The 141,526-nt window shown below is 52.0% G+C and overlaps 3 protein-coding genes and 1 non-coding gene across 10 annotated transcripts; 3 read left to right on the top strand and 1 right to left on the bottom strand.

The window, feature by feature from the left end:
• Window positions 1–28,315: 28,315 nt before the first annotated feature.
• FRG1 (FSHD region gene 1) lies at window positions 28,316–38,890 on the top strand. Its single transcript, XM_029076329.2, has 9 exons — window positions 28,316–28,449; window positions 32,754–32,824; window positions 34,463–34,588; window positions 35,084–35,141; window positions 35,730–35,844; window positions 36,332–36,436; window positions 36,609–36,700; window positions 37,029–37,139; window positions 38,791–38,890. Exons 1-9 carry the CDS (start codon window positions 28,388–28,390, stop codon window positions 38,825–38,827), a joined length of 777 nt encoding a protein of 258 aa, XP_028932162.1. The 5' UTR covers window positions 28,316–28,387; the 3' UTR covers window positions 38,828–38,890.
• A 13,064-nt stretch (window positions 38,891–51,954) lies between these two features.
• On the top strand, window positions 51,955–62,670 carry ASAH1 (N-acylsphingosine amidohydrolase 1). The gene is made up of 14 exons (XM_029076942.2): window positions 51,955–52,116; window positions 58,041–58,087; window positions 58,666–58,756; window positions 59,418–59,504; window positions 59,689–59,767; window positions 59,903–59,977; window positions 60,234–60,279; window positions 60,411–60,555; window positions 61,017–61,071; window positions 61,183–61,264; window positions 61,565–61,696; window positions 61,803–61,926; window positions 62,068–62,124; window positions 62,321–62,670. The coding sequence occupies exons 1-14, from the start codon at window positions 52,039–52,041 to the stop codon at window positions 62,408–62,410; spliced, it is 1,188 nt and encodes a 395-aa protein (XP_028932775.1). The 5' UTR covers window positions 51,955–52,038; the 3' UTR covers window positions 62,411–62,670.
• A 661-nt stretch (window positions 62,671–63,331) lies between these two features.
• Window positions 63,332–141,242, bottom strand: PCM1 (pericentriolar material 1). 7 transcript variants are annotated; one of them, XM_029076935.2, is made up of 40 exons: window positions 141,108–141,241; window positions 135,374–135,455; window positions 126,286–126,410; window positions 123,186–123,431; window positions 120,746–121,015; window positions 120,086–120,256; window positions 112,829–113,006; window positions 111,775–111,884; window positions 109,031–109,247; window positions 106,643–106,847; window positions 105,930–106,130; window positions 104,734–104,888; window positions 103,538–103,803; window positions 102,878–103,032; window positions 102,660–102,789; window positions 100,553–100,696; window positions 99,775–99,965; window positions 97,418–97,654; window positions 94,844–95,063; window positions 94,602–94,747; window positions 93,395–93,582; window positions 92,029–92,200; window positions 91,026–91,387; window positions 89,095–89,259; window positions 88,162–88,230; window positions 83,648–83,820; window positions 82,822–82,953; window positions 81,727–81,847; window positions 81,374–81,517; window positions 80,049–80,188; window positions 78,299–78,433; window positions 76,352–76,549; window positions 73,102–73,164; window positions 72,635–72,773; window positions 71,137–71,294; window positions 70,063–70,138; window positions 67,994–68,250; window positions 64,329–64,421; window positions 64,103–64,228; window positions 63,332–63,643 (listed from the first exon to the last, which is right to left on the bottom strand). In XM_029076935.2, exons 3-40 carry the CDS (start codon window positions 126,379–126,381, stop codon window positions 63,542–63,544), a joined length of 6,351 nt encoding a protein of 2,116 aa, XP_028932768.1. In that variant the 5' UTR covers window positions 126,382–126,410; window positions 135,374–135,455; window positions 141,108–141,241; the 3' UTR covers window positions 63,332–63,541. The 7 variants fall into 7 exon arrangements, with proteins under 7 accessions (XP_028932768.1, XP_028932770.1, XP_028932767.1 ...); XM_029076937.2 differs by lacking the exon at window positions 135,374–135,455 and having other exon boundaries at window positions 97,418–97,651; window positions 141,108–141,242; XM_029076934.2 differs by lacking the exon at window positions 135,374–135,455.
• On the top strand, window positions 132,509–132,580 carry TRNAD-GUC. Its single transcript has one exon. It is a non-coding gene; the product is annotated as a tRNA-Asp (tRNA).
• Window positions 141,243–141,526: the final 284 nt, after the last annotated feature.

Raw genomic sequence — 141,526 nt, 5'->3', positions numbered from 1 at the left:
TGCCACTTACTCACCACCAGACCAGATTTTTTGGCCAGTCGACCTCCTCGAGGTCATGAGGCCCCATCTCCCACTGAACAGTGGAACACCCCACATGATGGAGCTTTTCCCTGGGTACCGTGGGCCCTGCCCCAGCTCCTCCATCTCCAGGGCCCCACGGGATCCAATCGAGGAGCCACAACCCAGAAACTAGTTCCATCTTTCCCTTTCTGCCTGTGGATCGCAATCCCCACAGCACTTATGTACATATCTGTAATTTGTTTATTTATTCATTTTAATGTCTGTCTTTCCTTCAAAACTGTAAGCTCATTGTGGGCAGGGAACGTGTCTGTCTATTGTTATATTTTACTCTTCCAAGTTCTTAGTACAGTGCTCTGCACATAGCAAGCGCTCAATAAATACAATTGAACAAATAAATAAAAAGGTCCCACTGGCCCAAAGAGAGCTGGGTCGGCAACACCAGACCCTGGCATGGCCCATGTGGGTCAGTGAAGCAGCCCGTGCCCATCCCAACATCCCTTCCACAGCCCTGGCAGCTGGGCCGGAGCTCCTGGCTGTCGGGAGAGTGGCCCAGGGAGGAAATGCCCACTAAGGCATTGCAGAATACCAGCCCCCACAACTCCGGTCCTCATTCATTCATTCATTCATTCAATGGTATTTATTGAGCGCTTACTATGTGCAGAGCACTGTGTTAAGTGCTTGGAATGTATAATTCGGCATCAGATAGTCCCTGCCCATTGACGGGTTTACAGTCTAATAGGAGGAGACAGACAAAAACAATAGCAATAAATAGAATCAAGGGATGTACATCTCATTAAAACAGTAGCAATAAATAGAATCAAGGGAATGTACATCTCAATAACAAAATAAATAGGGTAATAAAAATATATACAAATGAGTGGATGAGCACAGTGCTGAGGGGAGGCGAAGGGAGAGGGGGAGGAGCAGAGGGAAAGGGGCGGGAAAGGGGAGCTTAGCTGAGGGGAGGTGAAGTGGGTCGTAGAGAGGCAGCAGAGGGAGCAGAGGGAAAAGGGGAAACAGTCTGGGAAGGCCTCTTGGAGGAGGTGAGCTCTCAGTTGGGCTTTGAAGAGGGGAAGAGAGTGAGTTTGGCGGAGGTGAGGAGGGAGGGTATTCCAGGACAGCGGGAGGATGTGGCCCAGGGGTCGATAGCGGGATAGGCGAGGACGGGACACGGTGAGGAGGTGGGCGGCAGAGGAGCGGAGCCTCCGGGGTGGGCAGTAGAAAAAGAGAAGGGAGGAGAGGTAGGAGGGGGCAAGGTGATGGAGAGCCTTGTAGCCTAGAGTGAGCAGTTTTTGTTTCGTGCGGAGGTCGACAGGCAACCACTGGAGATTTTTAAGAAGGGGAGTGACATGCCCAGAGCGTTTCTTGCAGGAAGATGATCCGGGCAGCGGAATGAAGATTAGACTGGAGCGGGGAGAGACGGGAGGAAGGGAGATCAGAGAGAAGGCTGACACAATAATCCAGCCGGGATATTATGAGAGCCTGTACCAGTAAGATAGTCGTTTGAGTGGAGAGGAAAGGGCGGATCTTGGCGATATTATAAAGGTGAGACCGGCAGGTCTTGGTGACGGATTGGATGTGTGGAGTGATTGGCAAACGGCAGGCAGATGTAACCACTTACGTCCAGGATGGGCCCAGCGAATCAGTTCCTCGGGTGAAAGGGACCTAGCTTCTGCAACCTGGCTTCTACTGAAGAAAACTTTAGTCAGATCGGCTTCAACCAAGTGTGCAACAGCAGCTCTGTTGGGGGCCGGAAACCTGACCCTCTCCGTTCCCGGCAGCCCACGGGCCTTGGCCAAACATTGGGGGCAGCACCAGGTCAAAGCTCGGTGTTGATGGGAGGGGGTGCTGGGACTTTGCCAACATGGGGAGGGGGCTGACTGGGGCCTCTCCAAGCTGTTGGCAAGTCCTTCCCCGCAGGCAAAGCTTGGACCACCGGCCGACCGAGCCAGGGGATTGATCCGCATTCACCGGCTCTGCTTTCAAAGCAAGGCCAAGTTGAATAATAAAACACCCTATGCCTAAGCTATAAAATAACTGAGCAATTACTTAGAATAATTCATGCACTGCTGTATACTGACCTTGCTCTAAGCGTGAAATCTACCTAATAACTTCTGTAATAAAACCGAAAACTAAGAAAAAGGCTAAAGGGTTTAACCATTGTTTATGGGTGGGGCCTGAGGGAACAATAAATATTCATTACAATCTCATCAAAGGGTTTACGAAAATTCCCCCTTTTTTAATCTTAAAAAAACTTTCCAGAAATGTTGGCTAAACACAGCCAAGTGGCAATTTCTGCAGTGAAATGGCTTCACTTTCACAGCCTCCAAAAGTAAAAGTCAGGATTGGGCGGGGGGGGAGCAGTTTTGGATCCCCATTAGCCTGGGAACCCTCCTTCTTCTTAGGCAGGGAATTTGGCCTCTCCTTAGGTTTGGAATTCTGTCTCCACCTTAGGCTCAGAATTCTGCCACGTGGGGAACGACACTAAGGAGAAATGGGAGTAATCAGTGTGGCTCGGTTGCTGGGCATAGACCACCTGCAGGTGGGTCTCCTTACCCTCCTAACCCTACCAAAGTCCCAGTCAGTCAATCGTATCTATTCATTCAATCATTTATTCAATCATATTTATTGAGCACTTACTGTGTACAGAGCAGAGCACTGTACTAAGCACTTGGGAGAGTACAATATAACAACAGATGGACACATACCCTGCCTACAGTGAGCTTACAGTCTAGAGGGGGGAAACAGCCATTCTCCCAGCCACTGGGGTTCCTAGTTCTTGATCCTTGGGGTGGTGTGGAAACATGACTTTCCCTCCCTCTCCAGTGACTGTACCACCTCCCTTTTCCCTTTCCTCAAATGGGCACCTCCCTCCCCACCCCCCGATTCTCCACTCCTTCTCTATCAAGTCTTTCCTAAGCCTCCTGCAGTCCCACAGCCAGGCTGCCTCCTCGCTTCCAGGAGGTGATTCTCCCAAATGGCCAACTTCTGTCTCAGTCCCAGGGCCTCTTCTTTGTTCTATTGCTCCTGACTACTCTGCTACCTCTGCCCCCACTGAACTATCTCTCCAATCACTCCTTCCCCGTTCCCTTGCTGGTTCCTCTTTCTCTCTTCTCACTGAAACTTTGGGTGCCCTCAAGGTCCAGTCTGGGCTCTCTACTCTTTTGTTATCATTCAGACAATCGTATTTATTCAGCGATTACTATGTGCAGATCACTGTACTAAGTACTTGGAAAGCACAATGCAGTAACAAAGTATTATTATTATTATTATTATTATTATTAAGCAGTGTGGCCTTGTGGATACAGTATGAGCTGGGGACTTGGGTTCTAATCTGACACTTGTCTGCAGTGTGACCTTGGGCAAGTCACTTACTTCTCTGAGCCTCAGTTTCCTCATCTTTAAAATGGGGATTAAGACTGTGAGCCCCATGTGGGGCATGGACTGTGTCCTTCCTGATTAGCTTGTATTCACCCACTGCTTAGAAAAGTGCCTGGCACATAGTAAGTGCATAACAAATACCATAATTATATCATCCTTATTATAATTGTTATTGTTGTTATATTTGTCAAGTGCTTACTATGTTACTATGTGTCAAACACTGTTCTAAGTGCTGGGGTGGGTACAAATTGATTGGGTCAGAATTGTCCATGTCCCACGTGGAGCTAACAGTCTAATTAGGAGGGAGAACAGGTATTTAATCCCCATTTTACAGTTAAGGAAACTGAGACACAGAGAAGTGAAGTGACTTGCCCCAGGTCACACAGCAAGCAATTGTGAGCTCGTTGTGGGCAGGAATTGTCACTCTTTAGTGCCGTATTGTACTTTCCCAAGCCTTTAGTACAGTGCTCTGCACACAGTAAACTCTCAATAAATACAATGAATTAATGAATTGGCAGAGCCAGGATTAGAACCCAGGCCTGTGCACTTTCCACTGCGTCTCACTGCTACTCTTCTTGTGTTGCACATACTCTCTTGGTAAGTTTGCAGGTGGTTGAGAGGTGCCTGCCAGGGATCAAAGCTATTGACCTTGGCGCACAACGTGCTGAGAGACACAAATAATTTTTTAGAAGTTAGAGATTCCCACACCAAACGATTTAAGGTGTCCCACGGGTCCAACTGGACTAGGTTCTGGTGACCACGCAGGACTCCTGAAAAACAAATCAACCCGAAGGGGCAGCCTCCACTTGGGAGAACCCCCGGAACTCCCGGCAAGAGGGTAGTTTACCAATCAATCAATTAGTCAATCAATGGTATTTCTTGAGTACTTACTGTGCGTAGAGCCCTGTACTAAGCACTTGGATGAGTCAAATATAACAGAGATGGCAGGCACATCCCTGCCCACAGGGAATTTATCGCCTAGAATGGGAGGCAGACAATAAAATAAGTTAGGGATATGATCAGAAGTGCTCAGCCATCATCAATCTTATAATAATAATAATAACGTTGGTATTTGTTAAGTGCTTACTATGTGCAGAGCACTGTTCTAAACGCTGGGGTAGATTTACGAGGTAATCAGGTTGTCCCACGTGAGGCTCACAGTCTTAATCCCCATTTTACAGATGAGGTAACTGAGGCCCAGAGAAGTGAAGTGACTTGCCCACAGTCACCCAGCTGACGAGTGGCAGAGTCGGAATTCGAACCCATGACCTCTGACTCCGAAGCCCGTGCTCTTCCCACTGAGCCACGTATTGTTGTTGGACTTTCCCAAGTGCTTAGTACAGTGCCCTGTGCACAGTAGGTGCTCAATAAATACAACTGCTTGTTTCTTGCTTTCCATTGTGCCGCTGCCACCTCTGCATGCAGAATGCACTGGTGCCGTGGGGAGCTCAGGTCTAAAGGTAGGGTGGTGGATGGGAGGCAGCATGGCCTAGTGCAGAGACCCCGGGCCTGAGAGTTAGAAGGATTTGGCTTCTAATCCCAGTCCCATCACTCGTCTGCTGTGTGAATTTGGGAAAGTCACTTCACTTCTCTGTGCCTCTGAGAAGCAGCGTGGTTTAATAATGTTGGTATTTGTTAAGCGCTTACTATGTGCAGAGCACTGTTCTAAGCGCTGGGGCAGACACAGGGGAATGAGGTTGTCCCACGTGGGGCTCACAGTCTTAATCCCCATTTTACAGATGAGGTAACTGAGACACAGAGAAGTTAAGTGACATGTCCACAGTCACACAGCTGACAAGTGGCAGAGCTGGGATTCGAACTCATGACCTCTGACTCCAAAACCCGTGCTCTTTCCACTGAGCCACGCTGCTTCTCTATGGTGGAAAGAGCATGGGTTTGGGAGTCTGAGGTGGTGGGTTCTAATCCCGGCTCCGCCACTTGTCAGAGCTGTGTGAGTTTGGGCCAGTCACTTCACTTCTCTGGGCCTCAGTTACCTCATCTGGAAAATGGGGATTAAGATTGTGAGCTCCACGTGGGACAACCTGATTACCTTATATTTTTAAGCGCTTAGTACAGTGCTCTGCACATAGTAAGCACTCAGTAAATACTATTGAATGAATGAACGCCTCAATTACCTCGTCTATAAAATGGAGATTAAGACTGTAAACCCTATGTAGGACAGGGACTCTGTCCAACCTGATTAGTTCTGTTATATTGTACTCTCCCAAGTGCTTAGTACAGTGCTCTGCATGTAGTAAACCCTCAATAAATACCACTGAGTGATTAGCTTGTATCTGCCCCGCGCTTAGAATGGTGCTTGACACATAGTAACACTTAAATACTGTTAGTATTATTATTATTATTATGTCTTGCTGGGCTGCCCACAGCCCCCACCCACGTCCAAACGGGGCCTTTTCCTCTCCACTCTCCTTGCCACAACCCCAGACATTTTCACTCAAAAACAGAGCTGGGGAAACCCTGAGGATACCCAGACCTCCGTGGGCATCTCTGGGAAATAGGGCAACACTCCTGGCACCTCCTGGCCTGACAAACCCAAAGCTGAGGTGGGAAGAAGTTGGCTGAAAGTTGGTGCAGCAGAAAGAGCAGAGCTTACAAGTTCGAACTTAATTTCTTTTGAGAATAAGAAGACAGTGAATCTTTAAAAATTCATTAATTTTAAAAGCTCATCCTTTATGATTTAATTCTGCAACCTAAATTACCTGTCAGCCTTCAGGAAATAGTGCGGGGCCGTAGCTGGAGAGAAGCAGTCAATGTAACTAAACTCATCACCCATATTCTTCAGCCTCTGACCTCTCTCCAGTCTCTGACGGCTGCCCATCACTCCGCCCAACCCTTCCCCATCCACCCCCAACATTTACAAACTAATACGGTGGACGGATAGCTGAGTGGGTGGCCTTGCCATCTGCCGGAGTTTGTCCCCATGGGCCGTGGGAGCAGCTGATGCCCCCTGCCAGGGTCTATGCCCACAGGCCCGTCTCTACTACTGATCCACCACCGGCTGGCCAGATCCCACAGTCTCCCCTAACTGGATTCAGCATCACCTCCCCCAGACTCCAACCCCAGTACTGAGGCCGACACCGACCCCAGGACCCCAAACCAATGTCACCCACCGAAGCCATTGGGCTCCTGTAATAATACACAGGCCAGGGCTTTCTAACCCCCTTTAGGGACCCACCCCCGGCAGCCCGAGCTGCTTACGACCAAAGATTAACGAGGCGGAACTGTATAAAATGGTGTCGGTGCGGAGGTGGCCAATTTTAGCTAATGTTGGGCCCCCCCAGAATTCCCTGTGCTCGGGCCTGTGTTTTATTATTAATTTGGATCTATAAGAATGTGCCCTTTGTGAAGACTGGAAATGTATTACATAAAAAAGTAGTTGCTTCGGGTTGAAACTGAAAGAATTCGGAAACAAAGTAGGAAAGGGTGAGGAAGAGGGCAGAAGAGGCTGAATGGAGGGTCAGGGCCAGCGACAGTCCACCGAGACCTGAAACCAAGAAACAGAGGCAGTGTGGCAGAATGGGAGAGCTGTGGACCTGCAAATCGGAGGGCCGGGGTTCTAGTCCCTGCTCTGCCTACAGTTTGGCCTTGGGCAAGTCACTTCACTTCTCTGGGCCTCAGTTACCTCATCTGCAACATGGGGATTGAGATTGTGAGCCTCATGTGGGACAGGGACTGTGTCCAACCCGATTTCCTTGTATCCACCCCAGAGCTTAGTACAGTGTCTGGCACATAGTAAGTGCTTAACAAATACCGTTATTATTATTATTTTACCTCCCCATACCTCAGTTTCTCCATCTGTAAAATGGGGATAATAATACCTGAACCCTACCTCGCAGGGGTATGGTGGGTAGCAAATTAAAATAACTAAATTAAAATCCAATAAATACGATTGAATGCATGAATAACTAATGTTAATGTTTGTTTAATGCATGAATAACTAATTTCTCTCCCACCTTCAAAGTCTTATTGAAGGCACAACTCCTTCAAGACACCTTCCCTGACGACGCTTCCCTGACTAAATGGGTTCTAATCCCTACTTTGCCATTTGTCAGCTGTGTGACCTTGAGCAAGTCACTCAACCTCTCTGTGCCTCAGTTACCTTATCTGTAAAATGGGGATGAAGACTGAGTCCTACATGGGACAACCTTGTATCTCTCCCAGCGCTTAGAACAGTACTTGGCACATAGTAAGCGCTTAACAAATACCAACATTATTATTATTACAAAGCTCCCCTTTCCTCTTCTCCCACTCCCCTCTGCGTCACCCTGACTCGCTCCCTTTATTCATCCCCACTCCCAGCCCCATCCATAATTTATTTATTTCTAGTAATGTCTGTCTCCCCCTCTAGATTGTAAACTCGTTGTGGGAAGGGAATGTGTCGGTTTATTGTTTTATTGTGCTCTCCCAAGGGCTTAGTACAGTGCTCTGCACACAATAAATGCTCAATAAATAAGATTGAATGAGTGAATGAATGAATGGGAAAACGCGGCTGGTTTTCCCCCTTCACATCTAGAGACCATTAAATGGAAAGATATAATAATAACAATAATAGTGGTATCTGTTAAGCGCTTACTATGCGCCAACCACTGTTCTAAGCGCTGGGGTAAATGCAAGGTAACCAGGTTGCCCCACGTAGGGCTCACAGTTTTAATTCCCATTTTCCAGATGAGGTCACTGAGGCACAGAGAAGTTAAGTGACTTTCCCCCAAGGTCCCAGCTGACAAATTGCGGAGACGAGATTAGAACCCACCACCTCCGACTCCCAAACTCGGACTCTTTCCACTAAGCCACACTGCTTCTCTTTCAGATCAAAGATGACTCGGATGGGAAACACTAACTGTTTCCTTAGGGTCAAGGTCTTTCTACTCCCTTGAAACGCCGACTTTTGGGGGACCTGTGGAGGTCTTCTGTAGGTCTGGGGTCAGGGGTGGGAGAGGCTTCGGCCGTGCCGGTCAGAAAGCGGCATCAGAAGTGACGTGCCCACCCCAGAGGACTGGCTGGCCGGCCACACTCTGTCCTGCCGCCCCTGGGAGAGCCCAGGGACCCGGGTCCACAGGCCCACAGGCCCACAACCCCACTCCCAGGCAGATCCCTGAGTACCCGCTCAGTGTCTCCTACAGGCCCCAAACAATCAATCAATCAATCAACGGTATTTATTGAGCCAATACTGGACGTGGAGCACTGGACTAGGGAACCAGCGTGACCTAGTGGATAGAACACGGGCTTGGGAGTCAGAAGGACCTGGGTTCTAGTCTAGGCTCTGCCACATAATAATTATGGTATTGGTATTCTCCACCGTTTAGACTCTGAGACCGTCACTGGGCAGGGATTGTCTCTATCTGTTGCCCAATTGTACATTCCAAGCGCTTAGTACAGTGCTCTGCACGTAGTAAGGTCTCAATAAATACTATTGAATGAATGAATTAATTAATTAAAGTACTTACTCTGTGCCAAACACTGTTCTAAACTCTGAAGTGGATACAGGCAAATCGGTTGCACACAGTGTTCTTGTCCCACATGGGGGTCACAGTCTCAATCTCCATCTTACAGATGAGAGAACTGAGGCCCAGAGAAATGAAGTGACTTACCCAAGGTCACACAGTAGACAAGTGGCGGAGCCGTGATTAGAACCATTTCTGCTCTGTGACTTCGAGCAAGTCACTTCACTTCTTTGTGCCTCAGTTACCTCATCTGTAAAATGGGAATTAAGACTGTGTGGATAGAGCACGGACCAGGGAGTCAGTAGGTCACGGGTTCTAATGCCGCCACATGTCTGCTGTGTGACCTTGGGCAAGTCGCTTCACTTCTCTGTGCCTCAGTTACTTCATCTGTAAAATGGAGATTGAGACTGTGAGCCCCACAAGAGACAAGCCCGATTTGCTTATATCCTCCTCAGTGCTTAGTACAGTGCTTAGGACATAGTAAGCGCTTAACAAATACAATTATTATTATTATATGGAGCACGGACTTTGTCCAATCTGATTACCTTGTATCTAGTCCAGCGTTTAGAACACTGCCTGGCACATAGTAAGCGCTTAATAAATGCCATAAAAATAATTACAAAAACGAAGCGCGGGGAGAGTGCAATGCAGTAGAGTTGATAGACTTCAGGTGGGGAGAGAGAGAGACACTAAAATAAATTATAGAGAGGAAAGGTAGTGGAATATAAGGATGTGTAGATAGGTCAGCACAGCCAGGACTGCAAGCCATTAGACCCAGAACTCATTAGCCCTCCGGGCCGGTTCAATTCCCTCCTGGAGACTGTGATTTGGCTTCTGTCTTTCCAGGAAGCTTCCTATTTTTTTTCTAAATGATATTTGCTAAGCGTCAAGCACTATTCTAAGAGCTGGGGTAGACACTTATTTATCAAGTTGGATCCAGTTCCTGTCCTACACCGGGCTCACAGTCTAAATTGGAGGGAAGAGGATTTAATCCCCATTTTACAGATGAGGTGACTGAGGCACAGAGAAGTGACTTGCCCAAAGTCACGCAGCAGAGAGGTGGCGGAGACTATAGACACCTTGAGGGCAGGGATTGTTGAATTGCACTTTCCGAGCGTTTAGTGCTGCACCCAGGAAACCCTCAATAAATACGAGTGAATGAATCATGTCAACGAACTCTAGTGTTTTGCCCAGGAAATAAGTGGCGGAGCCGGGATTAGAGGGATTGCACGAGGAAGGAATAGTTAATCCCTCCGCCACTTCCAACCCTCGGTACACCCGGATCCCGATGCCCGGCTAAAGAAGCAGGGCAGCGGAACACCAAGGTGAAAGCAACGTGTCAACAAACATCCACTACAGCTAACGACTTGATAGATAGCGCTGCTCGCCCATTCACTCCGGACACACGCTTTAATGACTCGCTAATGGCAGTTTAGGATTTGTGGATTCCCCCGTCCCCGCCCCCTCGGCTGGGAGTTTCTGAGTCGCCACCTACTACACTCATCAATTATGGTATTTGTTAAGCGCTTACTATATGTCAGGAAGTGTACTAAGCACTGGGGTGGATACAAGCAAATTGGGTTGCCCACCTCCTCACCGTCCCTCGATCTTGCCTATCCCGCCGTCGACCCCTGGGCCACGTCCTCCCGCGGTCCTGGAATTCATTCATTCATTCAATAGTATTTATTGAGCGCTTACTATGTGCAGAGCACTGTACTAAACGCTTGGGATGAACAAGTCGGCAACAGATAGAGACGGTCCCTGCCGTTTGACGGGCTTACAGTCTAATCGGGGGAGACGGACAGACAAGAACAATGGCACTAAACAGCGTCAAGGGGAAGAACATCTCGTAAAAACAATGGCAACTAAATAGAATCAAGGCGATGTACAATTCATTAACAAAATAAATAGGGTAACGAAAATATATACAGTTGAGCGGACGGGTACAGTGCTGTGGGGATGGGAAGGGAGAGGTGGAGGAGCAGAGGGAAAAGGGGAAAATGAGGCTTTAGCTGCGGAGAGGTAAAGGGGGGATGGCAGAGGGAGTAGAGGGGGAAGAGGAGCTCAGTCTGGGAAGGCCTCTTGGAGGAGGTGATTTTTAAGTAAGGTTTTGAAGAGGGAAAGAGAATCAGTTTGGCGGAGGTGAGGAGGGAGGGCGTTCCAGGACCGCGGGAGGACGTGACCCGGGGGTCGACGGCGGGATAGGCGAGACCGAGGGACGGCGAGGAGGTGGGCGGCAGAGGAGCGGAGCGTGCGGGGTGGGCGGTAGAAGGAGAGAAGGGAGGAGAGGTAGGAAGGGGCAAGGTGATGGAGAGCCTTGAAGCCTAGAGTGAGGAGTTTTTGTTTGGAGCGGAGGTCGATAGGCAACCACTGGAGTTGTTGAAGTAGGGGAGTGACATGCCCAGATCGTTTCTGCAGGAAGATGAGCCGGGCAGCGGAGTGAAGAATAGACCGGAGCGGGGCGAGAGAGGAGGAAGGGAGGTCAGAGAGAAGGCTGACACAGTAGTCTAGCCGGGATATAACGAGAGCCCGCAATAGTAAGGTAGCCGTTTGGGTGGAGAGGAAAGGGCGGATCTTGGCGATATTGTAGAGGTGAAACCGGCAGGTCTCGGTAACGGATAGGATGTGTGGGGTGAACGAGAGGGACGAGTCAAGGATGACACCGAGATTGCGGGCCTGCGGGACGGGAAGGATGGTCGTGCCATCCACGGTGATGGAGAAGTCTGGGAGCGGACCGGGCTTGGGAGGGAAGATGAGGAGCTCAGTCTTGCTCATGTTGAGTTTTAGGTGGCGGGCCGACATCCAGGTGGAGACGTCCCGGAGGCGGGAGGAGATGCGAGCCTGAAGGGAGGGGGAGAGGACAGGGGCGGAGATGTAGATCTGCGTGTCATCTGCGTAGAGATGGTAGTCAAAGCCGTGAGAGCGGATGAGTTCACCGAGGGAGTGAGTGTAAATGGAGAACAGAAGAGGGCCGAGAACTGACCCTTGAGGAACTCCAACAGTTAAAGGATGGGAGGGGGAGGAGGCTCCGGCGTAGGAGACCGAGAATGATCGGCCAGAGAGGTAAGAGGAGAACCAGGAGAGGACAGAGTCCGTGAAGCCAAGGTGAGATAAGGTATGGAGGAGGAGGGGATGGTCGACAGTGTCAAAGGCAGCAGAGAGGTCAAGGAGGATCAGAATGGAGTAGGAGCCATTGGATTTGGCAAGAAGGAGGTCATGGGTGACCTTAGAGAGAGCAGTCTCGGTAGAGTGGAGGGGACGGAAGCCAGATTGGAGGGGGTCTAGGAGAGAATGGGAGTTAAGGAATTCTAGGCATCGATCGTAGACGACTCGTTCTAAGATTTTGGAAAGGAAGGGTAGTAGGGAGATAGGACGATAACTGGAGGGGGAAGTGGGGTCAAGAGCGGGTTTTTTTAGGATGGGGGAGACGTGGGCGTGTTTGAAGGCAGAGGGGAAGGAGCCCTTGGAGATCGAGTGGTTAAAAATAGAAGTTAAGGAAGGGAGGAGGGCAGGGGCGATGGTTTTAAGAAGGTGAGAGGGAATGGGGTCCGAGGCGCAGGTGGAGGGGGTGGCACTTGCGAGGAGGGAGGAGATCTCCTCTGAGGATACTGCAGGGAAGGATGGGAAAGTAGGGGAGGGGGTTGTTGGGGAGAGGCGGAGGGGTGACTTTGGGGAGCTCAGACCTGATCGTGTTGATTTTCGTGAGGAAATAGGTGGCCAGATCATTAGGGGTGAGAGATGGGGGAGGGGGAGGAACAGGGGCCTAAGGAGAGAGTTAAAGGTCCGGAACAATCGGCGGGGGTGACGGGCATGGGTGTCGATGAGGGAGGAGAAGAAGCTTTGCCTGGCGGAGGAGAGGGCAGAGTTAAGGCAGGAAAGGATAAATTTGAAGTGTGTGAGGTCGGCTCGGTGCTTGGACTTTCGCCAGCAGCGCTCGGCAGCTCGAGCATAGGAGCGTAGGAGGCGGACGGAGGAGGTGATCCAGGGCTGTGGGTTAGTGGAGCGAGAGCGGCGGAGGGAAAGGGGGGCGAGAGAGTCGAGATGAGTAGAGAGGGTGGAGTTGAGAGCGGAGACCTGATCGTCGAGAGTGGGAAGAGAGGACAGGGCGGCAAGGTGAGGAGAGATGCTATTGGAAAGACGGATGGGATCGAGAGAGCGGAGGTCTCTGTGGGGCAGTAGCGAAGATTTGCAGGGGGAGGGAGTGTGAGAGATGAGGCAGGTGAGAAGGTTATGGTCAGAGAGAGGGATTTCAGAGTTGGTGAGTGAGGAGATAGTGCAGCGGTAGGAGATGACGAGATCGAGGGTGTGACCGAGTCGGTGAGTGGGCGCGGTATGGTGGAGGAGGAGGTCGGCAGAGTCGAGGAGGGATAGCAGGCGGGCGGCAGAGGAGTCGTCGGGTACATCCGTATGGATGTTGAAGTCTCCAAGGATCAGAGTGGGCAGAGAGAAGGAGAGAAGGAAGGTGAGAAAGGGGTCAAGGTGGTTGAAGAAGTCGGAGGTGGGACCGGGAGGGCGGTAGATGACGGCGACAAGTAACTGGAGTGGGTGGTAGAGGCGAATGATATGGGCTTCGAAGGAGGGGAAGGAGAGGGAGGGGGGAGGAGGGATAGTGCGGAAGCGGCATCGGGGCGAGAGGAGGAAGCCGACGCCTCCTCCCTTACCGGTGAGTCTGGGGGAGTGGGAGAAGGAGAGGCCTCCGCCGGAGAGAGCGGCGGCGGAGACCGTGTCTTCGGGAGAGAGCCACGTTTCCGAAAGGGCGAGGAGGAGGAGAGAGCGGGAGAGGAAAAGGTCATGGATGAAAGGTAGCTTGCCTGTAACAGAGCGGGGGTTCCAGAGGCCACACTTGAAAGTAGCTGTGGGTGCAAGGGGAGGAGGGGGGGAGGGCGCGGGGAGGGGAGGGTTTGGATGGGAAGGAGGTGGAATGCCCTCCCTCCTCATCTCTGCCAAACTGATTCCCTTCCCCTCTTCAAAACCCTACTTAAAACTCACCTCCTCCAAGAGGCCTTCCCTGACTGAGCTCCCCTTCTCCCTCTACTCCCTCTACCCGCCCCCCCTTCACCTCTCCGCAGCTTAACCCTCTTTTCCCCCCATTTCCCTCTGCTCCTCCCCCTCTCCCTTCCCATCCCCTCGGCACTGTACTCGTCCGCTCAACTGTATATATTTTCATCACCCTATTTATTTTGTTAATGAAATGTACATCGCCTCGATTCTATTTAGATGCCATTGTTTTTACGAGATGTTCTTCCCCTCGACTCTATTTATTGCCATCGTTCTTGTCTGCCCGTCTCCCTCGATCAGTCCGTAAGCCCGTCAAACGGCAGGGACCGTCTCTATCTGTTGCCGACTTGTTCATTCCAAGCGCTTAGTACAGTGCTCTGCACATAGGAAGCGCTCACTAAATACTATTGAAGAAGAAGAGTTGAACACAGTCCCTGCCCCACGTGGGGCTCACAGTCTCAATCCCCATTTCACAGACGAGGTAACCGTGACACAGAGATGTAAAATGACTTGCCCAAGGTCACACAGCAGACAAGCCCGTCAAACGGCAGGGACTGTCTCTATCTGTTGCCGACTTGTTCCTTCCAAGCGCTTAGTACAGTGTTCTGCACATAGTAAGCGCTCAATAAATACGAATGAATGAATGAATGAATGAATGAAAAGCGGCAGAGTCGGGATTAGAACCCATGACCTTCTGACTTCCAGGCCACTACACCATGAATTAGGTTATACACTTGATTTTATAATTTCTAGTGATTGTACAATCTCTACCCTCACCAATTCTGAAATTCCTCTACCAGTCCACATCCTCCTCACCTGCTCTCTTTCATTCATTCAGTCAGTCAATAGTATTTATTGAGCCCTTACTATGTGTAGAGTACGGTACTAAGAGCTTGAAATGTAAAATTGGGCAACAAATATAGGGCAATCCCCCCCCAGTGACGGACTCACAGTCTAAACGGGGGAAACAGCAAAGCGAAACAGAACAAAACAAAAGAAGACAACATCATCAAGATAGAATCAAGGAGATGTACACCTCGTTAACAAAATAAATAAGGTAATAAATAATATATACAAATGAGCACAGTGCTGAGGAGAGGGGAAGGAGAAGGGGGGAGGGGGAGGAGGGGGAGCAGAGGGAAAGGGGGGCTCAGTCTGGGAAGGCCTCCTGGAGGAGGTGAGCTCTCAGTAGGGCATACACCTCCCTCTGATATCTGCCCTGTTCCCAACCAGAGACCTCCGTTCTTTTAACCCCCTCCAATATTCTATAACCATCCTACTCCATTTGGTTTCCATAACCAAATGACTTTCTTTTGATACACAAATGGTCGCCCTCAACACCACCCTGTTTATTATATTGTACTCTCCCAAACGCTTAGTATAGTGCTCTGCACCCAGCAAGCGCTCAATAAATATGATTGATTGACTGACTGACACCCTTTCCACTGAACTCAACTTCCTTGCTCCCTGTTTCTCCGCCGATCTCATGCCATTAACCCGTACAGCCAACTCTACCTACAAAAAGCCTGATTTGTTTTCTGTCTTCCGGCACGGAGGTTCGGCTGACTTTCGTCACCATAAAGAAAATGAACCATTACTTCTCTTAAAAGCAATCATAGCCAGGGCATTTTAGCAATGTTTTAATTTAAAAAAACCGATTTACAAATTAGATTGTAAATAGCTTTCCCTCAATGGGTTCAATGAAGACCCAGTTTGCTGACATGAGACGGCCAAGCCCCCGGGTGGAGAGGTTTGAGGCTACTTTTTCCACCCAAACCATGTCCTCCCCTTGACCTTCCCATCACTGTAAACAACACCTTCATCCTCCCTGTCTCACAAACCTATAACTTTGGCGTTATCTTTGCCTCATCTCTCATTCAATCCACTTATTCATATCTAACAAACCCCCACTCTCCCACCTTCAAATCCCTACTAAAATCACATCTCCCCCAAGAGGCCTTCTCCGACTAAGCTCCCACTCTGTCCTCCCTCCTATGTCGCCTTCACATTTGGGTCTGTACCATCACCCCACTCCCTTAGTGCATACGTACATAACCTAAAACTTGGTCATTTCCCTAATCTGCATTTTATTTTAACACCTGTCTCTCCCTAGACTGTAAACTCCTTGAGGTTAGGGATCATATTTACCAACTCTGTTGTTCTGTACTCTCCTAAGCTCTTAGAATAGTACTCTGCTTCTACTAAAGGCTCAATAAGTAAGTACCATGGCTAGATTGAGCGTTTACTGTGTTCAGAGCACTATACTGAGTACTTAGGGAAAGTACAATACGACAGAGTTGGTAAGTTGCCCACAACGAGCTCACAGTCTAGAGAGGAAGATGTAAAATAAATTACAGATAGAAGTGATGACAGAGTATAAGGCGGCACGAACTAGTTGTAGAGGGCTGATGGTGCGGTGAATATCAAGTGTTTAGGGAGTACAGATCCAAATACCTATGGGATGTAATGGGGAGGGCAAAGAGGGGAAACGAGAGCTTAATCAGGGAAGGCCTCTTGGAGGAGATGTGATTTCAGGAGAGCTTTGAAGGTAGGGAGAGCGGTGGTCTGTCGGATATGAAGGGGGAAGGAGTTCCAAGAAAGAGGGAGGCCGTGGGCAAGTAGTCTGTGGCGAGATAGACGAGATCCAGGTTCTGCCAGGAGGTTGGTGTAAGAGTGAAGTGTGCCAGGAGGGAACTCAGTGAAGTAATAAGGTAGGAGCGAGAGAGCTGATTGAATGTCTTAAAGTAGACGGTAAGGAATTTCTGCTTGATGCGAAAATGGATGCTTAACCATTGGAGATTTTTGAGGAAAGAAAAGATTTGCACAGAAGTTTTGTTGTTTTTTTTTACAAAAACGATTGGGGCAGAAGAGTGAAGTATGGACTGGAGAGGGGAGAGATAAGAGGTAGGGAGTTCAGAGAGGAGCCTGATGTAGTAGTCAAGGCGGGATAGGGTAAGTACGTGGATTAGTGTGCTAGTAGTTCGGATGGAGAAGAAAGAGGATTTTAGCGAGGTTATGAAGATAGAACCGACAGGATTTGATGGCAGGTTGAATATATGGGTTGAACGAGAGGAGAAAGTCGAGGATAATACCAAGGTTTCAGGCTTGTGAGATGGGGGAATGGTAGTATTGTCTACGAGATGGGAAATTCATGGGGAGGACAGGATTTAGGTGGGTCGATGAGGATAGCTAATCATTGGAAAGGAGATGAAGCACAGAAAAAGGTTTGTAAATTCTTGCACTCCTGCCTGGTGCTTCCAGGATTTCACATGAATTTCTCACGCTCCCCTCAGTCTCTGACAAGTCGGATATCGTGGCTCTCCCGCTACCACCCAGCCCGTGCACTTCACTCCTCTAAAACCAACCTTCTCAATGTACCTCCATGTCGTCTAACTAGCCTCCAACTCTCGCCCACGTCCTGCCTTTGGCCTGGAATGTCCTCCCTTTTCATATCTGACAGACAATGACTCTTTCCGCCTTCAAAGCCTCACTGAAATCACATCTCCCCCTTTTTCCCTCTGCTCCCTCTACCCCCCCTTCACCTCTCCGCAGCTAAACCCTCTTCTCCCCCCTTTCCCTCTCCTCCTCTCCCCTCTCCCGTCCCACCCCCTCAGTACTGTACTCGTCCGCTCGACTGTATATATCTTTATCACCCAATTTATTTTGTTTATTTTGTTTAATGAGATGTACATCACCCTGATTCTATTTAGTTGCCATTGTTTTTATGAGATGTTCTTCCCCTCGACTCTATTTATTGCCATTGTTCTTGTCTGCCTGTCTCCCCCGATTAGACTGTAAGCCCGTCAAACGGCAGGGACTGTCTCTATCTGTTGCCGACTTGTACATTCCAGGCGCTTAGTACAGTGCTCTGCACATAGTAAGCGCTCAATAAATACTATTGAATGAATGAAAGGCCTTGCCTGACTGAGCCCTCACTTCCTCTTCTCCCACTCCCTTCTGCGTCGTCCTGATTTGCTCCCTGTATTCATCCCCACCACACTCGCCCCACAGCACTTATGTCCAATATTCACTCATTCAGTGGTATTTATTGAGCACTTACTGAGTGCAAAGCACTGTATTAAGCTCTCGGGAGAGTACAACAACAACAGGGCACAGTCCCTGTCCACAATGAGCTCACAGTCTAATTTACTTATGTATATTTATATCTGTCTCCCCTCTAAAACTGTGATAATGATAATTATGGTACTTGTTAAGCGCTTACTATGTGCCAAACACTGTTCTAAGCGCTGGGAAAGATACATGGTAATCAGGTTGTCCAAAGTGGGGCTCACAGTCTTCATTCATTCATTCAATCATATTTATTGAGTGTTTACTCAATAAACACTGTCCTAAGCGCTTGGACAGTACAATTCAGCAATAAAAACGATCCCTGCCCACAATGGGCTACAGTCTAGAAGGGGGGAGACAGACATCAAAACAAGTAAACAGGCATCGATAGCATCAATACAAATAAATAGAATTATAGATATATACACATCAAAACAAGTAAACGGGCATTAATATAAATAAACAGAATTACAGATATGGAAATATATACATAAGTGCTGTGGGGTGGGGAGGAGGTAGAGCAAAGGGAGCGAGTCGGGCGATGGGGAAGGGGGGAGCTGAGGAAAAGGGGGGCTCAATCCCCATTTTACAGATTAGTTAACTGAGGCACAGAAAAGTAAAGTGTCTTGCCCAGGGTCACACAACAGACAAGTGGTAGAGTCGGGATTAGAACCTACATCCTCTATCTTCCAAACCAAGGCTTTTTTCACTAATCCACTCTGCTTCTTAAGAAGACTGTAAAGTCGTTGTGGGCAGGGACTGTGTCTACCTACTCTGTTATATGTACTCCCCCAAAAGTCAGAAAAGTTAAGTGGCTTGCCCAAGGTCACACAGCAGACAGGTGGTGGAGTCAGGATTAGAACCTGGAAGCAGCGTGGTTTAGTGGAAAAAGCCCGGGCTTGGGAGTCGGTCACGGGTTCTAATCCCGGCTCCGCCACTTGTCTGCTGTGTGACCTTGGGCAAGTCGATTTACTTCTCTGGGCCTCAATCACCTCATCTGTAAAATGGGGATGAAGACTGCGAGCCTCTCGTGGGACAACCTGATTATCCTGTATCTACCCCAGCGCTTAGAACAGTGCTTCCCACGTAGTAAGCGCTTAACAAAATACCATCATTAAGCGCTTAGTACAGTACTCTGCACATAGTAAGAGCTCAATAAATGCTATTGAATGAATGAATGAATAAATAAACCTCTGACTCCCAAGCCCGGGCTCTTTCCACTAATCCACGCTGCTTCTTAAAAAGACTGTAAATTCGCTGTGGGCAGGGACTGTGTCTAGCAACTCTGCTATACTGTACTGGCCCAAGCGTTGAATAAATACGATCGATTGATTGATAGATTTCACCCTGGATCCGGTTTCTCGAAGGTGTGGACGCGGCCCGTTCGATGGACAGACAGTACCGCCTGCTGGGCAGACTGGAGAAGGCTCCCGAGGCCTGCACAGAGAACGCCAGTGCGATGTAGGATAGATAAATAATAATAATAATAATAATAATAATAATGTTGGTATTTGTTAAGCGCTTACTGTGTGCCGAGCACTGTTCTAAGCGCTGGGGGAGATACAGGGTAAATCAGGTTGTCCCACGTGGGGCTCACAGTCTTCACCCCCATTTTACAGATGAGGGAACAGAGGCACAGAGATGTGAAGTGGCCTACCCAAAGTCACACAGTTGAGAAGGGGCGGAGCCGGGATTAGAACCCATGACCTCTGACTCCTAAACCCGTGCTCTTTCCTCTGAGCCACGCTGTTTCTCTAGGAGTCACCCCACAGAAGAGTCACCCAGCAGAACGGCTCATTTATGGGTGCTAAACCACCTGTAAATCATTTTTACATTTTAGTCATTTTAGCAAAGCGATTATCACCTTAGCCGGGGAGTTGTCCTGTTATGTTTACTGTCATCAATTTTGCTCAATAATAATAATCACGGTAGTTCCCGAAGCGTTTACTATGTGCCAAGCACTATTCTAAACACTGGGGTAGATTCATTCATTCAATCGTATTTATTGAGCGTTTACTGTGTGCAGAGCACTGTACTAAGCGCTTGGAAGGTACAATTCGGCAACAGAGATAATCCTTGCCCAACAGCGGGCTCACATTCTTAAAAGGGGGAAACAGCAAAACAAAACAAGTAGTCAGGCATCAATACCATCTCTCTCTATATATATAATAATGTTGGTATTTAAGCGCTTACTACGTGCAGAGCACTGTTCTAAGTGCTGGGGTACATACAGGGGAATGAGGTTGTCCCACGTGAGGCTCACAGTCTTCATCCCCATTTTACAGATGAGGTCACTGAGGCACAGAGAAGTGAGATATATATGTATATCTCATATATATCCCATATACATATATATATGTATATATATATATATATGTATACGTACAGAGAGAGAGAGAGATGCAAGTTAATCAGGTTGGGCTCAGTCCCTGTCCTACATGGGGCTCACAATCTTAATCCCCATTTTATAGATGAGGTAACTGAGGCATAGAGAAGTGAAGTGACTTGCCCAAGGTCACACAAGAGTTATGTGACAGAGATGAGATTAATAATAATAATAATGGTAGTTGTTAAGTGCTCACTATGTGCCAGACACTGTACTAAGAGCTGGGGTGGATACAAGTAAATCGGGTTGGACATAGTCCCTTTTCCATTTGAGGCTCTAAATCCCCATTTTCCAGACGAGATGACTGAGGCACAGAGAAATTAAGTGACCTGCCCAAGGTCACACAGAGCCGAGATTAGAAACCAGGTCCTTTTGACTCTCAGACCTGTGCTCTATCCACTAAACCACGCTACATAAGGACAGTGAGGGGACAAGAAGCTCTGAGAAACAGTAGTAGCCTAAGGTGGAAACCACCCAGCGCTTAGAATAGTGCTTGGCATATAGTAAGCACTTAACAAATACCAAAATTATCATTATTATTATTAGCGGAAACAGCACCGACCTGGATTCGGATGACCTTCGGATGACATTCGGATGGAGAAGCAGCGTGGCTCAGTGGAAAGAGCATGGGCTTTGGAGTCAGGGCTCATGAGTTCGAATCCCAGCTCTGCCACTTGTCGGCTGTGTGACTGTGGGCAAGTCACTTAACTTCTCTGTGCCTCAGTTCCCTCATCTGTAAAATGGGGATTAAGACTGTGAGCCCCACGAGGGACAACCTGATTCCCCTATGTCTACCCCAGCTCTTAGAACAGTGCTCGGCACATAGTAAGCGCTTAACAAATACCAACATTATTATTATTATGACCTGGGTTGTAATCCTGGCTCTGCCACTCGCCAGCTTATTTTGGGCAAAACACTTCACTTCACTAAAATGACTAAGATTTCCTCCACTGCAAAAAGGGGATTCAATATCTTTTCTTCCTCTTACTTAGACTGTGAGACCCATGTAGGACAGGGCCTGTGCCCAACCTGATTCTCTGTGCTTCCTACTCTAGCTCCTAGAACATTTCTTGACACATAATAAGCACTCAAAAAAGCTATCACAAGAAGTTCTGAGAAACAATGGTAGGCTAGAGTAGGAAGCAGTGTGGCCTAGTGGAAAGAGCACAGACCTGGGAGTCAGTTCTAAACCTGGCTTCACTACTTGTTGGGTGTGTGACCTTGGCCAAGTTACTTAACTTCTCTGTGCCTCAACTCTCTCATCTGCAAAATGGAAACTAAATACCTGTTCTCCCTCCTATTTAGACTGTGAGCCTTAGGTGGGATCTGAGTATCTTGTATTTACCCAAGTTCTTAATACAGTGCTTGGCAGAGTAAGTGCTGAAGCCGGGTTGGACTATTTTAAATTTGACTGGGAAGTTCGGGGTTGATTTTCCAGACTGGGCAGAGCCCTCCCCACCTTCATAAAATCACATCTCCTGCAAGAGATCGTCCCCGATTAAGCCTACACCCTCTTTCTTCTGCATGGCCTTTGCACTTAGATTTGCACCCATTACCCACCCTCAGCCCCAAAGCACTTTTGTCCACAACCATAATTATTTTAATGCCTATCTCCCTCTCTAGATTGTAAACTCTCTGTGAGCAGGGAACGTGTCTATCAACTCTGTGGGACTGCACTCTCCCAAGTGCTTAGTTCAGTGCTCTGCACACTGTAAGTCCTCAATAAATACCATTGATTGAATGATTGTCTTATCTCTGGTACTCTCTTGTATCCTAATCTTCTTCCACCTCTCAACAACCTTTGACACTGTGGACCACCCCCTTCTCCTGGAAACACTTTATCTAAACTTGGTTTCACTGACACGGTTTTCTCCTGGTTCCCCTCTTACCTCTCTGGTCATTTTTTGTTAGTCTCTTTCTCCATCTCTTGACTCCTAACTGTGGGTGCCCCTCTTCTCACTTTAATTTGCTTGAGGAATTCATAGCTTCAACCACTGGCTCTGTGTGAATGGCTTCCAAATCTATCTCATTAGTCCAGATCCCCCTCCTTCCCCGCGGTTTCACATTTCCCCATGCTTCCACATAGATGTCCCCCTGTCACCTCAAGATTGGTGTATCTGAAAAGTGAACTCATCTTCCTTCCCAAACCCTCTCCTCCCTCGACTTTCACACCACCACCATCCTCCCTGTCTCACAAGCTTGCAAAATAATTGACTTATCCTTGACTCATTTCAACCAACACATTCAGTCAGTAGCCAAATCCTGCAGATTTTATCTTCACAACATCTCCACAATCCACCCCTTCCTCTCTTTCCAAACTGCTACCACATTGATTCAAGCTTTTGTTATACCTACCTCGACTCCGTCTTCAGCCTCTTTGCGGACCTCCCTGCCTCCAGCCTCCCCCATCTCCAGCCCAAATTTTACCGTATCTTCCTGTATTTTTCTAAAAAAAAATCATTCTGCTCATTTCTCCCCACTTCTCACAAACTTCCATTGGTTTCCCATCTATCTCTACATCAAGCAGAAGCTCCTCACCATCAGATTCAAGACACTCAGTTGGATTCAAGGAATTCATTCAGCAATTTCCCTCCTAATCTATCCTCACTCCTCTCCCACTGCATTTAACCCACACGCTTTGCTTCTCAACACCAATCTTCCCACTATTGCCTCACTCTTGTTCGCTCACCAGCAAATCAATCAACCAATTGTATTTACTGAGCGCTTACTGTGCGCAGAGCACTGTACTAAGCGCTTGGGAGAGTACAATATAACGGGCATATTCAATCCTTCCTCATACCCTTCCTCCTACTTGGAATTTCTTATCCCTTCATATGTTACGGACCACTGCTCTTCCCATCTTTGAAGGCCCGCCAAAATCACATCTCCTCCAGGAAGACTTCCCTGACTAATCTCTCATCTCCCCCAGATGTTTTAGCGTGGCTCAGTGGAAAGAGCCTGGGTTTCGGAGTCAGAGGTCATGGGTTCGACTCCCAGATCTGCCACTTGTCAGTGGTGTGACTGTGGGCAAGTCACTTAAACTTCTCTGTGCCTCAGTTACCTCTTCTGTAAAATGGGGATTAACTATGAGCCTCACGTGGGGCGACCTGATGACCCTGTATCTCCCCCAGCTCTTAGAACAGTGCTCTGCACATAGTAAGCGCTTAACAAATACCAACATTATTAGTATTATGTTTTCTCTCCCCAGTACCACCTCTGCACTTTTGTCTAACTTCCACAGGTATTACTCACAACCACTGTAGCACTTTTGCACATAACGACATAAATTGTATTGTTTAAGCACATTCTATGTCCTCCTCTCGACTCCAATCAATCATACTTTCATGAGCACTTACTACGTGGCAGAATACTGTACTAAATTCTTGGGAGAGTACAGCAGAATTAGCAAACATGTTTCCTGTAAATTCTTTTAGGGCTGTTTGCTCTACCTTTATTGTACTCTCCCGGGTGCTTAGTACAGTGCTCTGCTCTTTGCAAGGGCTCAGAGGATACTGTTGACAGATCAGTTGAGAAGCAGCATGCTGTATGGACAGAGCACGGGCCTGGGAGTCAGAACGACATGGGTTCCAATCTTGCTCAGCCCCTTGTCTGCTGTGTGACCTTGGGCAAATACCTCACTTCTCTGTGCCTCAGTTACCCTCATCTGTAATATGGGAATTAAGACTGTGAGCCCCATGTGGGACAGGGACTGAGTTCAACCTGATTACCTTGTATCTAACCCAGCACTTAGAATAGTGCTTGGCACCTTGTAAGCGCTTCAACGAACACCATGATTATTCTTATTGAGCAAAGTTGAGGACAGTAAACATAACGGGACAATGCCCCGGTTAAGGTGATAATCGATTTGCTAAAATGTCTTCCTAAAGGAAGTCGGTGAATGAGCTCTACGTGGGACAGGGACTGTGTCCAACCCAATTTGCTCGTATCCACCCCAGTGCTTAGTACAATGCCTGGTTTAGCAAATATCACAATTATTATTATCACCAATCGTTGGTATCGCCCCCAGCTTTGACACCTAGTAAGTTCATTCAATCGTATTTATTGAGCGCTTACTGTGTGCAGAGCACATCAGTGGGCAAGTCACTTAACTTTTCTGTGCCTCAGTTACCTCATCTGTAAAATGGGGATCAAGACTGTGAGCCTCATGTGGGACAACCTGATTACCCTGTATTTTCCCCAGCGCTTAGAACAGTGCTCTGCACATAGTAAGCGCTTAACAAATACCAACGTTATTATTATTATATTGCCGTTAATTAATTTTTGGGAATTTTCCAGACTTTATTACTCCCAACTGAAAAAGCCAAAGACACCACGAGCCATTTCGAGGCTAAATATCCAAACTAATTTGGGAATCACACAAACGTTAGGTTGTGTGACCTTGGGCAAGTCACTTAACTTCTCTGTGCCTCAGTTACTTCATCAGTCAAATGGGGGTGAAGACTGAGTCCCACGTGGGACAACCTGATTACCTTGTACCCCCCCCCCCCCCAGCGCTTAGAACAGTGCTTGACACATAGTAAGTGCTTAACAAATACCATCATAACCCTGAGAGCTCACCTCCTCCAGGAGGCCTTCCCAGACTGAGCCCTCCCTTTCCCTCCTCCCCTCCTCCCCTCCTCATTGCCCCTGCTCTTCCCCCCTTCCCCTGCCCACAGCACTGTGCCTATTCGTATATATTTATTACTGTATTTTATTAATGATGTCCATGTATCTATTTTGTTGGTATTGACGCCTGCCTACTTGTTTTGTTGTCTGTCTCCCCCTTTTAGACTGAGGCCGTCGTAGGGCAGGGATGGTCTACTATCTGGTGGCCAATTGCACCTTCCAAGCGCTTAGCACAGTGTTCTGCACTTAGTAAGGGCTCAATAAATAGCTCTCCATCACCTCGCCCCCTCCTACCTGACCTCACTTCTCTCTTTCTCCTGTCCACCCCGTACACTCCTCTCCTCTGCCACTCACCTCCTCACTGTCCCCTGTTTTCGCCTGTCCCGCCGTCCACCCCTGGGCCACGTCCTCCCGCTGTCCTGGAACGCCCTCCCTCCTCACCTCCGCCAAACTCACTCTCTTCACCTCTTCAAATCATGTTGGTATTTGTTAAGCGCTTACTATGTGCAGAGCACTGTTCTAAGCGCTGAGGGAGATACAGGGTGATCAGGTTGTCCCACTTGGGGCTCACAGTTTTAATCCTCATTTTACAGATGAGGGAACTGAGGCCCAGAGAAGTGAAGTGACTTGCCCACAGTCACCCAGCTGACAAGTGGCAGAGGCAGGATTCGAACCCATGAACTCTGACTCCAAAGCCCGGGCTCTTTCCACAAAGCCCTACTGACTCTATTTATTGCCTTGACTCTATTTATTGTTATTGCCATCGTTCTTGTCTGTCCATCTCCCCCGATTAGACTGTAAGCCCGTCAAACGGCAGGGACTGTCTCTATCTGTTGCCGACTTGTTCATTCCAAGCGCTTAGTACAGTGCTCTGCACATAGTAGGCGCTCAATAAATACTATTGGATGAATGAATACTGAGAGCTCACCTCCTCCAGGAGGCCTTCCCAGACTGAGCTACCATATTTCTCCCTCTGCTCCTTCCCTTCCCTTCCCCTCAGCTGAGCCCCCTTTCCCTCTGCTCCCCCTCTCCTCTCCACCCTCTGCTCCTCTCCTTTCCCCTCCCCTCAGCACTGTCCTCATTTGTATATATTATTTATTACCCTATTTATTCTGTTAATGAGATGTACATCCCCTTGATTCTATTTATCGTGGAAGCAGCTTGGCTCAGTGGAAAGAGCCTGAGCTTGGGAATCAGAGGTCATGCGTTCTAACCCTCATTCGGCCGCTTGCCAGCTGTGTGACTTTGGACAACTGACTTAACTTTCTGTGCCTCAGTGACTTCATCTGTAAAATGGGGATTAAAAATAATAATAATTATGGTGCTTGTTAAGCGCTTACTATGTGCAGAGCACTGTTCTAAGCGCTGGGGTAGATACAAGGGTAACCAGATTGTCCCACGTGGTGCTCACTTTTTTAAATCCATTTTAAATTAAATCAAATTAAATTAAAAATTTGATTAAGATTGTGAGCCCCATGTGGGACAACCTGATAATAATGTTGGTATTTTGTTAAGCGCTTACTATGTGCAGAGCACTGTTCTAAGCACTGGGTAGATACAAGGGTCATCAGGTTGTCCCACGTGAGGCTCACAGTCTTCATCCCCATTTTACAGATAAGGTAACTGAGGCACAGAGAAGTTAGTGACTTGCCCACACTCACACAGCTGACAAGTGGCAGAGCTGGGATTCGAACCCCGGACCTCTGACTCCCAAGCCCGGGCTCTTTCCACTGAGCCACGCTGCTCCCCTCATTACCTTGTATCCCCCTCCCAGCGCTTAGAACAGTGCTTTGCACATAGTTAGCGCTTAACAAATACCATCATTAGTATTTACCGTGATAAATGGGGATTAAAACTGTGAGTCCCAGGAGGACAACCTGATCACCCTGTATCTACCCCAGCGCTTAGAACAGTGCTCTGCACATAGTAAGAGCTTGACAAATACCAACATTATTATTATTATTATTATTGTTGTGATTATTATTATTATTCACTTCTCTGGGCCTCACTCCCCTCATCTGTCAAATGGGGATGAAGACTGTGAGCCTCCCGTGGGACAACCTGAAGCCCCTGTATCTCCCCTAGCACTGAGAACAGTGCTCTGCACATAGTAAGTGCTTAATAAATGCCATCATTCTTAAAATGGGGATGAAGACTCTGAGCCTCCCGTGGGACAACCTGATTATCCTCTATCTCCCCCAGCGCTGAGAACAGTGCTTTGCACATAGTAAGTGCTTAACAAATCCCATTATTCTTAAAATGGGGATGAAGACTGTGAGCCTCCCGTGGGACAACCTGATGACCCTGTATCTCCCCCAGCGCTGAGAACAGTGCTCTGCACATAGCAAGCGCTTAACAAATACCAACATCATTATTATTATTGTGATTATTATCATTCACTTCCCTGGGCCTCAATCCCCTCATCAGTCAAATGGGGATGAAGACTGGGAGCCCCACGGGGGACAACCTGATGCCCCTGGATCTCCCCCAGCGCTGAGAACAGTGCTCTGCACATAGCAAGCGCTTAACAAATCCCATCATTCTTAAAATGGGGATGAAGACTGTGAGCCTCCCGTGGGACAATCTTATGCCCCTGTATCTCCCCCAGCACTTAGAACAGTGCTCTGCACATAGCAAGTGCTTAACAAATACCACCATCATCATCATTATTATTATTGTTGTGATCATTATCATTCACTTCTCTGGGCCTCAATCCCCTTATCCGTCAAATGGGGATGAAGCCTGGGAGCCTCACATAGGACAACCTGATGCCCCTGGATCTCCCCCAGCGCTGAGAAGTGCTCTGCACATAGCAAGCGCTTAATAAATGCCATCATTCTTAAAATGGGGATGAAGCCTGGGAGCCTCACATAGGACAACCTGATGCCCCTGGATCTCCCCCAGTGCTGAGAACAGTGCTTTGCACATAATAAGCGCTTAACAAATCCCATCATTCTTAAAATGGGGATGAAGACTGTGAGCCTCCCGTGGGACAACCTGAGGCCCCTGGATCTCCCCCAGCACTTAGAACAGTGCTCTGCACATAGCAAGTGCTTAACAAATACCAACATCATCATTATTATTATCATTATTGTTGTGATTGTTATCATTCACTTCTCTGGGCCTCAATCCCCTCATCCGTCAAAGGGGGAGGAAGCCTGGGAGCCTCACATAGGACAACCTGATGCCCCTGGATCTCCCCCAGCGCTGAGGACAGTGCTCTGCACACAGCAAGCGCTTAACAAATGCCCTCATTCTCATGAGGATTGGAGGAGGAAGGCGGCCTGAGGCCTAAGGGCGGGTCCTGGCGGGTGATGGCGGGAGGGGGCGGAAATGGCGGCGGGCGGGACTTCCGTCGCGAAGCCATGGGGCCGTCCTGGGCCCGCCCCGTCCTCCGCCTTCCCCTCGCTTCCTTCTCCCCCTCCGGGCCGCCTCGCCCGCCCCTATGGCCGAGTACGACACCGTCAAGTCCACCCGCCTCGTCCTCAAAGGCAGCGATGGCCGCAGGTAGGCCTCCCCGCCCCCGGGGCCCCATCCCCTCTCTGCTCTGGGCCCGGTTTGCCTTCCTCTTGTTTTTTCATAAGGGAATAATCATGTGGGTGTTTGTTAAGCGCTTGCTGTGTGCAGAGCACTGCGCTAAGCGCTGGGGGGATACAGGGTAGTCAGGTAGTCCCGTGTGGGGCTCCCAGTCTTCATCCCCATTTGACAGATGAGGGAACTGGGGCCCATGAGGCTTGGCACATCAACAGCGCTTAACAAATACCGATATTAGTAGTATTAATAATAATGTGGGCGTTTGTTAAGCGCTTACTATGTGCAGAGCACTGGTCTAAGCGCCGGGGGGGATACAGGGTAGTCAGGTAGTCCCATGTGGGGCTCCCAGTCTTCATCCCCATTTGACAGATGAGGGAACTGAGGCCCATGAGGCTTGGCACATCAACAGCGCTTAACAAATACCGATATTAGTAGTATTAATAATAATGTTGGCGTTTGTTAAGCGCTTACTATGTGCAGAGCACTGGTCTAAGCGCTGGGGGGGATACAAGGTAGTCAGGTAGTCCCATGTGGGGCTCCCAGTCTTCATCCCCATTTGACAGATGAGGGAACTGAGGCCCATGAGGCTTGGCACATCCTCAGCGTTTAACAATAATAATAATAATAATAATGTTGGTATTTGTTAAGCGCTTACTTCGTGCAGAGCACTGTTCTAAGCACCGGGGGAGATACAGGGTCATCAGGTTGTCCCACATGGGGCTCCCAGTCTTCATCCCCATTTTACAGATGAGGGAACTGAGGCCCAGAGAATAGTGTTGGTATTTAAGCACTTACTATGTGCAGAGCACTGTTCTAAGTGCTGGGGGAGATACAGGGTCATCAGGTTGTCCCACGTGAGGTTCACAGTCTTCATCCCCATTTCACAGGTGAGGTAACTGAGGCACAGAAAAGCTAAGTAGTAATGTTGGTATTTGTTAAGCCCTTACTATGTGCAGAGCACTGTTCTAAGCGCTGGGGTAGATACAGGGCCATCAGGTTGACCCACGTGAGGCTCACAGTTAATCCCCATTTTCCAACTGAGGTAACTGAGGCACAGAGAAGTGAAGTGACTTGCCCACAGTCACACCGCTGACAAGCGGCAGAGCTGGGAGTCGAACCCATGACCTCTGACTCCCAAGCCCAGGCTCTTTCCACTGAGCCACGCTGTTGGTATTTGTTAAGGGCTTACTATATGCAGAGCATTGTTCTAAGCGCTGGGGGTGATACACGGTAGGTAGTCCCATGTGGGGCTCACAGTTAATCCCCATTTTACAGATGAGGTAACTGAGGCCCAGAGAAGTGAAGTGACTTGCTCACAGTCACACAGCTGACAAGTGGCAGAGCCGGGATTCGAACCTATGACCTCTGACTCCCAAGCCTGGGCTCTTTCCACTGAGCCATGCTGCTTCTCATCCCCTCTTTGATTCCCTCTTTGCCCCATCCCCTCTTTGGTGTTGTCCTGGTTTGCACTGACTTAGTCTTATTTTTTAATAATGTAATAATAATGTTGGTATTTGCTAAGCGCTTACTATATGCAGAACACTGTTCTAAGCACTGGGAGATACAGGGTAATTAGGAGGTCCCGCGTGAGGCTCACAGTCTTCATCCCCATTTTACAGATAAGGTCCCTGAGGCACAGAGAAGTGACTTGCCCACAGTCACCCAGCTGACAAGTGACAGAGCTGGGATTCGAACCCATGACCTCTGACTCCCAAGCCCACGCCCTTTCCACTGAGCCACGCTGCTTCCCATAGCAGCATCTTTTTGTCCGTCTGTCTCCCCCGATTAGACTATGAGCCCGTCGCTGGGCAGGGATAGTCCCTAGCTGTTGCCCAATTTTCCATTCCAAGTGCTTAGTACAGCGCTCTGCACCCAGCAAGCGCTCAATAAATACGACTGAATAAATGAATGAACCCCAGAGCTTAGAACAGTGCTTGGCACATGTTTTTGTTTTGTTCCGTTTTGATTTGCTGTCTGGCTCCCCCGGTTAGACTGTGAGCCCGTCATTGGGCAGGGATGGGCTCTATCTGTTGCCCAGTTGTCCCAAGCGCTTAGTACAGCGCTCTGCACCTAGTAAGCGCTCAAGAGAGAAGCAGTGTGGCTCAGTGGCAAGAGCCCGGGCTTGGGAGTCAGAGGTCATGAGTTCTAATTCCCTCTCCGCCGCTTGTCAGCGGCAAGTCACTTCACTTCTCTGGGCCTCAGGGATCTCATCGGGAAAATGGGGATAAAGAATGTGAGCCCTGCTTGGGACAACCTAATTACGTTGTATCTTCCCCAGCGCTTAGAATAGTGCTTGGCACATAGTAAGCGCTTAACAAAAACCAACATTATTATTATTAAATACGAATGAATGAATGAATGAATGAATGAATGAATGAATGAAACCACCTCCCTGTGCCTTGTTGTCACCTGTCCTGCCTGCGACCCCTGGCCCACGTCCTACCACTGACCTGCAATGCCCTCCCTCCTCACATCCGCCAAACTAACTCTCTTCCCCTCTTCAAAGCCCTACTGAGAGCTCACCTCCTCCAGGAGGCCTTCCCACACTCAGCCCTCCCTTTCCCTCTGCCCCTCCTCCCTTTCCCATTCCCCCTACTTCCTCCCTCTGCTCTTCCCCCTTCCCCTCCCCGCAGCACTTGTGCAGATTTGTATAATAATAATAATGTTGGTATTTGTTAAGCGTTTACTATGTGCAGAGCACTGTTCTAAGCGCTGGGATAGATACAGGGTAATCAGGTTGTCCCACGTGGGGCTCACAGTCTTAATCCCCATTTTACAGAGGCCCAGAGAAGTGAAGTGACTTGCCCATAGTCACACAGCTGGCAAGTGGCAGATCCGGAATTCAAACCCATGACCTCTGACTCCCAAGCCCGTCCTCTTTCCACTGTGAGCCCCACGTGGGACAACCTGATGACCTTGTATCCTCCCCAGCACTTAGAGCAGTGCTTGGCACATAGTAAGCGCTTAACAAACACCATTATTAATATAGAAGCTAGTCAGTTTGGACACAGTCCCTGTCCCCCGTGGGGCTCACAGTCTTAATCCCCATTTTACAGAGAGGTCACTGAGGCCCAGGGAAGTGAAGTGTCTTGCCCAAAGTCACACAGAAGACAAGCGGTGGAGCCGGGATTAGAACCCGGGTCCTTCTGACTCTCAGGCCCGTATTCTATCCACCAGCCCACACTGCTTCTCATCTGTAAAATTGGGCATGGCTCAGTGGAAAAAGCCCGGGCTTGGGAGTCAGAGGTCATGGGTTTGAATCCCAGCTCTGCCACTTGTCAGCTGTGTGACTGTGGGCAAGTCACTTCACTTCTCTGGGCCTCAGTTCCCTCATCTGTAAAATGGGGATGAAGACTGAGCCTCACGTGGGACAACCTGATTACCCTGTATCTACCCCAGCGCTTAGAACAGTACTGTGCACATAGTAAGTGCTTAACAAATACCAACATTATTATTATTAGATATTTGTATATATTATTTATTACTCTATTTTATTAACGATATATATATATCTATGATTCTGTTTATCTTAATGATATTGATGCTTGACTACTTTTGTTTTGTTGTCTGTCTCCCCTGTTTAGACTGTGAGTCCGTCATTGGGCAGGGATTGTCTCTATCTGTTGCCGGATTGTACGTTCCAAGAGCTCAGTACCGTGCTCTGCACAGAGTAATCGCTTAGAGAACCAGCGTGGCTCAGTGGAAAGACATGGGCTTGGGAGTCAGAGTCTGTGGATTCTAATCCCGACTCTGCCACTTATCAGCTGTGTGACTTTGGGCAAGTCACTTAACTTCTCTGGGCCTCAGTGACCTCATCTGGAAAATGGGGATTAAGAATGTGAGCCCCGTGTGGGACAACCTGATTATGTTGTGTCTACCTAGCGCTTAGAACATAGTAAGTGCTTAACAAATACCAAAATTATTATTAATAAATAAGATTGAATGAATAAGGTAGAGACCCTGCAGCCGGGGCCTGAGTTGGGGCCTGGGGAAGGGCTCCGGGAGAAGAGGAGGAAGACCCCGTGTTCTCCCCCCTCTCCGTGGAACGGCGCTCCAGGAGCACAGCCCTGTACCACCAGCCAGCGTGGACCTCGGGTTTGGAGGCTGGGGTGGGGTCCTGCGGTCAGCCTGCCCCGAAAGCGCACCCCGAAAACCCCTCAGGCCAGAGCGTTGCAAAGTTAGGGTCGCGGTCCCTTTGCCAGCCTTTCAAACGTCAGGGACCGAGTGCTTACCGTACTGCCACAAGCCGTTTTATAAATGTGTTTTGCTTCTTACAGGAAGAAGAAAAAGAATAAAGACAAGAAGAGAAAGAGAGAGGAAAATGAAGAAAGCAAACTGGATATCGTGGGTGAGTGATCAGCCCCCCAGGGGTCTCCAACCAGCCCGGGGCTCTGTCGCAGACCAGGGCCCCAGGATTCTTGAAGAACCCATGGCAGGATGCCCTCGTAGACACTGCCCCCCTGCCCCCCACCCCCTTACCCCATCACGTTTAGCGGTGGACCATCCAGCACTCCTGACTCTCCCCTCTCCATCCCTGACTCTCCTAAGTAACCCAGCACAGACCATCCAACACCCCTGACTCTCCCCTTGCCATCCTTGACTTTCCCCAGTACGGACCATCCAACATCTCAACTCATTCCTCTCATTCGTTCATTCAGTTGTATTTCTCAAATGCTTTCTGGGTGCGGAGCACTGTACTAAGTGCTTGGGAGAGTACAATACAACCCCGTCCCAGATGCTTCCTTAGCGACTCAGCATCGACCATCCAACCCCACTGAATCTCCTAGGGTATGGTGTCTGCTTACTGCTGTATTGTACTCTCCCAAGCACACACTACAGCGCTCTGTCCCCAGTAAGCACTCGATAAACGCGATTGACTGACTTTCCCCTGTGCAATCCTGAGCTGAGCTATTTGGGCCTGTAAAACCAGTCCCCAGGTTGTCTAGTGAGAGATCCAAAACCTCCCTTATGTTACCACACATGCTGTGGTCATTCCTAGCTGCACTGTGGTCTTCAAGGGTTCCTCCCAACAGGGAGAGAGGCTGGCTGCCCACGCAGCCTGACCCCTTTGCCCTGCCCTGCTCGGCTCCCCCATCCCCAGGACTGAGCAGGGCAGGGCAGACGGGCCACGGGTTCGGGTTCTGGGCTGCTTAGGGCTGTGAGGGCGGGACCGGACTGATTCCTGTGGGAGTCCTTCCATCAGAAATGGGTGGAAACAGTGGGGTGATTCCAGACAGCCCCTGGACCTCTTCCAGAAACCTGCACCCCCTTGCCTCGGTCCCTCCGGTGCCCCCCACATCGGGGCTGCACCTCCCCCATGAGCCCAAAGTCTCAGGAGAAGGCACGTCCTCTCTGAGAGGCCTCTTTGCCCCCTCCTCTCCAAGTCCCAGCCTTCCCTCATGCTGCCGTTTCCTCGTCTGTAGAGGCTTGAGCCGGAGCAGAGCCCGGCCCAGCCCCAGGCCAGCGGCAGTACTCGGGTCAGGGTGAGGGGAGCCGGGAGGGGCACCCTTATCCCGGTCGGCACCCCGGAGGTCTGGAGTCAGGGCGGGGGGCTGAGGCTCTCCTCCTCTCAGCTCTGCCTCCTTCCCCAAATGGTTCCTCCTCCTCTTGACACAAAGCAAACTCGCTGCAGTGTCATGGACACCGGTGGGGTGGGCTCCTACCCTAGAGAAGGGCCCTTCCCTGAGATTTAGGGACTGGCTTCCGGGATGACTGCCTGGCTTCAGTAGGGGTGGGATTGGAGAAAGCAGCTTCCCCCGACCCACGACCCCTGCTCCTGCTTGCAGAGGGCTGAATCTGTGTGCCACGGGTGGTTTCAGCAGTTGCCCACAGAGCTGGGAGGCCGAGGGTTCGGTCACCACTCTCTGAGCCATGACTGCAGTAGGGGAGGGGGAAGCACACCAGACGGCCCTCAGCGGTGGCCAGGGAGGGATGGAGGGAGAGGCAGTGAGACCCAGCCAGTCCTCAAGCTTTCTCCTGCCGCTAGGGAGCTGGTGGGCCGTCAGGCAATTTGGTGAGATTTCCGGAACTGTGGCGATTGAGATGGACAGAGGGGCCTACGTCCATGCCCTGGACAACGGCCTCTTCACTCTCGGGGCTCCGCACAGACCAGGTAGGTTGTGGGCAGTAGGCTGGCGGGGGGAGAGGTCTGCTGTCAGCTCGCTCAGCCGCCTGAGCAGCATGGGGCTCTGGGGCCCCACCAGGCCCTGCGCAGCCAGTAGGAATTATACTGACTGAGCGCTTACCCTGTGTGGAGCACTGTACTGTGTGCTGGGAAAGAATCCGGGGCCTCCGGCTCTCGGAGGGCCCGCCCCCTCGGGAGAGGAGTGGGGAGGGGAGCCTGGCGACAGCCCCAGAAGGAACAAGGGATCTGCCGGCTCCTCGGTGAATGGTCTGTGGGACTCCTCCCCTGCCTCTCCCGGCCACCTTTGAGAGACACTGCCAGAGCCTACCCAGGTGGCTGAGGCCTGGCCGGGCTCGTCCCCGGGACGTGGGCCCGCTCACCGCCCTCCCGGCCTTCGTTGCAGCCCCGGGGCCTCCCTCCACCCCCAACTCGTGCTCTCACCCCTGTACGCCGAGTGGTTTCGAGTGAGTGTGTCTTTTGTAGAAGACGACGGCCCCAGCCCCCCGGAGCAATTGACTGCGGTCAAGCTGTCGGATTCCAGGTAACCGGGGTGTCTGGGATAGGGCCTTGGGTCTGGACTGTCCCGTGACGAGCCAAGCTCGGTCACCCCCTAAACCGTGCTCCCTCCCCTATGGGCCGCATACTCAAGCCCACCATCACCAATCTGGACACGGTCACTGCGGGGCCCCGGGCGCCGGACGGCCCAGGTCACTGAGGCGGGAGAGGGGCTCTGAGGCCTCACTGAGTGGAGGGCAGCTCAGCTCCAGGAGCAGGGATCCCCCAGAGGGCCTGAAGGCATAGGGGGTGGGCTGCTTCTGCAAATGGGGGCTCAGTTTACAATGAGGAAAACGGTGGGACGGTGAGCAGGCATCCCAGCAGGCTGGGCCACGAGATCACCGCGAGGGTCTCACGTTGAGCCGGGCAGGTAGTGGCCCCCCAAATGGTCGTGTTTGCTCCGGCCATGGCGGAGGTTCGAAAGCTCTGGGGGCCGGCGCGAGAGAACGTGACAGGTGAAGTCGGACCTGTTTTGAGGCTGCTGGCACATCAGAGGCAGCGCGGGGCGCGGGTTCCCGGCTCGGTCCGGCCCCACCGGGCTTGACGTGTCTGCGCTGTCTGTCCCTGAGGGAAGGATTGCCCTGAAGTCCGGCTACGGCAAGTACCTGGGCATAAACGCGGACGGGCTGGTGGTCGGCCGCTCCGATGCCATCGGACCCCGGGAGCAGTGGGAACCCGTGTTTCAGGACGTGAGTGTGCAAACCGGGGGTCGGGGGCAAGGGGTGTGGGCCAGGGGCCGGGCTTGAGCTATGAGTTGGTGATAGCGATGACAGTGAGGACCCCTGATTCTGCAGAATCGGCCAGTCCTCCCCCATTGACCCAGCACAGACCCTCCAGTGCCCCTGATTCTCCCCCAGTGACCCGGTATAGACCCTCTAATGTCCCTGATTCTCCCCCAGTGACCCAGCACAGGCCATCTACCACCCCGACTCTCCCCCTCTGGCCTGGCGCAGACCGTCCACCACCCCGACTCTGCCCCAATGACCCAGCGTAGACCACCCAACCTGCTGTTCGGGGTAAAGGTCTCTGGAGAGGTTGGCTGGGGGATTTCCTTCTCCCACTCCCTGGGCTCTGGAGCGATGCTGACCCCCGGAGTCCTCCCCACTGTCCTCAGCCCCTCTGGGACGTGCCTCTCTAGCGGCCAGTCCTGATGGTAGCTTGGTGGCTCCCGTGCAGGGCAAGATGGCTCTGCTGGCCTCCAACAGCTGCTTCATCAGCTGCAATGACGCAGGCGACATCGAAGCCAAGAGGAAGACGGCAGGAGAACAGGAAATGATCAAGGTAAAGGATTTCCCTTTGCGGCCCTGAAGGTCCCAGCTGGCTAGAGATCGCTCGGCTCCCGGCTCCGCTCCCATGAGGCCCACCTCCGCTCCGTAGTCTGCGCTGCTGGCCGGCTGGCCAGAGTAACAATAACTTACACCCGCTTTGCCCTCCCGCCCCGGTCCGTATCTAGATCCGATCCTGTGCCGAGAGGGAAACGGAGAAGAAGGATGACATTCCCCAGGAGGACAAAGGGAACGTGAAACAATGTGAAATCAACTATGTGTACGTGCAGACCTCCTGGCTGGCTGGAGCCGGTCACTGCCCTCTCCTCTCTCCACCCCACACCCAACCCCTCTGCCTCCCAGAAAACATCCTGCCTCTTCATTTTTCATCTTCAGTGGGGCCTATCCCTCCTCATTCCAGGAAAATGAGGGTGACAGGTTCCCAACAGGGAGGGACTGGGCAATTCGGTTTTCCCTTGTGGTTCCAGGCAGCCTTGACCCCTTTCCACTCAACCCTCCAAGCACCCCCTTTCCGTGGCCTCGGTGGTCCCCCCGACTAGAGTCCAGCTAAAACTGGAGCAGACTTCCCATCCCTTTATTTTTTGCAGTAAGAAATTCCAGAGTTTCCAAGACCGCAAGCTGAAGATCAGCCAAGAAGACAGCAAGGTGTTGAAGAAGGCCCGGAAAGACGGGGTTTTCCACGAGACTCTCCTGGACAGGTAGAGCTGGGGCCTGCGCCCCTTCCCGCCCATCCGACCGTCTGTCTATAGTCTCTCTGTCCTGATCTTAGAAGGGCAGCGCGGTCTGCTGCTCAATCCTGAACCAGGGGCCCCCTCAGGGCTCTCCTGTGCTCTCCCGAGTGGCGCAGCACTAGTTCAGGTGCCCCTGCCAAGGCTGTGGGGGCCCAAGGGGCCCTCCCCGGTCGAGCAGACCCCATCCTCGCAAGCAGCTCCTCCGCCCCAGGCTAAGAGGAAACCTCGGCAGTGGCCCCAGCCACAACCAGGCACTCGCTCCGTGGCCGGTCTGTGTCCTTGTTCCACCGAGACTAGTGGCTGCCAGCAGGAGGTGACGCTGCTCCCCGGCAGGTGGACGGATGGACGGCTGACACAGGCCCCAGGCCGGCCGGGAGGTGCCACTCTGCCTTCCTGGCTGAGCTGAGCGGGATCTCTCGTGATCTCTCAGCTCTCCATACAGCGCCCAGGACCCCGGGGCCGAGGCCAAAGCCGGCACCTGAGAGGCGGCACAAAACCTCGCTCCCAGACAGAATTTCAGTGCCCCTTCAGATGCAACGGAGCCCACAGGGGGGACACTACTAACCCCCTCACACCATGGGCGGAAGCTCCCGTTCATAGCCGCTTCAGGCTGGCAGGACGGATAATCGGTGCAGCGGTTGGTTGTTACCAGGGATCGTGCCTCTTAGGGCTGTCAGTTTACATGCTCTTCATTTCTGGTTCATTCCAATTTTATGAGCTGCATGAGCATAAATTCCAAAGTTTCCCTCCCCCCGCCGCCCCCACAACCCCAGCTCCAGGATCTTCCATTTCCTCAGATCTGAAAATCAACAGCTCTGCGTGGCGGGGAGAGAAGTTAGCCTGACCTGTGTCTGCTCGGTCATCGTTTTGCTGGTCTAGGGCAGATTCCAGTTGCTTGAGCGTGATTACACGTTAAGCCTGCTCCCTGGATGATTGGTCCGAAGGCTACACATGGGCAGAACTTGGGCAGAAGGGCTTGGTTCCCCTTGCCCCTCACCAGGACAGTGCCCCTCCCTCCACCCCGGCCTCCAGCCAGGCTGCTTCACCCCCCAGTACAGCCCTTGTGCATCTCCCTTCTCCTGAGGGGCAACAAGAGGGTCTTCAGGTCCTACCCACACCCAGCACCCCCCCACCCTGAGGCCCACGGCTGCAACATACGTCTCGGGTTGGCCGATGCCCACTCCGCCCCTGGTTTTCCACATCGCTGGGAAGGTCAGGTCACCCTGCTTGGGGAAGCAGTTGTCGGTCTTGCAGGGTTCTTGTCTGTGGGCAAGATGGACTCCTCCCGTAGAGTTGTGCGGCTGTCCTGACCTGGCCCATCAGCCCCGGGCCCCCCTTCTCCCCTGCACCTCCTTCCCACCTTGCCCGGTCACGGTGAAGTCGGGCTGAGCTGACAGCGGAGGGGATTCCAGGCAATGCCAGGGTGAAAACGAGCAGGCCTGGGCCTGCACCTGTCCCTCGGGGAGAGCCTTTCCCAGGAAAGCCCTTAGAGCCATGGCGGGGCTCCTGGTTGGGGCAGCAAGGAGGACCAGCCCGGGCAGCCTTCTGGCATCTGGCTTGAGCTTGCCATCTCTGTCTCAAGGTTCTTCCCTCAGTTCGGGTTTCTCTGTTTCCACAGGCGAGCCAAGCTGAAAGCCGACAGATACTGCAAGTGAACCCGCTGCCTGCCTGCCTGCCTGCCCCAAATAAAGCCGCCAGAGGAGTCTTGCCTTTGTAAAGCTGCTGTTTTGCTTTTGTGCATCCAGTGACCCTTCATCTGACCCTTCCACCCCCCAGCAGCACCCTAGAGCAGGGAGACTCAGAGATGTCATTTGGGCCAGGCTGGGACATTGTGGGAGAGAGGCGGGGGCCCCTCCGGGCTGGGTCACTGTGGGGGGAGAGTTGGGTGGGGGTCGGTCTGTGCTGGGTCAGTGTGTGGGGAGAGGCAGGGGGTGGGGGTCTGGGCTGGGTCACCGCAGGGGAGATTCAGGTTAGGGCTGGGGCCGGAGCCAGAACTCGGGCTATAAACCTCAGAACCATTTGTGTTCTGGGCTAAGTGTTTTGTTATCTTTCTCTAACTCCCGGGCTAGCAAGCTGCACCCGGCTCGTGTGGCCCCCTGCCCTCAGAGAGTAGCCACATGGGATGGCAGCGTTGCGGGCCACATGAGAACTGGAGGACGAGCCCGCACTGGGTCCAGTTGCCCAAGAATCTCAGAGGGGCGGACTGGGGCGGGGGGGGTGGAGGAGGAGGAGAGTGACCCAGCGCCTGGGAACTGGTGGGAGAAGCACAGACCTGTTTTTCTCTCACCAAGCCCGGCCGGCTTCATTCTGACTGAATGAGCCTACCCCGTCTGCAGCAGGGCACAAGGCACGGACATGGTTTAAACATTGCCAGCCCTGGGGCTACTCCCCTCCTGTCCCTCCGTCCCCCGCCATTCTCCCTTAGAAATCAGTGAACTAGGGTGATTCACTAGGGGCATCACCCTCTGCTGAGGTGCAAACGGAGAAGATTGTGGGGGCTCCATCAGCACCTGACTATTCTAGCAAACAGGAAGCCAGGACCCAGCGTGACCGGCCCATTCAGGCCAAAGCAGCCAATGCTGCACCAGCACAGCTGGCCATCCCACCTGCCTCCCTCGGCCTGCCCGCCCCTTCCCCGCCTCCCTCCTCGCTGGCACGGGCCAGAGCACGCAGGGCTGGGAGTCGGGCTCCGATCCCAGCTCTGCACTGCCCTGCCGTGTGACCTCGGACAACTCACTGAACCTCACTGGGCCTCACCTTCCTTATCTATATAAGGGGGAGTTGAGCTCTCCGCTCTCCCGACCTCTTAGACTAACTCTGATGCGATTATCCTATAGCTACCACAGTGTTCAGCACAGGGCTTGGCCCGGAGTAAGTGCCTACTCAGTCCCACTTCGATTAATATAAAATTATTATTCCGGGCACCAGGAAGCCCGTGTCCCGCCCTGTTATGCTGGGGCCCAGCTAACACGGTCGAGGAAGCGCTTAGTAAATACCATAATGATGATGGGGATGACAACAACGATCTATTGCCGCTGGGTGTCTTCCCACTTTCCTCCTGTAATTAGCATGGTTGTGTTCCCTGCAGGCCTCAACTGTAAAATGGGGATTAAATCCTATCCCTCCTACTTGGACTGCGAGCCCCATGTGGGACAGGGGCTTCGTCCCACCTGATAAAACTTGTTTCTACTTACCCCAGCGTTTAGATTGGTGCTTGTCATACAGAAAGTGCTTAACGAGTACCGTTAAAAAAGTGAGGTTGGGGGTGCCCCACTGCCCTTCCCAAAGCCGAAGGAGTTTCTTCCCACCATCTTCTGCTCCCGGAGCCAGTGGCAAAACGGTTGCTTCAGAATTTTCCCAGCAACAATTGCCAGGTGACGGTACACAGCCGGCCCACACCAACCGCTGTGTCCAGCCCTTGGGGACTCCTGACCGCAGAGTGCTTGGAAGTCATTGGAGGACGCCATACGGCCCTACCTGCCTCTGGAAACTGAGGACCACTCACCACCCCCCAGACCCGACTGACTTCAATCCGCCTTGGGTTTAACTTCTCTCACCCGGGGGCTGAGCCTCCTGACACGACTGTCCTCTCCCAAGCACTCAGCACAGTGCTCCGCACACAGCAAGCTCCTTAGTAAGAATAATGGTGGTGTTTGCTAAGCGCATCCTAAGTGCCAAGCACTGAACTATATATACATCATATAAGCAAACTGGACCCAGTCCCTGTCCCACCTGGGGTTCGTAGTCTAGGTGTCGGTGTCTCTGTTGCCAACTTGTACATTCCAAGTGCTTAATACAATGCCCTGCACGTAGTAAGCATTCAATAAATACTATTGAACAGGTATCAAAACCCCATTTTACAGATGGGGAAACTGAGGCCCAGAGAAATGAAATGACCTGCCCAAAGTCACACAGCAGGCAAATGGTGTAACAGGGATTAGAATCTGGGTCCTCTGACTCTACCCCCTGGGCCCATACCCGTTCCACCAGGTCACTCCGCTTCCTGGTGGGTTTCCTCTCCACTGGCCGTCCTTGACCTCGTTCTAAAGCTACATCAAACCGGGGGGGCAGGGGAAGTGAGGGGAGGCAGGAGGCCTTCCTCCGTAGCATCGAGTGGTCACCCACTGCCCCCAACTGGGTCCTGGGCCGGGCCACCCCGGATTCAAGCAGAGGGTTTGGTGTTCCCAGGCGACGGGGGAAGGGCAGCTGGGAGAGGGGATTTAGGGGACTCGGGGTCCCCGCTGAGGCCCTGGGGGAGCAGCCTGGGAGACCTGAAATCTGGCTGAGTCCACTCCGGTGCCAGGGACGTAAACTGCCGGCAAACACTTCGGTTAATGATGCCACCTTTCTGGTTTAATGAACTGGTTATTCAGGTAGTAAGTCTGATAGCTGAGCTGATGATGACAACAGCCTTCAGCTCTCCTCTCTCACTGCTGTGATTGATAAATCAAATTCTCGAGCCCAGGTTTCTTTTAAGTAGGTCAGTGGGTTAAGAGCTGTCGCCCAGCAAAATCTGTAGCGGGACCACCCACCCGTCTTCGGTCCTGGACCAGCTCCGAGGGGGTCAGAGGCCACCCGGGGCTACCAGAGGAGGGGTGACCTAGCTACCCTAGGGCAACAGGTTCACACAGCTGTGTGAGCCTCTGAGGAAGCCAGCTAATAATAACAATAATAACAGTATTTATGTCTCTCTTCATTGCCGTACTGCAGTTTCCAAGTGCTTAGTACAGTGCTCTGCACACAGTAAGTGCACAATAAATGCTATTGAATGGAGTGCGTATTGTGTGCAGAGCTCTGTACTAAACACTGGGATAGAGTGCATATCCTGTCCCTCGAGAGACTCACACTTGTGGTATTTAAGTGCTTACTAATACTAATAATAATAATGTTGGTATTTGTTAAGCGCTTACTATGCGCAGAGCACTGTTCTAAGTGCTGGGGTAGATACAGGGTAATCAGGTTGTCCCACATGAGGCTCACAGTTAATCCCCATTTTACAGATGAGGTAACTGAGGCACATAGAAGTGAAGTGACTTGCCCACAGTCACACAGCTGACAAGTGGCAGAGCCGGGCATCGAACTCATGACCTCTTACTCCGAAGCCCAGGCTCTTTCCACTGAGCCACGCTGCTTCCCTATGTGCCAGGCACTTTACTAAGCCCTGGGGTAGATACAAGATAACCAGCTAGGACACAGACCCTGACTCCCAGTCCAAGTGGGAAGCAGAACAGGTATTGAACCCCCATTTTACAATGAAACTAAGGCCCAGAGAAGTTGCGCCCTGACCGAGGTCACCCAGCAGGGAAGTGGCAGAGCCAGCATTAATAATAATTATGGCATTTGTTAAGCACTTACTATGTGCCCGGCACTGTACTAAGCACTGGGGTGGATAGAAGCAAATCAGGCTGGACACAGTCCCGTGTCCCACGTGGGGCTCACAATCTCAAACACCATTTTACAGATGAAGTAGCTGAGGCCCAGAGAAGTGAAGTGACTTGCCTAAGGTCGCACAGCAGACACATAGAGGAGCCGGGATTAGAACCCATGGCCTTCTGACTCCTAGGCCCATGTTCTATCCACTACCCCATGCTGCCTCTGCATTAGTGGAAGCACTGGGGAAGCAGCGTGGCTCAGTGGAAAGAGCCTGGGCTTCGGAGTCAGAGGTCATGGGTTCGACTCCCGGCAAGTCACTTAACTTCTCTGTGCCTCAGTTACCTCATCTGTAAAATGGGGATTAACTGTGAGCCTCACGTGGGACAACCTGATTCCCCTGTATCTACCCCAGCGCTTAGAACAGTGCTCTGCACATAGTGAGCGCTTAACAAATACCAACATTATTATTATTAGTGTGGCCGAGTCTCGCGAGGCCAAAGATCCAGTGGGTTTCAACTGTGGGAGATCAAGAGGAAATCCAGTTTATGTTGTTGGAGAGTAAACTCCTCGTGGGCACCCAGGGCAGGCCTCACCCACAGCGGGTGCTCAGAGCTTGCTGGTCCCCGCTGCTAAGACTGCTTAGTACAGTGCTCTGCGCACAGTAAGCACTCAATAAATAGGATTGGCCGACTGACAGATTGATGGGAGAGCTTGGGGATGGCTTTCCCTTTAACTTTGCGCCGTGCCGTTACCCTTCCTTCGCCCCCAACACGACCCCAACCCTGGACCCGAGCGTGTCCCCTCTCTCCAACAACCTCCGCCCCCTGGGGCTCTGGATTCCGAGCGTGGACCCCCCCGCGGAGCCGCTTCTGTGGGAGGAGCGGTCACCTGCGCAGCCAATTCCCCTAGCTGGCATTTATTTCAATGTCTCTCCTCTAGACTCTAAGCACCCTATAAGCAGGGATCGTGTCCTAACCCTGTTTCAGTGTGTTCTCCCAGGCTCTTAGTACGGTGCTTTGCACACAGAAGGTGCTCAATAGATACTATTGATTGATGGATTCTTTTGTTTCTGCCACCAAGGTGGTGACCTTGTTGTTGTTGTTGTTCTGGCGCCGTGTGCTCGTGTGTGTATGTGGGCGGCTGGATCTAGGACTAGAGGGGCCAGAATTGAACTGGCCTCAGCAGGCCCTGCACCCGCAGTGGGCAGGGAAGGCAGCAGTGCCCGCCCACCCCGCTCCATCTGCTCCCAGCCCCGAGGGAAGAGCTGGCTGTCCTCAGGAAACGTGCCCGATTTGGTGGACGATTCTGGGTGGTCCTCCAAGCTTCCAGGGACAGGCGCTGCACCCTGACAACCGGGCTCCGCCGGGACGGGGAGAAGCGTGGACACAATTCCGGGAGTCAGAGTTCCTGCCTGGCCTAGCGGAGCGAGACCAGGGGCTGAAAGTCCCGGCTCCACCACGGGCCTGCTGTGTGACCTTGGGCAAGTCACCGAACCTCCCTGAGCCTCCGATTCCTCATCTCCCTGCTCTCTCTCCCTCCCTGAGGGACAGTGTCTGATCTCGCTATCTTGTTTCTACCCCAGCGCCTAGTGCAGTGCTTCAGAGAGTACTCACTGACCCGATAGGGAGGCGGCATGGCCTAGTGGACAGAGTATGGGCCTGGGATTCAGAGGACCTGAGTTCTAATCCTGCCTCCTCCATTTGCCTGCTGCATGAGGCAAATCATGGGCAGATCATTTAACTTCTCTGGGTCTCAGTTTCTTCCTCTGTAAAATGGGGATTTAATATCTGCTCCCCATCCTACTTAGCCTGTGAGCCCCGTGGGACAGGGACTGTTTTCAACCTGATAAACCCCAGTACCTACTACAATGCTGGCAACACAATATGTGCTTTACAAATCTCTCAGTCATTATTATTATTATTATTCTTCTTACCCTCATTATTCTCCGGGCTCAAGGCCCAGCTCTCCTGCTTTGGCCTCCTGTGCCCTCTAGACTTTAAGCTTGTTGTGGGCAGGGAATGTGACTGCTTATTGTTGCATTGCACTTTCCCAAGCACTTAATACAGTGCTCTGCTTACTGTCAGTGCTCAATTAATACGACTGGATGAATGAATGAATGAATATGAGGAAAATTGTTCAGTTTCTCTGAGCCTCTGTTCCTCATCTGTAAACTGTGGCAAGAGTGCCCAACTTGCCCTGTGCAAACCTGAAACTGACTTCGCTTCTTCACAGGGGAAGGAAGTGCATAAAATGCGTAACATCGGGCACTTAAGAGTGTCAAAGCCATTTTGAAATATTGCCGGCAGGGGAAGGAATCAGAGGGACCTGAGAGGCTGGGGGCAGGGCTCCTCCCAGCCTTCCCCAGATCTCCGAGGGTTTGGGGGGCTGGCGAGCCCAGGCCTGCTGAGCTAGTATACCTATGTTCAACCTTCATCTGCCAAACGAACCATTCAATCAATCGAATTTATTGAACACTGACTATGTGCAGAGCACTGTACTAAGCGCTTGGGAGAGTACGACACAACAATGTAACAGTACATTCCCTGCCCACAGTGAAAACCAAGGCCCCTGGGGCTCCCCCGCAAACAAACCAAAGCCCTCTCAGTGTCCAGAGCCCAGCCCCCAGCGCTCAGCCCCCAGCAGAGCACCTCGCTCTGCACACAGTCCGCACCCACACCCTCCTGCCCAGATCATTTTATGAGACACATTCTGCGTTCATCTCCCCACTCCTCAAAAACCTCCCAGGGCTGCCCTTCCATCGCCGCCTCAAACAGAAACTCCTCACCATCGACTTTAAGGTGCTCAATCGACTCTCTCCCCCCATTTAAGCCAGCAGCAGCGTGACTTAGTGGAAAGAGCCCTGACTTGGGAGTCAGAAGTCATGGGTTCTAATCCCATTTCTGCCACTTGTCGGCTGTGTGACCTTGGGCAAGTCACAACGTGGCTCAATGGAAAGAGCACGGACTTTGGAGTCAGAGATCATGGGTTCGAATCCCGGCTCTGTCACTTGTCAGCTGTGTGACTGTGGGCAAGTCACTTCACTTCTCTGTGCCTCAGTTACCTCATCTGTAGAATGGGGATTAAGACTGTGAACCCCACGTGGGACAACTGATTCCCCTGTGTCTACCCCAGCGCTTAGAACGGTGCTCTGCACATAGTAAGCGCTTAACAAATACCAACATTATTATTATTAACTTCTCTGTGCCTCGGTTACCTCATCCATAAAATGGGGATTAAGCCTGTGAGCTCCATGTGGGACAACCTGATAATCTCGTATCCATTCCAGTGCTTAGAACAGTGCTTGGCACCTAGTAAGCACTTAACAAATACCATCATCATTATAATTATTATTATTATTGTTATTTATCCTTGCTCCCACTACAACCAAGCAACACACTTCACTCCTCTATCAAACAATCAGTCCATCAATCAGTCGTATTCATTGAGTGTTTACTGTGAGCAGGGCAGGGTACTAGGTTCTTGGAAGCAGTGTGGCTCGATGGAAAGAGCCCGGGCTTGGGAGTCAGAGGTCATGGGTTTGAATCCCGGCTCTGCCACATGTCAGCTGTGTGACTGTGGGCAAGTCACTTAACTTCTCTGGGCCTCAGTTCCTTCATCTATAAAATGGGGATTAACTGTGGGCTTCACGTGGGACAAGCTGATGACCCTGTATCTACCCCAGCGCGTAGAACAGTTCTCTGCACATAGTCAGCACTTAACAAATACCAACACTATGATGATAAAACAGCAATCTTCTCGCTCTGCCTTATTCTCATCTCTCTCACCATCAACCCTTGTTCCGCTCTCCCTCCTGCCTGGAGCTCCTTCTCTTCCACATCTGGCAGATCACTGTTCTCTGGATCACCTAAGGCCCTTCTGAAATCCCATCTCCTCCAGGAGGGTTGCCCTGATTAATCTCTCACCTCCACATCATTTTCCCCTAAATGATCCTTCAGAACATCCATGTTACCTCCAGCGCTTAGAACAGTGCTTGGCACACAGTAAGCGCTTAACAGATGCCATCATTATTATTATTAGAATATACTTGGGTGCTAATACTACCTCCATAATAATAATAATTATGGTATTTGTTAAGCACTTACTATGTGCCAAGCACTGTTCTAAGCGCTGGGGTAGATACAAGGTAATCAGGTTGACCCACGTGGGGCTCCCAGTCTTCATCCCCATTTTGCAATTGAGGTCACTGAGGCACAGAGAAGTGAAGTGACTTGCCCAAAGTCACACAGCTGACAAGGGGCAGGGACGGGATTAGAACCCACAACTTTTGACTCCTAAGCCCGGGCTCTTTCCGTTAAGCCACGCTGCTCCATCCCCTCACCACCCAATCAATCCATCACTGGTATTTCTTGCGCACTTCCTGAGTGCAGACCACCAGAGCAAGCATTTGGGAAAGTAGGATACTTTTGAGAGACATGATCCCTACCTTCAAGGAGTTTTTGGACTAGTGGGGGAGACAGACATTAAAAGAAATTATAGATGGGGTGAGCAGCAGCTCTCTGTTTATTCCCGTACGTGTTTTTAAGTTCCGACTTCCACGAGGACAGAAATGTCTACGAATTCTACCAAAGTCTCCAAAATGTTTATTGTAGCGTTCTGCACAGATTAAGGGCTCAATACATTTGATTTATTGACTGACTGAACTCTAGGTGCCCCTTAGGGTATCCTGTGCACTGTAGGCATCCAGTAAACAACTCCGCACCCACATACTCATTGTACCGTGATCTCATCTTCCTCACCACTGACCCCTCGCCCATATCCTCCTTCTGGCTGGTACTCATTCATTCATTCATTCGATCGTATTTATTGAGCGCTTACTCTGTGCAGAGCACCGTACTAAGCGCTTGGAATGGACAATTCGGCAACAGAGACAGTCCCTGCCCAACAACGGGCTCACAGTCTAAAAGGGGGAGACAGACAACAAAACAAGTAGTGCATGGGAAGCAGCGTGGCTCAGTGGCAAGAGCCCGGGCTTGGGAGTCAGAGGTCATGGGTTCGAATTCCAGCTCTGCCACTTGTCAGCTGTGTAACTGCAGGCAAGTCACTTCACTGCTCTGTGCCTCAGTTCCCTCATATGTAAAATGGGGATGAAGACTGTGAGCCTCACATGGGACAACCTGATTACCCTGTATCTCCCCCAGCGCTTAGAACAGTGCTCTGCACATAGCGCTTAACAAATATCAACATTATTAGTCAGGCATCAATCCCATCAAGGTAAGTAAAATCACAGATATATACACATCATTAATAAAATAGAGTAATATATAATATATACAAATATACACAAGTGCTGTGGGGAGGGGAAGGGGGTAGAGCAGAGGGAGGGAGGAGGGGGAAAGGAGAGGGGAGGAGGGGCAGAGGGAAAGGGAGGGCTCAGTCTGGGAAGGTCTCCCGGAGGAGGGGAGCTCTCCCTCCTTCTCCACAGCTGACAGACCACCACTTTCCCCACTTTCAAAATCCTCCTAAAGATCACATCTCCTCCTCTAACCCTCCATTTCCCCGACTCCCTCTCGCTTCTGCATGGCCTCGCACTGTTACCACTTGACCGTCACCCTCAGCACTTAGCTACATAGGCATAATTTATTTTACCGCCTCCTCTTCTAGACGGTGAGCTTGTAGTGGGCAGGAATGTATCTCTTTGCTGTTATACTATGTTCTCCCAAGCGCTTAGTGCAGTGTTTTGCACACAGTAAACGCTCCAAATACGATTGAATGAATGAACGAACGGGCGGGGAACATGTCTTCCAACTGTTATAGTGCACTCTCCCTTAGTAGAGTGTTTTGCACACAGTAAGCACTCAATAAATACCATGAATTGATTGCTCTGCACCCAGTTGGCAGCAAGTAGAGCGTTCTGCATACGGTAGGCGCCCAAGGCGGTCCTGTGGTCCCAAGTAGGAGGTCAATAAAGATGATTAGACGAAGGAGGGGTGCCAGGCCGCTGGTCCATTTCACGACTAATGAGCACCTGTGCCGAGGGCGGGGGAGACAAGGGCGAGGAGTGAAACTCCAGCCACGGCTTCGCCCCTGGAAAGCGGCCCGCGGGAGGGATACCCTTCTCAAATCCCACAGACAATGACTCTACCTGCTTTTAAAGGCTTGTCGAAGGCCCGTCTCCTCCAAGAGGCCTTCCCAGATTAAGCCCTCCTTTCCTCATCTCCCGCTCCCTTCTGCCTCACCCTGGCTCGCTCCCTTTATTCATCCCCGCTCCCAGCCCCCTACACTTATGTACATGTCTCTAATATTTTTATCATTTATTTATATTAATGTCCACCTCCCTCTCAAGACCGTCAGATCATCGCAGGCAGGGAATGTGTCTGTTTATTGTTATATTGGGCTCTCTCAAGCCCATAATACAGTGCTTTGCACACAGTAAGCGCTTAATACGATTGAATGAATGAATATCTGTCATTTCCTTATTTCTATTACTCTCTGTCTCCCCCCTCTAGATTGGAAGCTCTTTGTGGGCCGGGAATGTACCTGTTTGTTGTCATATTGGACTCTCTCAAGCGCTGAGTACAGTGCTCTGCACACAGTAATTGCTCAATAAATACCATTAAATAAAAGCACAGGTTTGGGAGTCAGAGGATGTGGATTCTAATCCTAGGTCCACCACTTGTCTATTTTGTGACCTTGGGCAAGTCACTTAACTTCTCTGTGCCTCAGTCACCTCATCTGTAAAATGGGGATTAAGACTGTGAGCTCCACGTGGGACAACCTGATTCCCTTGTATCTACTTCAGTGCTTAGAACAGTGCTTGGCACAAAGTGAACACTTAATAAATACCATCATCACTATTATTATATACACACGTGCTATGGGACAGGGATGGGGGTTGAGCAGAGGGAGGGAGTCGGGGGCAATGGGGAAGGGAGGAGGAGCAGAGGAAAAGGGGGGCTTAGTCTGGGAAGGCTTCCTGGAGGAGGTGAGCTCTCAGTAGGGCTTTGAAGGGGGGAAATGTGATTGTTCGGCGGATTGAGGAGGGAGGGCATTACAGGGCAGTGGTAGGACGTGGGCCAGGGGTCGACGGCGGGACGGACGAGAAGGAGGCCCGGTGAGGGGGTGAGCGGTGGCAGAGGAGCGGAACTTGTGGGCTGGGATGGAGGAGAAGAGAAGGGAGGTGAGGTAGGAGGGGGTAGGGCGATGGACAAGCTTTGAAGCCAAGAGTGAGGAGTTTTGCTTCATGCAAAGGTTGATAGGCAACCACTGGAGGTTTTGGAGGAGGGGGTGACATGACCAGAAGAATGAATGGGTAGGACTCATGTCTTCCAACTCTGTTATATTGCACTCTCCCAAATGCTTAGTACAGTGTTTTGCACCTGGTAAGCGCTCCATATACGACTGTATGAATAATAATAATAATTTTGGTATTGGTTAAGCACTTATTATGTGCTGAGCACTCTTCCAAGCGCTGGGGTGGATACAGTGTAATCAGGTTGTCCCACGTGAGGCTCACAGTCTTAATCCCCATTTTACAGATGAGGTCACGGAGGCACAGAGAACTCAAGTGACTTGCCCAGAGTCACACAGCTGACAGATGGCCAGAATTAGAACCCATGACCTCTGACTCCTAAGACCGTGCTCTTTCCATTATGCCACGCTGCTTCTACACTGAATGGGCAGAGAACACGTCTTCCAACTCTCTTATAGTGCACTCTCCCAAAAGCTTAGCACAGTGTTTTGCACCCAGTAATCATTCAATAAATGAATGCATGGGCAGGGAACACGTCTTCCAACTCTGTTAATAGTGCACTCTCCCAAAAGCTTAGCACAGTGCTTTGCACCCAGTAAGCATTCAATAAATGAATGCATGGGCAGGGAACACATCTTCCAACTCTGTTAATAGCACACTCTCCCAAAAGCTTAGCACAGTGCTTTGCATCCAGTAAGCATTCGATAAATGAATGCACCGACAGGGAACATGTCTTCCAATTTTCTTATAATGCACCCTCCCAAAAGCTTAGCGCAGTGTTTTGCACCCAGTAAGTATTCCCCTCTATCTACCCCAGCGCTTAGAACAGTGCTCTGCATGTAGTAAGCGCTTAACAAATACCATTATTATTATTCAATAAATGAATACACGGACAGGAAACACGTCTTCCAACTCTATTAATAGTGTACCCTCCCAAAAACTTAGCACAGTGTTTTGCACCCTGTAAGCATTCGCACACAGGAAGCGCTCCATAGACGATTGAACGAATGAATGCACGGGCAGGGAACATGTCTTCCAACTCACTTAATAGTGCACCCTCCCAAAAGCTTAGCACAGTGCTTTGCGCCCAGCAAGTATTCAATAAATGAATGCACGGACAGGAAACACGTCTTCCAACTCTGTTAACAGTGCACTCTCCCAAAAGCTTAGCACAGTGTTTTGCACCCAGTAAGCACTCGCACCCAGGAAGCGCTCCACAGACGACTGAACGAATGAATGCACGGGCAGGGAACCTGTCTTCCAACTCTCTTACGGTGCACTCTCCCAAAAGCTTAGTGCAGTGTTTTGCGCCCAGTAAGCATTCAATAAATGAATGCACGGGCAGGGAACCTGTCTTCCAACTCTATTAATAGTGCACTCTCCCAAAAGCTTAGCGCAGTGTTTTGCGCCCAGTAAGCATTAAATAAATGAATGCACGGGCAGGGAACCTGTCTTCCAACTCTGTTAATAGTGCACTCTCCCAAAAGCTTAGCGCAGTGTTTTGCGCCCAGTAAGCATTCAATAAATGAATGCACGGGCAGAGAACACGTCTTCCAACTCTCTTACAGTGCACTCTCCCAAAAACTTAGCGCAGTGTTTTGCACCCAGAAAGCATTCAATAAATGAATGCACGGGCAGGAAACACGCCTTCCAACTCTGTTAATACTGCACTCTCCCAAAAGCTTAGCGCAGTGTTTTGCACCCAGTAAGCATTCAATAAATGAATGCACGGGCAGGGAATCTGTCTTCCAACTCTCTTCCAGTGCACTCTCCCAAAAGCTTAGCGCAGTGCTTTGCACCCCATTAAGCACTCAATCAATACCACGGCTTCACCGCTCTGCACCCAGCTGGCACCCACTAAGCGCTCCAGAGATTCCTAGAGTCGTTATTCCTGCGTCCTGCAGGGGGCGAGGACGAGCCGCGCTGGAGGGGGGGCGCGGCCCCGACGACGACGGGCGCAACCATCGCCGGGGAGGGGGGGGGGATGATCCCGCTGACGCCCCTGCCGGCGGGTCGGGCCGGGGCCGAGGAGGGCGAAAGCCCCGGTTGGAGGCGGGATCTAGGCGGTGGCGTCTTCCCCGGGAGGCGTCGGGGCTCGGCGCCCGGCGGGGCCGGCGGTCCTCCCTCCCCGTCCCCCCCCCCCGGCGGGCGGCGCACTTGGTGCGGTCCGGGGTGGGTCTCGCGACGGGGGGCGGGTCGGGCGCGCGGCTGCGGCAGAGCAGCGCTGCTCGCCTCGCGGCCCCTGCTGCTGCTCCTCGTCGTCGCGGGCGCGCGGGCGGGAAGATGCGCGGCCCGGCTGCCTTCGTCCTCGTCGCCCTGGCCGCCGCCGTCGCGCGCACCCTGGGCCAGCAAGCGCCGCCGGTGGGTCTGCGCACGCGCGGCCGGGGGGGGGGGGGCGAGAGGGAGAAGAGGGCGGGGGCGCGCACGCACGCGGCGGGAGCGCGCGCGCAAGCCGCCCCCGAGGGTCCAGGCTGGACGGGCTGCCCCGCCCTGGCCCCACCTTCATTCATTCATTCACCCCTATTTATTATAATAATAATAATGTTGGTATTTGTTAAGCGCTTACTATGTGCCGAGCACTATTCTAAGCGCTGGGGTAGACACAGGGGAATCAGGTGGTCCCACGTGGGGCTCCCAGTCTTCATCCCCATTTTACAGATGAGGTGACTGAGGCACAGAGAAGTGAAGTGACTTGCCCACAGTCACACAGCTGACAAGTGGCAGAGCCGGGATTTGAACCCATGACCTCTGACTCCAAAGCCCAGGTTCTTTCCACTGAGCCACTCCGATTCTCAACTGTATAGATCTTCATTCATTCAATAGTATTTATTGAGTGCTTACTATGTGCAGAGCACTGGACTAAGCGCTTGGGATGAACAAGTCGGCAACAGATAGAGACAGTCCCTGACCTTTGACGGGCTTACAGTCTAATCGGGGGAGACGGACGGACAAGAACAATGGCAATAAATAGAGTCAAGGGGAAGAACATCTCGTAAAAGCCGATGGCAGCTAAATAGAATCGAGGCGATGTACATTTCATTAACAAAATAAATAGGGTGATGAAAATCTATACAGTTGAGCGGACGAGTACAGTGCCGAGGGGATGGGAAGGGAGAGGGGGAGGAGCAGAGGGAGATGGGGGGAAAAGAGGGTTAAGCTGCGGAGAGGTGAAGGGGGGGGCGGGTAGAGGGAGAAGGGGAGCTCAGTCAGGGAAGGCCTCTCGGAGGAGGTGAGTTTTAAGTAGGGTTTTGAAGAGGGGGAGGGAATCAGTTTGGCGGAGGTGAGGCGGGAGGGCATTCCGGGACCGCGGGAGGACGTGGCCCAGGGGTCGACGGCGGGATAGGCAAGATCGAGGGACGGTGAGGAGGTGGGCGGCGGAGGAGCGGAGTGTGCGGGGTGGGCGGTAGAAAGAGAGAAGGGAGGAGAGGTAGGAAGGGGCAAGGTGATGGAGAGCCTCGAAGCCTAGAGTGAGGAGTTTTTGTTTGGAGCGGAGGTCGATAGGCAACCACTGGAGTTGTTTAAGAAGGGGAGTGACATGCCCAGATCGTTTCTGCAGGAAGATGAGCCGGGCAGCGGAGTGAAGAATAGACCGGAGTGGAGCGAGAGAGGAGGAAGGGAGGTCAGAGAGAAGGCTGACACAGTAGTCTAGCCGGGATATAACGAGAGCCCGTAACAGTAGATCTTCATCACCCTATTTATTTTGTCAATGAGATGGGCATCCCCTTGATTCTGTTTATTAGCTATTGTTTTAATCAGTGGTCATCCCCTTGATTCTATTTATTAGCTATTGTTTTAATCAGATGTTCATCTCCTTGATTCTGTTTATTAGCTATTGTTTTAATTCGATGTTCATCGCCTTGATTCTATTTATTAGCTATTGTTTTAATGAGATGTTCTTCCTCTTGATTCTGTTTATTAGCTATTGTTTTAATCAGATGTTCTTCCCCTTGATTCTATTTATTGCTATTGTTCTTAATAATGTTGGTATTTGTTAATGGAAAGAGACCGGGCTTGGGAGTCAGAGGTCATGGGTTTGAATCCCCGCTCTGTCACTTGTCAGCTGTGTGACTGTGGGCAAGTCACTTAATGTAATGTTGGTATTTGTTAAGCGCCTACTATGTGCCGAGCACTGTTCTAAGCGCTGGGGTAGACACAGGGGAATCAGGATGTACCACGTGGGGCTCACAGTCTTCATCCCCATTTTACAGATGAGGTAACTGAGGCACAGAGAAGTGAAGTGACTCGCCCACAGTCACACAGCTGACAAGTGGCAGAGCTGGGATTCGAACTCATGACCTCTGACTCCAAAGCCCGTGCTCTTTCCACTGAGACTTCACTTTTCTGGGCCTTAGTGACCTCATCTGTAAAATGGGGATTAAGACTGTGAGCCCCATGTGGGGCAACCGGATTCCCTTGTGTCTCCCCCAGCGCTTAGAATAATGCTCTGCACATAGTAAGCGCTTAACAAATACCAACATTATTATTATTATTATTCTAAGCGCTGGGGAATCAGGTTGTCCCACGTGGGGCTCACAGTCTTAATCCCCATTTTACAGATGAGGGAACTGAGGCCCAGAGAAGTGAAGTGACTTGCCCACAGTCACACAGCTGACAAGTGGCAAAGCCGGGATTCAAACCCATGACCTCTGACTCCAAAGCCCAGGCTCTTTCCACTGAGCCACGCTGCTTCTCTTGTCTGTCCGTCTCCCCCCATTAGACTGTGAACCTGTCAAAGGGCAGGGACTGTCTCTTATCTGTTACCGATTTACACATTCCAAGCGCTTAGTACAGTGCTCTGCACATAGCGCTCAATAAATACTACTGAATGAATGAATTTATTGAGCGCTTGCTGGGTGCGAAGCACTGAACTAAGCGCTTGGAATGGACAATTGGCCACCAGATAGAGCCCATCCCTGCCCAACAACGGGCTCACAGTCTAATCGGGGGAGACAGACGGCATTCATTCATTCAGTAATAATAATAATGTTGGTGTTTGTTAAGCGCTTACTATGTGCAGAGCACTGTTCTAAGCGCTGGGGGAGAGACAGGGTCATCAGGTTGTCCCCCGTGGGGTTCACAGTCTTCATCCCCATTTTACAAATGAGATCACTGAGGCCCAGAGAAGTGAAGTGACTCGCCCACAGTCACACAGCTGACAAGTGGTGGAGTAGGGATTCGAACCCATGACCTCTGACTCCCAAGCCGGGGCTCTTTCCACTGAGCCACGCTGTATTTATTGAGCGCTTACTATGTGCAGAGCACTGGACTAAGCGCTTGGAACGGACAATTGGGCAACAGAGAGAGACCATCCCTGACCAACGACGGGCTCACGATCTAATCGGGGGAGACGGACAAAAAGAGTAGCAATAAATAGAATGAAGGGGATGTACACCTCATTAACAAAATAAATAAGGTAATAAAAACATATACAATTCATTCAGTAGTATTTATTAAGCGCTGACTATGTGCAGAGCACTGGACTAAGCGCTTGGAATGGACAGTTGGGCACCAGATAGAGACCATCCCTGCCCAGTGACGGGCTTACGCTCTAACGGGGGGGAGACAGCAAAGCAAATCATCATCATCAAGATAAATTCATTCAATCGTATTTATTGAGCGCTATGTGCAGAGCACTGTACTAAGCGCTTGGAATGGACAATTCAGCAACAGAAAGAGACCATCCCTGCCCATTGACGGGCTCACAGTCTAATCCGGGGAGACAGACAAAAACAAGACAACTTAATAGCAATAAATAGAATGAAGAGGATGTACACCTCATTAGCAAAATAAATAGGGTAATAAAGAATATAGACAAATGAGCACAGGGCTGAGGGGAGGGGAAGGAACAGAGGGTGGGGTGGGGAGGGTAAGCCTGTCATTGGATCTGTTGCCCAATTGTATATTCCAAGCACTTAGTCCAGTGCTATGCACATAGTAAGCGCTCAGTAAATACTATTGAATGAATGAGGAGTGGGGGAGCAGATGGAAAGGGGGATTCCAAGCGCTTGTTCCGGTGCTCTGCACATAGTGAGCGCTCAATAAATACCATTGAATAATAATAATAATGGTGGTGTTTGTTAAGTGCTTCCTAGGTGGCAAACACTGTTCTAATCGCTGGGGGCGGATACAAGGTCATCAGGCTGTCCCCCGTGGGGCTCACGGTTTTAATCCCCATTTGACAGATGAGGGAACTGAGGCACAGAGAAGTTAAGTGACTGGCCCAAAGTCACACGGCTGGCAAGCGGTGTTGGGATTAGAATCCATGACCTCTGACTCCCAAGCCCGGGCTCTTGCCACTGAGCCACGCTGTATGAATGATCGTCGGGGCCCAGTCCTGCCCACGGGCGAAAGGGGGGTGGGGAGGTAGCTTTCATGCCCCTTGGCCCTGCCCGGACGCTGCTTCCTCCTTTCGGTTCTGCCGTTCCGTCTTCATTACCGCTCAATAATAATGTCGGTGTTTCTTAAGCGCTTACTATGTGCCAAGCACCGGTCTAAGCACTGGGGTGGAATACGAGGGAATCGGGGTGTCCCACATAGGGCCCACAGTCTTCAGCCCCCTTTTGCAGATGAGGTCACTGAGGCACAGAGAAAGTTAAGTCACTTGCCCAAGGTCACACAGCTGACAAGCAGCTGAGTGGGGATTAGATCCCATGACCTCTGACTCGCAAGCCCGGGCTCTTGCCACCGAGCCACGCTGCCACTCTTCCCCACACCACTCTCGAGTGTAGGGGGCATCCAGTGACCCAGCGGAGGCTGTCCACTACCCCCGACTCTCTCTGTCCCCTCTCCATCCCCGACTGTCCCCCAGTGACCCAGCGTGGACTCTCCAGTACCCCTGACTCTTCCCAGTGACCCAGCACTGGCCATTCAACACCCCTGACTCTCCCCTCTCCAACTCTGACTCCTTCCCAGTGACCCAGCATGGACCATCCAAAACCCCAGACTCTCCCCTCTCCAATCCTGACTCCTTCCCAGTGACCCGGGACGGACCATTCAACACCCCTGACTCCTTCCCGACCGTCCAACACCCCTGACTTTCCCCTCTCCAACCCTGACTCCTTCCCAGTGACGCAGCAGGGACCATCCAACACCCCTGACTCTCCCTTCTCCGATCCTGACTCCTTCCCAGTGACCCAGCCCAGACCATCCAACACCCCTGACTCTCCCCTCTCCGATCCTGACCTCCTTCCCGACCATCCAACATCCCTGACTCTCCCCTCTCCGATCCTGACTCCTTCCCGACCATCCAACACCCCTGACTCTCTCCCCTCTCTGACCCTGACTCCTTCCCATTGACCCAGCACGGACCATCCAACGCCCCTGACTCTCCTTTCTCCGACCCTGACTCTCCCCGTGGTCCAGCACGGACCGTCCAACAGCCCTGCCTTTCCCCTTTCTATTCCCGACCCTCCTCCGGTGCCCCAGCCCAGCTGCTGCTCCATGGATTTTTCTAAGCTCCTTGTGAGGCCGAAGCGGCCTTTCTGGGAAATCTGAACCCAGCCTACTTCTACCCCCAGGCCCGTGCTCCTTTCCTCGTCCCCCTCTTAGCCGAAGAGGCGGCCCCGGACCCTGGGCTGGGCCCCACTGTGTGGGGTCCTGTGGGGGACGGGGCAGAATGCTACGTGGGGCACCGTGGACCTCACCCTCCGGAGGCTTCTGGCCTAAGGGGCGGGTTGGCAGGCCCGTTCTGCCGGATACCCCGTGAGAAATGGAGTGGGTCGATTCAGCGGGCAAAGACGGTGGTCTCTTGGGTCCCCGGTGCTGTGGGCTGCCTGGGGAGGAGGGGGCTGATGGGGCTCAGACCAGAGTGCAGTTTATGGGTTAGCGGGGAAGTAGCTCTGGGCTCCGCGGGGGAGGGGGACTGACCAAGGCGGTCACCCTCCTGACCTGATCAGCCGACGGACAGTTCGGGGTCCCTGCTTGGAGCCTCCTGTCCCCTCCTGCCCCCTGCCACCCCTTTCTGCCTTCTCCTTGTCCTCTCCTGCCTCCCCTCCCTGGTTTCCCTCTCTGGTTTCCCTCCCTTCCTCCACCGTCGCTCCCCCCTCCCCTCTTGGCGGGCGGGACCTTGACCCCTCGCAAACCCGTGACCCTTGCGTAAGGCAAGACACATTCCACTGAGTCAGGCGGGACAGACTACCCGCCACCACTGTCCAGGGTCCGGGCCAGAGGGGAACTGGGTGGAAGGGGGGCGGGGGGAGGATGGGGGGGTGGCGGGTGGCACGTGCAGACGGTCTGATCTGGTGCCCGGAAGGACGGGTCTGAGACCACTGTTCTGTCCTTTCCAGTGGACCGAAAACTGCCGGAACTCAACGTACCCCCCGTCTGGGCCCACGTGAGTAAGAGGTGGTGGGGGCTTGCCCGGTATCCGGCCCAGCTCTTAATACAGCGCGCTGCGCCCAGCGGACACCCAGTAAATACTAATTAATAATAATAACGTTGGTATTTGTTAAGCGCCGAGCACCGTTCTAAGCGCTGGAGTAGACGCAGGGTAATCAAGTTGTCCCACGTGAGGCTCACGGTCTTCATCCCCATTTTACAGATGAGGTCACTGAGGCACCGAGAATTTAAGTGACTTGCTGCAAGTCACACAGCTGACAGGCGGCAGAACCGGGATTAGAACCCATGACCTCTGGCTCCTAAGCCCGTGCTCTTTCCACGGAGCCACGCTGCTTCTCTACTGCTACTGCTCAGGACAGCGGTCGGCCTGGTACTCCGCCCAGATCTCTGTCTGGTGCTGAGCCCGCTGCTTGGCCCGGCGTTGAGGCCCCCAGCCTTGCAGTCCCAACTTCTGCCCCTCTGGGCAGGGCAGAGGAGGAGGAGAGGGTACTGTGGTGCAAAAGTGGCACTAGCCGGGCTGTGGGCTGGCCTCTGTCTGCAGGCAGCCGTGGTGACCGAGTTGTCCTCTTTCAGCTTCCGGGGGACCGTGCCGTGGTACACCATCAACCTCGACTACCCCCCCTACAAGCGATGGCACGAGGTGGTGGCCGACCGAGGGCCCGCGGTATGGACGCGCGCCCCCAGCCCGGTTGATTACCTCCTCTCCTCCCCCCCCCCCCCCCCGTCCCCCCCACTTGACCTCCACCCCTCGCCCCCCCCCAGCTGATCACCATTATCTTCTCCAGACAGCTGACCTCCTCCTCTCCCCCGGCCCAAGTGACCCCCACCTCTCCCGGCCTAGCCGACATCCAGCAGACAAGCCAAATTTTTCGTAACGTCCCTGCTCCCTGACCTTCCCCTAGTTCCCCCCTTCACAAGCTTGGACTCCCACCCCTTCACCCCAAAGGCCTCCCCCGAACCTCTCCCTGGCCCCATCTTCTACAGGAACAGATATTGACCTCTCTCCCTGACCTCTCTGTTAGCCCCCCTGCCTTCGACATAGCCCCCTCCTCCCCCCAGCTCCCCCAGATCCGTGTCCAGTTTTTCCCTGAAAATCTGTCATTCCCGGGTCCCGGATCCCTCTGTGCCCACTCCCACTTGGGTCCTGCCTTTGGGGAGGGGTCAGAGAATGGAGCAAAGGAGCCCACGTGGCTCTTCGCCCCCCTCAGAGAGGCCGGACGCTCTCAGCCAGGGAACCCACTGTCCGCGGGCTACGGTTGGCACCCCCGGACGTCCCCGGGCACCGGGCTGCCCGCCCACCGCCGATGAGCCACCCTTTCCCCTAGATGAGACGCATCGTCCAGTCCTTGAAGGACCTGGTGAACGCTTTCAACCCCAGTGGAAGGGTCATGAAGATGGTGGATGAGAAATTGGTACGTTGGCAGCGAGCGTGTTTGGGCGGCGGCGTGTATGTGGGAGCAACGGCGTGAGCACTGGGAACACCAGTGTGTGTGCGTGGTGTGGCACATCCAGGATGTGTGTGTGTGGCTGAGGGAGGAGGCTGTGTGTGTGTGTGTTTGCGCAGGGTAGGGGGCCAGCATGAGTGTCCCATTGCAGCCCGGGATGCTTGGCCACTTCCCTGGGCCGTTTGAGGAGGAGATGAAGGGGATCGCGGACGTGACGGGCATTCCGCTGGGTGAGGACCCCGGGCTGCTCGGGCAGTGGGGGGGCTCGGGAGCGGGGGGGACCGGCGGTCTGCCCGCTTGGCCGCGGTTGGCTCCGCTCGGCGCCGGCCGGAGAAGACGCCGGACTTAACGGCCCGTTTCCCCAGGAGAGATCATTTCCTTCAACATTTTCTACGAGTTTTTCACCATCTGCACGTCTCTGATCGCTGAGGACCAAGCAGGTGAGGGGCACTGGGGGACACTGGGAAGGGATGGACGTGGCAGCGGGGGGCCGGACGTGGCTGGGCGGAACACCCGGGGACACCGGGGAGAGGGTGGAGGGGGCGGTGGGGGGCCTGGTGGGGCAGTAGGGGTGGCGCTGGGCAGCTCAGTAGGAGGGGCGGGTTGTGAGTGTGTCGGCGGGCAGAGCCAGGGGCGAGCAAAACCACTAATAGCTGTACCCGGGGACCTCGAGTGGCTATCGTCGACTGCTTCTAGGGCACCTGATCCACGCCCGGAACATGGACTTTGGGATTTTCCTCGGGTGAGTGGAGTCTCCCGGGCCCCAAGGCCACTTGTTCCGGGTGGGGGCCTGGCACCGTCTACACTCCTGGGCCATCACAGGTGCCCGAGGCGGGTTCCGCCCCCGGCACTCCATCAATCTGCCTCCTGCAGGTGGAACGTAAACAACCACTCGTGGGTGGTGACGGAGCAGCTGAAGCCGCTGACGGTGAACCTGGACTTCCGGCGCGGCAACGAGACTGTGTTCCTGGCTTCCACCTTCGCCGGCTACGTGGGCATGCTGACCGGGATCCGGCCGGTCAGCCGGGCTGGAATGGGGGCCGGGGGAACGGGCCGAGGGTGGGGGCTCTGCCGTACCCGACCTCCACCTCCCTGTGCCCGTCCTGGTCCCTGGCCAGGTGGCCGCCGGGGGCCGCCCGGCAGGGAAGCTGAGGGTGCGTCTGGCCCTCAGTGGCGGTTTGGCTTCGCTGGCACTAGCCCTCCCCCGGCTCCCTGGCCTTTGGATGCTGACCGGGCCCCTGCCGGCCCTCTGGCGTCTAGGGGTTGGGGGACGGGGCCCCGGGGCAGGCAGGAGACCGGAAACCTGAGACTGCCCGCGAAGCCCCAGGGAGGGTGAGAGTAGGGAAGGTTTGCCCGTGCGGTGTCCCCAAGAAAGATATTTGGAGTCCCCGGGTTTTCAGTGACCTGCACCGTCTCGCCCCGTGGATCGGTAGGCCGGGGGGCGGGCGGGCTGACGCCGCCCCCGGCTTGCTGTTCCAGGGGGCCCTCACCCTCACGCTGAACGAACGGTTCAACATAAATGGCGGCTACATGGGTGAGTGCTGGCCGGGAGCGGGAAGGGTGAGCAGCGGGGATGGAGGAGCTTGGCCGGCACCTAGTGCCGTCCGGCGGCCAGGCGCTTTAGCGGGTGTCCCGCCCCGCCCAGGGATCCTCGAGTGGCTGCTGGGCCGGAGGGATGGCATGTGGATCGGCTTCATTACGAGGGCGGTGCTGGAGAACGCCACCAGGTATGGCCCCCAACCCCGTGTCCGCCCACTTGTCCGTCCGTCCGAGGGATGACTGGTCGCTGGCCAGGGCGGACGGCGGGTGGGAGTTCCGGCCCCGAATGTGCTGCGTGGCTTTGAGCAAGCCACCTAACATCTCTGGACCTTTGGTGGGCGCAGCATAGCTGCCACCCGCCCCCCCCCAACCACCTCGAGGTGGCATAGCTGACCCCGGCTCTACCCCTCACCTCGGTGGATGTGGCCTATCTGACCGCTACCCCTCCCCGCCCCCCACCCCACCCACCACCACCTGGGCCGGTGCAGCTATGAAGAAGCCAAGAACGTCCTGACCAAGACACCCATCCTGGCCCCGGCCTACTTCATCCTGGGGGGCAGTCGCTCCGGCCAGGGTTGCGTCATCACCCGCGACCGCAAGGCCACGGTGGACGTTTACGAGTATGTTGGGGGCGGGGTCCGAGGGGGCTGGGAGGGCGGGGCGAGGCCGGGTCGGCGGGGGGGGGGGGGGGGGGGCACCCTCGACAGATAACGCTCCGTGGCCCAGGCTGGACGCCCTGCGTGGCCGTTGGTACGTGGTGCAGACGAACTACGATCGTTGGAAGCGTCCGTTCTTCCTGGATGACCGCAGGACGCCCGCCATGACCTGCCTGAACCGCACCACGCAGGGGGTCAGTGTGGGTGGGGCACGTGGCCTCCCGGGCCCTGGGTGGAGAGCTTGGCCCTGCGGGGGGGAGCGGGTGGGGGGGGGGGGAGAACGGGGCCGGGACTGTGGGGCTGACCCTTGGGGCGGGTCCGTGTTCTTTGTCTAGCGCATCTCATTCGCCTCCGTGTACGACGTCCTCTCCACCAAGCCCATCCTCAACAAGGTGCGGACCCCGGGGTCGGGGAGGGCGACCCAGTCCCCAACCGGGGAGATGCCGCCGCCTGCCCCGGGCAGCTTCCCACCCGACTCCCTTCCGTGACCTTGCCGGCCCCTGCTCCCCGGTCTGCACCGTTGTGCTCTGTCCCTCTCAGTGGGCGCTCGCATCCCCCCCCGGGGCTGACCTGGTACTGGTTTTCCAGCTCACCGTGTACACGACGCTGATGGACCTCTCCCGGGGGAAGTTTGAGACCTACCTTCGGGACTGCCCAGATCCCTGCATCGGCTGGTGACCGCCGGAGCCAGACCCCCGCCCCCGGCTGCCTGGAGCGGCCGCGCCACCGTCACCCCCGCCCCGTTCTGCCCTCAGGGATCCAGCACCGCAGACTGGCACTCTCCACCGCCGGGCTGGTCTTGGCCGGCCTGGCGGCGGATAATGGGATGGGTGGTCCCACCCCCTCTGGTCTAGCCGGGGGCAAGGGCTGGAAGCCGATTGGCTTTTTCCCCCCCTCTCAGCCACCACTGTTTGAGTAATAAAATGTGCCAGACCAAGCCGGGGAGGGCAGCATTTTCACTGCACCACAGGAGCTGGGAAGGGACGGTTCGGTTGTCAGTTCTTCCTTCCTCGTTTGGTGTTCGACGGGCCCCAGCGCGATCCCAGCTGGGTAAACTGGGAGGGGTGGGGCCTTGCCCTCCCCAAGCCGCGTTCTATCCAGGATGGTCACCGCCACCCGCCTCCGTGGTCAGAGGTAGGTTCCTACCCAGGGCCTCAGCGCGGACCGTCCGACACCCCTGACTCTCCCTTCTCCGTCCCTGACCGTCAGCGAGCCTGTTCTGGGTCACTTCGGGGGAGAGTGTGGGTGGGTGCCCGGAGGATCGCTGAGGGGACAAGCAGAGCTTGGGAGGTGAACCCAGGCTCTGAGCCCGAGACCAAACTTGTCAGGTGGACTGTTCCAGTACGCCGAGGGGTTTTGGCCATGTGACCTTGCAGGCACCGAGCGGGGCCAGCCCCCTTAAGAGATGGGGTCTGTGTGTGTGGAGGGGGAATCTTGGCTCCTGATGGCTTTGTTCAGGTAGCTTTGAAGGAAGCCACCCTCTGGGCTGCGTGCAGCTTACAGAGTGAGCTTCCAGGGGCCCGGCTCGCTCCGCCAACCGTCCCGTGGAGGTTCTAGCCCGGCAGCGGCAACCGTCTTTAATTGTGACCTCTGCCCCTGTTAACCGACAAGTCCAACCTTTATTTAAAACTAGGCTTTGAGTTTAAAGTTACTAAACAAAACACAGTGAAAAAATAAAAAAGAAGCGAGCAAAGAGAACAGTGCCTCAACATTCTGAAGGTGGGAGGAGCTGATGTCAGGCCGGGGGCCACCCCCGCTAAGGGCAAAGCCTCGATCCCATCGCTAAACGGCTCCAAAGGAGACGTCGAGTTAGGACCAGTTTGATACGGAATCACTGACTTGGGGAGGGGAGGGAACGGAGCCGGAGGGGTCGCTGATGATTCTCTCGTGCGCTCTGGGCTCCGGTGGTTTCTGGAAAAGAGGAGGTGGGTCACCGCTACCCATCCCGAGTCAGGAACGGCAGATGGGCTCTGGGTGGCCGGCCGCAAAGCCTGACATTCCGAGCCCCGGGGCTCAATCGCAAAACCAACTGGATGCTTGCACGGGAGCTGCCTGCCCTGAGTCAGTGCTGACATCCGCTGTGGGCACGCCTGGCCCCGGGAGCTGGAGCCCCGGCTTTTAGAGGGCTGAACACGGCACCCATTTTGGGCGGGGGGAGGTGGTCGGGGGCAGGGAAGGCACTTGGGAAGGCCTAGGTAACCACGGAGCCACCAAGCAGTCGGACTGGGAGACGGGAAAGACAGAAGAGCCCCAGAGGAATCAACGTCACCAGGCTGCAAGGCTCCCCCTGCCCCCCTTCTCCCCTGCCCAGCACTGGTTCCCTCTAGAAAGGCCAGGGGAGAAAGGAGAAGGGAGAGTAGGGGTGCTCACACCAGGCTCTTTGGAAAGCTGAGAATCTCCAGCCAGTTCTTCCATTTGAGGTCCGTTTCCCGCGAGGATCTCATCAGTCAAGCGGTTGTTCTGTTCCTCGGCCACCATCTTCTGTGTCAGCTCCGCCTTGAGGGGTCGAGAGAAACGAGGGTGTCGGGGAACGTCTCCCCTTTGCTCCAACACGCTGGAGAGACCCCGTTACGTGATATTAGAAAAAGCCAGATACCTCGGAATACATCGTCAGTTTCAGAGGTAAATCTTCAACTTTCACAAAGTCATCTTCGTCAGATTTCTGACTGATGTTTCCAGACCCGGCCTCCTGTTGGAAAATATCACCAGGGTGACCGGAACCCGTTTGCAGCACGGGTGACAAGTAGGACAGCCTCCCCTCCCCCCCACCACCTCCAACTCTGGGGCCAATGGGCATAATCATTTCCTTGCTGCCATTGGGGAGGGTTTGGGGGGAGGACTCTGTTCGCCTGGGATCCTGACCAAAAGGCAGGAACCCCCTGGCAGGAGCAGGGGTCCCCAAGATGGATAGAGGCCTGATTTCCCTGAATGGCTGGGAGCGGCAGTACACAGCAAGTCTCCAGGGCATCAGGGACCAGCCAAGAGGCTCTCAGAGCTGACTGCCTGACTACTTGTTTTATTTTGCTGTCTCCCCCTTTTAGACCGTGAGCCCGCTGTTGAGCAGGGATCGTCTCTGTTGCCCAACTGTACATTTCAAGCAACTTAAAACAGTGCTCTGCACGCAGTAAGCGCTCAATAAATACGATTGAACGAATGAGTGCGCTGTGGGCCCGATGATCCGATAGCCCACCATCCCTCCCCGCCTCCCCGCACCAAGCGACCAGCCCAGGTCTTGGCGGTGGTCAGCCACGGGGGCCGCGGGCATCACGAGGCCCATTTCTACCCTGAGCGGAATGCCCGTCAGGCCACGCCTGCCTGGATCGCCACCTTGGCGAAGCCAGGTCCCGACTGCGGAAGAGGGGCGGTGAAGGGCAGCCAGGGTGGTCGAGGGCAATGGCGGCTAAAAGAGAGGATCTTCTACTTGTGGAAAGTCCAAAAAGCCAACCGTGGGACTGACCAGCCAGGGAAGAGGCAGGCTGAGCCGGCAAGGAAGTGCAGGGTGCTGCCCCTCTGCTTTCTGCATCTTCTGGGCACTTGGCCCTGGACCCTTAAGCACTTGATAGAGAGAGAAGCAGCGTGGGTGGATAGAGACCGGGCTTGGGAGTCAGAGGTCATGGGTTCGAATCCTGGCTCTGCCACTTGTCAGCTATGTGACTTTGGGCAAGTCACTTAACTTCTCTGTGCCTCAGTTACCTCAACTATAACATGGGGATTACAACTGTGAGCCCCACGTGGGACAACCTGATCACCTTGTATCCCCCAGCGCTTAGAACAGTGCTTTGCACATAGTAAGCGCTTAACAAATGCCACCATTTATTTATCTTTCGATTTTTTGATAATCACCCCACCCTCGGCTCCACTGCACTTTCATTCATTTATTCGACTATTTATTGAGCGCTTACTTTGTGCAAAACACTGTACGAAGCGCTTGGGAGACTACAACAATAAACAGATACATTCTCTGCCCACAATGACCTTAGAGTCCAGAGCACTTCCGCCCACATCTGTAATTTATTTATATTCCTGTCTGCCTCCCCCTCGAGACTGGAAGACTGGGAGCTCCTTATGGGCAGGGAACATGTCCACCAATTACGTTGTACTGGACTCTCCCCCAAGCAAGTACTACAGTGCTCTGCACACAGAAAGTGCTCAATAAATCCCACTGATTGGGTGGGTGTGGGTGGGCAACTGAAGGACTAATGGTCCCCATATCCCCCACCTGCAGGATGAAGGCACCCTGGTCTAAAGCCAACCAAAGGAGACCCTCCTTTCCCCAGATGGGATTGGCTGCCCAAGTCCAAATCTCGGCCCGGTGATCGATCCATAGCGATCGTCTCAACCATCAATCACAGGCCAAAAAACGGTCCCCGGGAGAAGTTTGGAACCAGACCGGCCTTCCTGTTGACTGTAACCCGGGGTGGCCTCCAAGCAAAACTAAACCGGACAGAGTTGGTCTAAGGTAATGTTTAGGGGGTGGAATTGGTTATTCCTGCTGAAACCAGAGTTTAAATTTAAGCCCAAGGTAAAGCCAGGAAAGGGTGATCTGTCTGGGGCCAATAAACATGGGACAGAACATCTTATCAGGGATATGGCCAGAGGAAGGATCACCTCCTCAAACAATCCCTTAGGGAAAAAAAAAAATCACCCTCTCGATGGCAGTGGAAAATTCCTCAGAGGGGATTGATGGTCCCAGTCTCCCACAGGGAACCAACTGGGGGGGGGGGGGGGAGAGAAGGGGAGGGAGTGGGGAAGGGGGATGCAAGAGGGCCAAGGTCCAAAGCAGTGCGGTCAAGAAGGCGTGATAGTTGGAAGCGTGGGGCTGAGAGGCAGAAACAAGAAATCTCCACAGCTCACCCGGCCAAAATGCAGAAGCCAGATGCTCTGTTTCCAACCAAGGACACCTTTTCAAACGATTAACAGTATTTACCGGGTGCTTACTTTGGACACAGTACTGTACTAAGCTTCTGAAAGTGCACTGCAAGAGTTGGTATAAACATTCCCGGCCCACTGGGAGCTTACAATCTAGAGGGGGAGCCAGGTGTTAAAAATAAATGACCGGTACGGACAGAAGGGCTGTGGGGCTGAGGTGGGGGGTAGTGAATATCAGGTGCTTAAAAGGTACAGACTCGGAAGGGAGAATGAATACGGGAAATGAAGGCTTAGTTAGGGCCGGCGTCTTGGAGAAGATGTGATTTTAGAAAGGGAACTTGTCCACCAACTCTGTAATATTGCACTCCCCCAAGTGCTTGGCACAGTGCTTTGCCCCGGGGTACTAGACATGGTTCCTCTTAATAATAATAATAATGTTGGTATTTGTTAAGCGCTTACTATGTGCAGAGCACTGTTCTAAGCGCTGGGGTAGACACAGGGGAATCAGGTTGTCCCACGTGGGGCTCACAGTCTTAATCCTCATTTTACAGATGAGGGAACTGAGGCACAGAGAAGTTAAGTGACTTGCCCACAGTCACACAGCTGACAAGTGGCAGAGCTGGTATTCGATCTCATAAGCCCTGACTCCAAAGCCCGTGCTCTTTCCACTGAGCCACGCTGCTTCTCTTCCTCTGGAGCTCTCTCTCTCAAGCACTTAATGCAGTGCTCTGCAATCAATCAATAGTATTTACTGAGCTCTTACTATGCGAAGAGGACTGTACTAAACGCTTGGAAGCATACAACAGAATTAGCAGACACATTCCTTGCCCATAACAACTTTACAGTCTAAACGGGGAGAAAGACATTCATTTAAGTAATTTATAATATGTCCCGTGGAGTAGGGAGTGGAGCAAATATCAAATGCCCAAAGAACACCGATCCAAGTGCGCAGACGACATAGTAGGTAGAGTGCGCTGGGGAAAAGAAGGCTTACCTGGGAAAGGCAATAATAATTAATAATTGTGGTATTTAGGTGCTAGGCACTGTACTAAGTACTGGGGTGGATACAGGAAAATCGGGTTGGATACAGTCTCTGTCCGCTGTGGGGCTCAGTCTCAAATAAGTGCTCGATAAAAACCACTGATTGATTAGACCATCAGTGGCCTTAGGACAAGCATCAGACCTGCTAGTTCTATACGACTCTCTCCAGTGCTTAGCCCAGAGTGCCGTGTACAGTGGGCACTCAGTACATTCTACCAAGTCATGGAGCCATGGCAAGAATGGGGCCACAGAGGTCAGCCCACCCACCCTATTCCACATGGTGCCCGCACGGTTCCCCAGAAGCCCACCCCCTCAGCCCGCCTTGCCCAGGAGGAGCAGCCGAATACGTACAAATTCGTTCACCAGCACCGGGGACTCGGTGTCGGGGCTGCCGGCCACTGAGCTCTCGGGGGACCCGGCAGAGGGCTTGGCTCGGGTGCCAGCCGGGCCCACGCTGGCTGCTTGTGTGGCTGGTGGGTCCGGGCCGGGCTCTCGGGAGGGCCCGGCGGCAGCTGGTCCGGTCGGAAGGCTGACGCTGCCATTGGGGTGCCGCTCCTGTTCCGAAACAGCGGGCAAAGCCGGCGATCCCGTGGGTCCGTCCTGGGTCCCTGCCAACACAACACGTCCCGGGCTCAGCACGCCACACCGTGCCCCCTCAGCTCGCCGCCGCACACCCCTCCCTTCGTCCCCCAGCAGCACAATTTATCTGGAGGAGTATTCGGGGAAGGTGCGGTCCGGAAGCGGAGAAGGCCAGCTCGGAACGTTTCCACAGACATCAGGCCAGCTCCTTTCCGCCGGCTACAGGGTCAGACTTCGGACGGACTCCAGACGAGAGAACGGTCCACTTGTCGGAGCTCGAGTTCCGGGTGCACCAAGACTAATAATAATGTTGGTATTTGTTAAGCGCTTACTTTGTGCAGAGCACTGTTCTAAGCGCTGCGGTAGACACAGGGGAATCAGGTTGTCCCACGTGGGGCTGACAGTCTTAATCCCCATTTTACAGATGAGGTAACTGAGGCACAGAGAAGTTAAGTGACTTGCCCACAGTCACACAGCTGACAAGTGGCAGAGCCGGGATTCGAACCCACGACCTCTGACTCCAAAGCCCGTGCTCTTTCCACTGAGCCACGTCTGACAGGTGGGGGGTCAGGCCGCATTGAACCCCTGTCACCTCCAGCCCCGCAACCCGCTAGACTAACTTTATTGTGGGCAGGGAACTCTGTTACACTGTACTCTCCCAAGTGCTCAGTACTGTACTCTGCACACAGTAAGAGTTCAATAAGTATATTTTTAAAATGGTATTTGTTAAGCACTTATGTGCTAGGCACTGTGCTAAGCCCCGAGAAGGGTAGAAGCTAATCAGGTTGGACACTGTCCACAACCCTTAAGGGGCTCACAGTCAATCTCATTTTACAGATGAGGGAACTGAGGCATACAGAAGTTATCTTTCTGAATAGAACACCACACATCACTGGTTAAGTTGATCTCTCATCCAACAATCGGCACAGTCGTGACTGGTTCCAAATATTTTGGCCAGTGGATCAGTCCGAATAAATTCTACACAGTCCTTTAGCTCGTTGTGGGCAGGGCCTCTGTCCACCAACTCTGCTACACTGCACTCTCTCAAGCACCCAGCGCGGCATTCTGCACATAGCCCTCGGTATAGTCCATGGATTGATTACTTGATGACTGACAAAAGATCACTGCAAAGGGTCGGTCGATGGACTGATTGAACCCCATGGGATGGGAGGGAAGGAAGGAAGGAGAGATGGAGGGTACACAGGGGCAGCAGTGCCCAGGGCAAGGAACCCTCCAAGCCCCCTCCCCCTTCCAGTGGCTTTAGGTGGCCGGGGGAGCCATCGGGCAGAGGAGCCAGGGGGTCCATTGCCTGCCTGAGCTAGGACTGGAGCACACTCTCAGCCTCCACACCAGGCTTAGAAACGGAAGCCCGCGACTCTGCAAACCCTCCTTCTATACCAGCGGGACCCAGGGACTTTTTGTCAACCCTGGGCCTCTCCAGGGTCAGAAACTGGGGCATCCTGTCCCCCTTCCTCCCTCCTCCTCTCCCTGCCCACCTGCTCAGCATCAGCCAATGGCAGAGGGAGGGAAACAGTCTGCCAGACTACACGGTTCAGTGGCACCACCGGCTGGCAGCTCGGGAAAATAATGGGCCTTGGGGCTCCTGGAAGAATACCTCGAAGGAAAGCTCATTCTTAAGCTTTTGCAGAGAAGTAGAGCAAACCCAAAGGATGGATCTTGCTGCCACTGCTCGGCTCAGTCCAAGCCCCACAGTACGGTCCAGGGCGCTCAGCCCAGGGCGCTCCGCCCAGGGATCACGGACTGGTTAGTTCATTTCCGTATCGGTTACAGTTGCGGGTTTTTGAGCCATCCAGATCATTCTCCAGGTTAAAGTCGCTCACCTTCAGTGCCAGTGCTTTCTGGAGTTGACGGGCCTTTTGCGCTCCCGCCCGGCCGGCCCAGCTTCGGCCGCGGACTCTAGGAAGGAAGACACGGCTCTTTAGAGGCAGCTGGGAGTGACCGGGACAAGCCCGGGTTCCCGTCACCCAGCAGAGTGCCCTGCCGGGCCCCGGCGTGTCCAGCGGCAGAGGCTCCGGCCCCCAGGAGGTCCATCCCCAGACCCTCGTTCTCAGCTGTGGCCCTGACCCCAGTGGAGGAGAGGCAGCTGGCATCCGGAGGGCGGTGGCCCCGGCAGGCTGGGGCGCGGATCATCTCCGGATCGTCAGTATCAGTCCCGTCCACTGAAGGCGTTCGGGGTCGGGGGTCTACCCGACTCGGCTCTCCTAGCCTGTGCTGTCCAGGATCTTCCAGCCCGGGAGGGCCTCAGCCCCAAATCCCCCGGCACCAGAGCCGGGTGGTGAGGCAGACCTCTGTCCGTGGGGCAGGCACCCGGCTGGCTGCACACCAGGGAGGACTGATCACCCCCACCCCGGGGTGGGGTGTCCTGCCCGGGGAGGGGCTCGCCGGCTGGAGCGCCAGATGCGGTTAAAAATCGCAGGCATGAATCTAGACAATCCAAAAATCACAGGCAGGAAGCCCTCAGGGCTTTTCCTCCTGATGGGCCAGATCATCCACTTCGAAATGTTGTAAAGGAGCATATATTTTTCCAACGGGACAGAGCTAAGAGTGAGGGTGCGCTTCTACAAACACAAGGACCTCTCACTGCTAGTCTGTAGAATTCACTCCTCAACCTCAAAGGTTCTCTCAAACCACCCTTCCTCCCCTACCTCACCCATGAGAATGGTCCCTTATGAACACGGCCGCTAGGGGAAACGGCCTTCAGACTCCCACGATGCCCGCAAGTGGAGAGAGCAGAGTAGCCCCCGCCTGTGACCCTTATAGGCCATCAAAAGGAGGTCAGATCACGGGGTTGGGGACACAAACCAACCCAAGATGCAGCAGGTCCGGGGCTACTCCCAAGCCGGGCCCCACCCCAGGGCCGAAATTCGGCTCCCACCCTGGCCCCGGGGACCCACCTGTTCTCGATCGTTTTCCTCTGGGGTCTCCTTGTTTGCCTGGAGCGAAGTCTGAACGTCCACGGGCCCCTCTTCAAACTCCTCCACTTCTTCGTCCTCGTTTTCATCTTCTCCACTTCCATAATTGGTCAGAGCCTGGGTTTCGGCTTTGGATAAGCCTGGCGGAGGAAAGAGACCGCGACACTTGGCCCTGGCTCTGCCCGGCTGCCAAGGGAACTCCCCAAGACTGAGGCTCTGTCCGGCGGGCACCAACCCAAAAACAAAAACCAGGTCATCTGCTCTGGGCTCCAATGCACGGCAGGTGACCTGTCACCTCAAGCTGGCTTAGGCCGTTTTACAGGATACAGAGATTTACAGGATACAGTTCTCTTCTTCGAGGCCTAGTTCAAATGCCCAACACTGCTGGTTTCTTTTAACCATATTTTCTACCTTCTCCCCATCTGGGCCTTCCTGGGGCGCTTGCCAACAGGAGTGGAGTGAATGTGGGGAACCAACCCTGCCTCTGCCACCTCAAATTCAGTCTATCTGAAGCAAACATTGACTGGCTTTTTATGCTAGGAGCCAGAAGGAAATTTTTTGTCAGAGGGCCCGATGTTCAGCCACAAAGGGTTTCAGCCACAAAGGGTTTGGTACTTAGAGATCCGGTCTGTGGAAAGAGCCTTCATCCCCTTGCTCTCTCTACAGTGGACTCCCCGCGGCCGAGGGTAGTGACGGGAAGGTGCACTGCGTTCACTCTAGAGGGGGTTTCCATTTTAGTAACATTCTCATTTGTTTACGGTCTGACTTATATCCGAGTTCTCTCAGATCCTGGACCATGCTGAATAATCCACAATACAGGTGAGAGGGGGAGAATGGGAAAATAAGTATGACCTTCGTACTGACATTGTACCACACTGTCAACCCCCCGACAGTGTAGTCCCCCAGGCTGCGTCTGTGATTAAAAAGTGAGCGCAAGCAGGCACGTGCAGCATATCCCCCTCCACACCCACACCGCCCCCTTCCCCGTTCCTGGCTGGGCTGCCATCAGGTCTGTTGTTTTCAGTGCTCTCTGTGCTACAGAAAACACCTTCCCCCTGCCACTAATGCCAATGAAAACCGAAGCTGTCAAAGTAAACAAACTAAAATGGCTCTCACCGCATGCGATAAGGTCCCACGACTCCGCCCTCGGGGTGGCTTCGTTCCCCAGCTGGCCGACCCCAAGACCGTCGGATAGACCCACGGCCCGGGAGGGCTCTAAAGGCCCCTACATGAGCCACAACCCCAGCGAGACCCCCCGGAAAAATACTTCACGAGTAGAGACCCCGCTGCTTGCAGGGTAGGAGGATGAGAACCTCTCTGCCTTTCAGAAATTAGGGGGGATGGGTGAAGGGGCAGCCAGCAGTTGAAAAAGGCTAGGCGCTGCTTCCCTCATCCCTCCCGAGGGCTTCTGCAACTGGCGTTGGGGTCGGGGAGTGGCCGGCCCGCACGGGTCTCCGCCGCCCCCGAGAATCAAACTCACTGATGGACAGTGGGCAGCTCTCACTCTCCTCCTCGTCCTCCGGGTCAGAAACGTCAGACCGCCCGCTCCTGGGACCGTCGCGGCCGTCGCCCACCTCGGGCACGCGGGCCTGCTTTTCCATTTCAGTCTCATCCTTGTCCTGGTGAAAAGTCAGAGAGCAGAACCGGTGAGGTGTGGGGAAGGGGGAGGTCGGTCCCCGCCACGGGAACCGTATTGTGGTCAGGGCCTCCGGAGGTACCACGAGGATAAAGCACTCCAGCCAATCCCCGCCCTCACCCAACCCACCCAGTCCAGAGGCTCCCTCTCTTACTCTCCCTCTGACCAAAATCCACAGGGTGGGTGCACCATACCAACCAGCCACAAGCGGACAAATTTTAGTCAGTGGTGAAAAAACACCCTTAGGATGGAAAAAAATCATTCTTCTATCGGGTAAAGCAGATGGCCAGTTGTTGTAGAAACAAACGTACTTTGTCTACGTCGTCAATCTCTCCTGGAGGTGAACAGGGATCTCCCTCAAGGCTTCTCTTTGCCTGTAAGAGAATTCAATATTTTCAAGCCAGGGCAAAGAAACATGGATATGTACATAACTGTACATTACTAATTTATATTAATGTCTGCCTCCTCATCTAGATTATAAACTCGTGGGGAGGGAACGTACCTACCAATTCTGTTGTGTTGTACTCTCCCAAGTGCTCAGTACGGTGCTCTGTACACAGCAAGTGCTCCATAAGTACAACTGATTGACTCTCCCACTCTCCCCCCGACCCACCGCTGCAAAGGTCAGTTCTTGGCCCTCTTCTGTTCTCCATTTACACTCACTCCCTCGGTGAACTCATCCGCTCTCACGGCTTTGACTACCATCTCTACGCAGATGACATGCAGATCTACATCTCCGCCCCTGTCCTCTCCCCCTCCCTTCAGGCTCGCATCTCCTCCTGCCTCCGGGACGTCTCCACCTGGATGTCGGCCCGCCACCTAAAACTCAACATGAGCAAGACTGAGCTCCTCATCTCCCCTCCCAAACCTGGTCCTCTCCCAGACTTCTCTATCACCGTGGATGGCGCGACCGTCCTTCCCGTCCCTCGGGCCCGCAATCTCGGTGTCATCCTTGACTCGTCCCTCTCGTTCACCCCACACATCCTATCCGTTACCAAGACCTGCCGGTTTCACCTCTACGATATCGCCGAGATCCGCCCTTTCCTCTCCACCCAAACGGCTACCTTACTATTACGGGCTCTCGTTATATCCCGGCTAGACTACCGTGTCAGCCTTCTCTCTGACCTCCCTTCCTCCTCTCTCGCCCCGCTCCGGTCTATTCTTCACTCCGCTGCCCGGCTCATCTTCCTGCAGAGACGATCTGGGCATGTCACTCCCCTTCTTCAACAACTCCAGTGGTTGCCTATCGACCTCCGCTCCAAACAAAAACTCCTCACTCTAGGCTTCGAGGCTCTCCATCACCTCGCCCCTTCCTACCTCTCCTCCCTTCTCTCTTTCTACCGCCCACCCCGCACGCTCCGCTCCTCCGCCGCCCACCTCCTCACCGTCCCTCGGTCTCGCCCATCCTGCCGTCGACCCCCGGGTCACGTCCTCCCGCGGTCCCGGAACGCCCTCCCTCCTCACCTCCGCCAAACTGATTCTCTTTCCCTCTTCAAAACCCTACTTAAAACTCACCTCCTCCAAGAGGCCTTCCCAGACTGAGCTCCTCTTCTCCCTCTACTCCCTCTGCCATCCCCCCTTTACCTCTCCGCAGCTAAAGCCTCATTTTCCCCTTTTCCCTCTGCTCCTCCCCCTCTCCCTTCCCATCCCCACGGCACTGTACTCGTCCGCTCAACTGTATATATTTTCGTTACCCTATTTATTTTGTTAATGAATTGTACATCGCCTTGATTCTATTTAGTTGCCATTGTTTTTACGAGATGTTCTTCCCCTCGACGCTGTTTATTGCCATTGTTCTTGTCCGTCCGTCTCCCCCGATTAGACTGTAAGCCCATCAAACGGCAGGGACTGTCTCTATCTGTTGCCGACTTGTTCATCCCAAGCGCTTAGTACAGTGCTCTGCACATAGTAAGCGCTCAATAAATACTATTGAATGAAAGAGCTGAGCTACGAGGGAGAAGAGGGGCCCCGGCCCGGTGACGAGTACCGGCGACCAGAACGTCATCAGGGTGGCAGGCCCCGGTCCACAAGCCCCCCTCGCTGATGCCATCTTCAGGGCGCAGGCTAAGGGCCCAAACTGTATCCTTTGAGAGCAGCAAGGCTTGCTCCTCTAAGACTTGGGCTACTTAACTCCTCCAAAGCAGTAGTCACTTAGACCCGAACACGAGTTCACTCTAAGTGACTCAGCCACTGGCAGTGCCTCTCCTCTAGCCTCGAGGACGGCCACACTCACGAGTCCCGGAGGATAGGAAATGGGGTGAGTTGGGGTTCTCTGAGCAGCCTGAGACGCTGCTCCTGCACCCCTGTGTGGGCCCTGCCTTCCCGTCCCCTTTGGCCCCCAACCCCCCGGACCCTGGCCCCGCGGGTGGGAAGACAGGTCCCGTGGCCCCAAGTTCTGCAGGAGGGACACCAAGCAGCTCCCTTTCCACCGGGAAGCTTCTCCCAAGAGGGAGGTCAGATAAGATTATTTTCAGGCGAGATGGGAGTGGCATTCCCTAAGTACTTTTGTTCCTGAAGGGCACCAGTCAGGAAGGCTCATCAACTAACCCTGACATCCAAGAGGGCTGCACCTTCCGGTTCCTCCAGGCCCCGGGCCCGCTGCCAGACAGTCTGTTAAGTGTAAGGCAGCTTGTATTTCAAACACCTTTCAAAATAGCTTGGCGTGCCTTCGAAGCTTTTAAAAACATATTCCCCCCCACCAAAACACCTTCCCAGTACGCCCTGGAGTAAACAATGCCTTAGCAGTAACAGCAGCAAGAAAGGCAAAACTCAAGTTGCTCTCCTCAAATGCTGACACCCCAAAGGGAGTTGTGGGGGTGGGGGATGGGGAGACGGGAACCTGGGAAACAGGTGCCTCATCTGTAAAATGGGGATTAACTGTGCGCCTCACGTGGGACAACCTGATTACCCTGTGTCTATCCCAGCGCTTAGAACAGTGCTCTGCACATAGTAAGCGCTTAACAAATACCAACATTATTAAACACACCAAAGGGAGGTGCAGTTAATATAGAACTGTGCACCCGGTCTCTACGTCGATGGGCATGAGAAGAGAGGCGGGCGGTTCATTCAATAGTATTTATTGAGCGCTTACTATGTGTAGAGCACTGTACTAAGAGCTTGGAATGTACAAATCGGTAACAGATAGAGACAGTTCCTGCCCTTTGACGGGCTTACAGTCTAATCGGGGGAGACGGACAGACAAGAACAATGGCAATACATAGAATCGAGGGGAAGAACATCTCATTAAAACAATAGCAAATAAATAGAATTAAGGCGATGTACATCTCATTAACAAAATAAATAGGGTAATGTATATACAGTTGAGAGGACGAGTACAGTGCTGAGGGGATGGGACGGGAGGATGGGGGCTGTGGCCCCACAGATTCCACAGGTCCCATGGACCCCAGACCCATGGGACGACTTGGGCTGCCCTTTCCGCCAGAGCCTCATGGCCGCCCCGAGAACCCTGGAGGCAAGGGGCTGGACCAGCTGGCCTCTTAGGGGTCTCCCTGCTCCGGGCAATGATATGATTTTTCAAAAGAGCAAACTCAAATGACTTACCTCTTTAGCGAAAGGCGTTATGGCCACAGCTGCTTCCACTCTTCTGTTGCCTCTTTGTTTCAGGGTAACGCTGTTGTTATCTAAGTCTTGCATTAGCTTAAAGAAAGCCAGTTCATTGAACAAAACTTCAGATATTTCCACCAGAAGGTCCTCCCCACAGTCCCTCAGTTTTCTGCCAGCAAATTTTGCCAGTGAATCCTGTCAAAACAAAAGTTCCATTAAGAGGCTTCAAGAGGCAACGAGTAATCTGGGGAGGAAAAAAAAAGGAAAACAAGAAAGAGAACACGCTTTATCCACCACCTCCTCCCATCCTCCCCCGCCTGTGTCCAAGGAGGGGGCATGAGAAATAGGAATGCCCTAGAGGTAGGTGGGAGGGAGGAAACAAAACATACAGAGAAGAAACGCTTACTTTTCAAAGATGGAAAAACTTGGGCAAGCAGATTGACTGACTGAAACAGCTTGGGCTCATGTATTTGGGCAAGTGTTTTTAGCAGTGAGCATGGGTTTACCCAGCTGCATTTTGGAAAAGCCAGCTGGGGAAAGGCTTCCTCCCCCACCTACCTGCAGTTGGAGGGAAATCTCCCTGGGGAAGCCCAGCTCTAGGACTGCTGGGGGGCAGCCCTTTTTGCGAGAATGGGGCCTTTGGGAGACTCAGGACAAAGATCGACAGGTGAGCCTCCCCCTAACCTCTCCCAAGAAGAAATGGAAGAGGAGGGGGAAGAAAGCGGTCTCTACAGAGACTGAGCATTCAGAAGCATCGTGGCCTAGTGGAAATAGCACCGGCCTGGAAGTCAAAAGCACCTGGGTTCTAATCCTGACTCTACCACTTGTCTGCTAAGTGACTTGCACTTCTCTGTGCCTGAGTTACCTCGTCGGTAAAATGGGGATTAAGACTCTGAACCCCAAGAAGGACAGGGACTGGGTCCAACATGATAAGCTTGTATCTACCCCAGTGCTTAGTACAGTGTCTGGCACATAGTAAGCATTTTACAAATACCATTAAAACAAAAAGAGAGGAGGAGGAGGAGGAGGAGGAAGGAAAGGAATAGAAGAGTAGGTTCTCTGGACATTCTCTCTTCACCACCGGAGTTGCATAGTAAGCGCTCAGTAAACACGACTGACTGAATGAGCTTGTGATGGCAGGTTCAGGACTAATTTGGGTTTATTCTCCATAGAATGTTTTCTTTTTCAACCTGATGTATAGTTGGAAGCCATTCCTATAGACCAGATAGTCCTAATGACAGGAGAATTGAGATATGTGCTTAAAAATTCTACCCAACCCCTGACCTGGAAGCCTCTTGAATGCTCAGCTTCAGCATTGGCCAAATGGGAGAATTGGGTCTCACCAAGAAGAAAAGGTCCGTGGAGGAGACTTCTGAGCCAGAGCCAAGGATGGGAGCTCCAGGACCTGGAAAGTGCCTCTCCGAACTAGCCGCAGCTCTGGGAAGGGCTCACCCACCAACACAACTGGCTGGAGGCCTGAGAGCCTGGGCACCCGCAGCGCTGGGGGGCTGAGAGAGAACCGTGGGCTTTTGGGGGAACTGACGGAATTGAAGTGTACAACTACTGATTCAGAGAGAGGGTTGAGAAAAGAACAGGCAGGGGGAGAGATATCGGGGGGGGGGGACACGGTGGCCGGTTGAGAGCCGCACAGAATTCCCAAAGCCAAAAGCACATGCTCATGAGAAGCAGTGTGGCTCAGTGGAAAGAGCATGGGCTTTGGAGTCAGAGGTCATGAGTTCGAATCCCAGCTCTGCCACTTGTCTGCTGTGTGACCTTGGGCAAGTCACTTCACTTCTCTGTGCCTCAGTTACCTCATCTGTAAAATGGGGATGAAGACTGTGAGCCCCACGTGGGACAACCTGATTCCCCTGTGTCTACCCCAGCGCTTAGGACAGTGCTCTGCACATTGTAAGCACTTAACAAATACCAACATTATATGCTCACCAGTAATATACTTCCGAGTTGTTTATGAAAAAATTTGACAAACTCTTTGCTCTCGTCGTGCTGCTGGGTCAGGGTCAGAACCATGCGCCTGACTGAAGTCAAGAGCTGACAGGAGCAGACTTCATCCATGTGTTCCTGGAAAAGCCCAAGCACGCAGAAATGAGACTCCCTTACTAGATACTCCAATTTCAGTCTTTGGTCAGAAGAGGTCTTTTCTCTGTCTTTGAAAGAAGGATTCGTTACTCCAGTCTGAAAACTCAAAATCTGTAGGTTTCTTATGGCCTGCCAGGAGTCAGTGTGGGTTACCAGCAGCCCTCCTCCTCTTCTTTACCTTCCTTCTCCTCCAACTCTGCTCCCGAAGCTTGAAACAAAATGGGGATGAGAATTCCCTTCCCAGTCTGCAGAGAGAGGCTAGTCTAGAGAAGCAGCATGGCTTAGTGGAAACAAACAGCATGGGCTTGGGAGGCAGAGGTCATGGGTTCTAATCCCGGCACTGCCACTTATCAGCTGTGTGACTTTGGGCAAGTCACTTAACTTCTCTGTGCCTCAGTGACCTCATCTGTAAAATGGGGATTAAGACCATGAGCCTAATGTGGGACAACCTGATTACTGCGTATGCACCCCAGCGCTTAGAACAGTGCTTTGCACATAGTAAGCGCTTAACAAATACCTAATTTTTTATTTTTTTTTTTAGTCCCCCGAATCCCAAAGGGGTCTGTGCATGGGAGTGATTTAGGCCCGCCTGGGATGAACGTGGAGATGGCATGGCCCTGAGCCATCCCTGGGTTCAACCGTAAGTTTGGCTGCTTGAGGCTTGCTCGGACCTATAGGGCCTTGGGCTAAGTGGCCCATGCAGAGTCTCAGTGACCTCTGTCGACAGACAAAAAGGAGGACATGGATCACTGAAATGCAGATATTTCAAAAGCAACCCCTACCCAGCCCACCAAACCGGCACCCCTATCTCTGAGTAAAAGGGACCGGAGAAAGGGCCCAGAGGCAGTACACCTCAGCGGCGGTGACGGCGGGGAGGAGACAGAGGCGAGAAGAGACGCAGCCCTGAGGCCCAGCAATGCCCCCAAAACACCCTCCCCGTGGCCTGCTCCTGCCTGGCTTCCTGGTGACCGCTGCAATCGGCTCCTCTCTACCCTCGGCAGCGCCCTGACCGCTAGGTTCCGGCCGCCGCTCGATTCCACTGGAAGGTCATTTTCTTTCTGGAAGCCGTGGGGCTTCACTGCTCACCGGTCCCCCGCAACTCTCGCTGCCCTTTCACTAGGTTCAACAGTCCCCACTCAGAGGGTCCCCGGTCAAACCCTAATCACAGGGTGGAAGCCAGAAAGAAATCCAGGCATCCAAGGCCGCTCCCCATCTGCCTCCTAGAGAAGCATGAGCCGCTTCCCCGGTCACTGCACTAGCTCAGGTCCAAGCAAGATGACCCCACTTCAGCTCTTCGGCCAGACCCTGAGCGCACCACTGATCCCGTCCCCCTTTGCTCCATCTGTCCACTGAGCCCACCCGGTGGCCTGCTGCCCGGCCCCTGCTCCGGGACTTTATCTCCGGTGCCCTCCAAACTGCTCTTCTCAGTGGCGAGACAACTGTGTTCCCCAATCTGTTCCCTGTGACTTGTGCTGGCAGGTCCACACAACTTCGTCTGACAACCAAGTGGCCTTCCTTGGTTGCTGCTCACCTGCCCTCTCACATGGACTCACCCCACATATGGGCGTGCACACACACAATCACACACACGACCTACCTTTAGGAAGGGGATCACCTCTCTCATGATGGCTTTAATCTGCCGGTCGAGCTGCTGAGTGTCAATCCGAGGACCTGGAGCAGCAGATGCTTCCCTTGCCGGCTCTTGGGCCCGCTGGGCGTTGACATTTGGAGTTTCCACTTGGAATGAGGAAAGGAGGACGGAAAGAAAATAAATCCTCCCTGAACAGGAGGGTCTGGCGTGCCTCCGCATCCATACGCTGACGGGAAACTCGTCAGGGAGCACAAATGTGGCTAGGAGAGCCACGGTGCTATGGAAGGCCTGTGCCATCCTAGTCTTCCCCTACCCCTGCCCCTTCAGGTGGTAGCACTGAGCTCTGGACCAGGCGAGCACTCCGCTTGGCCTGCACTTTTGTTGCCGCTTTCAGCATCTGAACTTCTCCCAAAGCCCACTAAGACACAGGGCGGGCTCAGGACGTGTGCTCAAGGGCCCCAGGAGCCCCACATTTTGTGGCAGTACCCCTCAACCTAGGGCCTTCCTTGGGGGAGCAGAAAGGGCTGGATATGGGACCCCTTCCCGACCCTCTCCCAGACCCAGGGTCCAGAGACACCGTGGTCCCGACCCAGCTACGAGCCCAGATGTGGCGGAACTCAGCCAGCCTGGCCCTCTCACACAGAACATCACCAACGGTCCCTTTCGCCACTGCCACCGCCCATTCGACCTGCACGTACCCTGGAGGGGTTGTCTCTCAGCCCCCACCTCTCTGTCCCCCTCATCTCACTTTAACCTTCTTCTGCCTCTCGTTTGGTTCACAACCTTCTGCAATGAATCGATCACTAAGGATAGTACTTATTGAACATTCACTCCCAATAGAGCACTGAACTGAGTGCTCGGGAGAGTACAACAGAGTGAGCGGACATGATCCCTGGCCTCGAGGAGCTGACGGCGCAGCAAGGGAGACAGACCTAAAGTTAATTCCAGATAAGAAGCAGTAGGGTGTATCTGCATGCACATAAGCGCTACAGCAGGGAACACAGATGACGTGGACTGCTGAAGTGCCAGAGTGGGGAGGTGAGCCGTTAATAAGGGAAAGCCTCCTGGGGGAGATGGGATTCCAGAAGGGCCTTGAAGATGGGGAGAACGGGGCCCTGAGGGGAGAGGAAATTCCAGGTAGAAGGGAGGGTGGAAGCAAGAGGTAGACACCAAGAGAGGCCAGAATGAAACACAGTGAGTAGACCGGCTTGAGGGGGATGAATGTGCAGGTTGAGCTGTAGTGGCAGAGGAGAGGAGCAAGGCTAAGCACTGGGGCGAGCGGCTGGATGCCAAAGACGAGGACGGCCTCGAGCCCCGGCGACCGAGGTTACCTGCTGAGGTGGCGGCGGCGACGGCGGCGACAGCGGCACCCGGAAAATCCCCACCCGAGGCGAGGTGACTTTCAGCCTCTACCTTGACCGGCTCGTACTCCTTCATCTTGGCCAAGGCTTGATCTAAGTGAATCACAGTGTTGCCTGGGTTGGGAACAGAAACACTCTCCGAATCTTGGAAGGTTTAGGCTGGCTCTCTACGAGCCAAATGAAGGGAATCTATACAGGCCCCCAAAAAGTGCTACGACCTGAGCCCCGGGCCCGGCTGCGCCGAGAAATCCTGTCCAGGTACGATGGCACCTCAATCTCTCAACCTCTCCAGCACGAGGCTTTCGGTCGGGATCCCCACTTACCCAGATCTTCAGTTGCAAAAGGTTCAAAATTGGAAGACACGGACAGGGAGCTGGCATTGTCGGCCTTGTTCGACTCACAGTCGGGGCATTCTTCTCCATTCAAAGTCTTGGCGAATGTCTCCTAGAAGAACAACGTGAGAGGTACCAACCACATGACATGGGCAGGCAGCAGGTGACTACCACGGCTAAAAGCCCCTGCCCTGCCTGAATACCCATGCCGGGGCAGCTGGTGGCCTGCACGGGGATGCAAAATTGTTGCCGAAGTGACCCCTCTGAGCAGGGTTTCCTGTGACCCCGGGATTGACAGACGGCACTGCACCTGTAAGAGAGGGGACACGGCCTTTCCCTCCGGGAAACTGTCTCAACAGCTGGTCACACTTTCCTCCACATCCTCCTCCATCAGATCTGAAATCCTTCCTGGCACCACCTAAGCCCTACTCTACAGAGTGAGAGCTTCTGATTTCTGGCCACTGGAAGAGAGGGCCTGTGTGGTCAGGAGAGCTCCCAGGAAGGGTTGTGACCTGGGTGGCTGGAAGGAGCCAGTGAGGTTAACGAGGCTGTAGCACCCTAGACTAGAACAACATCAGGTTCGGAGCGATGCCATTCTAAATCAGCACCGGTCTCCAGCACTAGGTCACCGGAAGGGAATGGGTGCTGGTTCCCCTCCCTCATGGATAGGGATGAACCACCCAACCCCTGACTCTCCCCCAGTGACCCAGCACGGACCACCCACTACCCGACGCTCCCTCAGTGACTCAACGTGGACCATATCACACCCCGGACTCTCTCCTCTCCATCCTGACTCCCTCAGTGACCCAGCATAAACCATGTAACACTCTTTTCACTGCAGTCCGTACACCGTCCAGCCCGGGTGTCTGTCCGTCCATCTGCCCACCCTCCGGCACAAGTGTAGCCCCCTTCCTCCTTCCTGGCAACCTGCGGGCCTCATCCCAGGGAGGAAAATCCACGGTGAAACGCCACCTCCCCGGGCTTTGTTAACCTGCCTTGTTTCGAGGGCACCCTTTCCGGGACCCGCCCCGCTGGGAGCGGCATGCCCCACTGGGGCTCTCTGCAGGCGGGGAGGAAACCGCTCACCTCATCAGTAGTAGCAAGGCTCTCGCTGGGAGTAAGTTCTGAATTGGAGGCCGTCCACGTTGTGGAATTCAGGGCTTTGGCCCCTTCCGCTGCTCTGTCACGGCTCTTGGAGACATGTCGGGTCACCACATCCTAGACAAGGAAGGAAGTGGTCAATGATGTGTGCGTTACGAGCTCCAGGAGGTTTTGGAAAGACGTGGGGTGGCCTAGAGGAAAGTGGTCCATGACTCCAAAACCTTGGCTCATTGGTCCTACATCAGGTAGGGCTGGGGGGGGCAGCTCCTTGTCCGCTCAGCTCAGTCATCGGGGAGGACACGGGGGAAGTGGACGGGGGAGCGGCTGCCACCCGGAAGCGGCCGCCGGTCCCACGGCTCGCTGGCTGCCGGCCACTCTCAGGGGGGCCTGGGGTCCTCCCTGTGCGGCCACTTTTTGGGGGCTGCTGTTGCAGGGCCTAGGGTCCTCCCCATGCCTGGTTAGGCAAGGGGCAGCAAGGGCAGCCGGACAGTGGCACTCCCTTATCCTGAGCACGACGGCCAGCATGGCACCTTTACCATTTGAGCCGTGGGCGGCCATTAGGACCAACGTGTTGTACTTCACTCACACTCTTTCTACTCACTCTCATCCTCTCTCTATAGCTCCCTCTAAACACTGGGTCCAGAAACCGAGGAGAGCTAATGAAAGATGTGCAGCTGAAATTGGCTTGCAATGCCCAAAAGCAAAATGCAGCAGTAAAATGGAACAGGGTTCAGTTTAGAGGGATCAAGGAGAGTGTAGCCAGAGGAAATGCAGCCAAGGGCCCGGAAGGATGACTGACTGTTCCAGATACCTGCAGGGCGTACAAAGCCCGCTGTCTTAGGTAGTCGGTGTCGAGAAGCTGAAGCTCATGGAAAAGTTCAATGAGGAAATGCGGTCGAGATTCGTTTTGGGAAATTAGTGACGCTACTTCAGAATAAATGGTGTCCCGCAGAGCCTCAAACATAGAAAAATCACTACCGGTTTCTGGAAGACATTAAGAAGCAGGGAATCAAAACTCCTGAAACCCTTAGTGGTTTCCAGGCTACTTAATACTCACATTAGCATCAATTTTCCTAAGCAAACTCTTGGACGTGGTTGACTTTCCGCCAATCCCCTAGCCACCTAATAGGTTGATTTGGGGGGAAAAAAAACCAATACTGAGATTCAGTAAATTGAAAATAGAGGAAATATGATCCTGGAACTCTGTGTAACCAGCCCTTCCTCTTTCAGGGGAAAAACATCCCCATGGAGATGAATATTGTTTATCACAGTTCAGGGTCTCCTTCACAGTTCAGGGTCCCCCCAGCCAGCCCTCCCGGAGAGGCCGCAAAGAAACAGATGGCGTCATCCACACAGAAGTCCGGCCCTAAGTGGGAGAAGGTATCAACTCTTTTGGAGTGGAGAGGGGGAAGGAAACCTAAACTGAATTCTGCCTCCTTAGTGAAGTAAAGAAAACGATCCATCAGGAGGCAAAGGGGAATGTAGAAAATGGGCTCAGAGCTTCCAGGGAGAACCATTCATAGTCCCATGTGACCAGTACGTCCACTTTCGCATCAAACTGAAATGCCTGTAAGCTCCTTATGGGCAGGGACTGCATCTACCAACTCTCTTACCATGTATTTTCCCAAGCACTTAGTAGAGTGCCCTGCATACTATAAAGGCTAAATAAATACCAATGATTAACTGATTCCTTACCACTGGTTTTAAGGCACTCAATCAGCTCGCCTCTGCTACCTTACCAATCTCTCACTATAAGTCAGCCCACACACTTCACTCTTTCAATGCCGGTCTACTCACTCTACCGCAATCTCATCTATAACACGACCGGCCCCTTGCTCACATTCTCAGTCTGGCCTGGAACTCTCTCCCCTTTCATATCCGACAGACCACAACTCTCCCCACCTTCGAAACCCTCCTAAAACCGAACCTCCTCCAAGAGGCCTTCCCCGATTAACTCAGTTCCCACCCCCCCCTTTTATGTCGCCTATGCACCTGAGTCTGTACCCCTTAAGCACTTTCTTTCCCCACCCCTCGTCACCCTTAAGAACTTGGAGAGACACCTCACTCCCAGCTCCACAGCACCTATGTAACATTTCCTTACATTCTGCCATTTATCTGTCATTTCTTTCGATGTCTGTCTCTCCCACTAGCCTGAAAACTCCTTGAGTGCAGGAATCGGGTCTACCAACTCTCGTGTATCATACTCTCCCCCAAGTGCTTAAGTCCAGTGCTTTGCACAGCGCAGGCACTCAGTAAACACCACTGCCTGACGGACTCATTGATTTCAGTTTGAATTTAGAACCGAAACTCTGAAAGTTGAGTGATGGGTGTTTAAAATCCTAGTAAATGTTAAAGCCCCAATTCTAGGCCAGAGGGTGGTATCCTCTCAGCTCTGGGATCAATGAGTGCAGAGTAATAATAGCAACAACAATAATAATAATAATAATAATTGTGGCATTTGTTAAGCGCTTCCTATTTGCCAAGCACTATACTAAGTACTGGGGTAGATAGAAGATGATCAGGTCGGACACAGTACCTGTCCCATTTGGAACTCACAGTCTAAGTAGGAGTGTGAACAGGAATTGAAACCCCCATTTTATAGATGAGGAAACTGGGGCACAGAGAAGTTAGGCAGCTTGCCCAAGGTCACACAGCAGGCAACTAACCAGTGGACCCAGGATGAGAACCCAGGTCCTCTGACTCCCAGGCCCGGGCTCCTTCCACTAGGCCACACTGCTTCTCAGCAGGCGCTGGGAGGGAGGCCAGGCCTCGCCCCATTCGGGCCAACTGCCGGCTTCCCGGGAACACCAGGCAAGGCCCCGAAGGCCAGGGAGGCGCGTGCTGGACAGGAAAGCCCTAAGAGAAAGCTGGCAACCCCTCAAGTTGGGGGAGCCACGGCGATAAGAAAGAGGGGCTGTCTGTCTGCCCATCAGATATTGGAGGACTCAGGGGGGTTGATATAAGGCAAGGGAAAGAGGAGGGGAAGAGGGAAAGGGGTAGAATCAGCGGGATGATTCAAAACCCTCCCGGAACACAAGAGCCTGCAGCCGTGATCCCAGGGATCCCGGCCGGGCTAGGCATCTGCTTACGAGAAGATCTTGCTGCCCACCCCAGTACCCAATCCCTTTGCAAAATGATTCTTCCACAACTACAGTTAGAAATGACACAATCATCCCACAGTCATGCTAGGACTCAGAATAGGAAGCAGCGGGAATAGAGTCCTGCCAGGCAAATATCCCGGGGCGGCTCAGAGGGCCAGGTGGTGGGGCCGGGGGCGGGGGTGCTGAGGGGAGGGCGGAGGGGGGGTCCCGGCCGCACCCTACTCTATCTTCCCTTCTCCCCAGCCCCTCATCACGAGCCCGACTGTCCTGCCCCATTCTCTCAGCTCTTACCACCACTCTCACTACCTCTTAACCCAGAGGGGATCCAGTTCAGTTTTACAACCCGGAAATAAAACCTAAAAAAAAAACACAACTAAGAATTCTGCTAAGTTCTTCATTTATTCTGGCAATAACTGCCACACACATACCTGCTAATTAAACCTCTACTGAACGGTATTCGTGAGTCTTCCACGTGGTAACGGGCTTCTCGGGAGCCGGGGCCAAGGGAGGCTGCCCAGTCTCGTGACGGGGGAGTAGGGGGTGGTGGGATGTTCTCACCGGGATGGGGAGCCCCACTACAGTCCAATGTGGAAGCCTCCAGTCACACAACGGTTTTGCACAGCAGGGGACCAGTTCATGCCGCCGGGCAACCCCGAAGCCATGTGCATAGCTAATATCCAGGTCCAAGAGGACCAACCCAGCTCTTTCAGGAGGGGTCTCAGATGGACGATGGCACTCCTAGTAGTCAGGGAACGTGTTATACTGTTATACTGAATGCTACCAAGCGCTCAATCCATGCTCTGCCCACAGTAAGTGCTCAGTAAATACCACCGATTGACTGAGGGGCAGGGAAGATCACATCGCTCCCCTCAGCATCCTCCGGGCTTCTCGGTCACCTGCACTTTATGCTGAAAAACTTTCTTTTGGGCTCTGCACATTCCCCAAATAGCAAAGTCACTGCAACCGTACCAGGCAGCCTGGGAAGTCGTCACAGTGGGTAAAGTGCCCTTAGTGGCAATGTTAACATCGCTAAAATCCACCTTTCCTCTCCATCCACACCCTTACCACGTTAATACAATCATCATCCTATTCCGCCTACATTACTCTATCAGCCCCCTTGCTGACCTCCCAGCCTCCTGTCTCTCCCCACTCCAGTCCATACTTCACCCTGCTGCCTGGATGATTTTTCTACAGAAGTGTTCAGGACAATGTCACCCTGCTCCTCATAAAACTCACCAATGGCTTGAAAAAAGCACTCCACCACCTTGACTCCTTTCCTCACCTCCTCCTTCTCTCCTCCAACCCAGCCGACACACACACTTCACTCCTCGAGTGCTAACCTTCTCCCTGTGCCTCCACCTCACCGCCGACCCCTTAGCCCTCATCTTGCCTCTGGCTTGGAATGCCCTCCCTCCTCAAATCCGACAATTACTCTTCCCCACTTCGAAGCCTTAGTGAAGGCCCATCTCCTCCAAGAGGCCTTCCCAGCCCAAGCCCCACTTTTCCTCATCTCCCACTCCCTTCTGCTTCATTTTGACTTGCTCCCTTTGCTCTTCACCTGTCCCGGTCCCCCCGCACTCCTCTACATATCTGTAATTTATTTATTTGCGTTGATGACCGTCTCCCTTCCTCTAGACTGTAAGGTGATTGTGGGCAGGGAATGTGACTTTTTATTGTTGTACTGTACTCGCCCAAGCACTTAGTACAATGTTCTGCATAGAGTGAAAGCTCAATAAATATGACTGAATGAACGAATGAACGAACGTTACAAATATGTTCACGACACTGGGTGTGAAAAAGGCAGCTAACTTTACCAAATGAGTCGTCGTCATCATCATACTTGTGTTCTTTAAGTGCTTCCTATGTGCCAAGCTCTGTACTAAGCACTGGGATTCCTCACGCACTACACAGACTGTTTTGTTCTTAAGTTAATTCTCTAATTTAGTTCATGTAGGTACTTAATAGTCAAGTGGACTACTGCAGCACAGATATGGGTTAGTTATCAGAACCACCGACCCCCTGGGAGGAGTAGCGGAGAGGGGGTGGGGTTAGGGAGCACACGGGGGTTGCCTCGCCCAGGCCTGCTACCATGTCCCCTGGGGGAATCTACCAATAAAATGAACTTTCTTGTCATTTTTAACTTGCAAGCACAAGTCAAGCAATGCTCCCCAAGAGCATGAGGACAAACGCTGATTTAAAAAAAACTATGCAGCGAGCGCATTACCTGGCGCGTCGGTGCATGCAGTTCTGTTAGCCGGGGGCGGCGATGACGGCAGGACTCTCCTAACCTGGGCTGTGGGGTGGGGAGAGGAGAGGAGGGGGAGGACAGACACACACACGCACACAACGGGGAACAGAATAATTGTGGTCACAATGTGCAGCTTGGGTCCCTTCTCCCAAGCCCAGCCCACCCACCCCACCCATCAACAGAGAAGCAGAAAAGTTCAGCTGGTCCAACTCCGTCAGCTGAAAACATCCACAAGAAAGGGTTCACAGAAAAAGGACTTGAAAGGAGAATTCAATCCAAGACATATGAGCACCCTCAGGAACAATTTGCAAATGGAAAGGCAAGTACGGGAGAACAATTTTAGGGGAAAAAATGAAAACTATCTAGCCCCATTTTTTTTTTTAATAAAAACAGACGTAGTCATTTCTGCTACAGCAACAATGAAAAAATACAAAATGAGACTTGTCCGATTTTTGAAATTAGCCAATATTCGGGAAGGTGAGCGTCCAGCTCTCCATCATTATGAACCAGAGCTGGTACCCAACTGGGCCGCCAGCCAGTTCTCCTGGGTCCGAGGCTGCTGCTGAGCAGTTTTTGCACCATTTCTGGAATTCAACAATTCAGAGAGGGAGAAAAAGAGAGAGAATAGAGAGGGAAACAGTGTGAGGCAGTATCTGTCTCTCTCTTTATTACTGTAAAGGACATTTTGACACATAACACCCAAGGCCATTGCCTCAAGAGGGAGGACCTGCCTCTGGCTGGGAAGTACCATTTTCCAAATTTGTAAAGTAGCCTAACACTGAAGTCTTGAGAGCAACTTCCACATCAGAACTGCACACTCCAACAGATGGCTTTCCAGAGGATTCTGGATACAATGGGATTTTTATGTGGCTTCAGAAGTTATAGGAAGCATCTCCACAAGGCACCCACCTGAGGATATTTCCGTGGAGCGTGTGTCTGGGGTGGTCCCCTCCAGTTGCTCGGGGTTCTTCCCACTGAGCACTTGCGCTGGCCCAAGCTCCTCAGGCTGGCCGGAATTCCAATTCCTACTCCTGCAAGGTTCGCACGTACTGGACAAACTGGCACTTTCATAGCCTTAGAAAAAAGAAGGGGTTTGGAAAGACTTGAAGGAATAACTAAGGAAAGAACCGTACCGTAGCCACATTTATACCATTCTCGAAACAAATGAACACCTTCGGTGATCCTCGACTCATCTCTCCCATTCAACACGCATTGTCAGTGTGTCACTAAATCCTGTCAGTTCTACCTCCGAGCCATCTCTAGAAGCTGCCCTTTCTTCTCCAGCCACACTATCACGCCGATCCAAGTTCTTTTATCCCACTCTGACTACTGTGTCAGCCTCCTCGCTGATCTACCTCCTTGCCTTCCGTCGCTCCCAGTTCCAGTGCTGGCTTTTCTCTGTTGCCTAGTTCGTTAATCTAAAAAAACCATTCAGTCTACATTCGCCCACTCCTCAAGAAACACCAGTGGTTGTCCATCCACTTCCCCAAGCAGAAACTCCTCTAAGCACTGGCGTTAAGGCACTGAATCAGCTCGCCCCTTCTTATTTTGCCTCACTGATCTACTACAACTCAGTCATCAGTATCAGTTAATCAAGGGTAATCTGTGTGCGGAGCACTGTACTATGCACTTAGGAGAGTACAATACAACAGACCTAGCAAACGTGTTCCCTGCTCGTAATGAGCTTACAATCCAGAGGGGGAGACGGACATTAATGTGAATAAATGATTTATAATATATAAAGATACGTACAGAGGTGCAGTGGGGTTGGGAGTCGGGTAAATATCCTATGTCCAAAGGTCACAGATCCAAGGGCAGAGATGATGCAGAAGGGAGAGCGAGCCGGGGAAAAGAAGATTTAATCGGAGAAGATCTGACCTTGGTTTCAATGGTATTCAGTAAGCGCTTACCGGATGCTGAGCGCTGTACTAAGCACTTTTGAAAGTACAATACAACAGAGTGGTAGACATGCTCCCTGCCCACCAGGGACTTATGGACTGGGGTTTGGGGGTTGGACATTAAAATAAATTATGGCTATGTATATGAGGTATGGGGCTGAGAGTGGGGTGAATATCAAGTGCTTGAAGCTCGCACACGCTGGTCCTCTAACGCCAACTTACTTTACTGTACCTCAATCTTGTCTATCTCACCTCTGACCCCTTGCCCACGGTCTCCCTCTGGCCTGGAATTCCCTTCCCCTTCATATCTAACAGACCACTGCTCACATCACCTACAAAGCCCTCCTAAAAAAAATCACATTTCCTTCAAGGTGCCTTCCTTAAGCCCTCATTTTCCCCATTCCTTCCTTCTCCCCTCTGAGCCTCCTCGGCACTTAGATCTATACCTCCCTAGCACTTGACAGTCAGTTACCCCATCCGCAGCCCCTTACACCCTGCCATTTCCCCTATCGGTAATTCCCTGTCTAGAGTATAAGTGCCTGTGGGCAAGGATGCTGCCTACTAACTCTGTTGTATTGTACTCCGCCAAGCACTTAGTAGAGTGCAGTCTGCACAGGATAAGTGCTCAATAAATACGGAAGGGAGGAGGGGCAGGAGGAGGAGGATGACGACAAACAGAGGGCACAACAGGCAAGCTGTAAAGACAGACCCCTCTCTGTCCCCCCATCACTTAATTGTAGCACAGCAGCAACAGCACAGATATTTCAGGCCACCTTTTTGCTTGTGGAAGATCTAAGTTTTTGCAAAGTGATTGAATTCTTTTCAATTTTTTTTTTTAATCCCACCACTTCGGCTTTTTCTCCAAGGTGAGACCTCGCCAAACTTTCAGGAGCCCGGCCAATTTCTCCAGTGGACCAAATCTCCGGCGACTCCGTGACCTACCAGAATTCTCCTCTTTGTTCTTCGGCTGGGCGGAAGCCCTCTTCCTGCTCTTGGGCTTTGGGGTCTTCTCCCTGGCCGCCAGGCTGGCCCGGGCCGCCGCTTTCCGGGTCCGGAAGGTTTTCGTGACAGTGGTGGGGTCCATGGGGTCGGGCATGCTGCTGAAGCTCTCCAGAGACTCTTCGTCCCAGTGCCGGCGTCTCCTGCTGGTGTCTAGCTGGCTTTTCCGGTTGGAGGCCATCTTCCGAACGGCTACGGCGAACCCGGACTTGACAGGGGGCTGGGTGTCCATCCCGCCTTCCTGGTCAGCCGCCAACCCCGCCGGCCTGGGAGGATCCGCTTCCTCCTCCGGCGGCTTGGTGTTCCTGAGTGGAGCAAGGGAGGGACGGGTTTTACCCTAACGGGGCGGTCCCTTACTGTAAACTAGGGAACCAGAGCTGAAGTTCTCGATGGACGGAACAGAAGGCGTCTGGACCGGGAAGCCACGGGAAAGAAGACCCAGCTAGTAAAGTCGAGCCGATCGGAGGATTTCCCATCCGGTCAGGTGGTTTCACCTCGGAACGCCACTTTCCCAATGGAGGGACCCGGCGCCCCGGCCTGGGCCAGCTGGGCTTTGAGATGGGTGTTCTCCTGACAGCACTGACCAGCTGCTGGAGGAATCCTGTTGAAGACCCCGTTCTCGGGGTCCCTGGGATTGGCTTGGTCGCGTCTTGGCCCCCAACCCCTCCCTCCCAGGGCCCCCAAGCCAACCGGGTCCTCAGGACTACTGCAGATTGGACCGGGGGAGCCTCCGGGGCCAGAATTAACAGCAGGTACAGGCCTCGGACACTCCCACCCGTCACCGCAGTGGCCCATGGGGCTCGGATGGACCTGTGCACCAGAAACTAGTATATCCAGTCCACTCTCTACCCACCACTCCCACATCTGGTGCTGCAGACAGTGGCAGCACCAGGAGGACCGCTCACACAAGTCAGTCAGACCCGCTCTGCTGAGGAAAAACGGGTACCTCTGCTTCTCGGCTCCTAAAGAAGAATTGCTTTCAAAAGGCTTCGGGAATGCCACGTGCTCCGTTTTTCCAGAAGTGTCTTGACCTGATGAGGACTGCTGTCCGTTGTGGGGAGAAGTGTTTTGGGGAAAGTCACCCACATTGGAGGGAAATACAGGGTTGAAATTCATACCTGTGGAGAACGAATCAAACATCAAGAACTTAATGAGACCTTTTCTCTGCTCCCAAAACATGAAATTAGGCAATGATTTTTTAATTTTTTTTACCATCACTAAGTGATACTTCAGACACAAAACTGAGTAGGCCTGCCTGTGTGATGGAGCCAGCCAACCAAGATGGCTCATTGAGAAAGGTTGGAAATGAGATCCCACTCATTCCTGGCCACATCTTCAACCAGCCCTTCCCTTCCATCTTCGGGAACGGGAGGGAGATCCTGAGAGGGGTTTAGTTAGGACGGGCGGGTGCTGAGGGTGGGGGAAAAGGGGTCAACACCCCCTCCAACAGCACCATTCTGGAGGACTGGCAGCAGGGCGGCTGTTGGGGTCCCTGCCATCTCCCAGGCCCAGCTGGGCCTCGGCAGGCACCTCTGGTAGATACTAATCCAGGGTGCGGAGTCCCCAAACGCCAAAAAGCTCAAGAGCTCTCCTGGCATTTCCAGAGGGTGAGGTGGAGGCTTGAAGTCTCTCCCCACCCCCATCAACACCACTACTGCTATCCGTTGGAGTTGGAGCCCGTTTCAGAGAGGCGTTTCATTGAAACAAGAGTGAACGGTGAAAGCCGAACGGTCCAGGGGCCCAGGGTCACGTCCCAGAGAGTCAGAGACTGAGGCAGGCTGTGCCTGCTTAGCCAGAGGAGGGTAGGGGTGAAGGGACGGAAGAGGAGGGGAGAGAAGAGCCCAGCAGGCTGTGTGACAGAACGCCCAGCAGGCAGAACCGGGACTACTGAGTCCTGCAGGCAGCTCTCTGGAACGTACCAGGGTGCTTGACGGGAATGGTGGAGATAGGTAAGTCTCTAGGGGGAAACCTGTGATCACCCCTGAGACTTAAAGCTGGCAGTCCCAGGCGCCATCTCCCGCCTAGGGACTGGTGGTAATTCTCAGACCGCAGGAGGCGTGTAAAGCTGCCAGATAAATGGAGTGGTACCTACCTACAAAGTGATGGGATTTTCAGGCCCAGGACCAAATGCAGAAGGAACCAGCAGTCCTGTTTTAATCCAGCATGGGAGCCCCCCCTCGGTCCTCCATCGTTTCCACAGCCGAAGGGTGGACCCCTGCTCCCCAACCTCAAAAGCAAACCTGGAGCCCACAGAGCACCCAGAGCGCTTGCCCCATCCAGATCCCCTGGCCTCTGGATGGCCGGATACCTACCCGGGGCGAAAGGGGAACAGGCGGCGAAGCCGGGCATAGGAAAGAGATTCATTGGCTGGGACGGGAAGCCCAACGGACAAAACAGACTGGGAGAAGGCGGGGGTGGGGCGCTGCCCCTCTCCTTTCTGCGGGGCTTTTCCGGGTGCTCGTCTTGTTGGCGCATGAGATCGCTGAGCATCTGCTTCAGCCTTTCAAAAGGACAGAGAACGGATTCAAGGGGGTTCCAGGTGTTGGGTGTCAAAGCAGTCGAGCTGGACGGGGCCCGACTGAGGTCTTCCACCTAGCCTGAGTCTCGGTCTGGGTCTCGGCCTCCAGCCCAGTTCACTGCGTCAAACCTGCCGCAGCCGTCTGTCTGCAGGATCCGCCCGTCCCCATCCATTCCCAGGGTCACAGCTCCCGCCAGATGCCCCAGACTGGCCATTCCCACCTCACTGCCTCCTCCCCAGTTTCCAAATTAGCAGAGCACTGTTCTAAGCGCTGGGGTAGACACAGGGGAATCAGGTTGTCCCACGTGGGGCTCACAGTCTTAATCCCCATTTTACAGAGGAGGTAACTGAGGCACAGAGAAGTTAAGTGACTTGCCCACAGTCACACAAGTGGCAGAGCTGGGATTCGACCTCATGATCCGACTCCAAAGCCCAGGCTCTTTCCATTGAGCCACGCTACTTCTCTTAAGTGGAATTAAGTGGAAGTGGAATTCTGTCCACTCCCATTGACATATCCTGTGGACCCTTGATTCCTCTCCGAGATGTCTCCCAGTGGCTCGGGTCGCTCAGAAACACCCGACCTCGAGCTTTAAGGCCATCTGGCCCCACCCCTGCCCCTCCCGGACCAAGGAAGTCACGTGGCTTGGTGAAAAGCACGCAGACTTGCGAGTCCTAAGTCTAGCCCCGGCCCCTCCACTTACTTGCTGTGTGACTATGAGCAAGCCATTTCACTTCTCTGGGTCTCAGTATCGTTATTCTGTACACTGGGAATTTGATAGCCGTTCTCCCTCCCCCTTAGACTACAAGCCCAACGAGGGACGGGGACGGCGTCCGATCTGACGATCTCGTGCCTACCCCCAGAGCCGAGTCCAGCGTTTGGCACACAGTAGGCTCTGAACCAAGCCCACCGATCTGATTAGACTGTCGCTCAACCTCCTCCTGCCTCAGTGCCCCCGTCGTACCGCCCCTGCCGCGCCCATCCTCCTCTCTCCACCGGGTACCTCTGAACATTACTCTGCTGCCACGTGAGCTGACAGTAGCATTGGTTCAACTGGTGCATGATCAGATGGACTTGCGGAGACGCGACATTGCTGGGCATGACGCTGTAGGGACCCGTGAGGAGCGTCTGGAGCAGGCAGGACAGGGTCTGCAGAAGAACGATCAGACGGTCAGAAGAAACCTGGGCCGACTCCTGAGGCAACCCCAGCCAGCAGCCCGTGAAGCCGGACCCCGGAGCGCCTACCTGTTGGTCTTGCATTAGAGTCTGACAGATGCTGACGCTAAAGTCCAGTTGCTTCTTCAGCTGGTTGATCTGCTCTTGCCACTGCTCCTTCTCTTCCACGTGAGACAGTTCGGACATCCAACGTACATTTTCCTGCCGCCGCATGCTGATGTTCTGCTGCCGGGCCTTGGCCACGGGCCGGAGGTTGCCCTCCGCGGAAAGCGGGCGGCTCTTCTTCCACCTGCGGAGAGGGGGAAGACTTGGCTGAGCTGCGAGAACTTTCCCCAGCTGGGTGTGGAGAGAAGTTTTCACAGAAGCTTCTTCCCAGAGAAATCTCAGTAAGTCTGTCTCCAGCGGGGAGCTGGGCACCCAACCCGATTCACGCCTGCGGCGTCACTGCATTTCGGTATTTCTGCCCGTTCTCTGCCCCCGGGCAGACATACAGAGATCCGTTATTTCTAGGTACATCTCTCTGGCTACAGCATGCACTCCTTACGGCCAGGGGAAGGGGTCTGTCTGTTCTCTCTCACAAGAGCTGCTCAGCAACCACCACCACACTGACTAGTAACTCTGACTCCGACTCCTAGTACATAGCCTACGTTTCTGTAGGTTGGCCGGCCGGCTCTAGAAAAACATCCAAGCGACACGGAATTGGAGCTGTCCCACCCGGCGTGGCCTGCTGCTGCCATCTCTGTGACCATCCAGCCGCCTACCCGCCCCCCCACCCCGCACGGACCCCCGGCGGCCTGGGTCTGACTCAAATACTCGGACTGACACATCCGGATGCCGGCGTTCTGGCATTTGCAGTCCAGTCCGGGAAACCCCCGGATTCTGGGAGACGTTGCCTGACTTCCCTCCGCTCTTTCCCACGATCCTGAGAAAAAGATCAGGTGTTTGACTTTGGGGCATGGCCCTGATCAACCAATCGATGGAGAGCCTTACTGTGCGCAGAGCACTGTACTGAACCCTTGGGCGAGTACCTTACAACAGAGTTAGAAGAGCTAGCAGTCTGAAGACAGAGGCAGACATTTAAATGAATACAGGTATGTATGCAACTGCTCTGGGGCTTGTGGGGTGAATAAAGAGTATGGATCCAAGTGCAAGGGACAGCAGAACGGGATAGGGAAATGAGCGCTTAGTCAAGGAAGAGCTCTCGGAAGGGTTATGACTGTAACGAGGCTTTGAAGACGGGGAGAGTAGTGATCTGTCGGATATGAAGGAGGGAGGGAGTTTCAGGATGGAGGGATGATGTGGGCAAGGGGTCAGTGGTGAGATAGGCGAGCTCAAGATACAGCGAGTAGGATGGCATTAGAGAAGCAAAGTGAGCGGGCTGCGTTATAGTAAAAAAAAATCAGTACGGTAAGTTAGGAGGCAGCAAGGTGATTGAGTGCTTTAAAGGCGATGGTAAGGAGTTTCTCTTTGATGCAGAGGTGACAACTGCAGGTTCTTGAGGAGAGGGGAAATGTGGACTGAAGGGTTGTTTTAGAAAAATGATCCGGGCAGCAGCGTGAAGTGTGGACTGGAGTGGAAAGAGACAGGAGGCAGGGAGGTCAGCAAAGACGCCGATGCGAAAGTCACGGTGGGACAGAATGGGTGCTTAGATCAGTGTGGTAGCGGTTTGGATGGAGACGAAGAGGAGGACTTTAGCAACGTGAGGTGAATGGAAGAGCTCTTAGTACAGTGTTCTGCTCACAAAAACCACTCAAATACAATTGATTGATTGAGATGAGTCAACGAAAACGCCAACAATGACGACACCGACCTTTAGCAAAAATACTCATCGGAATCTGGCCACTCAGAAACAGAGACCTAGGAGTTCCCATTTGGGCTCGCCCAGGGACTCGTGGCCACGTCACTTCACTTCTCCAGGCTTCAGTTTCCTCACTTGTAAATCGGGCATTCGATTCCTCTCTCCCTCTCCTTCAGACTGAGCCCCTATCTGGGACTTACCCCAATGCTTAGTACAGTACTTGGCATGTAATAAGTGCTTTACATATACCACAGTTATTAGCATTTATCATAATAAATGAATACAGCAGTTCTGATCGAGTCTGAAATCAGACCTGACAAAACTGCTCAGAGCCTTCTGTACAGGGCATTGGTTGTCCCGCTGACAAATACGGGTAATACCGAATCCAGAGAGTGGCCAAAATTCATCATTCTGAGACCAGTGAAGCTCATGGGCTCTGAGGGTGAGGGGCCCTAGCCTCCAGCCTCGCCTCCGAGCAGCAGGGCCCATGGGCTCTCTCCCCACACGCGTTCACACTTCCAGGTAGCTCTGCAATGTCTCGCTCCTGTCACCCCCCCAGAGCTCTGGGGAACGCATGGAGACAGCCACATCCTTCTTTGGTGTGGGGGCCACAGAGAGGCTGGTTTCTGCCTCCCGACACCCAGACGACAGAAAATGCCCAGGTCTCGAACCGCCGTGCCCTTCAGACGCTGGGTCTGCGGGAAATCACCATCCCCAGTCCTCATCCCAGCGAGCCCGAGAGGGCCCAACCCCTCCACAACATTCCCGGCTCTGGGGCTTTGGAGGGTTGCTCCATCCCAATTTCACACTCAGTTTAAACTCCCGAATGAGACGCTAGCGCTTACCTGTCTTTATTTCCCTTCGGTTCATACGGACTTCGACTCAGACTTTGGCGAGGGTGCACGGAGAAGTTCTCATTAGAACTGGTCTCTTGGTCGTCCCCTTCCTCCTCTTCCTCCTCCTCTTCTTCGTCGGCCGCCACTGCCCCCCGAACGATTCCATCGGAAAGGTAGCTGTCTTCTCCTCGGTCTTCTTCGTCGAGCACACACTGTGGGGAACCTCCCCAGGTTGCCACTGTTCTACTGACACCGAGGAGAGTCCTTAATTACTTTCAAATATGTTCGAGGCCCGAACCACAGCTCTTAAACAATAATCAACAGAACTGACCGGGTGCTGACCGTGCGGAGAGCACTGTAGTCGGTGCTTGGGAGAGTCTGAAACAGTAAGTAGGCGTGAGCACGTGAAATATGAATAAATATTACTGACTGATCCATTCTGTCCTCAAGGAACTTACAGTTAACTGAGGGCAAAAGGGATATGTAGAGGAGGGCTGCCAGAGCAGTGAAAGTGATCAACTGATAGGTGGGGAAATGAGAAATTAATCAGAGAAGGGCGCCTGGCAGGGAGGTCATTCCAGTGGGGCTTTGAAAATAGGGAGAGCAGTAGTCTGCCGGACCTGAAGAGGGAGGGCTTTAAGTAAGAGATCAGTGGCAAGAGGGACGAGTATGAGGCCTGGGTTTAGACGAGCTGGAGAGGAGCAAAGCGTGTGAGCTGACGGATGGTGGGACGAGAGAGTGGATAGGGTTTCGGGGGGGTGGGAGGGAAGAAAGAGAGTCAACTGTGTGTCTTCAAGCCAATGATCAGGAGCTTCTGCTTGATGCCGAGAGGAATGGGCAACCGCGGGAGGTTTCTGAGAAGTGGGAATCGTGGGCGGGCACAGTCTTGCAGCTCCAACCTCTCACCTTCCCACCCTCTTGGCTAACTTGTGCCAGGCCTTGCTGGCTGCTCCCTGCTGGACTGACCATCCTTTTTGCCAGCCAGGGGCTCAGGGGCCAAGGAGAGGGACGCCCCCGGCCCGAGACCGGCTGCTCTCTTCCGCGGTAAAGGTCCCCTGGAGCGCCGGCCTGAAGATGGGGGTGCCATTCAAGCCAGGGGTTCCAAAGATTCCCCTGAGGAACTCCGGGGCCAAAGGAAAGGGGGCAAGAAGGGGAGGTGGACCTCTCTGGGGGTGCAGCGCCAAGGAGCCCCACGAAACTACCGCCTTGCCTACCTTGGAGGAATTGGAGAGCCCGCCTAGCTCTAGTGATTGTTCTAGTCCACTGGGCTGGGTGACTTCAGCTCCTCCGATCCCCACGACAACTAGATGAGGCCGGGTTTGGCTACTGTATTCGGGCTCTTGCCCCGAGTCACGGTCGGGTGATCGGGCTGCCCCCTGAGTGAGCCAAACTATTTTCCACCCAGGCCAGAGGCTACAACTGCACACGCAACCGTTTTCAGTTTCATCATGCTTGCCTGGACCTTGAACCGTTGCAGTGCCAAATAGAGACATACCACCCTGTACTTGTTTTCCCTTGCTTCACTTCCACAACTCAAAAGAAATCCCAAGTCTCTAAACAGACTTCCACTTCTAAAAAGTTCTCAAGGCAGAGCACAGGCCTGGGAGTCAGAAGGACCTGGGCTCTAATCCTGGCTCTGCCACTTGTCTGCTGTGACCTTGGGCAAATCTCTTCACTTCTCTGGGTCTCAGTTACCTCATCTGTAAAATGGGGATTAAAACTGGGAGCCCCATGTGGAACAGGGACTTTGTCCTACATGATTACCTTGTACCTACCACAGCGCTTAGAACAGTGCTTGACACATAGCAAGTGCTTAACAAAACCACCGTTATAATTATTGTTATCACTATTAAAGTGACGAGAGGATGGTGACGACAACGGTGGCCGAGACTCACGTCGAGAAGGACGGACCAGCCTCGGGTGGGAGACCTTGGGACTGAGCGTGCACACGGAGGACGGCATTCAGGGCTGCAGTAGTGCCACTTGCACGCTTCCATCTCCCTACCCAGTGGGGCAATGGGGCGGCACCCTGCCAGTGCACGCCAAACATGGTTCCACGCAGGATACACCGATGGCCAAAGTGACCGCAGCCCGGTGCCGCTGCCGTGATAGAGTGCTCCGACGTGGTTGCCATGTTCCACGCCCACAAGAGCCAGGATTTTTCTGGCTGGACCCGCCCGTCTTGTGAAATGTCCCCGGGAGGCTTTTCGGTCAGAAACCCTGCCCCACCCCACCCCACCGAGCTGGGACTCGAGCCGGGCAGCACTCTTGAATCCCGGGGCCGTGCTCTCTACAGTGGGTGGCCCAACAAGGCCGCAAAAGAGCCCAAAACGGGACATCGGGCCATTTCCGAATCGCCGGCTTACTTTTCGCTTCTACTCCGCTGAGGGGTTCCCTGGGTTTCTGACCCCTCACTTCTGATGGAAGCAGCAACCACTGACGTGGCTTCTGCTAGTTCTCTCCTCCTCTGATGTTCAGCCATCAGAGCTTCAAGCTGTTTTCGTCTCTGGCGTAACTCTTCCCTTAAGATTTCATGTCTACACATCTCGGACCACAGCTAGGGAAAAAAATGCAAAAGTAAGTGATTCAGGCAACCAAGAAGGATGTTCTCTGACTAATTTAAAGCAGGAAATAGATAAGTATGCACTCTCCACAAATAAAAACAGTTTGTTAAAGGCCATCACAACCAGATTAAAATCAGTGAGAGCCTTTCGTTTCCCTCTTTTTAAACAAGTGCTCTGGCCCACGATGGGCAACTGCTCTACAGTATTAGACATACCATTGTTAAAAACCAGGCAGAGCGGTAAGACAGCGAAAATTAGATGGCAGGTATAAGATGTATGAAACAAGGGAAAGCCTGAGTGGCCAACAAATCCGCTTTCCCAAAACAGTGAGCCAACTGCCCCTTGAGCCCAAGTCCCAGGAGCCCGGACAACCGGTCCAGTCTGTGCGAAAACACCTGGCCTGAAACAACACTGTTTGCCGCCCTGCCCAATGTTTCTAAAGCTGCCAAGTTTTGTTTCTGGAGATGGCTACATCTAAGGATAAATGGGCATATTTTAAACTATTCTTCTATTTCCCTCCTCTCTAAATGAAGGGCCGAGAACCTCTTGAGGCGGACCGAGGAGTTAAAGAGGGCAGGACCTCGTTATCCACGGCGGAAGAATCTGCAGGCTCAAACACGGCTCTTCTTGAGGGAGGGTTTCCATTTGCAGTGACAGCCGGGGTTGAGGTGACAACCGGGATACGCCTCTTGGTGGAACGATGACCCACATTCCTGGCTGACAGCTGAACAACAAATGAAAGCTGGTGTCATCTTTGGGTACATCCATTGACTTTTTCACACAGTTTAATTCGACACTGAAACATACTGAACTCTGCAAACATTTGGGGATCCCTATGCAAGGAAAGGCAGGTCTAGAATCACCTCCAAGAGGCTAAGGCCAGATACTAAGGCCCTAAATACCTGGCAGTACACATCTCTCCCACCCCAATCTTCCCCAACCCCATGGGGTCTGACTCCTCTTGGAGCAGAATAATAATAATAATGATGATGGTGTTTGTTAAGTGCTTACTATGTGCCAGGCACTGTACTAAGTGCTGGGGTGGATACAAGCAAATTGGGTTGGACACAGTCTCTGTCCCATGCAGGGCTCATAGTCCCTATCCCCATTTTACCAATGAGGTATCTGAGGCGCAGAGAAGTCAAGTGACTTGCCCAAGGTCATAGAGCAGACAAGTGGTAGAGCGGGGATTAGGACCCATGACCTTCTGACTCACAGGCCTGTGCTCTATCCACTATGCCATGCTGCTTCCCTTTTCCACTAGCTTCCTCCAGTAGGAGAAAGGAAGGTGGGATCCAGGGGGGGAGGAGCTGGTGGTGGTCAGCTGGCTACCCCAGACCAACCCCAGGGGACAAGGGCTCAGGGACAGGGGCCCAAAGCTGGGGACTCCCTTTTGTGGCCCCATCCACGGAAGGCAGGGAACCGGGCCCCATCCGCTTGCCAGTTTTGCTCCCGGGGCCACGCCAACCCAGATCCAACTGGGCAAACTTTCGGATCTCCAGCTCTCTGGGACCGGGCCCAAAGTTCTGGAGTGGGCCATAGGGAAACTTCTCTGGCCCAAGAGAGATCTTGAAAAGCCCTGGGCCTACTAAGTGAGTCCTCAGAGCGGGGCCCCCAGAACCCAGCCCCTCTGTGTGGAGGGTTCCCTACTCCTGGCAACTAATCCAGCAGCCCTGCAGGCCCAAGCCAATCCCCCAAGGTGTCCCAAGACCGTGGTGGGCCCAGAGGATGCCTTCCCCTAAGAGACCAGTGTACTAAGTGCTGGGGTAGCTACACAATAATCAGATCCTACAAGGGGCTCAGTCTAGGAAGGAGAACAGGTTTGAATCCCCTCTTTGCAGCTGGGGGAACTGAGGCAAAGAGAAGCTAAGTTGACTTGCCCAAAATCACAAAGCAGGTAAATGGTGGAGTCTGGATTAGAACCCAGGTCCTCTGACTCTCAGACCTGTGCTCTTTCCACTAGATCATGCTGCTTCGAGGGCCCTGGGCACTCCCGCCTGATCTGGCGACTTGCTGAAGTGAACGGCCATTCACTGGATTCAAACGCCACGTCCGGCAGGAAGTCACAGATCAAAGCAGCCCACTCCAGCTCAACTCGAGGGGTGTAGGGCCACCCCCCGAACCTGCTGCCCAGAGCATCGAATCAAAAAGTCAGGACCCTGGGGGCCTGCTCCAACTAAGCCCCTTTCTGTTCCTGGTCAGACCAGCCCTCAGCCACCCCGGTCCCCACCACCTGTCCATGAATTCACGCGGGCCACTTTACATTTATTCTCTCCCTCGACTATGTTCTACCTGTCCATTTACGTCTGTCGACATCCCCACCACCAGCACAAGGGCAGGGATTGACGTCTAAAAGAGGAACAGCCCAGGTTTCTGCATACAGCAGGGATTCAGGAAATTGACTCCTGACTTTTAAACAGAACTAACATTTTCTGAACCCTTCTTCGCTCAACAGAAAACTCGCTGCTTTGAGCAGGACAATAAACCTATGAGAAGCAGCTTGGAAAAAAGCACCTAGACTTGTGGAATCAAAGTTTCCCAGGGAGTTGGGTCAGCACTGGGCGGGGAGGAACCTTTCACTCTGAGCCCTGATTTGCAAGGTCAGATTTCTATGGGGCCACCTAGAATTGCGAATGATTTCCTCTCCTGGTGTTCCAGGAGAGGATGAACAGCCACTTTTTATCTACCTGTAGGTCGGGACACTCCTTCTGCAATGCTTGAATTTTTTCTTGAATATCTATCAATTTCTTTCTTTCTTCTTGTAACTGCTTGAGCTCTTTTTGTTGCTGTTGGAGTTTGGCTTCATAGAATTTCTCTCTAAAACAAGGAGCGCATTTGGTTTTGGCCAGGCAGTCGGCCAGGCCCGAGACCGCGCGGCGCCCAGAAGCCCCGACTTTGAGCACACCTGGATTTGTCATCGGGCCGGGCGTCTCGCTCCGTTGCCTGGGCCCCGTCTCGGGCATTGTCGGGGTGTTGCTCGGCCAACTCTTCTCCCGCCGTGAAGAATTCGCTCGGGCCTGGTGCGCTGGCGGACTCCGTGGCTGGCTCGGCCTCTCCGTCCTGGAGCAACACAGATGTGACATGCGATCGCCTCACTGCCTATGAGCCCCTGTGATCTCAGAAGCTCAGAAGCAATTCCTGCCACAGTGGAATGCTGGTGCCTATCTAGTTTTGCCCTCCCAGGGCCCTATCACTCACAAGTGAACAGTGAAAAAGGATTTTGTGAGAGGATCTTCCTCGGCACAGAGTCATAATCCTTTCTCCCCATTCCTCCCCCACATCACTCTTCTAGTTTTTACAGGGAAGGGTTCCGATGGACTTTGAGGACCTTTTCCCACCAAAGGCAGCCGGGAGCTGCCCCGGTTTTCCCGAGCTCGGCTGGCTGCAGCCCACGCTAGATCGTGGGACTATGTGTGTGCTATTTTCAGGCACATCCCCACTCATAGTGAAATTCATCATCGACGGCGTCTCCAAGTACAAAGGACAACTAGACACCTATGTATAGAGACAAACAGAATTGCTTCTTATAAAAAGAGAACTGCAGATTTAAAAATGACTTGAACACCTGAACCATAGCGACAAGATCCTGCAGGTGCCTGAGTTTCTCTTTAGCAGAGATCAGTCTGTTGATCTTCTGTTCCCACTCGGCATCTTCAGCCATACTGCTCCTACAGCTAGAGAGGGAGGCTTCACTGACTCCGTCTTCTTCAACAGCTCCCTCCTCCTCCTCTTCCTCCTCCTCTCCCTCCTCTTCGTCCTCCTCGTCGTCCTCTTTCTCTTCACCTCGCACCACGCGGCCGTCTCGGTCACTTTCCGAGTTGTAGCGGCGGTCTAAAGAAAACACACACACACACACACACACACACACACACAGCCAGTGCAATCATAGACGGTCTACATCGAAGCAGCACTAACAAATGGAGGAATCGGTCAATCGACCCCTGGCATTTACTGAGCCCTTTCCAAGGTCTGAGCAGTTTACTGAGCACTTGGGAGAGGGCAGTGGAGTTAAAACGATCCCTGCCTGCCCACCTCATTGACAGTCTGGCAGGGGAGACGGAGGAAAAGGGGCTTAGACCCATTTAAGTCGATAGGGTGGGTAAGACGTGTACCAAAGTACACAGAGAGTGCAAAAGGACTGGAGTGCCAGCTGGGGAGTGTAGATATTAATCAGGGCAGGCCTCCTGGATGGGGGGGTGGGTGGGAGGGTAACTTCAGGAGGGCTCTGAGGGGTAACTTCAGGAGGACTCTGATGATGGGGAGCCCTACTGAGAGCTCACTTCCTCCAGGAGGCCTTCCCAGACTGAGGCCTCCCTTTCCCTCTGCTCCTCCCCCCCATTTCCCTTCTCCCGCCCTTTGCTCTTCCTCCTTCCCCTCTCCACGGCACTGTGCATATTTGCATATATTAATTACTCTATTTTGTTAATGATGTGTATATATCTATGATTCTATTTATCTTGATGATATTTACGCCAGACTGTTTTGTTGTCTGTCTCTCACATTGAGACTGTGAGCCCGTTGTTGGGCAGGGATTGTCTCTATCTGTTGCCAGATTGTACATTCCAAGCGCTTAGTACAGTGCTCTGCACACAATAAGCGCTCAATAAATACGACTGAATGAATGAATGGGGAGAGTACAAAGTGGTGGCCAGAGAGTTGTGGCGCCGGGCGGGAGGAGAAGGTTCCCTGCCTGATTTGGGATCACTCTGAAAGGCAAGCAAAATCCACAGCCAGACCACTTGGCCTCATTTCCAGACTCACCTAAAGTGGAAGACATATTTAGAGTCCGCAGGTTGGCGGACCTGTTGTTTATCTCGCAGTTGGTATTGAGGGATCGCCCATCTCTGTTATTGGCGGCACCAGGAGCGATGGTGTTACCGTTCCCTTCACCCCAGCTAGCCGTTCCCTGTGCATTTCTGGAGGAAAATGATACCATTTTGAGCCTCTGAAGGAGTACGGAACAAGATCTGGACAGCTCCAAATGACCACCTGGCCAAAGGCTAAAGGGGCGTTGGGAGAAGAACATTTCCAATAAAGGTCCTCCTCCTCCTCCTGTTCCTTTGAATTCAAGCTCAGTGACCAGCTCCATCTCAGTCTCCCTTCTGAACGGGCTGGAGACACCTGGTGAAAACCAGCACATGCATCTTCCTTCGAGTCCCAGGGCAGCTCAGTCTCTTCAGGACAGGGCCCCGGGGGCACAGAGGTGGCCTCACTCGCTTCACCTTAGAGAAGCAGCACGGTCTAGTGGATAGAGCCCGGGCCTGGGAGTCAGAAGGTCATGGTTTCTAATCCCGACTCCGCCACTTGTCTGCTGTGTGACCTTGGGCAAGTCACTTCACTTCTCTGGGCCTCAGTTCCCTCATCTGTAAAATGAGGATAAAGACCGTGAGCCCCACGTGAGACAACCTGATGACCTTGTATCTACCGCAGCGGTTAGAACAGTGCTTGGCACACAGTAAGCGCTTAAATACCATAATTATTATTCACCCTCTGCCAAGGTCACCCAAAACAGCCCTCCTCGGGTTTGGACCAACAGCTGCCGTCAATAAGCCAGGCAACCTCCTGGACGGAAGACATGGCACTCCTGGCCTTTCCTGGCTCTTCGGGGAATCCAATAAATCCCTACTATGAACATTTAGAGATATCTTTTAAGAATCAATAGGGAAGTTTTAAAATCGATTTTCTTTTTTAAAGTTAAGGAGATGATGCACGATCATCACACGGAAAGATGGAGCCCAAGAGAAATCTGGCTTCAGAAAAGGAGAGGAGCAGAGGGACCCCTGGGGGGTCATTTCTTAGGCAGGGGAGGGGGTGGGAAGGGAGCAAACAGTTGCTTCTGACCCTTCCATAAGGCTTCCTGCCCTCGCCTGCAAATGGGTCTAGAGGCATGGGCTGCAAGGCTACAGTGTGGCTCTTGATGCGTTACAGAGGACCAAGCAGAAGGGCAGCCCTCTCACCTGAGGTTCGTGACTGGCTGGGGTGTCTCCCGTGTGCAATCATCTTCTGACTCTTCAGTCTCCTCCTCATCTTCCTCTTCCTCCTCCTCCTCATCTTTGGTGTTTTCATTCACAGCATCAGTCATCATATCCGACGTCTGCTCAAAATAATGAACTAATTCCCGTAACTCGTTCAGTCTCTTCCTGACTTCATTCAATTTCCTGGAGAACAAACAGAAGGTGACTTCACACATCTCCCAGTAGGGACCCGACAAACAAGGACATTGAAAATAAAAGCTATCATAACACGGTAGGATCGTGATCCTTCCCCCTCCTCCTCTTCCTCCAGCACCTCCAGCCAGTGTCCAGACAGTCAGATAAAATATATTCACTTGGACCACAAAGACAGTCACATCTGGGGCTAATTCTAAAGGACAATCTGAGTCGCCACCAAATTCTTCCCGCCTTTCCTTTGCCTTCCTTCTTCTCTTCGGCTCTATGCTGAAAGCAACTTAACACACAAACTCTGGGTGTCCGTTTCAAAAGGTTTTCCACCTTGATTCTCTACAAGGAATAACGACCACTTCTCGGTAACCGTGTAGAGGAAATTTTAACCCTCCAAACACTCCTTTTTAAAAAAGACTAGACGCTCAGGACCACTGACGCCTTACAACAAGCTCGTGCCCACCCTCTCCTGGGGAAAAGGTAAAAGGAATGTGTAAAGTGGATTTTACTGGAGCTTTTCAGTGGGGTTGAGATGCTCTTCCTCTTCACTGTCATTCTGAGAAGCTCGGGATTCAGGAGGAAAAGGGCCAGGCGACCTCGGTCGGTTGGACCCGCCGCCGGCCGCCAGGCCCCTGGGGGCCGGGGCGGCAGCAGCGACTGCCGGACTTCTCTGAGGATCCGCGCTCCTCTGCAGGGTGGCGGTCACCGGTACGACTACGGAAGAGGGAAGATGACAAACCCAGTCAGACCCCAGTGAAGGGGCACAATTTAATCAAGAGGGCTTCTTCCCTAACTAAGCCCTCGTTTCCCTACTCACCCTCCCTTCTGCAGTGCTTGTGCACTGGCTGCGTTCCCCCCGAAGGACTCTGATACTCCGCTTTGCCCCCACAGCACTTTTTGACAGATCCTTCTCCTCTGCCATTTCCCCAGTCTGTAATTTGTTTCAATGTCTGTTTCCTCCACAAGACTTTAAGCTCCTTGTGGGCAGGGATCTTGTGTCTACCCCCTTTCTTGTATTGTGCTCTTCCCAAAGCTTAGTACAGTGCTCTGCACACAGTGAGTGCTCAATAAATAATAATATTAATGGTATTTGTTAAGCACTATGTGCCAAGCACCGTTCTAAGCACTGAGTTTGGATGCAGTCCCCGCCCCACACGAGGCTCACAGTCTAAGTATTCAGTCAATAGTATTTACTGAGCACTTACTTTGTGCAGAGCACTGTACTAAGCGCTTGGAATGTACAATTCGGCAACAGATAGAGACAATCCCTGCCCAAAGACGGGCTCAAGTAGGAGGGAGTAGGACTGAATCTCCATTTGACAGATGAGGTAACTGAAGCCCAGAGAAGTTAAGTGACTTACCTGAGGTCACACAGCAGACAGATGGCAGAGCTGAGATCAGAACCCAGGTCCCCTGACATCTACACCTGCGCTCTTTCCACTAGGCCATGCTGGTTCTCTAAATACCACTGAGTGATTGAAAATGGAATACTGGATATACCTAGGTGATGATTTAGATGACAGTAGTAGTAATCGTATTCACTGCACACTCACTGAGTATGCTGCACCGTACTCGGTGCTTGGCTAAGCACACCGGGCAGAAAGGGACACATTTCCCGCTCACCAGACGCTGCGGATCTAATAATGGGGGAGACAAAGAGATTTCCACCATGATGGGCAGTGTAATATGATTTCTTTGGTTCTCAGCACGCTACTGGTCAGAAAAAAAGACACCCCACTAAGATCACCACAGCCTCTGTCCTGGACATAGAATACGCACTTTTTAAACAGTTCATACAACACTATGACGGAGGAAGGCCGAGATTCTGGGGGGTGAGAAGGAAACCCCACCTACCACTGCTCACTAGCCTTCCGCTCTAGCCAAACAACCAGTGTGGTCAGTTAGCGTGCCAGGAAAGCCACCCACTAGAAAGGTGACAGAATAGCACAAAAGTGGCCCGAGGACACTCCCCCGGGCAGGCAGAGACAGACAGACAGCCTAGGCCAATTCCCACACAGCTGGCCCTGGGCAGCCAATTCAGGCCGAGGTCTCCCCTCTGCTGACCACACTTCCTATGCCCTGCAAAGATTCCTCCTCCTCAACTAATCAGTGGCATTGGAGAAGACTTTGGCCGGGAAGGAGACCTGCAATTATTGATTCACCTGTCCTTCTCCGCAAAGCCAGGCAATGAGGGGGCAATCTCCACCCACCCGCAGGAGGGGGCCCTAGCAGAGGAAGGTAAGCTAAGTGGCCAAAGCATTGCCTCAGTTCACCTGCCTTTCCACACTCCATTTCTACACTCCCTAAATTTCCATTTCCCTCTCATCTTGCACTTCTTCCCAAGCACGTAGTACAGTGCGTTGCACCCCGTGGGCATTCAGTAATTTCTATTGTGACTGCGCACCACGGCTGTGGTCCACTCTATAGGTTCCAAGTGCTGCTGAGTTCTGCTTCCTTCAAAGCTCATAAGAATGATCTAGCACACTGGGAGGAGCAGTGTGACCTAGCAGAAAGAGCCCGGGCCTGCTGTGTGACCTTGAGCAAGTCACTTCTCCGTGCTTCCATTTCCCCACCTGTAATATGGGGATTCAATACCTGTTCTCCCTTCTACTTAGAGGTGAACCCCATGTGGGACCGGGACTGTGTCCAAACTGAATATCTTGTATCTACCCCAGGTCTCAGTTTAGTACATGGCACATAGTAAGCAGTGACAAGGACCATAATTATTATTTCTACGGGGCAGTTCCATTTTCCTTTTGTAGCCAAGACTGGGAATACTATGATTTGTTTCTGGAAAAAAAAAAGATCAACCACACCCCTTCTCCTTGGCAGTGTGAAACTGAGGACCTTTGAGGTACACTTTTGATTCCAAACCCCCCGGGGCCCGGGTGACTTACAGGAGGAGTTGTTTAGATGTTGGTCTCGAAGAGTGTGGAGTTCCCCCAACAGTTTGTCCATTTTCTGTTTTTTTTCCTGCAAAACTCTCATTTTGCTAAAAAGCTGCACTTTCTCGTCCGCCGGCGGCTGTGAGGCAGATGAAGTCCGGCTGTGGAGCACCTCCCTGGTCAGAGAGAGGCTTTCCGCTTGCCGCCGATTATCCGGAACAGCCGTCGTCTTTGGGAGAAAGAAAAGGATAAATATCTGAGCAGATCTACTGTGGTAAGGACTGACTGGAAGCAGGCAGTTTTCAGAGGTGGCGTGGCCTGCTTCAGCTCGGTTCCTCACCCAACTGCAGGCAAGTCTCTCTATTACGGCACGAGCCCAAACTGCCTCTCCATAGGCCAAATGCAGATTATCACCCAGGAATAAACCCATTTTTGTTTTCCCACCGATGTCCACCTGATTTCTTCTGGTGTAGTCCAATATGCCCCAGTACATTCTCAGAGAAATAAATAGAACGAGAGCAGAAAATAAATGCCCCTGTGCTGTGCTTACCTTAGAATGGGAGATGCCAGGACAAGACAATTTTGTTGTCCTTGTGGGCAAGGAGGGTGCCTACCAATTCTGTTGTATTGTACTCTCTCAAGTGCTTAGTACAGTGCTCTGCACATAGTAAAAACTCAATAATTACCACTGATTTGATTGAGTGGTGCTGTGGTACCTTTTGCATCTGTAATGACTGTGTGACAGTTCTGTATTGCTGAAGCTATTAACCCTGCTGTTGGCCCGGGGAAAAGAGTCTAGTCTGGGAACCAGCAAGCCTGGGTTCTAGTCCTGGCTCTACAAGTAGGGTAAGCCTGCTGGGGCTGGGCCATCACCGGCATAAAGGACCGCCCTAAGGCATTCTACAAGATGGACAGGCCCAACAGGAACCTTAAAAACAGCTGGCTAATGAGGGCAGCAAAGACTGGCACGATTACCAAGGAAACCGCCGGCCAGGGTGCGTGCTAACACGTGGTATTGGCACTGGGCTGCGGTCACTTCGACCGTAAACTGGTCCTGCCAATTGAAAAACAAAAAAGTGCGGGCACCCTGCAAGATCCTATGCCTTGCTCGCCAAATGTCTCCCTGCTCCCTGGGTCCCAGCAGAAACACGGCCGGCAGGGCCAACAGCACGAGCGGCACTGTGCTAACCACTGGCATAACAGTCTAGCGAGACGCCAAAAATTCCACCAGAGCGACAGACTCCCGAATCCGCAGGGGCCGGCCCCCGACCCGGATTTAGACACAGGGGAACCAGGCAAGGGAGTGTGGATGGCTCAGGGCAAACCACCCTCACTGCTGCACACACAACTCTAGCACATGCCCTGCTGGTGGTAGCAGAACGGCCTAGTGGACAGAGCTTGGGTCTGAGAGTCAAAAGGACCTGGGTTCTAATCCCGGATCTGTCACGTCTGCTATGACCTTGGGCAAGCCACTTGACTTCTGAGCCTCAGTTACCTCATCTGTAATCCTTCAAAGCCCTACCGAAAGCTCATCTCCTCCTGGAGGCCTTCCTAGACTGAGCCCTCCCTTTCCTCTGCTCCTCTTTCCCTCCCCATTGACCCGACTCCCTCCCTCTGCTCTACCCCCCTTCCCGCCCCACAGTACTTGTGTACATATGTACATATTTATTTTATTAGCAACGTGTATATATCTATAATTCTATTTATTTACATTGATGCAATCAATGCCTGTCCACTTGCTCTGTTTTGTTTTGTTGTGTGTCTCTCCATCTCTAGACCGTGAGCCCGTTGTTCAGTAGGGATTGTCTCTATTTGTTGCCGAATTGTACTTCCCAAGCGCTTAGTACAGTTCTCTGCACAGACTAAATGCTCAATAAATACGATTGAATGAATGAATGAATTTGGAACAGGGACTATGTTCAACCTGATTAGGCTGTATCTACCCCAGCGCTTAGAACAGTGCTTGACACATAGGTGCTTAACAAGTAAGTGCTTAACAAATACCATTATTATTATTAGGACACACCTTTCACCCACTGAACCACTCACTCTTGATTGAGCAATGCTCATCCAAATGGCAAAGGGCCAGAGAAGGTGCCCAACTTAATCTTCATAGGGACCAAGCGCAGGAGATTTTCAGCGTGAGCCTGAAACCCACAGAGCCAGTCTCACCGTCAGCAGTGGCGTCTCCAAGCCAAAGGAGAACTCCACTTCAAGATCTGTCTCCGTGAGCACCTTTAAGCCCACTGTGAGGAGTCACTGTGTGAGGCAGAGAGATAAGGGGAGCCAGTGGAGGTTTTGAGGAGAGAAGGACAGATGTGGACCTTTCCCCAATGCTTGGTACAATGTTCTATACACAGTAAGCACTTAAATATAACCGATGATGCTGCTGATGGGGATAGAAACATTTCAAGATCCCCTAATGGTGCACAGGGCACGGTTATTAGGTGCTGGGGAACATACGTTAATAGATACGGTCCCTGGTAAAAATGAGTTTACAGGCTACCGGAGGAGACATTTAAAAATCATTTCTAGGCAGGAAGAAAGAGTAAGGGGGACAAATCTGTGCACCTCGTTGTGTTGTTGCAGGTATGGCCCCGAGCCTGGCCTCGGAAGTGGGGAGGCAGGTCACGGTATTAGGAAAGGAAATGAAATAGAAAACTTGAATGATCTTAGCCCATCAGCCCACACATTCGTTGCCAGTGAATATGGTTTCAGTTGGTTTCATTCACTTGAGTTCTTCACAAAAAAGTTACCTGAGAATCATGAAGCTGATTGTGAAAACGCTGAATTAAGTCATTCAACTCTTCATTTAATTCAGATGTTATACTTATTCCGGATATGCTACCAGTAGTTTCGGTGACAACTAGAAAAAATAAATATTTCTTTCTATAAACTCAGAGGCATTTGGGCAATTAAAAAAACCCCTCCCAAATACATCCTCTGCTTTTCTTCATATCCCCATGGGTTTTTAAAGTATTTACTCCAGAGTAGAATCAGAGCTTCCAGAATTTGAGACAAATGTGCCTCTCCACTTGAAAAGTTGAAAGTCCCCCCAACTGACTCCCCAAATGAGATTCCTCAAGCAGCCCTGCTGGAAAGGAACCTTCGACCCTGGAAGAGTCTTTAGTCCGGGCCGGCCCGGCCCGGCCTGGCCTGAGCCAGCCCATCCGGGTCACCATGGCCAGGAAGTCAGGTGGGAAAGATCACGGCCTAATTAGTTGCTTGGGCGGGGCCGGACAGGCAGCGGGCTGGACAGCTGGGCTTGGACCCTCACACGCTGAATCCGTTCCGGCCTCCGCTGGAACGGAACTCAGGAAGTGGCTGATGGGTGGCTGTTTCTCTTGCGCCTGCCGGTGCTGGCCCCGATATGGGAGTGTAACTCCCAGCAGCCCCCTTGCACTGAGCTCCAGAACACGCTCCGGTGCAAAGCGCAGCCAGTGGTGGTCCAGCTACAGATCCCCAGTGGGTCCCGATGCGGTCTGGCTGGTTTCTGCTAGTAGAGATGCCTGGTAGCACAGAGAACCAAGCTCTGAGCATGGAAAATGAGCCAAGGAGAGTATGGGTGCCGAAACAGCCCTGGCAGCACGTGACTCATCGGGCCTGGGGTTTTGTTTTCCGGGCCGGTGGACTGTCCGTGGAGAGCAGTGCGGGGACCGAGAGGTGTCAAGGCTTCCTCTTCCTTCCAGGACAGAGAGAGGCCAGGAGTCCCCGCGATCCTTCCGCTGTGCTCCCAGCTAAGGGTGGGAATGTGGGCTGGGCCCTGAGGCTACGACACCCACTCAGGGGCTTCTCCAGGAAGCTTCCTACCCGAGTCGTCCATCACGGCAATGGCCTGCTCCGCTTTGTGCTGCAGTGCTAAAAGGGCGGCCTGTCTTCCTTGCAAAGCTCTCAGCTGTTCCTGCTGCTGCAACATCCTTCTCAACAAGTCGTGCTGCTTCTTCAGATTCTCCAGCTCTTCTGTCGTCTCCTGCTGAGGCTCTCTGGCCTGGTACGGAAAGGGGGAAAAACATACGACTCCCCAGTATACCAACAATTACCAAGGCTACTCCAACACGAAGCATGCCCCACACATCAGGCTCAGAAAGGAAGAGAGCCCAAATTCTAACGAGACACAGAAACGGTGCTCCGTTAAGGGGAGGGGGAAGGGAGGTGGGATCACTCAGAAAAAAGTCTACTTTCACTGGGGAAGGAAAACGTCCAGAAGGTGCTAAACAGGCAGCACCAGTCTTTAAGAAATCCACGTCCTTCCCCCTCTATACATCTGAGCGGGCACAAGCTTTGGAGATCTTGGAGAGAGGAGGAGTGAATGGGGACGTGTTTTCAAACATGGACTGGCTAGGCTGAGCTGGGAGTCGGGGCAAGAGAAGAGTAGGGACCAGGTGGAAATACTATGTCTTTCCACACTCCTCGAGTGAGTTGATTACTCTTGCTGCCTCCACTTCCTTGCCTCCATTTCTCTCCTTGACCCTCTTGTAGTCTGGCCTCCGGCCCCTCGATTCCACAGCAAAGGCCCTCTATGGCCAGCGATGACCTCCTTTTTGCTAAATCCAATGGTCTCTATCCTAACTCTCCTCGACTTCTCAGATGCCTTCACTACTGTGGACCACCCCCTTCTTCTGGAAACATTACCTAGCCTCGGATTCATTGACGTTGTCGTCCCCCGGTTCTCCTCCTAGCTCTCTGGCCACTCCTCAGCAGAGCCTGACACATAAATACTTAAATAAGATTATTAATAATAATAATAATAATGTTGGTATTTGTTAAGCGTTTACTACGTGCAGAGCACTGTTCTAAGCGCTGGGGTAGATACAGGGGAATGAGGTTGTCCCATGTGAGGCTCACAGTCTTCATCCCCATTTTACAGATGAGGGAACTGAGGCACTGAGAAGTGAAGTGACTCGCCCACAGTCACAGAGCGGACAAGTGGCAGAGCCGGGATTCGAACCCATGACCTCTGACTCCCAAGCCCGGGCTCTTTCCACTGAGCCACGCTGCTTCTCAAGATTATCATCATCATGGTTTCGCAGGCTGGTCTTTAGCCTTCCATCTGTGACCTGTGGTGGTCCCTCAAGGCTGTTCTGGGTCCCCGTCCAATCTCCACCTACTCCCACTCCTTTGGAGAATTCACTCCCTCCCACGGCTTCAACTACCATCTCCAAGTGGATGATTGCTAAATCTACCTTTCCAGCCCTGACCTCTCTCCTCTGCAGTCTCACATTTCCTCCTGTCTTCTGGATACCTCTACATGTCCAAACTTAACAAGTCCAAAACAGAACTTCATTTTCCCATCCAAACCCTGTCTTCCTGCTGACTTTCCATAACTTTAGACAACATTACCATCCTCCCTGTCTTACAAACGCATAATCACGGCAATATCTTAAACTCATCTCTCTCATTCAACTCACATATTCAATATTACCACCAAATCCTCTCAGTTCTACCTTCATAACATCTCCAGAATCCGCTCCTTTCTCTCCACCCAAACTGCTACCATTCTGATCCAAGCACGTATCATATCCTACCTTGATACTGCATCAACCTCCTCACTGAACTCCCTGCCTGCTGTCTCTCCCTACTCCAGCCCATACACTTATTTTAACCTCATTTGGGAAAACACAATGTTTTCTGATTTCCTCCATACATTTCCAAAACCAACTGTATGAAAAAACCACATCTTCATGGTTTTGGTACCTGTGTATCCTCTAGACTGTCAGCTTGTTGTGGGCGGGGAGCGAGTTTACTAACTCTGTCCCAGGCACTAAATACAGTGCTATGCACACAGTAAGCCTTCAATAAATACCACTGATTGGCTGATTAATACTCGGTACACACAGAGTAATAGAGAGACCGATATGGGACCCACAGTTCTTCCCAAACCCACCAACCCCCACCCGCTCACACACATGCACACACAAACACGCACATTGCCCTTTTGCCTCCTTAAATCATGGTCCTCTAGCAGGGGGAGCTTTTGCTTTAGTGCCACTCCTTTCCAGATGGCCATGCTCCACGCCGCTCTGGCTGTCCCCACTGCCTCTGTTTCCTAGCTTTCAGCTGAAATGCCATCTGTCCTGAGGCTTCTGGGTCCCCCTTGCTTTCAGTCACCCCTTACCAGCTCACCCTATAGCAGCTGTCTGCAAATCCAACTGCGATCCATCCTGCTCTCAACTGCCCAGACCGGAGGGGAAGGAGGGAGGAGAGGAGGGGGTGGGATGGTGGTGAGGTGAGCAATGTTTCGGAGCTGGGAGGCTGACACGGCTCCAGGACTTTGCTGGTGGTGACTCTATGCTGCCACTTGTTGCTGAGGATGGGTTGACCGCTTAATGGAGTCAGATGTGGCTGTTGTGTGTGACTGTGTGGGTGTGTTGGGGGGGGCGGGGGATTAAAGATTAGGCGGAGCCAGTGCTCACCCGTGTAAAGAATGTCTGACAGTGCTCAGCTCTGACGGCCAGAAGTCACACTGAGGATCCACTCTAACCCAGTACCCAGCAGGAGGGTCTTCTTGGTTGCCTTTTCTATTTCCTTGTCTATTACAGCATCTTTGGCCACTCCGTCCCACTTAGGTAACACTGAGAGAACGCTTAGCTAGCGAGTGCCAATGAACATCATTGGGGTTAATGTAGTTTCCGTGAAGCAGGCTATGTTACTTTAGCTTCCTTCAAACTTTATCATTTATGCCTTACTGAGACCTACAGTGTGCACAACACTGTACTAGGCACTTGGGAGAATACCCTCGGCGGGCTGGCAATTTAAAGGAGGACAGAGGAGGACAAACTGTATCCACACAGTGGGAGCAGGAGGAAGAGGAGGAATTATAACTGGTAGGAGCAAGAGGACGGAAAAATGAAACCATGGCTAAGTATATGGATTCACTCATTCATTCGATAGTATTTATTGAGCGCTAACTATGTGCAGAGCACTGTACTAAGCGCTTGGAATATACAATTCTGCAACAGATAGCGACAATCCCTGCCCAATGATGGGCTTACAGTCTAATCGGGGGAGACAGATAAAAACAAGGCAACATAATCACGATAAATAGGATTATGTGTACACACACACATACATACACACACACAACCCCCACCCCAAGGGTGGTCACATCTCCTTGTATGCCAAGGGGAGGCTGTCAAGACGACACAACCAAGGGAAGGCTTCTTGATGTCAGTGGGATTTCGGGAAGTACTGAAGATGGGAAAGGCTGCAGTTGAGCAGATTTGGATAAGGAGACAGGGAAGAGCATCAAGCTTCCCAATAGCTTACCGGATAATTTTCTCCTATTTTAATGCAGCCTTCTAAATAAATCCCAAAAATTTACCATAAAGTTTTAAATTCCCATATAAGAAGCAGTATGACCTAGTGAAAAGAGCATGGGTTCTAATTCTGACTCTGCTACTTGCTTGCTGTGGGACTTGGGTTAAGTCACTTAACTTTTCTCTGCTGCACTTTTTTTCCACCTGTAAAATGGGACTCAATTCCTGTTCTCCCTCCCAGGGTCTATAACCAACCTGATTATCTTGTATCTATCCCAGCATTTAGTACAGTGTCTGGCACATAAGAAACGCTTAACAAATGCCATAACAATAGTAACAACAACACAATACTAATAGTAATATAAAATTAAATCCAATTTCATTTCCATTTGTCTTCGGTATGCAGGATGAGAGGAATGAGAGGGTGTTTGCTTTTTTTTTTTTTTTTCCGCAAGCCTGGGCTAAAGTCAGTATTTGGAGAAATGTAAGATCACCTGCATAGGGTATATAGTGAATGCCAGGTTGTGTTCTTCAAGACTGTTTGAGCCACACTGTGCCCTGAGCCCCCTTGCTTGTGGGCATAGTGCACTTTGGAGAAAATCACTGTAGCCACGAATCTGATTATGGAATGGAAGACTCCGGAATGTGGACTCGCAACTGGAACCCAAAAATGCATTTGGGAAAGCAGAACGGAGCCCATTCTGTTCCTTCACAGGCAGGAGATAAGGAAATCATACAGGTTCAAAAAATGTAGTCCAATACACTGGCCACACAGAGAATACAGTTCAACAGACATTTTAGGTAACTTTACAGAAGCAGCATGGCCTATTGGATAGAGCACGGCCCTAGGAGTCAGAAGGACCTGGGTTCTAATCCCAGCTCCACCACTTGTCTGCTGTGTGATGTTAGGCGAGTGACTTCAATTCTCTGTGCCTCAGTTCCTTCATCTACAAAACGGGGATTAAGACGGTGAGCCCCATGTGAGACATGGACTGTGTTCAACCCAATTATCCTGAATCTACCCCAGCACTTAGTACAGTGCCTGGAACGTAGGACTCAGCAAACACCATTTAAAAAACAACAAAACAAAACAAACTGGAAGGGTCCAATCCCAAGGGGTGAGACTTCACTCAAGAAGGGTGGGGCCTAGGGTTGGAAGCGGATTGGTACCGAGTCCACTTCCCAGCTAATCAAATTATGGAAAGCGGGGGTGTGGAGATGTGTGCAAATCCACTCTAGACTGTAAAATCATTAAGGGAAGGTAACATATCTGCTAATTCTGTTGTACTGTATTCCCCCAGGCGCTTAGTACAGTGCTCTCATATAGTAAGTGCTCAATAAATAACACTGATTGATTAAAGGTATCCAGAAAAGAGTTTCCCCTTAATTTACTTTCCAGTTGCACAAAGCCGGGACAGATAGATACAGAAGGTGGCTGTGAAACTGATGAAAGAATGTTTTGAGCATTTCTTATCAAGAGACATAAAGATAATTTCCACTCTCAGATCGATTCATGGGGAAGATTTTTCAAAACTAGAGTTGGATTTTCAGTACTCAAGAAGTAGCAGAAAGCCATCACTGAAGTCCCAAATCAATAGTTAGGAAAACCGACTTACTTGGAATTCCCACTTTAAGAACAAACACAACAGTGAGTACTTTCTGAAGCAGATGGCAAAAATCACTCCATTCATCATTCAGAATATCCTGCTCTGGTACGTGAAAAGGGAATATGAATGAGAGAAGAGTGAGCAAGAGAGGAGACGGTAGGAGCAGCAGAAATGGTCCTAGTTTTCAGGTCTCCTCAAGGGAGCCCCGGGAAGTGGTCCTGAGACCGTGGGGGCACGTTCTCGGGCGGCATGCTCCCCTACTTTCAGAGAAGCTCCGTCGCCTTGCCCTTTGGGATCTGAAGTAACATCAGCATTTGAAACCTGTTCTTGGGAAGCTTCCCATTTAAGGTACAGAAGAGAGTGCTGCCTTTATGAAACAGGGCAGCAGATTAATTTTCTGAACACACAGTCCTGAAGGAAGCTGAAAAAACAGTATGAAAGAGTTTATTAATCCACCCAAACCGGTTTCTCTCCTTTCCACATGTTGGCAGGAAGATGAATGCCACATGAGCACCTTTTAACTTGCTTGGTGAAAATGGTCACTCGCTAGGGGCAAGGGGGCAAAGGCTAATCCTCATGCTGTTTTAAGCTACTGTTCCTCAGCTGACCTAGCCCATTTAAATTAATCTTGAGTGACGATGCAAACGGAGAAGCAAAGATGCTTCGTATTTACAAGTATGTATTGACATGATAGTCATTCTATGGGCTCAAATACCCAAGATATGTTTCTCCATTTCAAAGGAAAAGAAACTGTGATTCTGAAATTTCCAATTTTAAATGAGACCTCTGTCCTGATCTGAAAAACACGCAGCCTGGCTTTCCCATGGGGCTCATAGATATTTTTTGACAGGAGAAACACTGCCTAGATTCACCTCCACTGTTGCATACAGAGTTACACCTGAGGTCTAAATTATTTTCAAAGTATACTTTAAACATTGCCAGGAAGTTCTCCTGGCAAGTTTTCTAAGGAAAAAAAAAGAGGCTCAGAAGCCAGGAAAGCTTCAAATGAAAACCTCCTTGTCCCCATTACTATTCCAGAAACCTAAAGGGAAAGCAGAAGAAGCTACATGGCCTGGGGGAAAGAGCCGGGGCCCGGGAATCAGAGGACCCGGGTTCTCATCCTGACAGCACCACTTGCCTTCCGTGACTGTGAACAAAGTAATTTTTCTTCTCTGGACTTCAGTCTCTTCTCCTGTCAGAGACCTGTTTTGGACTTGATGATCCTGTATCCACCCCAGCACTTAGTATAGCGCTTGTCCCAAAGTAAGTGCTTAGTAAATACCAAGGTATTATTATTATTAATTATTATTTGGAGCAATAGACTCTTTCTGGTTCCAAAAAATTTAAGTCACTGAACTCATGGCTTTTTGCAGTCTTGCTTCGGGAATTAGAAGCTAGATTATAAACTCCTTGAGGCCAGGGATCATGTCTACTAATTTTATATTGTCCTCTCGATGCCAACCACTTAGTACAGTGCTCTGAACATAGTAGGTGCTCACTAAATACTACTGACTCACCAATGAACCCCCAAAAGGGAAGCGTCAGAGACACAATTTGACTCCAACTAGCGATACACTTCAATGAGCTACTTTCTCACCACTCTCCCCCTGCAACATTCATCCATTCCATTCATTCAATCGCACTTATTGTGCGCTTACTGTATGCAAAGCCCTGTACTGAGCACTTGGGAGAGTACAATATAACAACAAACAGACATATTCCTGTCCACAGCAAGCTCAAACCTCCCCTGAGTAAAGCTAAATTTAAATAAAAAACAGAAACGGTAAACTTTATCTAGATAAGGAGGAAAAGAAATATATCATCTTCATTTCCAGCCCCTTAGTTGCTAAAGTTAAGTTGGCTCTACTCATTTCCAACCCCTTCATTGCTAAAAATGACTTTATCGTGGTGTCTGAAGCTTCAGACTGCACAACAATGTTTAGCCATTTGCTCTCAGCTACAGAACCAGATCCCACAGCTGAACCTACAGTCCGAACATTCTCCTCCTCCTCATTTCCTCTAGCCTGAAATATTTCAGGAATACAAATCATACAACTACTAAAAGGGGAAACAGAGAAAGCTTTATTCTGGCTTTATTTCTTTAAAGTCACTGAACTTCTCGGTGTGGCCGTCGGCATGTCCACAGCCTATCCCCACCCACAGGCTACTTCAATCAGAGAGACCGGCAAATGTCTGAAACTTACGAGCATCTTTTGCAGAAATTTCAGGTATGACTTTTCTTGTTCTTTAAGATGATCTAACAGGTGTGAGAGGCGCTCGACATTTGCAGACCTTTCATTTTTCTCTACCAGATCATCCCTCATGGAACTAGCCTTGGCAATGTAGTCCCGAATCTGTACGAGCTTGCTCACAACCTGCAATACAGTCAACACAATTGGATGGGCCACCAATTGACACAGCAATCAGGTCTGATGCCTTTTCATTTACAAGAAAGCAGCAATCCAAGCCAGATTTCCATTCCCGGCTCAACTGAAGGTGGGTTCATAGTCAGGGCATACGGAGCTGAAATACATCCTGAGGGGAAAAGTCACAACGTAATTTAAAATTCATGACGTTTTGTTAGAGAGCCCCAGAAAAGCAGACTTTGAATTAATTGCAGGGGGATGAGCCAAAATCCTTCCAGAAAAGGGCACCTAGCTGGGTGGGAAAGAGCAATTACTTGGAATGACCCACAATTTTCAAAAGCCAATGAAGTTTTACAGTGGAGGTAATTGGTGTGGACAGAAATTGCAAATCAATCAGAAAGACCATCTAAGTTAACAGTCCCGTGGAATTATCCACTAAGTTCATGGTGTTTTAGTTTGTGAGGTGACTAAAAAACAACAACAACTTGGGTCTGTTACCTGGCTACTGTCTATAGCAGGCTCTCCGCTGCCAGTTTCTTCCGGAGCTTGACAATTTTGCAGGCAGTCTTTACTCCGGGCTAATGCAAATGATTCTTTACACTGCGATGACCCACTACCCTCTCGCTTTGGAGGGCCGGGAGCAGCATCTTTGCTTTTGTTTGTGTTGATCTGCAGTGACAAGAAGTTGTACGGCTTTCTGCTCTCACTCAGCTGACGTTTGTTGTTAGCAGCAGTTGCTCGGCCTTGAGAATCACTTCCGATGCTCCGCTGTTGGATGCGTGCATGTGCAAGCGGATACAGACACACATACACACATGCAAAAAAAAAAAGTTAAGTGTTATAAAGTTCTAGCCTGTCAAAATCAGGGTTGCTAGGTTGGCCTTAAGCAGTTTCACTTTCCAGCAATGTTTCAAATATTATTAATACAGTGCTGCCTTCAGATGTGCTTCAAAAAGCCTCCAACAAAAATTTTTGAACAGTCCTTCTCAATCGATCCAGGCACCCAGGCACTTGGCTAAGCACCCTGCACCACCTGTGTCCAGAGCTTTTTGATCCTGCTGCTTTCCCTCACCATCAATGGTATCTACTGAACATTTACTGTGTGCAGTCCTGTACTAAGTGTCTAAGAGAGTATAAGACAACAGAGTTAAACCCAAGAACTTACAGACAAAAGAAATTCATTTTGGTGTCTATAGATATCCTCTTCAAAAGGATTGAGTCTATTAACTTCTGTACTCTCCCTGGTGCTGGGCACAGTGCTCCACATGGACTAAGTACTCAATAAATACTATTGATTGTCTGACACTAGTAAAAGGGATGTGCTTGATGTGAGTACCATTAGCTTAGGGAAAATAAGTACTGGCCCAGTTTATTTTTCATTAACATTTTCACTTATAACTTGCCCAGGACAATTTCCTTTAGAGAAGAGGTACGATCTAGTGGAAAGAGCACAGAAGGTTCTAGTCCCAGTTCCAATGCTGGCCTGCTGTGTGACCTTGGACAAGTCACTTAACTTCTCTGCATCCTAGTTTCTTCACCAATAAAATGAGCTTTAACTACCTAGTCTTCCACTTCTTTAGACTGGGTGCCCCTTGTGGGACAGGGACTGTGTCCAAGCTACCCCTTACCTCTTAACCCAATGCCTGGCACCAATACCGACAGCAGAAATAGCAGTAAGTCATGCCTACCTTTCCTTTGGCCCTAAATCTGGTTCATTGCTATTCTGTCCATATCTGAAGCGCTGTTTCTGTCGATCTGGCTATTTAGAATTAATCAATGGCTTTTACGGGGCACTCACTGTGTCCGGGACATTGTACTAAGCACTTGGGAGAGTACAATAAAAAAGAGTTGATAAAGACATTCTCTGCCCACAGGGAGCTGAACAGTCTAGAGGGGGAAACAGCCATTAAAATAAATACATAATTTAGAAAAGTTCCAAATCCCCCAGCCTCCAGCTCCCCCACAGCATTTAGTGGCTCCAGGGAAGGGAATGGAAGAGTCACCATTGGACCATGAGATGTGCCAGGTACAGGTGATGGGCCAGGATGAGAGGAATCTGTCACCCCTGACTGATTTCAGTCATAGCAGATATTCAATACACTAAAATTTAATTCATTTTAGACTACAAGAGACCACAACTTTAAAACCAGTCTTAATGATGTGAATTTAATGTCACACACTTAGCTGCTTTAATCAAGAATCAAGTTCAACTTCATTAGATTCATTCATTCAATTGTATTTATTGAGCACTTACTATGTGCAGAGCACTGTACTAAGTGCTTGGAGAGTACAATTCAGCAATAAAGAGAGACAATCCCTGCCCACACTGGGCTTACAGTCTAGAAGAAGGAAGATGGACATCAAAACCAGTAAATAGGCATCAATAAAAATAAGTAGAATTATAGATATATACATATATACATAAGTGCTGTGGGGCGGGGAGAAGGGGGAAAGAGCAAAGGGAGCGAATCAAGGTGACAGGGAAGGAAAGAGGAGGTCAAGAAAAGGGGGACTTAATCTGGGATGTAATCCCAATAAATACCACTACTGAACAGAGACCGCAATAAAGCAGATAGCATAAGTCTTTAAAAATAAAATAAAAAAATAAAAGAAACCCAAGCACTTCATACAATGTTCCACACACGGAAAGTCCTCACTAAATACCACTGGCTGACTGAGGTAGAAAGGGTAAATTTCATGGTGGAAGAACTTAAAGGCCCATCTGCCTACACCCTTCCCCCCTTCAACTGCCTTCTCCGAATCAAAAATCTGCCCACAGCACTAAACCTTGGCCTAATCCAGGGAGCACTGGGAGGACCCTCGGTGGTCAGGAAGAAGGAACCCAGGGTTTTCTCTATTTGGAATGGTAAACCCATCTTTTTTCCCATCAGAGCCTTTCCCGCAGTCACAGAGGGATGGGTGCCAACAGTTCACCAACCTGATCCAAGTCGCTGAAGTTGATCCGTTGCTTGAGCTTTTCTAACTCTGCTTGCTCTGGCACGGACATCTGGGCCATATATCTACTGTGGGGGAACGTGGAAGGAGTCTGGGCCCTTCGCCGTCCGACTCCCGGTGAGGACTCCGGAGAAATGTCATTAGTTAACCGCTTTCCACTTTCCACACCAAATTTTTTCTTGTTTTTCTCCGATGACCTATTTGCTTTCTTCTGCTGAGTACTCCAGCTCTTTAAAAAAGAGAGGGAGGAAAAAAGTGGGGTGAGAAGTCAAAGATCGCAGAGAGCCACTTGTGAATGGCCCCCTGCTCTGACCTGCCAGATGCTGAACTTTGAACCCCGATCCCGAGGCAACTCGGGGTTAGGCCACAACCTCCCTCCCAGGGTGGGGTATTCCCAAGAAGCCTCGGGGGGCACGGCCTGGGCTGCAGACCTGCTGGGAAGGGACTTCCAGACCATCTCTTTTCCAGTCCAATAACCTCCAGGAAGAGGAGAGGAGAGGGGGGAGGTAATGCAAGCTCTCCCCGTCCCCGATGAGCTCTGGATGATGTGGGTTTCCTCCAGCCGCTGGCAGCCCGGGCGAGAGGGAGGTGGACCGAACTGCCGCAGCCCTCCGGAAGTCCCACGGTGTAGTGCTAGAGCAGGGGCCTGGGAGATAGAAGGTCATGGGTTCTAATTCTGGCCCCGCCACTTGTGTGCTGTGTGGCCTCGGGCAAGTCACTTCACTTCTCTGGGCCTCAGTTACCTCATCTGTAAAACGGGAACTGAGATTGCGAGCCACAAAATGGGACATGGATTGTGTCCGACCTGATTTGTTTGTAGCCAAGCCAGTGCTTAGTACATTACCTGGCCCATACTAAGCACTTAAATATCATAGTCATCATCAAGTCCCCACACCAGAGTCCTCTAGACTGTACGCTCAGTGGAGGCAGGGGCAGCGATTGGGGAACAGGTCTACCCATTCTACTGTATTGTACTCTCCCAGTCCTCTGCACTCAGTAAGCGCTCCATAAATACCACCGACTGATGGACTGATCGGGGCAGCCCTTCCCAGAGCATGAACCCCAGGGCCTCGGCTGGCCCCAGCAGCTGAAGGTCCCCGGCGGCCCACCCAGGGAGCCCAAGAGACTGGGGGTCTCTGGATCACAATGTTCGGAGCGGTGAATGAGTGGGGCCGATGAGGGGACAAGAGTGCTTTCCCTCAGCTATGGCTGAGAGCAGCCAGGATTCGTCCACTGCTCGACACCACTGATTCTCTTTCCACAAGGACATCTGGACTCTGTCATAGTCGAAAAAGCATTAGCTTGAATATAAATTTTAAAACAGGAAAAATGTGACAATGGTAAACCCCAACAGCTTAATTGGCTCTGTGTTTTCCATATTAGCTCACCCTTCTCCAGGATGCGCAGGTTGGAGTAAAATCCAAGTCCCCTCACCCATACAAACACCCCAAATTCCCCAAAGAACTGAACTTACAACAAGCCAACCAGAGACTGCTAAAAAACACAGACCACAAATAATCCAGCTGCAAATGGGGCTTAAAATATTTTCATATTAAAAAGCAGTTTTCTGCTTCTTAAATGTGCCAAAAAAGACATCTCAATTTGTCTTTTTTGGAAAAAATTAGGCTGATGGCCAAGCCAGGTGCTTCACTCTTTTTTTTTTTTTTGAGAAAATTGCTCCACTCACTGGCTGGTCTTGAAGTAACCAAACTTCCTATTCTGGACACAACAAACACCGATTCAATTCTTCGGGCCAACAGAGACACCACTGGCAACCAGATGCTCTTGGTTTTTGCAGATGTATAGCCTTTGGCTTACCTATGCTTTAGTTTGCTTGATAGATTATTTAATACCCGCTTGTCAATTAACCAGAGGCTATATGGCTTTTCACACCTAACTTATGAGAGCATTTGCATGTGGATTTGTACCCCTTTAAGCACTTGCTATTCAGTCCCACAACATTTATGTACACATTTTCATTCTCTCCCACTTCCCCAGTCTGTCATTAATTCTATCATGTGTCCCCCCTCTAGACTATAAACTCCCTGTGGGCAAGGATTATGTCTACAAACTCTACTGAACTGTCCTCTCTCAAAAGCTTAGTAACAGTGCTCTACACCCGGTAAGCTCTCAATTGATACCACTGACTGACTGATTGGATCCAGGTCCGTTCGCCTGCAGTGAGCTCTCGGTTCTTCTATAATAATAATAATAATGTTGGTATTTGTTAAGCGCTTACTATGTGCCGAGCACTGTTCTAAGCGCTGGGATAGACACAGGGGAATCAGGATGTCCCTCGTGGGGCTCACAGTCTTAATCCCCATTTTACAGATGAGGGAACTGAGGCACAGAGAAGTGACTTGCCCACAGTCACACAGCTGACAAGTGGCAGAGCTGGGATTCGAATTCATGACCTCTGACTTCAAAGCCTGTGCTCTTTCCACTGAGCCACGCTGCTTCTCTAATAATGCACCCTTTGATTAATCATTTTGGATGGAATACTGTTGGGAACTAGGGGACGCCCATCTCATGACACGTCTGCGTGGCTGGTACGTGATGTGGTGTTGAAAGAAACAGTCGTGCGCTGGCTGACAACGATGCCCCGATCGAGGCCCTGGGTACCGTGACCCGCCTTTTCCTCAGTGTGGGTTTGCCAAGGCCGTAGTCCTGTGTTATAGGGGAGCTGGGTGAATTCCAAAAATCACAGACATCCCTACGGTTTTTAGACTTCAAACAGAATAGAAGTCGTACCCTTCTGTATCACACAACCGGCCCACCTGTCCCGTTGTTATTATCACCAACAGTGGCCCAAAGGTGGCTTAGAGGAAACGTCTTCCCTGACATCCAGCTGCCGTGGTAAAGGATGACCCTGTTCACCTCCCTACCTTTTCTCTCCCCCCCACGTGACTCTACTGAACCGTTCCTAAAACTTACATGAAGGCCTCGAGCCTTTTTTACCCAGCATAAACTTGCAAGAACTCTGTCGTTCTGAAGCTCCGTGGAAGTGAAACTCTTCTTAGAAGAGAATCACCGGCAAGCTCGACTTCAGCCTCAACCCAGTGACAATTATTAAGACAACATACCACGTTGTTCAATCGATCGTCGACACTCTCGCTGCTCCAGTTTGGGAAGTCCTGATCATTTATGTCGTCTTCAAACGGATCTCCTCCAGTGGCCATGGTGATGGGTTAACCGTGAGGGATCCCTTCTACAAAGCAAAGAGACATTATAACTACCTGGCCGGAATGTAGAATAGTGCCTGGCGGGGAAAATGAAAACTCAATCCTGCGTCACTCAAGCTCCAGAACTAGCCAGGCTTTGAAACAGTCTTTCTGGAAATTGGCAAATTGGAGCACCAGACACCAGGACAAACAGATTGTTGGCTCTGTGCCCCTCCAAGCACCAGGGCAAACAGATTGCTGGCGCTGTGCACTCCACCTCCCCCCACCACCCCCGCCACCGTGATTCCCCTCCAAAGTCCCTTTTCTAGCAACCGCTAGCCCTGTGGCCCAAAAAACGGGCCCAAGGCTGACAAACACTTGTATTCTGTCTTCTTTTCTGCATCTTCCGGCTCCAGTTCTTAGACTCTGCCCCACTGAGTAGAAGAACCCCTGCCTGAAGTCCAGAATTTGTCCTGGGAACTATCTGCCCCCTCTCACCTCATAATGAACACTTCAATCCTTGGGGATTATTGAAAATGAGGGAAACAGACAACGTAGCCCTAGAATTCAATTGGACAGTATTCACAGTGGTCCTAAAACATTCCAAAACTTTTAGCCACTACAGTGAGTGCGTCCAGCTGAAGACAAAGCGTGCCCATTAAACAGATTTCTATTTTTGTTTTTAAAACTTCCCGGTGAAACCCTCTTCCCTGAGGGTGTTCAGTATTTAGGAGAGAAACACAGGTGGGAAGTGAACAGAGCCCACCAGGCCACCACCAAGTAAAGAGATGTGGCTCGGCTGAACAACAGCACCAAGCATTTGTGCAGCACACTTTCACACCAACTATCCCGCTTATGATGTCCCTGTGACATAGATAAGGAGAGGTGGTATTTTGTCCCCATTTTTCAGAGGAGGAAACTGAAGCCTAGAGAAGTTAGGTGACTTGCCCACAGTCAGCCAGCAGGCTAGGGACAGAGCTGGGACATGCGCCTGAGCTCTCCCCTTTAGGCAACGCTGCCTCCCAGGGCAGCGGAATCCAGAATCAGAGTGTTCATGGCAACTTGGAGCCCCTTTTCCTGGCCCCAAGGCCGTGGCTGTCCAGCAAACGCCCTAGAAAACTGAGGCGGTGGGCAAGTGACAGTGGTGGCGGGGGAAGTTTAAACAAATGGGACTGGGCACATAGCTCTGCCCGAGAATGGTACACGGCTCTCCCATGGATCCACTGTGTATGATCCACAGTACATGGATCACATGTCAACTTCTGTACTTAGTGGGGCGGAAAAAGGCTTACCGTGCTCATGAAGCCGAGCTCTCTGGGTGTGCTGTGTAGGGGCCTCTCAGAGCCAGACTGAATGTGGGAGGCGAGAGGTAGGGCAGTGGCCCCTCAAACCCAGGGAGTAGCCGGGGCTCTGAGCTTGTGCCCTTGGGACCAACACGAATCCCCAGGCCTTGTCCCTGCTGCGGCCTCTCTCCAGGGAAGCCTGTGCCCGGGTCTCACTCGTTTTAATTTCCCAAAAGCATCTCCTACTGCACAGCACTGTAGCTGAAATCCAAGGTTCATTCATTCATTCAACTGTATTTATTAAGAGCTTACTCTGTGCACAGCACTGTACTAAGTGCTTGGGAAAGTACAATACAGCAAAAAAAGAGTGACAATCCCTGCCCACAATGAGCTCACAGTCTAGAGGCGGGGAGACAGACATCTATACAAATAAACAACACAAATAAATAAAATTACAGCTATATACATTAATGTATACATACAAAAGTACATTATTGCTATTGTTTTTGTCTGTCTGTCTCCCCCAGTTAGACTGTAAGCCCGTCAATGGGCAGGGACTGTATCTGTTGCCGATTTGTCCATTCCAAGCGCTTAGCACAGTGCTCTGCACATAGTAAGCACTCAATAAATACTCTTGAATGAATGAATAAGTGCTGCAGGGCAGGGAGAAGGGGAGAAGAGCAAAGGGAGCAAGTCAGGGAGATGCAGAAGGCAGGGGAAGATGAGGAAAAGTGGGGCTTGGTCTGGGAAGGCCTCTTGGAGATGTGCCTTCAGTAAGGCTTTGAAGGGAGGGGGGAGATTGTCTGGAGGATTTGAGGAGGAAGGGTGTTCCAGGCCAGAGGCAGGACACGCACCAGGGGTCGGCGGCGAGACAGGCGAGATCGAGGCACAGTGAGAAGGTTAGCACTGGAGGAGCTAAGAAGGTTAGCACTAGAGTGAGCTCAAATTACTATCTCTACACAGTAAGCTGAAAATACTTCCCCCTTCAAATGACTTTGGGAATCAAGTTTTCAGGGCAGCAACCTTCAATCACCAAAATAACGAAGGACAATATAAGCACCAACTGCTTTTTCTAAATGTTTATTTTTGGACGCATGAAAACCCGGGTTGCCCAGAAACACATTGCCTGCCACGAACAATTTCAAAAGGCTTAATGATCTATTTGAATATCCACATGCCAAGCATTTACATGGACTTTAATATATACATGACGGGCTGCAGTTGATTAACGTTGAAGAAGTGGAAAAAAAAAAAACCACAACTCTTCAAGAGAGAGCAAAAATGAGCAATTTTAGGGATTGATCAACCAGAACATCATTTGAGAAGCACCTCAGTTTTCCCTCTCTGGAACAATAGATTCTCAAATCCTTCCAATTCTTTCCTGTTCTAGTTCCCTGACCCTCATTCCCTACTTTTTTTAATGGTATTTCTTAAGGGCTTACTGTATGTGCCAAGCACTGTACTAAATGCTGAGGTAGATACAAGCTCATCAAGTTAGACACAGCCCCCGTCCCACACGAGGCAGCCTTAATCCCCACCTTGCAAATGAATTAACCGAGGTCCGGAGAAGTGAAGTGACTTGTCCCAGGTCACACACACAGCAGGCAAGTAGCAGAGCCGGGATCAGAACTCAAGTCCTTCTGACGCCCAGGCCTGTGCTCTATCCAGTAGGCCACGCTGCTTTCCTATTCTGAGGCAGACGCGCCCTAACCCACCTAAAATTTTCACAACTCGGCTATTCATGATGCATGTTCCGAATGAAGATATAATGAGTTGGCTTCAAAGCTTTTCTCTAAGCCAGTTACTTCAGATGGGACCAGCTCCCTCCACCCTTCAGGTATCCAGGCCAGGTGTTAATCCCAAGCCCCTTTTGGGGTCAGAGCTTAGCTAACAGCCCGAGTAGGTGGCCTGGTGTGGGGAAGTTGAGAAGGGGCATGGGGCAAGGGTAGGAAGAGAAGCAGAAGAGTAGGAGAAGCAACGTGGCTTAGTGGAAGCACGGACTTGGGAGCCAGAGGACGTGGGTTCTACTCCAGCCTCCGCCGCTTGTCTGCTGTGTGACCCTGGGAAAGCCACTTTAGTTCTCTGTGCCTCATTACCTCATCTGTAAAATGAGGATTAAGACTATGAGCCACACGTGGGACAACCTGATTTCTGTGTATCTACTCCAGCGCCTGGCACATAGTAAGCACTTAAAGCGCTTAGAACAGTGCTCTGCACATAGTAAGAGCTTAACAAATACCAACATTAATTAAATACCACCATCATTATCGCCATCAAGAGGTGCACCACACTGGTATGGCCGGCAGCAAGGCAAAACATCCCAAGACAGAATGTTTCCCACCACATATGAAAATGTGGCCATGCTGGTCCTCCCAGTGCCATGCCAGTGGAAGTTTCCTATGCGTGAGGGCTGCTCCGGCCTCAACTTGCACTGACACAGCTCACAGACAACGGGACACAGGCGAGCCTGCAGAATACATGTCCACCTGTCTAGTCTAGTCTGTCTAGAGAAGCAGCGTGGCTCAGTGGAAAGAGCCTGGGCTTTGGAGTCAGAGCTCATGAGTTCGAATCCCAGCTCTGCCACCTGTCGGCTGTGTGACTGTGGGCAAGTCACTTAACTTCTCTGTGCCTCAGTTACCTCATCTGTAAAATGAGGATGAAGACTGTGAGCCCCACGTGGGACAACCTGATTCCCCTGTGTCTACCCCAGCGCTTAGAACAGTGCTCTGCACAAAGTAAGCGCTTCACAAATACCAACATTATTAGTAGACTCTAGACTGTAAGCTCCTTGTGGATAGGGAATGTCTACCACCTCTGCTGTACTGTACTCTCCCAAGTGCTTAGTACAGTGCTCTGCACCCAGTAAGTACTCAATCAATAATCAACTAATTCTATTTACTGAGCGTCGTGTGCAGAGCACTGCACTAAGCGCTTGGGAGAGTACACTATAACAATATAATACCCATTCCCTGCCCACAAAGAGCTTACAGTCTAGAGGGGGAGACAGACAATATAAATAAATTGCAGATACATAATACATACATATAGGAGATACATTATATCTATAATTCTTTATATAATAATGTTGGTATTTGTTAAGCACTTACTATGTGCAGAGCACTGTTCTAAGCGCTGGGTAGACATAGGGGAATCAGGTTGTCCCACGTGGGGCTCACAGTCTTCATCCCCATTTTACAGATGAGGGAACTGAGGCACAGAGAAGTTAAGTGACTTGCCCACAGTCACACAGCCGACAAGTGGCAGAGCTGGGATTCGAACTCATGAGCCCTGACTCCAAAGCCCATGCTCTTTCCACTGAGCCACGCTGCTTCTCGATTTTCTATTTCGATTTTCTATCTCGATTTTCTATTTCTATTTCTATTCAAAATATATCTATTTTGATGCTATTGACGCCTGTCTACTTGTTTTGTTTTCTGTCTCCCCCTTCTAGACTGTGAGCCTGTTGTTGGGTAGGGATTGTCTCCATCTGTTGCGGAAGTGTACTTTACAAGCGCTTAGGACATTGCTCTGCACACAGTAAGCGCTCAATAAATACAATTGAATGAACCAACATAAGCACTGTGGGGCTGGGGCGGGGGGAATGAACAAAAGGAGCTAGTCGGGGAGATGCAGAAGGGAGTGGAAGAAAAAGAAAAGAGGGGCTCAGTCAGGGAAGGTCTCTTGGAAGAGATGTGCCTCCAGTAAGGCTTTGAAGGGGAGGAGAGTAATTGTCTTCTGGATGTGGAAAAGGAGAGCGTTGCCAGCCAGAGGCAGGACGTGGGCGAGAGGTCAGCGGCGAGAGAGACGAGATCGAGGGACAGTGAGAGGGTTAGCATTAGAGGAGCCAAGTGTCTGGGGTGGGTTGTAGTAGGAGAGTAGTGAATTGAGGGAGGAAGGGGCAAGGTCATTGACTGCTTCACAGTCGACGGTAAGGAGTTTCTGTTTGATGCGGAGGGGGATTGACTGATTTCTCTCCACAGAGTAAGCACTCAACCAATTCCACTGATTGCCTGACAGTATTGGTGAGGAGTGAAAGCAGCAGGGTTTGAGAAGACAACTAACCTACCAGTTCTCTATGCAAACTGCCAACAGAGCAGAGGGAAAGGAGACGATCCCGGGGCAGGTCGATGGGGACGTGAGTTCAGTATTCCACCTCTGACGATGGCAAAAAGGGATTCTTGGAGGACGTGGGAAATGGCCGCCTTGGCAACCATCCACCAGGTTAGTAGGCATGAACGCTTCGACAACTCCCCGCCTTCGAACTTATGCCACCCCCTCTTGAACCTCTGAATCCATACAACTTCCTGTGATCATGAATTCAACAGGCTTAGTAGCTCTTCCTTATTAATAATTGCGGTATTTTAAGAAGTGATTACTATGTGCCAAGCACTATACTAAATACTGGAGCCAACACAGGAAAATCAGGTCAGACACTGTGTCCCACATGGGGGCCCTCCGTCTAAGGGGGAAGGAGAACGGGCATTTAAACCCCATTTTACAGATCAGGAAACTGAGGCACAGAAAAGTGGCCCGCCCAAGGTCAACGGCAGGCAAGGGGTGGAGCTGGGATTAGAAGCCGGGTCCCCTGACTCCCGAGCCCATGCTCCTTCCAAATGGGTCCCACTGCTTCTCTGTGAAAACCTTGCCTGACTAGGCCCTCAATTTGCTCTTCTCTCTCCCCACTTGCACTTGGATTTGCTCCCTTTACTCACCCCTCCTTCAGCACTTCCGTACACATGTCATTTATTTATATTCATATCTATCTCCCCTTTTAGAATGTAAGCTCCTAGTGGGCGGGGAAGATGTCTACCATCTCCACTGTACTGTACTCTGCTGCACCCTCGTAAGTCAGTCACGCTTCCTCCTCGTTAGTATAGCGGTGAGTATTCCCGCCTGTCATGTGGGAGACCGGGGTTCGATTCCCCGACGAGGAGATAAAACTTAGAGAAGGAGTGTGGCTCAGCGGGAAGAGCCGGGGCTCGGGAGTCAGAGGACGTGGGTTCTAATCCCGGCTCCGCCACCTGTCCGCTGGGTGACTCTGGGCAAGCCACTTAGCTTCTCTGGGCCTCAGTTACCTCATCTGTAAAGTGCGGATTAAGACTGTGAGCCCCACGTGGGACAACCCGATTACCTTGTACCTAACCAAGCGCTTAGAACGGTGCTTGGCACATAGTCAGCGCTTAAATACAATTATCATTATTTATTCTTATTACTCTCCCAAGTGCTTAGTACAGTGCTCAGCTCACAATAAGTGCTCAATAAATACCAGTGGGTACCTCTTCTCCCCGGCACCATGGATCTGCCCCCACACCCAACTGTCTGAGAGGCTTCTGTCTCTAGATCTTTTTTCCAGTCTCTCCTCTAAGGGAAGTTTCCCCATCCCCAGATCACCTTGTTGTCCTTCTCTATGCTGCTCCCTCCTCTCCAATCTCTCTCTAGACTGCACGCTCCTTATGGGCAGGCATCAGGTCTACCATCTCTCTTGTGTTTTTCTCTCCCTCCCAAGGACTCCTAGTCGAGGGACCGGCGGCCCACGGTAGGCGCTCCAGTGATAGCACGGATTGACTGGTCTTCTTCTGTCCCTCGTGAGCCCTGACCAGGACGGCGCGACGTCTACGGAGCAGCCGGCTAAGGGGCTCTGGCAGACCCGGGCGGAGCCAGGGAGTGGGAAGGCCGCAAGCAGGGTTTCGGGGGGGGAATCGTGCCGGGGAGGGAGGGGGCACTGTGGTCTGGGCTAGCGTGGCTCAGTGGAAAGAGCCCGGGCTTAGGCGTCAGAGGTCATGGGTTCTAATGCCGGCTCCGCCGCCAGTCAGCTGGGCCACTTCTCGATGCCTCAGTCACCGCATCTGTAAAATGGGGATTAAGACTGTGAGCCTCACGTGGGACAACCTGATGACCTTGTATCTACCCCAGCGCTTAGACCAGTGCTTGGCACACAGTAAGAGTTTAACAAATACCAACATTATTATTGTTGGGCTAGGGCCAGGCACCAAACATCAGTTCTGCTCAGGTGAGGCTGAGGGGACTTGGTGGTGGTGGGTGGGAGAGGGGCACGGGATCAGAGAGCCGGGCGGGGGCCTGGGAGCCGCAGCGGGGCTGAGCGGAGCCTGTCCATCCCCCTTTTCCCTGGCCCCTTAGGCTGGCACCCCCCTGACTTGGTGGGCCGAGGCAGCTCTCGGTGGTTTGCGCTTCAGGAAACCCCGCCGGGTTGCGTCCCTTCAGGGGCACCTGGTGAGGGACACCTGGCTCGGGGCAGCTCGGGGCACTCGGGAGGATTGGGATCGGGCAGCAGATACCTCCGAGCCCCCCGCCTCCTCCTCCTCCATGGCACCCTAGCTGCCCGCTAGAGCCGAGCAACTCTGCACGTACGGCACAGGGCTGCCTTTTCACAGGACCGTGACAGTAACCATGTTTCCAAAGAAAAATCATAAACATTTCTATGTACCCTAACAATTTTGGATTTTCTAGCATAACTTAGGACTCTATTCCCAGCCCTCTTCCTTAAACTGACAGTCATATACACTGACCTTTACGTGAGGAAATCACTCAAATTTAATGTAACACCAAGGAGCAAAATAAGGTGGAGCACATTACAACTCTCTACACTGTCCACTCTGGTTGCCGATCCCCCACTCCCACCGTTTCCTGGCGCAGAGCTCCCACTCTCCCTCTATATCCATCAGGCCGGAGCTTTTCCCACATACTTCAAAGACCTCTTAAAAAGCCCCATTAATTCATGACATCCCAAGTTATGTTAACCCAGTCACTCTTAGCACTTATGAATTCTATTCCTCTCCTCAACACTTATGTATATTTAAGTGTGCGTTCATTTTGTTCATTCATGTGCAATAATCTGTTCAATTCTTCTTCTTCCTCCTGCTCCTACTAACGGTAATCTGCTTTGGTCTGGTTCCCTCCCTACCCCCATTAGACTGCGAATTCTGTGAGGGCAGGGAATGTCTTGCATCTGCGGTACTCTACCAAGTGCTTAACTCAGTGCTGGGCACTCATAAACACAATCAATATCATCGATTGGCAATGAAAGTAAGAAGCACGCAAATTAATTTTCAAGGCTAGAAATGGACCTATAGGTAGAACTGATACGACTGTGGAGAGGTCAATCACTAGCCAGTGATTGACTTGGGTGCACCTGGATTTGCACCCTTTATTCACCCCTCCTTCAGCCCCACAGCACTTATGTACATCTCCACAATTTATTTATTTTTATTAATGTTCGTCTGCCCCTCTAGACTGTAAGCTCTTTGTGGGCAGAGGACATGCCTACCAACTCTGTTTTATTGTAGTCAACTGAATTTATCAAGCGTTTACAGCATGGAGAGCACCGCACTAAGCGCTTGGGAGAGTGCAGTATTACAGCATAACCGTCACATTCCCCGCCCACAACAAGCTTAGAGTGCACCCTCCCAAATACTTAGTACAGAGCTCTGCACACAGTAAGTGCTCAATAAATACAACTGATTGGCTGATTGACTTGGCCACTAGAATTCAGGATTCCAATCTTAACAGCACACCATTATCAATCAACAGCATTTACAGAGTACTTCTAGGTGCCGAGCATTGTACTAAACACTTGGGAAAGTACAATAGATCCCCTGAGTTATCAATCAATGATATCTGAGCATTTACTATGCACAGAGCACTGTACTAAGTGCATGAATTGTACTAAGCCCCGAAGTGGCTTCTTTCCCTCATTTATGGTCTAATACCTGAGGGGTGAAGACTGTGAGAAATCAAATCAATAGTAAATTTTGGCAATGGAGGATCTTGTTTTCTCTTCTCCTTTTATATCTGTCAGTGAAAAATCACACATTAAAATTGTATCAGTCACCTTTTTCATATGACTTTTCCACAAAACAGAAATTCAAGATCACTTTCATAAAGCCACGAACGCCGGTCCACTGCGCTTTCAGTTGCTAAGAAACGAAGAAGGTCAAGAGGATTTCCAGTAAAAAAGCAGAGATCCATTTCCCCAAAGGCCACGATGACACTTCTGATAGGTAATGCGCGACTCTGAGCTGTGTGTTACCAGAAATCCGACACCCAAGTGTCTTGCCCTCCCCATTCAGAGATGAGGCCACTGAGGGTGATTACGGTCCGTGAGCCCAACGAGGGGGTAACGAAAGACCCGATCACAACCAAAAGACCTTCCACATTGGAAACCAGTACTCTTCTACATCAGAGCCATGAAAACAATGCTCATCTCCTATTACCTGTAAGCAACACCACTATCTTCCCTGTCTCCCGAGCCCATGACCTTGGCATTATCCTCATCTCATCTCTCTCATTCAACCCACGCATTTAATCTGACACCAACTCTCGTCGGTTCTACCTTGGGGTCATCTGTAGAAGGTGACAGGGAAGCAATGTGGCTCAGGGGAAAGAGCCTGGGCTTGGGAGTCAGAGGTCATGGGTTCTAATCCCGGCTCCGCCACTTGTCAGCTGTGTGACTCTGGGCAAGTCACTTCACTTCTCGGTGCCTCAATCACCTCATCTGTAAAATGGGGATCAAGACTGTGAGCCCCACGTGGGACAACCTGATCACCCTATATCCCCCCAGCCCTTAGTACAGTGCTTTGCACATAGTAAGGGCTTAACAAATGCCATCATTCATTCATTCATTCATTCAATAGTATTTATTGAGCGCTTACTATGTGCAGAGCACTGTACTAAGCACTTGGAATGTACAAATCAGTAACAGATAGAGACAGTCTCTGCCCTTTGACGGGCTTACAGTCTAATCATAATTATTATTATTATTCTTAGAATCCGCCCCTTCCTCTCCATCCTATAAATGCTGATCCAAGCCCTTATCTTATCCCACCTTGAGGATGGCAACGGATCATAATAATGTTGGTATTTGTTAAGCGCTTACTGTGTGCAGAGCACTGTTCTAAGCGCTGGGGTAGATACAGGGTAATCGGGTTGTCCCGACCTGCCCCGCGGGCCTCCCTGCCTCCTGCCTCTCCCCATTCACTCTCCACACCTCCCGTCGCCTCCAAAAGCTCCGGGGGTTGCCCCTCCATCTCCGTATCCAACACAGACTCCTTACCATCGGTTTTGAAGCACTCAGTCAGCCCACTCCCTCTGACCTCACCTCTCTGGTTTCCTTCTACAACCCAGCCCGCACACTTTACTCCTCTACTGCCAACCTACTCACGGTACCTGGCCACCGACCCCTTGCCCACGTCTCCACTTAAAGGACGGAGCACCACGGCTCCCCACCTGCAAAGCCTTATTAAAAAACCACATCTCCTCCAAGAGACCTTCCCTAAGCCCTCATTTCCCCTACTCGCTCTCCCTTCTGCAGTCCCAATGAACTTGGATATCTACCCTTTAAGCACTTGATATTCGTCCCCTCTCTCAGCCCCGCAACACTTAAGCATATACGGTGATTTAATGTCTGCTTTCCCCTCTAGACTGTAAGCTCCTTATGGGCAAGGAAACGTACCTTCCAACTCCGCTGTACTCTCCCAAGCACCGGGTCAGTGCCCTGCACTGTACTGAGCAGTAAGCAAATACTACTGACTGAGTGATATTTAGGACACAAAGAGCAAAGCAATTTTTCCGAAACAAGACAGACCAAAATTAAAGGACGGACAGCATTAACTGTGAAAGGAGAAAAACATTCAGCTTTCCTTTTGCTAATTCTTAAGATATAGCCTAATTTTCCCTTAAGTAGTTATGTTAGGTGGAGGTACATTTATAAAGATTATCTAACCTCTTCATTACTATTATTATTTTATCTAAGCATTTACTATGTACCAAGCACTGTTCTAAATGGACTACATGATAATCAGGCCAGGTACAATTCCTGTCCGACACTGGACTCTTAATCCAATTGGAAGGGAAAACAGGTATTTTATCCCATTTTACAGATGAAGACACTGGGGCACAGAGAAGTGGTGTGCTCAGGGTCGCACAACAGCATCAGAGATGAGATTAGAACTCAGGTGCCCTGACTCCCAGGTCCAAAATCTTTCCAAGGCTACACTGCTTCTCACATTGTATTTGACATTCTCACATCCTTTAGACTCTGAGCCCGTCACTGGGCAGGGACGGTCTCTATCGGTTGCCGAACTGTCCATTCCAAGCGCTTAGTACAGCGCTCTGCACCTAGTAAGCGCTCAATAAATACTACTGAATGAATGACTTATATCTGTAACAGTGCTAGCCTCAATAGCAGGAATCTTTGCAAGTTAAATTAGTGTCCTGGGCGATTTGTCACTCAGGAAGGAGATTATATTTTCCCTTAACAAATTAATCTGGCTGAAATTAATTTCATCCCCGAGTTCAAAAGCCACCCCGGGCCCGGAACCAGCCTGGTTCGTCCTTTACGGCATTCTTCCCCACCACTTAGTACAGTGCTTTGCACATGGTAAGCACTCCATCATTCCCGATGAATGAACCGACCTCGAAGCTCGGGTGGAGTGAGGGCAGAACTAAAGCTGCCCACGTCCCTACGGTCGCCAACAGTATATTCTCCGAAAGGGAGGTGTTATACTATTTTAGCCATTCAGTTAATAAACCTGGCCTTCTCCATTTATCGGCCCAGTTGGCGCTTCCGCTGAGTATCAGGGAAAAGCGTGCTCATTTTTAAAAATGCACAATCCGACTGGAAAAGGAAGACCCTAATTGGAAAACGGGCCTCTCAAAGACTGAGCCCGGGTTCTGCAGTACGGTTGGGAAGGGTGAACCAGAAATCGCAGTCTGGTTGCTGGGCGGATCCGGGGCGACCAGACTGCGAAATGCCCGACCCATCTCTGGGTCAGCTGGCTCGGGCCCGTGAGGGCATTTCGCTCCGGGCCCGCGGGCACAGGGGGCAAATGCCCCGGGGGGGACACAAAGAGGGGGGAGAAAGGAGATGAGGGGTGACAAAGGGGGGGAGGAGGGAAAGGGGGTGACAAAGGGGGGCAAGAGGATGGGGGGCACAAAACAGGGGGGGACAGGACGGGGGGCGACAAAGGGGGGAGGGGACAGGGCCACAAAATGGGGGGCGACCAAGAGGGGGACAAGACAGGGCAACAAAGGGGAGGAGGGGACTTGGGGGGGGGGCAAAAAACGAGGGAGAGGGGACAGGGAACGGGGGCGACAAATGTGGACAGGGACTGTCTCTCTCTATTACTGTATTATACTTTCCAAGCGCTCAGTCCAGTGCTCTGCACGCCGTGGGCGCTCAATAAATATGACAATGAATAAAAAGGGGGGGAGAGGATGGGAGAGCGACATAAGGGGGGAAGGGACTGGGGGGCGACAAATGTAGGCAGGGATGGATTCTCTCTATTGCTGTGTTGTATTTTCCAAGTGCTTAGTCCAGTGCTCTGCACACCGTGTGCGCGGGACAAATACGACTCAATGAAAGAGGGGGGAGAGGAAGGGGGGTGACAAAAAGGGGGAGGGGATGGGGAGGTGACAAATGTGGGCAGGGATTGTCTCTAATGTACTGTACTTTCCAAACGCTTAGTACAGTGCTCTGCAAACGGTGAGAGCTTAATAAATACGACTGAAAGAATGAATGAAAGGGGGGGGGGGAGAGGACGGAGGAGGCAACAAAAGGGGGGAGGGGACGGGGGGGCAACAAAAGGGGACAGGAACTGTCTCTATTGCTGTACTGCACTTTGCAAGCGCTCAGCGCAGTGCTTTGCACACCATGAGCGCTCAATAAATACGACTCAATGAATAAAAGGGGGGAGGAGAGGATGGGGGGGTGACAAGAGAGGGGACGGGGAGGCGACAAAATGGGGAAAGGGGACGGGGGGGGGGGGGGGGCGTGACAAATGTGGACAGGGACTGTCTCTCCCTATCGCTGTACTGTATTTTCCAAGCGCTCAGCGCAGTGCTCTGCACACCGTGGGCTCTCAATAAATACGACTCGATGAATAAAAGGGGGAGGGAGAGAATGGGGGGGTGACAAAAGAGGGGACGGGGAGGCGACAAAATGGGGGAAGGGGACGGGGGGGGGTGTGTGTGTGTGACAAATGAGGACAGGGACTGTCCCTATTGCTGTACTGCACTTTCCAAGTGCTCAGCCCAGCGCTCAGCACACCGTGAGCGCTTAATGAATACGACTGAAAGAATGAATGAAAGGGGGGGAGAGAATGGGGAGGGGGCGACAAAAGGGGGGGGGCGACAAAAGGGGGCAGGGACTGTCTCTCCCTATTGCTGTATTATACTTTCCAAGCGCTCGGCCCAGTGCTCTGCACACCCTGAGTGCTGCACAAATACGACTCAATGAATTAAAAGGGGTGGGGGGGAGAGGATGGGGGGTGACTGACAAATGTGGGCAGGGATTGATTCTCTCTATAGCTGTGTTGCACTTTCCAAGCGCTCAGCGCAGCGCTCTGCACAGCGTGGGCGCTCGATAGATACGACTCGATGAATAAAAAGGGGGGGGGAGAGAATGGGAGGGCGACAAAAGAGGGGACGGGGAGGCGACAAAATGGGGGAAAGGGACGGGAGTGTGTGTGTGAGACAAATGTGGGCAAGGACTGTCCCTCCCTATTGCTGTACTGTACTTTCCAAGCGCTCAGCACAGCGTGGGCGTTCAATAAATACGACTCAATGAATAAAAAGGGGGAGGAGAGGTGGGAGGGCGACAAAAGAGGGGACGGGGAGGCGACAAAATGGGGGCAAGGGCTGTCCCTCCCTATTGCTGTGTTGCACTTTCCAAGCGCTCAGCGCAGCGCTCTGCACACCGTGGGCGCTCAATAAATACGACTCGATGAATAAAAGGGGGAGGGAGAGAATGGGGGGGCGACAAAAGAGGGGGCGGGGGGCGACAAAATGGGGGAAGGGGACGGGGGTGTGTGTGTGAGAGACAAATGTGGGCAAGGACTGTCCCTCCCTATTGCCGTGTTGCACTTTCCAAGCGCTCAGCGCAGCGCTCTGCACAGCGTGGGCGCTCAATAAATACGACTGAATGAATAAAAAGGGGGGGGAGAGGACGGGGGGGCGACAAAAGAGGGGACGGGGAGGCGACAAAATGGGGGAAGGGGACGGGGGGGGGGTGTGTGAGAGACAAATGTGGGCAAGGACTGTCCCTCCCTATTGCCGTGTTGCACTTTCCAAGCGCTCAGCGCAGCGCTCTGCACAGCGTGGGCGCTCAATAAATACGACTGAATGAATAAAAAGGGGGGGGAGAGGACGGGGAGGCGACAAAATGGGGGAAGGGGACGGGGGGGGGGGGTGTGAGACAAATGTGGGCAAGGACTGTCCCTCCCTATTGCCGTGTTGCACTTTCCAAGCGCTCAGCGCAGCGTGGGCGCTCGATAGATACGAGTGGATGAATAAAAAGGGGGGGGGGAGAGGACGGGGGTAGAAAAGGGGGGTGTCCCGAGGGTGCTGGGGGGGGTGAGGAGGGAGGGAGGAGAGGGAGAGGAGAGGGAGGGCGAGCGGGGCGGCCTGTGTGTGGGTGAGCCGGCGGGCCCGGGCGTCCGGTCCTACCTAGCCCTCTGGCCGCCGCCTCTCGTCGTCGTCGTCGTCGTCCGCTCCCTCGTCCCAAGGCCAGGCCCGCCGCCTCGCCGCCGCCCTCCAACGGCCTCAGCGCTCCGCCGCAACCGACCCAACCGCCGCCGCCATCTTAAGGCCTGGTTGGAGCGAGAAGGAGGAGGAGGAGGAGGAGGAGGGGGAGGGGGAGGGGCCCCGCAGGACGCGCGCCGAGCTCGCGCCGTCGCCCTCGCCGTCGCCCTGGCGACGCCGCGCGGGGGCGGCCGAAAGGCGCCGGCGAGGTCACGTGCGCCCCCCCGTCGCGGACTACAAGCCCCACAAGGCACCGCTCCCCGGCAGTCCCCGCCCCTCCCCGTTGGACTCCGGGGACAGGGACTACAATTCCCAGCAGGCCGTCGGCCGACCGCCAGAGGGGG

This window comes from Ornithorhynchus anatinus, chromosome 12 (genome assembly GCF_004115215.2).
Source record: "Ornithorhynchus anatinus isolate Pmale09 chromosome 12, mOrnAna1.pri.v4, whole genome shotgun sequence".
NCBI classification, from domain to species: Eukaryota; Metazoa; Chordata; class Mammalia; order Monotremata; family Ornithorhynchidae; genus Ornithorhynchus; species Ornithorhynchus anatinus.
Note: the sequence above shows the minus strand (reverse complement) of the source record. Positions and strands in the feature narration are given on the sequence as shown.

Bases quoted from the DNA above. Each gene is read 5' to 3' on its own strand.
- PCM1 (XM_029076935.2), bottom strand. From the start codon at position 126,381: ATGGCCACTGGAGGAGATCCGTTTGAAGACGACATAAATGATCAGGAC. The intron at 100,697-102,659 runs GTAGATAAAAAG...TTTGTTGTTCAG, and splicing joins AGGAGTGTCCCGACCTACAG to CTGTCAGCCAGGAATGTGGG. The intron at 92,201-93,394 runs GTAGGTATCCGG...CGTTCTCCACAG, and splicing joins CTGTTCCCCTTTCGCCCCGG to GTATGAATTTCAACCCTGTA.
- ASAH1 (XM_029076942.2), top strand. From the start codon at position 52,039: ATGCGCGGCCCGGCTGCCTTCGTCCTCGTCGCCCTGGCCGCCGCCGTC. The intron at 59,978-60,233 runs GTGAGGGGCACT...GACTGCTTCTAG, and splicing joins GATCGCTGAGGACCAAGCAG to GGCACCTGATCCACGCCCGG. The intron at 60,556-61,016 runs GTCAGCCGGGCT...TTGCTGTTCCAG, and splicing joins TGCTGACCGGGATCCGGCCG to GGGGCCCTCACCCTCACGCT.
- FRG1 (XM_029076329.2), top strand. From the start codon at position 28,388: ATGGCCGAGTACGACACCGTCAAGTCCACCCGCCTCGTCCTCAAAGGC. The intron at 28,450-32,753 runs GTAGGCCTCCCC...TGCTTCTTACAG, and splicing joins AAAGGCAGCGATGGCCGCAG to GAAGAAGAAAAAGAATAAAG. The intron at 32,825-34,462 runs GTGAGTGATCAG...TCCTGCCGCTAG, and splicing joins AAGCAAACTGGATATCGTGG to GGAGCTGGTGGGCCGTCAGG.